The 144,179-nt window shown below is 30.1% G+C and overlaps 16 protein-coding genes and 1 pseudogene across 34 annotated transcripts in view; 10 read left to right on the top strand and 7 right to left on the bottom strand.

Moving 5' to 3' along the window:
- The window catches only part of LOC111037301 (rho GTPase-activating protein conundrum), a 66,248-nt gene extending 57,377 nt beyond the window's left edge, over positions 1-8,871 (top strand). For both annotated transcript variants that reach the window (XM_022319807.1, XM_022319809.1), the window contains exons 5-14: positions 3,883-4,025; positions 5,430-5,586; positions 5,658-5,793; positions 5,939-6,110; positions 6,194-6,538; positions 6,631-6,820; positions 6,896-7,079; positions 7,237-7,403; positions 7,537-7,727; positions 8,366-8,871. In XM_022319807.1, the coding sequence (XP_022175499.1) occupies positions 3,883-4,025; positions 5,430-5,586; positions 5,658-5,793; positions 5,939-6,110; positions 6,194-6,538; positions 6,631-6,820; positions 6,896-7,079; positions 7,237-7,403; positions 7,537-7,727; positions 8,366-8,475 (1,795 nt within the window). In that variant the 3' untranslated portion in view covers positions 8,476-8,871. The remainder of the gene's footprint in view (positions 1-3,882; positions 4,026-5,429; positions 5,587-5,657; positions 5,794-5,938; positions 6,111-6,193; positions 6,539-6,630; positions 6,821-6,895; positions 7,080-7,236; positions 7,404-7,536; positions 7,728-8,365) is intronic.
- Positions 8,872-14,376: 5,505 nt separating this feature from the next.
- On the top strand, positions 14,377-27,890 carry LOC111037302 (EF-hand calcium-binding domain-containing protein 4A-like). Of its 6 annotated transcripts, none has more exons than XM_022319814.1 (9): positions 14,377-14,722; positions 17,397-17,508; positions 17,657-17,689; positions 19,241-19,373; positions 20,138-20,321; positions 21,253-21,318; positions 22,156-22,329; positions 22,417-22,573; positions 24,156-24,389. In XM_022319814.1, exons 1-9 carry the CDS (start codon positions 14,645-14,647, stop codon positions 24,164-24,166), a joined length of 948 nt encoding a protein of 315 aa, XP_022175506.1. In that variant the 5' UTR covers positions 14,377-14,644; the 3' UTR covers positions 24,167-24,389. The 6 variants fall into 6 exon arrangements, with proteins under 6 accessions (XP_022175506.1, XP_022175503.1, XP_022175502.1 ...); XM_022319811.1 differs by lacking the exon at positions 24,156-24,389 and adding an exon at positions 27,551-27,890 and having other exon boundaries at positions 14,379-14,722; positions 19,244-19,373; XM_022319810.1 differs by lacking the exon at positions 24,156-24,389 and adding an exon at positions 27,551-27,890 and having other exon boundaries at positions 14,379-14,722.
- A 2,138-nt stretch (positions 27,891-30,028) lies between these two features.
- Positions 30,029-36,122, top strand: LOC111037279. The gene is made up of 4 exons (XM_022319762.1): positions 30,029-30,576; positions 33,843-34,024; positions 35,606-35,707; positions 35,779-36,122. The coding sequence occupies exons 1-4, from the start codon at positions 30,399-30,401 to the stop codon at positions 35,872-35,874; spliced, it is 558 nt and encodes a 185-aa protein (XP_022175454.1). The 5' UTR covers positions 30,029-30,398; the 3' UTR covers positions 35,875-36,122.
- On the bottom strand, positions 35,981-39,373 carry LOC111037278 (tubulin alpha-1 chain). The gene is made up of 3 exons (XM_022319761.1): positions 39,240-39,373; positions 37,297-37,519; positions 35,981-37,235 (listed from the first exon to the last, which is right to left on the bottom strand). The coding sequence occupies exons 1-3, from the start codon at positions 39,240-39,242 to the stop codon at positions 36,109-36,111; spliced, it is 1,353 nt and encodes a 450-aa protein (XP_022175453.1). The 5' UTR covers positions 39,243-39,373; the 3' UTR covers positions 35,981-36,108.
- A 14,983-nt stretch (positions 39,374-54,356) lies between these two features.
- LOC111037273 (general transcription factor IIH subunit 5) lies at positions 54,357-55,848 on the top strand. The gene is made up of 2 exons (XM_022319748.1): positions 54,357-54,471; positions 55,562-55,848. The coding sequence occupies exons 1-2, from the start codon at positions 54,437-54,439 to the stop codon at positions 55,734-55,736; spliced, it is 210 nt and encodes a 69-aa protein (XP_022175440.1). The 5' UTR covers positions 54,357-54,436; the 3' UTR covers positions 55,737-55,848.
- LOC111037270 (meiotic nuclear division protein 1 homolog) lies at positions 54,395-60,345 on the bottom strand. 3 transcript variants are annotated; one of them, XM_022319743.1, is made up of 5 exons: positions 60,168-60,345; positions 55,399-55,501; positions 55,088-55,224; positions 54,758-55,010; positions 54,395-54,654 (listed from the first exon to the last, which is right to left on the bottom strand). In XM_022319743.1, the coding sequence occupies exons 1-5, from the start codon at positions 60,245-60,247 to the stop codon at positions 54,517-54,519; spliced, it is 711 nt and encodes a 236-aa protein (XP_022175435.1). In that variant the 5' UTR covers positions 60,248-60,345; the 3' UTR covers positions 54,395-54,516. The 3 variants fall into 3 exon arrangements, with proteins under 3 accessions (XP_022175435.1, XP_022175436.1, XP_022175437.1); XM_022319744.1 differs by lacking the exon at positions 60,168-60,345 and adding an exon at positions 58,667-58,897; XM_022319745.1 differs by lacking the exon at positions 60,168-60,345 and adding an exon at positions 56,091-56,186.
- Positions 55,747-56,341, top strand: LOC111037272 (zinc finger HIT domain-containing protein 1). Its single transcript, XM_022319747.1, has 2 exons — positions 55,747-56,028; positions 56,103-56,341. Exons 1-2 carry the CDS (start codon positions 55,778-55,780, stop codon positions 56,329-56,331), a joined length of 480 nt encoding a protein of 159 aa, XP_022175439.1. The 5' UTR covers positions 55,747-55,777; the 3' UTR covers positions 56,332-56,341.
- LOC111037271 (putative OPA3-like protein CG13603) lies at positions 57,238-58,109 on the bottom strand. The gene has a single exon (XM_022319746.1). It carries the CDS (start codon positions 57,983-57,985, stop codon positions 57,338-57,340), a length of 648 nt encoding a protein of 215 aa, XP_022175438.1. The 5' UTR covers positions 57,986-58,109; the 3' UTR covers positions 57,238-57,337.
- Positions 59,156-64,458, top strand: LOC111037269 (methylcrotonoyl-CoA carboxylase beta chain, mitochondrial). Of its 4 annotated transcripts, none has more exons than XM_022319739.1 (12): positions 59,156-59,322; positions 60,766-60,944; positions 61,385-61,635; positions 61,697-61,937; positions 61,996-62,174; positions 62,750-62,954; positions 63,038-63,187; positions 63,442-63,508; positions 63,606-63,762; positions 63,867-63,981; positions 64,044-64,129; positions 64,219-64,451. In XM_022319739.1, exons 2-12 carry the CDS (start codon positions 60,813-60,815, stop codon positions 64,334-64,336), a joined length of 1,701 nt encoding a protein of 566 aa, XP_022175431.1. In that variant the 5' UTR covers positions 59,156-59,322; positions 60,766-60,812; the 3' UTR covers positions 64,337-64,451. The 4 variants fall into 4 exon arrangements, with proteins under 4 accessions (XP_022175431.1, XP_022175432.1, XP_022175430.1 ...); XM_022319740.1 differs by lacking the exon at positions 59,156-59,322 and adding an exon at positions 59,346-59,362; XM_022319738.1 differs by lacking the exon at positions 59,156-59,322 and adding an exon at positions 60,607-60,683.
- On the bottom strand, positions 64,135-70,789 carry LOC111037266 (annotated as a pseudogene).
- Positions 70,790-76,309: 5,520 nt separating this feature from the next.
- On the bottom strand, positions 76,310-85,948 carry LOC111037281 (replication protein A 70 kDa DNA-binding subunit-like). Of its 4 annotated transcripts, XR_002604866.1 has the most exons (9): positions 85,574-85,948; positions 85,431-85,478; positions 84,724-84,926; positions 84,452-84,655; positions 84,213-84,372; positions 83,964-84,144; positions 83,777-83,889; positions 78,983-79,089; positions 76,310-76,466 (listed from the first exon to the last, which is right to left on the bottom strand). XR_002604866.1 is itself a non-coding variant. In XM_022319766.1 (8 exons), the coding sequence occupies exons 1-8, from the start codon at positions 85,604-85,606 to the stop codon at positions 76,461-76,463; spliced, it is 948 nt and encodes a 315-aa protein (XP_022175458.1). In that variant the 5' UTR covers positions 85,607-85,947; the 3' UTR covers positions 76,318-76,460. The 4 variants fall into 4 exon arrangements, 3 of the variants coding, with proteins under 3 accessions (XP_022175458.1, XP_022175457.1, XP_022175456.1); XM_022319766.1 differs by lacking the exon at positions 78,983-79,089 and having other exon boundaries at positions 76,318-76,466; positions 85,574-85,947; XM_022319765.1 differs by lacking the exon at positions 76,310-76,466 and having other exon boundaries at positions 78,919-79,089.
- On the top strand, positions 76,601-78,286 carry LOC111037284 (rRNA-processing protein FCF1 homolog). Its single transcript, XM_022319770.1, has 7 exons — positions 76,601-76,777; positions 77,298-77,380; positions 77,443-77,511; positions 77,589-77,737; positions 77,801-77,961; positions 78,039-78,133; positions 78,193-78,286. The coding sequence occupies exons 1-7, from the start codon at positions 76,775-76,777 to the stop codon at positions 78,239-78,241; spliced, it is 609 nt and encodes a 202-aa protein (XP_022175462.1). The 5' UTR covers positions 76,601-76,774; the 3' UTR covers positions 78,242-78,286.
- A 77-nt stretch (positions 85,949-86,025) lies between the features above and the next one.
- Positions 86,026-87,748, top strand: LOC111037283 (REM2- and Rab-like small GTPase 1). 3 transcript variants are annotated; one of them, XM_022319768.1, is made up of 5 exons: positions 86,026-86,223; positions 86,308-86,486; positions 86,558-86,823; positions 86,914-87,050; positions 87,124-87,748. In XM_022319768.1, the coding sequence occupies exons 2-5, from the start codon at positions 86,384-86,386 to the stop codon at positions 87,347-87,349; spliced, it is 732 nt and encodes a 243-aa protein (XP_022175460.1). In that variant the 5' UTR covers positions 86,026-86,223; positions 86,308-86,383; the 3' UTR covers positions 87,350-87,748. The 3 variants fall into 3 exon arrangements, with proteins under 3 accessions (XP_022175460.1, XP_022175461.1, XP_022175459.1); XM_022319769.1 differs by having other exon boundaries at positions 86,079-86,223; positions 86,305-86,471; XM_022319767.1 differs by having other exon boundaries at positions 86,092-86,223; positions 86,305-86,486.
- A 592-nt stretch (positions 87,749-88,340) lies between these two features.
- On the bottom strand, positions 88,341-93,007 carry LOC111037309 (exocyst complex component 2). The gene is made up of 17 exons (XM_022319824.1): positions 92,770-93,007; positions 92,421-92,712; positions 92,156-92,348; positions 91,972-92,089; positions 91,683-91,897; positions 91,498-91,613; positions 91,036-91,169; positions 90,908-90,978; positions 90,689-90,835; positions 90,417-90,625; positions 90,230-90,344; positions 90,011-90,166; positions 89,843-89,947; positions 89,164-89,490; positions 88,919-89,103; positions 88,795-88,854; positions 88,341-88,607 (listed from the first exon to the last, which is right to left on the bottom strand). The coding sequence occupies exons 1-17, from the start codon at positions 92,876-92,878 to the stop codon at positions 88,505-88,507; spliced, it is 2,655 nt and encodes an 884-aa protein (XP_022175516.1). The 5' UTR covers positions 92,879-93,007; the 3' UTR covers positions 88,341-88,504.
- Positions 93,008-93,096: 89 nt separating this feature from the next.
- On the top strand, positions 93,097-99,621 carry LOC111037307 (putative ATP-dependent RNA helicase DHX30). 2 transcript variants are annotated; one of them, XM_022319820.1, is made up of 17 exons: positions 93,097-93,328; positions 93,459-93,529; positions 93,995-94,239; positions 94,573-94,719; positions 94,995-95,058; positions 95,122-95,245; positions 95,316-95,526; positions 95,601-95,945; positions 96,020-96,184; positions 96,270-96,475; positions 96,821-97,025; positions 97,117-97,322; positions 97,418-97,641; positions 97,757-97,955; positions 98,032-98,218; positions 98,291-98,358; positions 99,244-99,621. In XM_022319820.1, the coding sequence occupies exons 1-17, from the start codon at positions 93,267-93,269 to the stop codon at positions 99,404-99,406; spliced, it is 2,892 nt and encodes a 963-aa protein (XP_022175512.1). In that variant the 5' UTR covers positions 93,097-93,266; the 3' UTR covers positions 99,407-99,621. The 2 variants fall into 2 exon arrangements, with proteins under 2 accessions (XP_022175512.1, XP_022175511.1); XM_022319819.1 differs by having other exon boundaries at positions 93,456-93,529.
- Positions 99,622-107,852: 8,231 nt separating this feature from the next.
- On the top strand, positions 107,853-113,490 carry LOC111037274 (poly(ADP-ribose) glycohydrolase). 2 transcript variants are annotated; one of them, XM_022319750.1, is made up of 14 exons: positions 107,853-108,188; positions 108,832-108,875; positions 109,437-109,561; positions 109,618-109,743; positions 109,804-109,953; positions 110,157-110,410; positions 110,469-110,569; positions 110,663-110,822; positions 110,910-111,040; positions 111,099-111,286; positions 111,346-111,580; positions 112,474-112,580; positions 112,653-113,043; positions 113,116-113,490. In XM_022319750.1, exons 2-14 carry the CDS (start codon positions 108,866-108,868, stop codon positions 113,394-113,396), a joined length of 2,259 nt encoding a protein of 752 aa, XP_022175442.1. In that variant the 5' UTR covers positions 107,853-108,188; positions 108,832-108,865; the 3' UTR covers positions 113,397-113,490. The 2 variants fall into 2 exon arrangements, with proteins under 2 accessions (XP_022175442.1, XP_022175441.1); XM_022319749.1 differs by having other exon boundaries at positions 107,869-108,188; positions 112,653-113,490.
- Positions 113,481-128,141, bottom strand: LOC111037276. Its single transcript, XM_022319751.1, has 6 exons — positions 127,967-128,141; positions 127,649-127,762; positions 124,877-125,058; positions 123,133-123,309; positions 113,877-115,227; positions 113,481-113,717 (listed from the first exon to the last, which is right to left on the bottom strand). The coding sequence occupies exons 1-6, from the start codon at positions 127,968-127,970 to the stop codon at positions 113,548-113,550; spliced, it is 1,998 nt and encodes a 665-aa protein (XP_022175443.1). The 5' UTR covers positions 127,971-128,141; the 3' UTR covers positions 113,481-113,547.
- Positions 128,142-144,179: the final 16,038 nt, after the last annotated feature.

Genomic DNA, 144,179 nt, shown 5'->3' with positions numbered 1-144,179 from the left:
TTAACATATCTGCAGCTATAAACAATAACTATAACCTATTGTGATGAGAAACTCTCGAAATATGATGCTGGAGTATACTAGAATGAATTCCCAGGTTTTTTAATAATTATTCTCCCCAGTACAATAACTAAAATCATATTGCACGTTTTTTCCGCAAAAAATTGAAGAATTCCTGGTTCTGGGATTTTTACATTTGTTTTTAATGCTGGATTGGCCTTGTTGGTCTTCAGCTATTTTTTGATTTCAAAATTTAAAAATAATAGTTTTTAGAGTTTTCTCAGCATGATGTTATACATTTTAATTCAACATATACGACAATTATGGAAGGATACGATAGCTGTCCCCTTTCCTAAAAGAATCACGAAATCAAAAATTCTGCACCCGGAGTAATTTGTTTGTTTTTTTCGTTATTGTTTATGCGTTTGAATACCAAAATATAATAAACCACAGTGAGTACACGAGGAGGGCGATAGGTGGCTGACCGTGGTCAATTTATTGTCTTAGCGTTTATTATTATTACTCATTATTATACCTATTACATATACCGGCGGACGTCGACTAACGATAAATAACTAAATAATAATATACGTACTTATATCCTTTATGTAGTGACGGTGACTGGCGTTGACCTCATACGAGGCTGCACCGCTCGTTCGAACTGCTTTTCTTTGCGTATAGGTATAACACACCACTACCCTGCAATTGTACACCGTGGTGTTAATATCAACGATTTTTTCTTTGTACGTTCATAAATGTCATGAGCTCAAATATAATAATAAATTAATAATATATCCATCAAAAAATCTGGTAGAGGTTTAACGACTGATTATATCTATTTCAAATATTGAATTTCGTGTTTATTTTATAAAGTGAGGAAAAAGAAATATTACATCAAAACTAAATTCAAATTTAGTTACTAAATGTTTACTAAGAATTTCTGCAAGAAATATTTCTTATTTCATTTTGAAACAAATTTAACATAGGTCCTAAAATCTAATTTGTCCAGGTACATTAAAACCTATAATACCTATATTTATAAAGTAAAAATAAATGTTTACATGTTCAGATTATAAATTTTGAATTTTGAGGGACTACGCCCTCGCCCACTCCCCTTAATTAACATCTATGTAAATTACAACCTATAGTGATATGATCATATGGGGATATCCACCAGTGATGCAGAATAATGTTATTACATTATATTGCATTTAAACATACCTCTGTATATAATATATTAATATATAAAATATATTTTATTTTATTTCATTAACACCAATCGACATATTTGTATAAATAGATACAGAGTACACATTGAAATATCAAATTTGTAGTGTAGATTATTGTATATTATACTTCATGTATTGGTGCTTGGTCAGTGTGAGTGGCAAATACTGACTTGCTCCTGCACCTTAATTTAAATTTGGTTTTTCCAAAAGGCAGATAATTTCCTAAATTATATTAGAAGGTCCTACTTCTATTATTATGTCTCCATTTCATTTACTTATATACATTTTCATTCACAACGGTAAATCGGTGTCCATTAGTTTTCGTAATAATGTTGGTCAATTTGATTTGTATCAGTGGCTTATGTAACTTTTGTTTTTTACTCAAACACGCTTAAATTTAAACTTTAAAAAACTATAAAATTACCATGGTAGTAAAAATGTATAAAATAAATTTGTAAAAATGAAATGAAATATATATGTACTTAGAACGACTATTACTGACTTCCATAAAATTAACACTTTAAAAAAAAAATCACTGGAATATATAAAAAAAATTACTTTAACTATAGAGTATCACCTATTTAAATCAAACGTTGTGTAGGTACTGGTGGACGTGAAAAACGTATGTTTTCACGTAAAAATACTTAAATACTTTCGGACGGGCTAATGCACTTTTGCTTTTGCATGTGACTATTTTTTTAATGCGCTTTCGTTGATGATAATAATAATAATACGTTTCGCGGAATACACGGGTTTCCGTTGTTATTTATTACGCCCCATCTCCTTCCTTCTGTGGAGTGTGTGCATTAACGACTGTTGCTTAGCGTAATTTTAACTGTTTTTTTTTCGTCGGCGAGTATAATGTAATATAATATATCATTTTTTGTACAATTTGTAATGTTTCCTGCCGTTCCAAGGCTCTCTCCACTCTCGTAATTAAGCGCCCGCTCGCTCCCGTAAACGGTCTCTCTCGCGCTGTAGTCCATGCGTTATAAGTACATATTATATTTATTATTATTATTTTTACTCTCCGCGTTGAATTTTCCCACCAGTCAAGGTTGGCATTAATAAGCCACGGACACGACCAAACAATAGCTTATGAATTAACCACCGCAAAACGAAAGCTAGTCACGTTTTGTTTCGTTTGTTTTAGCGAACTCGATTTTTTTTATTTATAATATTATATACTATTACAATAGGTTTTATATTTTCGGTGGAATTTTGTTGTGTGTGTGTGTGTGTGTGTGTGTGTGTGTGTGTGTGTGTGTGTGTGTGTTACACGGAGGTTTTTCGTATGATATCTAATGGCATGTAGTTATTCCCCGAAAAACCAACCAAACACACAACACAATTCTTCTGTGAGTACGTTTTCGTTTTTAATGAATGTATCAGCTACGTACAACGTAGTATAGATGTTCACTTAACGAAGCTCACGCAGACGCAAAGAGTGAAACTGTTTATTCGATACCCGGCTATCAAGTATCAATACATGGTTTTAATTCTTTTACAATGTTATGATATAATAACAATATCAATATGTTATTTGAATGCCATTTAATGAACCAGAGTATACCAGACCACTCGATAGGTCAAGGATACTGCGGGTAATTAAAAATATATAAGTTTATACCGTACATACCTATATGTGTTTTCCCGGGGAGCCCAACTGACGGTTTAATAATACCGCCTTGAAACCATGAGCTCATCATCCTGTATTAATATAATACCTAATACAATAAGATGCTGACAAGGATATACATTGACTTGTTTTTTTATTACGTTTGACCGGTCGATACGAATCTATTACTTCACACGTATTACATGCGTCAGCGCTTATGCGGACTTATTAGGGTTACCATATTATGTCCCGGTTTGCCCGGAACTGTTATGGTTTTGAGTATTATTTTGAAGAGTTCCGTTGTCCCGGTAGAGCGTTTCGGGGCGGTCAGTGTTGTCCCAGAATCAAACTTCAATAATCATTTATGTCAACATTTTTTTTTTGTTTATTACTCAAGCATTATTTTGATGATTGATAAAATAATCAACTTGATTATTTTATTGACTGACGAAATTTATTTTTAAATTATTTTCCATGTTTGATGACGACAATTTATGAATACGTTTTCATTGTTTTCCTGTTCCCCCATGACAATTTTTGTTATCACTCAACACTAATAATTGATACATTTGTCGGTTGTACGTTCCGATTCGATTTGCAACGTTGAGTTCGTTTTTGCTTCACAAACGTACGTCGTAGAATGCGTTGATGACCATTTTGTGTGGTATTCTAGTTACCTAAAAATAGTGTGTTAAAATCGGTGTTTTACTGAGGAGGAGTAGAGCGACTTTTCCCATAAATATTGTACAAAAAATGTTTGTCCCTGTAAAATAAAATATGGCATCCTAGTCTTATAAATAATTGTACGTTTCGATTGACACAACATACAAATATTTCGCTGTTCTAAAATACATCATATATTTAATGTATACAGAGGTACCTACCTATCCTACCTAGATACCAATATTTTCTACTCGTGATATAATTTTATAAGCAGACTACGTCATTTTAACAATTTAAAATACGATAATACTAACACCTACTACAACACATAGGATTATTAAACACAATAAATACATTAATTTAATATTTTTCCAGGTTTACGGATCCCAATCACGAACTGAGAGTTGCATATTCAAAAAAGGAAGTCCGCCGAATGCCTAGTGCTCCAGTTCTGCCGTCAAGAGACATATTCCGCAGGAGCAATCGAAGCAATAATGGTATCGTCGCTTCTGAAAGTGGTGTGTATAATGTATATCATATATTTGACATTTTGACTGTTACGTTATTGTCGAAGTGATAAATTATAAGAACACTTATCGTTATATTTTATATAAGAGTATTTTCTCGTTGTCTTAATAGCAATTATTGTGCTAGACATTCAGGAAGCCAACTCTCCGTTATGAATTAGCGTATAGTGTATACCAATAGGTTAAACAATAATCTTGATCTTGAACATTTTTAAATATAATAAAAACATATTCATATTATGCTTATAACAATTAATAATTAATAACAATAAAAGTGCAATTAATACAAATATTTTATTAATATATTAGAATTTGAATGTTGGTCTACTAAATAAAAAAATAATTTTAACCATTGTTACCGCCTGGCACTCGTTCGAGTATATAGCAACAATGCATAAAGCCAAAAACCGTATTAGAGTAGCAAATACTTTATTGTTGTAAATTACAGTTAAACAGTTGAATATTCGTTGAAAAAAAATGCAGTTCTATAGTGCAAACAATTATGTCACTTGAATATTGTTTATCTAATAATTGCCACGGAATGATTAAGTTATTCTTGGTACTAATTGCTAATTAACAAATTATTGTTACGACAGACGTAAAGATTCTCAGACTCAAATAGGTACCAAATAACTAACTCCAAAATATCCGAAAACGACTATTTATATTTCATATGCATTATACGCTAGGGCCCAGCTTTGAGGACAAGTGCCTGCCTGAGACTTATCTCAACATTATATTAACAGTGTTTTTTGTCAATATAGATAATGGCCCATGATTACAATTATATACAATATTGTTGATATCGCTGCGTTTTTGTTTATAAGTTTAATAAAAATAATTACTATAAAATAAAAATATTTTAAGTACCTTATTATAGCTCCAAAAGTCTGCCGTATGAATATTATTTTTATATTATTAGGATTCATTTATTTAATATGGTAAAAGGCTAATTTTAAGAAATCCAAATCTGCCAGTAGTTGCATAAATACATAATCACCGGCCGATTTCCCCTATGACTATAATTATTATAATCAACTATTAGTAATAATAATTTCACGATTTTAACTATTAGGAACATCTAATTTTATGCCTATTATGACTATTACTTAAATCATGCAATTTCAACGTTACAACTTCGATTTAAATCTCAAGAAAATAATGGTATGATTATATTTTGTCAACCACTACAGCTATTAAAGACAATTACTAAAATCTCTCTACTTTTCTATTTCTACTTTTATTTAGCTTTTACTTCTAAACCGAAATACATTATACAATATATTATGTATAGATACATACTTACCTATTTTATTATAGCTCTAACCTATGTATTAATATTTAATTATATTTTGAGTACTCGAAAATTTTTTACAATGATTATTATCATTACAGATGGTATTACAATGGTTGGTTTTCAAAGACTTGGCACCGTACGTGGCTACAAATTTGAACAACGGCCGTTACCTATGGTCAAAGACAGAAACCGTAGTGGTAGCGATCCACTCCATTTGTACTCAAGTTCTTCTGACGAACACGTCGGTTCACCTAAGTATGATGAACCCATTTTTTTTTTGTTTATATAACCACCGTAACGTTCGATTTCTTTTTGCGTTTATGCAGCATGGATTTAGTGGTGCCTCAATCTAGCCTGACCCGCAGTCACGGTTGTTTATACGAGCCAAGCGATAATCACCGAGATAGTTCCCAATACGTGGGATTCGAAGAGATGTGGCAAAATAATAATTACCAATTGGAGGTATGTGTATAAATGATATTATATATATATATATATATTGTATATAGTTACACTACATTTGAAACTATAACGCATCATGATAATTTTATAAATAATACAATATTTAATATTAAAATTATGGTTTTTTTTTAAACTTTATTCACAGAGATCCTGTTCTTCAGTCGACGAAAACACTGGAAGGACTTGGCCGGACTCTCTTAGCGACGAAGATTTGGCAAAATTACGCCCTCTACTGTTCCTTGAACTTTCCTCCATGTTTGACAGTGCTGGTATACCGTTTCATAAAGGAAAACCACATAAACGCAAAAGAAGAGAAGGTAATTAAAACAAACGGAGACAAACGTAAAAGGTTTCTTTATAGTTGATTACCAATTACCATTGTCTGTTATTGTTCTATTAGAAGGTACAATTTTCGGTGTTTCGTTGTCAACGCTAGTCGACCGCGATGAGGCTATCGCCAACCGTCGCGTTCAAGTACCTTTGATTGTCCAGAAGGTTCTCGGACAGTTGGAGAAACGTGGATTGGGCGAGCAAGGCCTGTTGCGTATGGCAGCTCCTAAAGCGAAAGTCGATAAACTGTGTTGTGCTGTGGAAAAGTTTTTCTATGCCAAGCACGAAGAAACTGATCAGCTGTTGGAAAAATGTTCCGTACATGATCTAGTTGCTTTTCTGAAACGTTTGCTCAGAGACTTGCCCGGGTTATTGCTCACCCACGAGCTGGTCAATTTGTTCTACCAGAGCTACTGTAAGTATCTAGTAACTCATACTCGATTGTATGCCCTTTGAACTTAATAAGAAGAATACCTAAGTAACCATTATATTATTCTTAACTTGCAGCTGTACCCGACACTGTAAGGGCTCTAAACCTATTGGTGCTACTGTTACCTACAGAGAATAGGGCCACATTACGTGCCCTTTTACAGTTCATGTCTAAGCTGGTCGAATATCAGCAAAGACATGACCTAGAAAATAAAATGACCGAACATAATGTCGCCATGATCATTGCACCGTCGCTATTCCCACCTAGGTAAGAAACAAAAGAAACAAAATTCGTAAGTGTAAACATGTGGAAATTACAATCATATTTTTTTATTTTTAATAGGTCCGTGCATTTGGAGAAAAAAGACTTGCAGTCACATCTGGACCAGGCTGCCCGTAGCTGTCGTCTAACCGAAACTCTAATGAACCACATCGAAGAGTTATGCCTAGTTCCTACCGACCTTATGACTCAGCTTAGACACAACAATGAACTTTACCAATGCAGACTGAAAGAAAATAATAACCCCGTAAGTATTAATACATTTCTCTACACATTTTTTGTTTGTGTTATTATTAGTTATCAATAACACTTAAAAGATGGTCCTTTAGTTACTGAATGACCGTTAATTTTTATTAATTAATTACATATTTTTATTTTATTTTCATAATCTTTATTTATTTCAGGTAAGAAGGTTCCTTGGCAAAAAGAAAACAGATATTGTCACCAAAAAGATCAACAACGAGGTAGATTACCAAGACGGCGTGGTCCGCGTTGATGCACCTCAATTTCGGATTTCCGGTATACCATTGTTCTTATCTGATTCCACCACAGTCGGCGACGTAATACTTAAGTAAGTATATTTTATAAATCATTATAGTATTATCATCAGATAATATTATCTTATCATCAGAAATATCAGATGCAATATACCTAACATATTATTGGTCACGCATATTAATAACTAATTTAATATGCTTTTGAAGGATTGTGGAAGAAGCTGCTAAGCAAACGGTGACAAAAAACGGGCACATGGCTAAACCTGGCCGCAAGGACCTCAAGTCAAGGGCATTAACTGAATTGGCTCCCAATGGAAACTTGTCGTGCTTGTTAACAACTGCTGATCCTGATATGGCCACTCGGACACATTTCCTATATGAGACTGGTGGCAATATTGGTAAGGCGTGACATTTAATTGCTCAAATTCAAAAAAAATTATAGGTTTTAGTTCTCTAATTGACAATATGATGGAACAATTTTGTACATTTACTTATAACTTTAAAGGAATTTAAAGTTATTTCGAACTATATAGTTTTATTATGATTTTGTGTACCTATTCAAATAATAAATGTATACTTTAAAAATGCCTAGTCAAACATTTCCACAGTTCATTACATTCGAATAATTCGAATAACTTTTGGTTTACTCTAAAGTTAAAAATAATTTTTGGCGTTAAAAAAATAAAATGTGAATTAATTAATCAATTGTCTACATTTTAATATAATACAATTATTTAAATTTCATATATACGATAATGTGCTCTACCTATTTATTGCAAGTAAAAAGAGCTATAGCATTTTACAATTGTAAAGTTTCTTAAAAATTTGGAAACTATCGGGCTGAAATTGACCTTCAAAATACGTTCAATAAAACTATACATTTTTCAACTGGGGTTTTACGTTGATCACCGAATTCGGCAGAACTTGAAACAATCGACATCTTGCATATCATTATATCATTATTTCATCCATTCTTATCCAATTATATGGCGGCAACACAATGTACTTATGTGTATTTGTTTACGTTTTCTTACAGGTCAGCGGCGTATAGAACCCACCGCCAACATGATGGCCGTATACCAAGTGAACCCGAACGCTCAGTGGTTCGTCAAATGTGATCACAGAAACGGCATGACGCACGTATGACTGACATAATATGTCGTTTGAGTTACTTGAATTTATTTCTGTGTGATCAGTAGGGAGTGTAAAACCAAAAATTCATCATATATTTTTTTATTGTTTTGTTTTGATATTATGTTGAAAAAACCGAGATTTTATACTGTGCATTTTATTGAGATGCATATTGCATACATATTGTTGATTTGTATTTGTATTTGTATTATTATTATTTTTATTATTACTATTGATACCTACTTGTTTATGAATTATGATACCAACAACTATAATGACGTAATCTATTCATGTATATTTTTTTTATTATTTACTTTATTGCCGATCAAAATGTTGTGTACTTGTATGAATAAAGAGAGGGACAAAATAAATTATAATTACCTATTATACACTTTTGAAAATACAACGATATTTTTCTTGTTTTAAATTTGATGCTTTCCTTTATTAAAAGTTAAATATTTTCATCCGATTCACTTTGAAAACAATGAAAACACCGAAATCAAGCCCCTGTCATCATACACAGATTTTGTGAAAAATATTATTTACATGGTTTATAAAAATACTCAATTCCTATAATACCCATATAATATTATTTTAATATTGTTATTTATTTTTTGTTTCACACACAACATTTTCAAATTTAATAGAAATTTTTAGGATATTTGATTTTTTTTCTATTTTTGTAGGTATAATAATTGTAGGTTCATATAATTGACATCGTGAAAATAAACGTGACGATTTAGAATCCCTTTAAAAAGCTACTGCTTCTATATTACCGTTTCAAAAGGTTCCTATATGTGAATAAAATTCAACGAATAAAAGTTATATTAATTATGAATACAATTTGTTAACTTTTAATCATAAATTATGTTAAGCCACCCACTTATAATAATTTCATCCCGAAAATTATGTTTGTCTGTGGTTAGGATTCAACTGATGACACTGCGAATAGCAATTCAAAATATTCAATTAATAATACAAGGCACTATGGGTGTTATTATAATTTATAACATCTTATCTTATAAGGCATTATTATATGACTTTATTTTATATATATATTATTTTTTTTTTGGTCTCACAACTATCCATCTGGTTTATAGTTATATGTCAGTTTTAAAAGTAAACATTGCTTTTACAATCTTAAAAATAATGATTTGTATAACAAAATTTGTTATATTATTTATGAAGGTAGACCAGCCTTTATCAAAATTTGGTATGCGTACCACTGGTGGTAATTCTGAAGGCCGTGTGGTAATTGTACGGAAAATTAACAAATTCATATTTTAATTAATGTTTTCAGCGTATTTAAAATTATTTTATGTTATGTGTAAATAGGTACTAAATATTTGCTGTTAAATGTACCAACGTTATTGTATTTGTATATTATTATTGTTATAAATGTATTGCAACTATGAATAGTTCTACTTTTAGTCATTAGTGGCAGGTACACGATTGATTCGTAATACATGTGAGTGTAAAGCAACAAAAAGTTTGCGGACCTCTGAGATAAAAATGTTGTCAATATTAGGCTAATATAATAAATAAGTAAGTATACAAAAAAAAATCATAAATTCTACATTGGTTTGCAAGTTGGGAACTATAAAAATCACATTGACTGATTGCACATAAATAGTGTTAAAGTATCTACAAATATATTTCGTTAAAACAAATGTTTGCTATAATGAGCAAAACAAATTCTTTCTAATTGACCTCACCCACTACAAAATTTGGGCGTAACTGTAACGTTACGGTTCGGAAATTTTTAATTTCGATCACTGGCATTTGTACTATAGCTTTATTTTCTTTCCTATGCGTGCATTAAAATGTAAGCATTGCTCCAGACATAATACCCACCACTACACTGGCTTAGCAGTTCTTTCCTTCAAAAGTGCTATTAGTTGTATGTACATTAAATTATGCTGTTGGTTTAATAGACACCTATAATGTACCTCCGACGGACGACTAGATCACAAACACAAACTACAAAAAAATAACCTTAAAAAAATGTCCAAACTATCCTAAGGATAGGAAGGCAATATGAAGGCAATGGATGGCAGTGGCATGGCACGGTACACTCGAAAGCAACGCCAATGTCAATTTAAGAGAAAATTTAAAAAATAGGGACGATCTATTTTTAGGAAATTTGCATAAATAGATATACTATTCCGGCGACAGTGGAATGAATGCATTATGCAAGTGTTTTATCTACTTTAAGACACGCTTATTGCATTCAACCGACAGTTGAATAATAAAGATTAACAAATAACAGACAACTTGAACTACGTACATAGTAAATAGTAATATAGCGTATTAATATACTATTATGTAGATTATTAAAGTATTCAACCAATTGCAATCGTGAACCTATACATGAAATAGATTACTCAGTTAACCACTAACCGCCAATTGTAAATCGTGTAATTCGAATTAGTTAAGTTGACATTTTTCGTTTCAATAACTTTAATACTTACTCTGGAATAACAAGTTTTCTTTAGTCACTCTGACAAAATCGTATAAAACGTAATAATTAATGACAGCATCTCTTTGGTATTTAGGTATTTAGTATTTACCTAGTAGTTGTAATCTAATAAATGATTTTACCATGATAAATAATATTATGTTGATTATTTGTCACCTTGACAAGTGATTTTTAATTTGTTTACTTTATATTCATCATAGATAATAAGGAAAATATTAGTTTATAAATAAGTACAAGTATCAAATACAAACGAAATTAATTAATTTTAATTTTTAGATGAATGTACTTATTTTTTTTGTGTGTGTCTGAAAACACTTATTATAAATTATACAGTAGACAAAATTCCACAATCATTCTTGTCTGTAGTGAATTGGATTTAGTTAGTATTTGGGGAGATCTGAAGTAGATATTTCTCAGAATGTACTTTACAAGATACCTAATCAAAAAAATTATCCAAAACCAGTTTTCATCTAAATAAGATTTTCTATTTTGATTGTACCTAATTTACAAACTTATAACCAAGAGACTTGTAATTTGTACAAAATATTTATATATTATTGTTCTTATAGACATGATAAAAAATATTTTGGATCTTTTTGAATTATTTATAGACATTTGAAATGTTCGACTTTTTTCAGTTTTTAATCGATTTATGCATGATTTAATTTTTATTTGCGAGTAAAAAATCAATTCAAGATTTCCCACAAATTAAATTTTACTGCAAATAAAAATACATTATTTTTTTTCTAATATCGTTAGAATTTAAAAATTGTCAAAATTGTAAATTGTTTTGTTTGCATATAGAAAATTTCATTGGATGCAATGATTTATCATTGAATTCTAATTTTAGTTATTATATACATCATTATAAATACCTACTCAGAGATACTCTCCGGGTATTTTTACTTTTTGTATTATTAGGTATTTATTATTTTTATGTTTAGCGAGATCGCTGCAGGAGAAGAGCCGTACATATTCCTTTATAATTATTAATTACATTATACTCATTGTCAAGAAATAATATCAGTAATACGTGAAATTAAATAATTAAGTATTTCTAATAATGTGATCATTCAGTGTTATATTATTCCACTAAGTATTTAACATAGGTACGTTTTCATATTTAAATATAAATTACAATAATAACTTGTAATTTATAGAAATCTTAAAACAAAAATGTTTTTGTTTTCCTTTTTTTTTCTCTGATCTACTTACATGTATTTTTGTTTTAGCCATTACTATCTGCGCCTACCTATAAACCATATAAAATTAAATACTTGTTAAAATTTAAATACCTGCTACTCATAACTCATTTATGTTTATTTGGTTTACTCAATAATACATTTTTAACAAATAGCCATAATTATGTCAACGATTAAAACATTCGATTACAAAACAATAACATTTATTATTATTGTCTTTGATGTCAACACTTATCATCTTCTACAGAATATAATTCTATAAACATAATAAAACCGGACAACAGTCAAAAACAAGGTATAGAAAGTAGGTACTGGTAAGTGGCACTTACTTACTGTTTCCTAAGAATACATATACAATGTCTATACTCTATATCATAATATATTTTTTTCTTTGGTTTATAATGAAATTTAATATTTTTCACAATAAAAAGTATAAATTACCACTTTATAAAATTGTAATCCGACAAATCACGACCAGGGACGTGTCACACTGAATCCGCGGAACTGTGTGTAGCCATAAGTAATGACTTAAATAAATAATAATAGTTCCATGCAGTAAATACCGTACGATACACGGATTTAAAGCTTAATTTATGATGTATATATATATATTTATTCTGTGCAAAATCTATACACGAAGCGATAGATAACACAACAATCATATTATCACCTACATAACACATTGTTATGCGTATTATTAATTTGTTATTGTTGTTTTTTTTACTCTCGTTAACAATTATCGCGTACCCACCACTCTATAATATGATATATATATGGTAAATTAAAATATTATTGTTGCATAATGTTATGCGAAATACGAAATATAGGTAAAGTACATATTACATAATATAGATCGCGAGTACATGTTTGGTGATGGTAGACACTCGTCGATGAGCATTTCTGATCGAGTGCCATGACGACTTCGATGTAGGATATACAGGGTGTTTCTGAGGTGTGTGAGGTAATTAGTATACGCATACTCACTGTGATGCCACAATGAAGATTTTTTTGGAATTTTTTTTCTAACCTCAAAATCTGGGTTTTTTAAGTTATTTTTAGAATATTATCTTGAATGTAAAAATAAACACTCTAGTCGTATTTTTTGCAAAATTCTCATACGAATCGAGATATCGCATCATTTTTGCGCTTGTCGAGCGTTTTTCGCGCTCGAATCGCCAACTAAAAAAAAATCCGTGCGACACATCGATTTGTATGAGAATACTGCAAGATAACCAGTGGTGTTAATTATTTGTTGTCATTGATAATACACGATTAATTAACACATTGTTTTACATTGTCGACTAATAAAAAATATGAAATAATAACAAAATTAGGGTTAACAGAGTTTTAAACGATCAAATTTACTAGCATACATTTGTGTAAATAATTTGTTCAATAATAGTATAAAATAAAATGTTTATCTTATCGAGTCAAAATAATTATGTTAGGTACTATGATATCCAAAAACTGGAATTTCAGTATAAACACACGAATAGGTAGTTTTTTTTATCTCTAACTATTATAACTTTATAAAGTTAAAAGTTATTTTAATAAAGGTATGACACAAATGTATGCTAGTAAATTTGATCGTTTAAAACTCTGTTAACCCTAATTTTGTTATTATTTCATATTTTTTATTAGTCGACAATGTAAAACAATGTGTTAATTAATCTTGTATTATCAATGACAACAAATAATTAACACCACTGGTTATCTTGCAGTATTCTCATACAAATCGATGTGTCGCACGGCTTTTTTTTTAGTTGGCGATTCGAGCGCGAAAAACGCTCGACAAGCGCAAAAATGATGCGATATCTCGATTCGTATGAGAATTTTGCAAAAAATACGACTAGAGTGTTTATTTTTACATTCAAGATAATATTCTAAAAATAACTTAAAAACCCAGATTTTGAAGTTAGAAAAATAATTCCAAAAAAATCTTCATTGTAGCATTACAGTGAGTATGCGTATACTAATTACCTCACACACTTCAGAAACATCCTGTATACGCCGACATAATATACTGTCAATATTATCATAATCGCAACAAAATTGTAAATCACCTAAACCCTCACTGATTTTCGACGTCATACCGCATACTTTAAATAATAATATATCATGAATAACAATTATTAATAATATCATTATTTATTATGTAATATCTATATATAATATACTTATAAGTACACCTATCGTATGGAACGCGGCTATATAGCATCGTCTATTTAGGGGTCGGCGGCGGCGGCAATAACGTCTATCCGGTGGGAACTTTGAGAAAATTCGCCCACCGGTCCGCTTTTGACGACGACCTGTGGCCTTGGACTGCCGCGCACGAACGCAGCTTTGGGCGCCGCCTCTTCCCACACTCGCCCGCCACTCGGTGACAACTGCGACCGCGGTACATTATTGCTACCGGCGAGCTCGGCATACGGCACCGGGTCGTGGCCGCGCACCGAGATAAGAATATTGTTGAAAAAGTACCGTCCACACTGCCGCCTCCGCCATGGAGGCCATCGGACACAAACTCTTTCAGCTCGGCGATCCCGAGGGAAAGGGATTCATCGTGAGACGAGACATGCAAGTAAGCCAATAGATATTTTAGTTTAAGAATAGAATTATGAGTCTAGTGTAAACGTATTGATTAAAGATAATGTTGTTGTGACGCTGCAATCAAGCGTTCTATATTTTCAAGCGTATGATATAAAGATATGAATGATATAAAGACGACGGGTGATTTTGGTTTTAGCCGAAATTGAGCTTGTAATCATTTATGCCATACACATTTAACACTCGTGTATTGTAGTATAGATATTATTACAACATATTAAATAATTTTAAAAAAATAGCTATTATCTGAAGACTGCCGTGTATATATGCCCTGCTCTAATTTAAGCAACCAACTGAAGTTTAATCCATTATCATTATTACCTATATAATTAATAATCACGTGAATAAAGCTCCTATGGTATATCGACAGATAACATGAGAGATTTAAGATGAGTGCATGCACAATAAAATCTATTGTGATTGCCATGCAAATCAATCGAGTGTTAGCGACCAGACGCGATCGTCACTATAAAGTTACAATCAAGTCACAAACAGTATAATATGATCAAGACACTACAGCGATCGAATTGGCACTTTTTAGTTTTTTTAGACGTTTTAGCCCTTTTCGAGTCTCTAGAAACGCACACGCCATAACCTGGTAGGTATACTTTTTAAAAACTAATTTCAAAATAAATTCAAATTCTGTGTTTTCATCGGTGATGGGTGAATAAGTACGTATAGTGAGAGGCATAATGTGATACACCATACACTCACATGGCCACATATATTATAATATAAAATATGTACAGTATTGTGACGTTACGATTTAAAAAATAACTCTTATACTTTAAATCCCATTCATTTTTTACCTCCATTTTATGGTTAATACTAGTGATACTAGTAAGAATATCGTTTATTTTAAGTGTAGCTAGGTGTTGATTTTAGGTATACATATATTTATCTTTAGTCGGCCTAGGTACTTAAAATACTTACACTCGTAGTATATTCAATAATAATACAATAAGCTTAAAATCTAGTACAGTTAAGACATATTGAACTATAACGACAAATCCACATTACCGAACACCCACCGACCACAGTGAAACGCATACGCAATGTATGGATTATATTATATTATTATCTAGTCAAACTTTTTATAATCACGTTCATTATGGGATCGTAAAGGCATGTTGTAAATTTCCTATATCAATTTATTAGGTTGGCACATACAACATTTTCAAAATAATATCAAAAAGTATATTATATACGATCGCGAAAATTAATTACATTTAAACTATGGAAGTAATGTATATAATATTGTTTATGCTGAAAGTTGCCGCATACGCACCAGCGATTTTTACACCTATATTAATGGCGAACACTTGTTTAAACACTCATGTTGTCGAACCAAGTTTCCCATAGAATTCTTCGAAACCGTTTAATACCAAAATTTAACGTGAACAAAATATATTCTTACAAACAGCACAATAAAAAACTATAAAACATATGTGTATTGCACATTATTATTGTAATATAGCCTATAGGTATAATACGACTGTATAGTATACACACTGTTTAAAATGGCTTAATCGTATGTATAAATTAAGCACGAGAAAATTAAATTGTACACGCGCATTACATGCAATGGAAATAATATGAATCGGAAAAAAATTATAAATGACAATAATTCCGAGTCCGACTAACGACCCAATTCAAGAGTATTATAATATTATAAAAAAAATTAATTACATTTATTTTGTCGTATGAAACTCATTACCTGCATATTAATTATTATTAAATATGTGTTTAGATCTTATATACTCTTCAATGATCGAATTTTTGTCGTACATAAAACGTTATGGTTTACTGGGAAATGTATGGCGTTATAAATTTGATTCTCTATACTCGCATACAACTCGAAACCAGTCCATCGTCGGACTCAATAACGCGCCACATAACAAATTATTTTACTGCTTCGTATTCTGAATAGGTAGACAGGTACCTATATTTATATTTTTTTTATAATGCACCCGATTATTATAAAACAACGAACAAGTGAGGATAATTATCGTAATTTGTGTCCTAACTACACAGTTATTGTCCGCACGGTAAGCAATATGCATATTATACGACGGCAATGACGAAGTACATAATACTATTATAACGTGTGCTACGACGCCGTACAGACAATAAATATTAAAGAAAAAAAAAGCATGTATAAATTCTCATAGAACTACACAGTAGGCACCTATACAGTGTTGCGTACAACTAACAACATTTAAAATTGAATAAACGATCCAACGGCATATATTATAGCTGCTTGTATGGTGCTTTGTCACTGTAGTCCTATTCCTATACCTAGTACCTATACAAAACCATTGAACGAGCGTACTTAAACACACTAATAACTGTATTATTCATACCAGTACTAAATGATACCCAGTAGCTGATCTAGAGGTCACCCGGAAAAAGGGGGAGAGTACATTTTATATTGATTAATGATTATAATTATATAATTAACTATACAATATTGTGATTGTACCTTAAATGCTACATTTTATACCAGAGATGTAAACTGCATATGCCTAAAGTACAAACTTTTAGTGTTTAACTCGTGTAAGATATAACAATAACACTGTAATATATTTAATCAGTTATCTAGTTTTATTATTTGTTTCGTTAAAACTTAAAATAAATTATTTATTTAGAAATTAAAAGACGAGCTCTCAATGACCCCGGAGCAATTGGAGATCGTATTTGATACATTGGATGTCGAGCAAAAGGGTTACCTTACACTCTGTCAGTTTTTGGAAAAGTTCAGTGAGTACATAGGCGTATCTAGGGAAGGAGCTTGGGAGGCTTAGGTCCGCAGAATGATAATATTATAATACCTAAAACATACAAATATTATCACTTTTGTAATTATTTATCATAATCGTGTTTCACATAACAAATAATATCATTTTAGATTCCGAGCAGAGCGAGTTTGTATTTTTAAGAGGTAAAAATTGAACATTTCCAGTACTTTTCTTTATAATAGGTAAACCAGATAAATAAAAATAAATAAGGTTAAGTTTGGGAATTTTCATCTACCCGTGTTTGACTAAATCGATATTGTGGGTGGGTATAAGTGTTGCGTGAAATACATCACAAGTGATTACATTCACTGTTATTGAAATATTTAACCTTTTGCAGTTATTTGTTACTTAAAAATACTGAACGGTTTAATACATATTTAATTAGATTATAACTTAAATGTATAGTTACATAATATACCTTGGTACTTGGAAATACAGTGCTTGGAAAGTCCTTTAAAAAAGTAATTAGTTCACGTTCATGTTCATCTTGTTAAAAAGGAACTAAATCGTTTCTCGTTCCCGGCTAATTCCTTTCTTTGTTCCTAAATCTTTATTTATTTTTATTTATTCATTTCAACTCATCAAAGTAATAAAATATAATAATTTTAACATTTAGACAGTATATACAAGAGTTGATTACCACTCTCTTTAGGCAAGCTTGTGGTGAGACTACAGTAGCTACTGTAGGGGTGTCTTCTAACATAAATATTATGAGACAAAGACAAGTTTAATTATTTAAATACCTACTACAAAACCAAGCAATATAGCATGATGAAAAAAACATTACAATAAATTAATTAGAGTAAAAAAGTTTATAATTCTGACAAGTAGAAGTATTGTACTCGGGGATCTTGAGGGATCCTTCTCTTCTTCCTTCAAAAATTTTAATTAAACAAATATTTTTACTTTGATTATGTAGGTATATCAGCATTCAGCATGTAATTGAATAATTGAACAATAAATTTGTGACGTTTTTATATTATTATAGCTTATTCTTAATGCGATTCTTATATAGTTTCTATGTATAACTCTAAATGATTCGATAGCAGAAAGGTACGCTGAGCCCCACAGTATTATGCCATATGACAAACCCGACTGAACCAAAGCAAAATATACATTACTTTAAGTGGATAAATCTATTATCAGTTTAACTCTTTGAACACATAAAAAAGCTTTCTTAATCTTTTTATATTTACATTTATTTTTGTTTTCCATTTTATTTCTTCATCAAAAAAAAATTCCTTAATAATAAAGAATATTATTCTTTCTTCAATAATTTTAAGATTTTATTAATATAATTTGAAGTAATACATTTTTTAATTGAATTTTTGTAAGGAAGATTAGACCGAAGTGACTTTAGTAAACATTTTTAATATTATCGTATATTGTCTTATATAGGTCTAATTATTTATCTATTGCTCATTATATTGACTACATTTTTAAAAAATCGTTCATGTTTCTCTAAAAAAATTAATGAAATTCCAATATGTTCCTTCGCATGAAAAAAGAACTATGTTCCCGTTAAGTTCCTCTGATCGTGTTCCTTCCAAGCACTGCTTGAAACCATACTTCATAATCATCAGCTTGAAATATATAATGACAAACATTTTATTAATTGAAACATGTTTATAAGTGCATTATGCAATATACATATCTTAATGATATATAATATCATATTATAAATTTGCACACAGAAGACACGGCGCCAATGAATTTCAGGAGTAATCGATGGAAGGAGCAGCAAAACGTGGTTTCGTTCAAATGTTCTTACACAGAAGACCTCCAAACACTTTTGCAAACCATTAAAGACACGAACATGATAAAATTGTAAGTAATTAAGAGCACGCTGAAACGAAGGGTGTTGTCTCCGTCTTACAGACGTACAATTATATAGGTACCACATTTGCGTTCAGAAAAATCTATTTTGGGTTATTAGATTTAATATTGGAGTAAATTGTACTATCGTCAAATTGTACAATAAGAATAGTATTTAGGACACGTCATAGGATTTTAATTTTGATTATAACTATCTATAGTATGTAAACATTACCTATATTTTTAAAGTGACCTTGATTCGCTTTAAAATTTAAATATCAATAAAAGCCTTTGAGGTATACTTTACATAATATTCTGAACTTTAAGTTTGATGATGGGTCAATACGTTCTAATTTTAAATCGCGTTATGTTTTTACAAACGGAGACAACGCATGCGAATAAATGTTCAATACGCGCGTGTAGATTGGTATTTTACAAGGTGATTCTTTTATCACTAAACTGTCGTTTTTTCGGTTGAATTTAAGTGTTTTTTAAAAACTTTGAAGTCATTATATCAAATATCTAAAAACCTTGTTTCAAACCCACAGTAAACTCGGTAGTTAAAAGTACCTATATAATATGTACTTTATTGTATTAGCTCAGTCTAGACTTATAAATACATTATGACACATTTATACGGAGTAATGAGTAATCCAATGAATGACCAATCACTAATCAGTTTAGTTATAAATGGATCTGATGGCTGTAAATAGTCGATGTCACATTATGACATGCGCCGACTGAGGGATTATTAACAATCAGCGTGCTTTTGACAGGAGCGTAGGACATTTAGAGAACATATGCAAGGCAGCCTCTCAGATGGAACCAGACAGTGCGGTCTCGGTGGGCCGCGTCGAAGCGTTTCTCAGGGCGCTCAACATGGACCTGATAAAGATTGTTGAACGTGACAGAGAGCTGGAAGAGATGCTGCAGAGCAGAGAGATCCAACACCAAAACAACGTATATTATTGATGTACAAGATGATTCACCAATATGCTCACCCACAATTTCTTTAATAATACATTTAATCAAATTCTGATTTATGGAATTATTAAATATTCTTAAATACCATATTTTCGAATTATTGAGTTTTGTGTCTATACTTAAGGAGTGCTTTGTGGCGATACAATAATTCAGTTTTTCAAATGAGATCCCACTCCCCCCCCCTCTATTTTCTACTATAAATTATTTAGCAAATAATTTTTCTCGAAAAGTTAATACACTTAATTCAAAATTTAAACGAGTAGTTTTTCCGTTACTAAAATGTACCAACATAATAAGGATAATAATAATCCTTAATAACGGTTTTACAAAAATATAAGCTAGATGAAATATTTGATTTGGTATTGATGTAGCTAAGTAGCTTCGTTCTAGCTTGGGTCATTTTACAAATTATAAGTGTCGATAGACTAATATTAAGTAATCACTAACATTTTCCAACCCCCATATCCTCCAAACCTATCATCATGGGCTTTTTATCCTTTGTATACCAAATTAAATGACTCAAAAACTAATAGTACGAATTTTAATTTTTAATAGAGCTAAATTACCAGCTAAATAATTTACAACAAAAAAGTTTTCATTTGAAAAACAGAATTTTGTATATCTTGTGGACTTAAGAAGATAATACAATAATCTCAATACATTGAAAATCTGGGTATTCTTGGGTGTATGTATAAAAATTCCAAACTGCATTATTGAAGAAAAAGAGAGTAGAGACAATGCTCGGTGAATCATCCTGTATACTTATCTAGTACTATCAATTATATCTAGGCATCTATGCGCTTATAAATTTATCGCCTGTGTTATACCGGACCACAGTAATGCGTGAAAATCACCGAGAATAATAAATTATAAATTATAAAACCGTCGTGTATCATGTGATTTTCAGATGCAAAAACTTTTCGAAGAACTTGAATCGCATTTCCGTGAAGAGCAAGAAAAGACCAAACTTGAAGTATGTATTTAACGTAGGTATTAACGTGTCAATAATTTTATAATTTTCAACAAGTGCTACATAAAAGACGTGAATGACATTTCCGCGACAAGGGGTCCCGCTGCGAGGCCCTTAAGGGGGAAGCATGGCCCCACACGATTTTAGTTAGTATACATTTTTGTATCACTTGTAAAAAAAATAAAACATGTGCCTTATTGACTTTTGGTTTTGCCCTTTCCCCCTATTGTTGGTTCATATTGCTGCGGGCACTCGTGTTCTACGAACACTCGTTTACCGATCACGGTTATAGTACCGATTTAAAAACAATTATTTGACGTTAATCTAGTCTTTTGACTAGTTTGGGACCCAACAGTCTGCAATACTACGATGTTTCGTATAATACTATAACTGAGTAAACGGCACATATTTTGCAGTGGAAAATAAGTAATAACACCTCTCGTCTATGGGCTAAGCTTTATAGGAAATTCTTCAATCAACTATAGAATATACCTGATATAATGCTAAATGTATACAATGTTTAAGAAATCCGAGGTAATTTTTCAATTTTTATAAAATCGTATCTAACGGTGAATGTACTATGTAGTGTGTAAAGTTATTAACTAGGTATAGTATTGTTTTATTGAGACGAGATTTTTTTTAGAATACCTGATTTAAGAGAGGAGTTGGTCCTATAGAATAAAGTCCACATTGAAAACCAAAATTCGTATTTTGGTGTTTATTTTTTAATTTCGGGTTTTTATGAAAACTGGTTATAGACAATACAATCGAAATCAAAGGATTTCAGGTTTTACATTTTCATGAAATTATTCGACTTCAAATAATCGTGTGTTTTTGCAGGACCAAAGAAAATTCCGGTCAGAACTAACCGCGTTGGAAAACGAACTGGCCGACAAGGAGGATAGGTACCGAGCCGCCGTGTCCACTAGGCAGGAATTTGCGGGACAGCTAGTGGCAGCCCAACAGCGTGAACTGGCGGTTATGGCCGAAAACGCTAAACTTATAGAAACCCGTGTAAGTATAAACCAAATCGATAGATACTAATAACGATGGAAGTTCAGATGAAATGGACGATGGGAATGACGATCATAATGCTTACAGGAAAGGCTGTTGAATGATTTGGATGCGGAACGGGCTAAAACCTGTCGGCTGGAAGAAATCATTGAGAGAACCAATGTGGAGTGCGCCGCGGATAATGAAAAACACTTCAAGCAAGGGTTCTACGTGGCGAAAAATTTGGTCTCCATGAAAGAAGAAGGTGCGCTTGAACTTTGAAGTTCCTATTTTATAATATATTCATAGATAAAGTTTATGTACAACATATTTTACATGTATAATTGTATAATATCACAATGTATGTAATGCATACATGTCTACTTTTAAGTAACAAGTAAAATAATTGATAAATATTTTACCAACATAAAATTTTAATTTTAAATCATTTAAAATTATTTAAAATTATTTTTGATAGATTCAAAATAGCTGATTTGGTATTTATAATAATTGCTTTCTTATTTTAATTAATGTGTGATACTAAAATATATAAAGGGTAACATTTTAATAATAACTTCACCATTTTAGTATCATACAGCAATAAAAATTAAAATATACAAAATATATAACTAAACCTTTAGTGGTTATACATCTTATATATATACAGCATTACACATAGTTTGTGTATATGTATATTGTTAATTGTTGTTTTTAAAAACGCATAATATCATTTAATTTAATAATATTTCGTTTTTTTAAATGCTAGTACTATTTATATTTTCATAGTTTTGCAGAGTTAGATATCTACTTAAGTATCTCAAATTTAAAATTAGCTCCAAAATAAAATTCTAGGCATGCTTCTGAAATATTGTAAGTGCTTTTTTAACAAAACTCTTTTTGCATGCGTTTTATACTGCACAATAGCCTTAAAACTTTCTTATACACTCCATTAGTACATATATTGTTATAAAATTTGTATGTGTCAATTGATGTGAGTGTGGTACTATTCTAGCCTACCATCAGTGGCTCTATTTAATTTGATGTGACCGTTCAAACCTCAAACAGACACCCACAATTTCGAAATGGTTGACTGTTTTAATAATTTTTACGAATACAATATAATACATTACGACTAAAATAATTAATATTTCTTAGAAAATTATACACAATAAAAGTCACTTAAAATGCTTTTCCGCATAGACGCTCTTTTCGGCTGATCCTTTGAAGAGTGTCTTAATTTCTTAAGCGAGTTGTACTGTAATACGATGTACCTGTTATGTATAGAATATAATACTATATTAGATCTATCTACGATGGGAACACGTAAGAAATATAAAGTTAAATAAATTAATTATATTTAAATAACTCATGCCTGTTTGTTGATTTCATGAGCCATTACTCAATTATTATTTTTCGCTCGTTCGAGTGTGTTAACTATCCAGTAAATGTCTTTTATGTTCTGAGTTATGCGTAGTTAAAGCTAGGGACCTATATAGTTTGATTGTATAACTTAATAGAATACTCGGAACATCTGAATATAGCATATTTTACTATACCTATAGATTATAGCTAGCCAGGTAAATATGCTATATAGACATCGAGTTTTGTTTTAATATTTTACCATGCGTATAATTATCATTATTATATTTACAAGTAGAATATACCAATTACAAATAACATGTACAGTTATGATATTCATAAATACTGATTTCATATTATGTTATGAATTAAAATGTATTGTCATTTATTTTTATTGTGTACTTTTAAATTTGTAACTCATATATTATAATATAAGTCATAACAATTAACAAATTGCAAGACGTAAAGTTTATGCTTTTGTTTGTTAGGTATATTTTAGCTGAGAAGTAACGAAGGACACAATAGATTTTTTTACATATATTTTACATATACAAATAGATATTTCTTAAATCATGTTTGTTTCAATACTAAAATTGTGTAATTTTTTTAAATTCTCTACTCGTATGTGTGAAGACTTCACGAGAAGATCTGCATAAACTTATGAACTTATAACTATCATTGTCATATAATTATATTACATGAATTATAATGTGTATTTTTAATATTTATATTCATATAAATTAGGCGAAGGACCATTCACATATAGTATAAGTGACAGCTATTTAGACTGATGTAGTAAACATTGCAATACCTCTTAAAAGATGAAACTTAGCAATAATCTAATAATATTCAAACTCACTATACATACGACGTTTCGATTATTTGAGAAATTGACCTTAGTCTTTACTCTAACAACCTGCAACCAATTCATGCAATATGAAAAAGTTTTTGGTAGCTATAGGTACCCTATTTGAAGTGAAAGGAGTAAAGGACCAGCTACGATGTCAGAAGTTCATTATTTACTAGATTTCTAACTGAGTATATACGAATTCGTAATAATATTCCTATTTCCTGTAATGTATGTAGTATTTACCCATCATATATAACACGTATTATGTAATACTGAATAAAATGTGCAGTTGTGTTAAAATATTTAAATCGTCACATACACTTTATTATAAAGGTAGCCTTTTCGTACATTGGATGGCTTTTGTTTTAAGAGAACGAATAAAAAAAAGTGGGTATCAATTACCGACTAACCGGTTTAAACGATTTCCATTTCCTCTGCACCGTATAATTGACTGAGCAAATAAAAATTTTAAAAATCCAGTACAGGTATGCGCGGATGCTTCGACTAAACCGCGCGTGTGTCCTCGAAAACAGCGTACCCAAAAAAAGTTAAGTTATTGAGCATGCGCAAAATACAAGAGTTAAAAAACTGTAAGTTGTAGAAATTGATGATACAACAGTCTAATTTCATGTCCCACAAACAAAATTCAAAAATATAAATAGGGCACTGAGTAATATATGAACTAAGTTACTAAGTGTACCCTACTTTTGAAGACATGATAAATATAAATAAGACAGTAAGAGTAAGCTGCACGCTCACAATCTAATATTTTAGGCATGGTTATGGATAACCTATCATAAAAATTAATAAATGCATTAGTTTAGTTATTCTGAGTAGAGTTTTTCTAAGGAAGCAATCATTTTTTCGATAGTTTGTATATTGTTAAATTTTGCATTTGTATAGCGTTTAGGTATCTAATCGATTTGTTTTTATTACATCTTTAAATACCTACCGGTGCGTGGTGCACAAAATCGACATGATTTAAACTTATAAACACGATTAAAAATAAAAATAGTTAATAATCCAATTCCTGGTGATTGTTCAAACAAATAAACTATAACACATTCATATTCATGTACCTACCTAATACATTTCATCTAAACCGATTTTATTTACTTAATAATGTTTGAACTGCTAGTGCGCAATGTAGGTACCTATACAACACCACAGATTATGTAAAACATATAAATAATATATTTTATACGTACCTGTTGTACCTAACTATATCGATGTAACTATTTAAATTTGAAATTGCGTAGTTCTCATAAAGTCATAACACAATACATTTCAAATAATAATATACGCATTAAGAATTAAGATCGTTTTTGTAACCAAATCGCATAAAACAAATACCTACACATTATTTCGGCACAGCTTATATTATGTGCGTATCAACTCTTAACAGTCAAATTCGTTTAAAACGTTTAAAACGTAATAGAATCCTAATTCAGTTCCTCATTGTTAAACTATAAAAAAAATATTGTTGGTACTTTCACGTCTCTAAAACATTGCATGAATCGAATAAAAATAAAATATAAACAAATATTAATTATAGCTTATAATTTATAAATAATAAATTACAATTGATCAACGATTTATACGATGTATTATAAATGGCTATTATTCGCATAAATAATGATGAATTTAATCTCTACCTATACACTGCTGTGCGAGCACTTCAAATTATAATTTATATAATACATACAATCGACAACCGTTACATTTGTATTCGTCTTTATATAATACATCTAAATCTCAATTATACAACAGTGCAAATACAAAAATTGTACCCATCTCTATTTTACTAGATTAACCTGTTTAGATTGCCTATAAAAATTATGAGAAATACGAAGAGATACAAAAGCGTGTATTCAAAATAAACAGCAGGAAGCTACAACTGTACCTTCTATTTTAGTACTGCCGTAGCCCGTAGATATGGAAACATTTAGTATAGATAATTTTCTTTTTAAATCGTTATAAAATTTATTTTTCTCTAGAATATTGCCTTCGATTGTATTCTGAAGCAATAATTCAATGACCGTAATAATGATAATAATACATTTAAAAATTGGTTCAGTTTTACACGTACAAAAAATATTGATCAATCAATTTTTTTTTTCATTACCAACCGGTAAATAAATGATAACTAAAATGAGTCACGACTCACGAGTCCAATAAAGTTGCAGACCACATGGCCTAGTGGCCTATAGCCTATCAATACAAAAGTCAATAAATTAAAATGTCTATCCATTTAGCATCCACGACTATCATACATTGATACATATACTGTTTGGTATATATAGTTTACACGAATAGGTAAGTTTTATGTGTAGCCTATCTTCTATGACTGTATTATTAGAAAGGACTATGGCGATGAGTCTAGCCTATGGTGAATAATTAAAACTAAGCTCTTTAAAAAAATACTACCTCCAAACAATTTTTTTTAAAAGACGAGACAATACATTTTTTTAATCAATATCTTATAGATATTTTGATTCTTAACAAATAATTATTACTTCATTATATATGCACAATGATTAAAACGTTTAAGTTACTTTTTAGTTTTTTGTTTACCATTTACCTCAACAAAAAATAAATTGTACGCATTTGTTTTTCCTACAAACCTAATGAATTATAACGTGATATTTATTTAAATATTTTAAAAGTTTAATTATTATTCACTTACATTAGGTATTATACTTATACGTATTGAAGTAAATCGAAATTCTGGAGTTGCTAAAATTAATAAACATTCGTATACCAAGCTCCTATAACAATACTTCAAAACAAAACCATATACGATTCCAGGACTTGAATGTGCTTAACTGCTGTCTGCTTGAATCCTAGAGGTGCTCAATAATAAATAGCACACTTCTTCCCCTCTTATAATAGTGCGGCTGATTAATGATTTTATACTGTGTCAGTGTATCATTCCGTAATCTAATACTTAAACACTATAAATTATTACACAATGTAATAATAATGTTATGTTATTGCCCCATTGTAACTTTTTTATTTTTGTATGCTTTTCAGGACTTTTGCAACAGTTAGAAATCCTTCAGGACATGAAAAACATCCTATTGAACTGACACTCGGGCGGCGTCATCATCGCCGACATACTCAACCTAAATTTCACTATTGATTATACGATTCATATGCATAATCACACGCATCTACAGACTATAAATAGTGATGCAACATCAACAATAATACATCATCAATATTATATTTTAATCATTATTAATATTGTTACTACATTTGAATTTGAGCATCAGCTATACAAGCCTACAAAGTTATTAAAGCTTACATTAGGCTAACGCCTAACATTGTATTTACATCAGATTAATTTATACATACAAATTGTTTTTTAAATCGTTACTATTACAATTATTTATTAGGATACAACCATAATATTTATATAGATAATAACAACGCATGTGTGTTGTGTGTTTTCAATATAATAATAAATTGTGGTATTAAATGTAAGAATATGAAAATGTCATGACTCATGATTATAGTCTATAATGTTAATTAATACGTATCATAATTATTTTAGTCTCTTTCGTAATAAAAAAAGTCAACCGAAAAACAGCTTGTAGGTAAATGTATACTGGGTGATTATTTTTCAACAGTAGTCACTCATTGTCTCGAAAACTATCTATTTAAAGATTTTAAATTCTTGAAAAACTCAGAGAAGTCAACATGTTGTATGATAAGCAGGGCTCGGGACTTAATGCATTTGCATATTTGTTCGGGAGTAAATTAAATAAATCTGATCCGGTACAAATTTGTGTTGTGGTGTTTGGAGTTAAAGTTTAAAAGTTTATTGTGCATATTTTTGCATATTTTGGAATTTTTTTCTACAAATACATATTTTCAAGATTTATTGATTTTTTGTTGCATATTTTAAAATAATTTTTGATTATTTACTCTTAAATCAATTTTTTAGTAAATTAATTTTATCTACATGATTTTATCGGCAATATACCGATAAGGCGATAATCAATAGCGTTAAGGGGAACCCATTTTATTTTTAGCTCAGAGGACAATATTATTTTTATTTAATCTGTTTTTTACAGTATTATTTTGTTTGCCAGTACATAGTGATCGACGGATTACGATTGTTATCTTGTACATGATCGTCAATCGTTGTGGTGTTCGAATTTGTACTCGTTACTTTTTGTATTTAGGACTCGTATTTGTGGCATAACATGCCAAAAGAAAAAAAAACACAAATTAGTCAGTTGAGAAGTTTCATTTTGGAATTTAGGGATAATGTTTTTTCCACAGAATGAAGAATTTTATTTTCCAAAATATTTGAAATTAAAGTAGAAAATGAACGGCGATCCTTGTGTAATACAACATATACAAACAGTAAGACATATGAAAATGACTAAACGGTAATCAAATTTAAGTTCAATAATAAATCAATCAAATCATTGCATATGGTACTAAAAACGATTCTGAACAGAGGCAGTGGTCTTCAGACTATATATATTTATAAATTATATTTAATAATTTATTTGTGTTAGGTACTTTTAGTAATTTATTTGTCTATTATTAGTACGGTAGGTAGATACTACTACAGTTTAGATTAAAAGAAAGCATCGACAATTATTATGAAAAAATTGTATATATGACAATGTCATATTATTTGTATTGACTTATAAATCAATAGGTACCAATGTACCGTAGAATTATGTCAATGGTGGATTCGTATTTCGTTGACACGAAGTATTATGATATTATAATTGCTTAAAATTAGTCTTTAATATTTTGAAAATGTGTGCAACGAAGACAACACATGTGGGTGTAGCGTCCTCTGAAGTTCTTGCGAATTACAATTAATATTTTTTAAATTACAGCAAAATAACTTAAAATATCGTTATTTGTTTAGATATCCGACTTAGTAATATGTTGACCTGAAAATATCTATAAGACATTGAATTTTACTTGAATATAAGATCGGGATTGGTCTGATTAAACACGAATAGCAGAAGTACATTCAATAACATAGGATTTGATAGGTATGATCCTATATATGTGACATGATGTAGATAAGATCTGGTTTAATTTAAAAAGAAGACTTTGGTGCCAGACCCTCCCTAAGGTTTACGAGGTATCATGGAAATCAGTGCACTAATAATTAGGTAGGACAATTTGCCACAACAATTTGCAGGCTTTGAAATATGAAGTTAAAATTGTACATAAAGGTAGCATTTGAAAAAATTATAAAAACTACTCGTAATAACAATGAAATAGTAAGAGATTTTATCAAATTTATAGCTTTATTATTATGTAAGAAATAAAAAAATTCATTTTTACATGTTATTATACCTTTCTAGATAATGGGTGTTCAATAATTGAATTACTGTTAAAATAATCAGCCTGTATAAATAACCTACACCACGCGTGTATACTGCTATACACAATATACTGTATATACACAATAGAAAACATCTGTGTCTACAGCAAACCAATGGAAGAGGTGTGAAAAATAAAAACATATAACCGACTTTCGTATCATTATTTGATCGTAGCACTGTACATTATTATATTATTATTTTCTTTATTAAGAGTTTACGTGATTTCAATATAGGTATTTCGTTTCACTCGGAGTGCAAGGCTCAAATATTTTCACAAAACGATAATCATCATAGTTTATACATTCATTTCGATTTAGTTTTAATCTCAAAATACCTGCACGCGTTATACCATTATATGATTAAAAACCGTTTAAAAACTAAAACAAAAACCATCGTCATCGGCCGCAGTCTGACATTTGAGGTCGCCGAGATAGGTAGGACCCCGATGACCAGTGCAGCAGAACTGAGTTAGAGTCAATCGGTACTTTAATATAAGTACTTACTTCAGCTACATCATGCAAATAAGACACGTCATTGGATTTACGCTGTTGTTGGTAGCTGTGCCATTGCAGTTGTACTTGATGAAGTACAACCAAGACTTCAGACACTTGGTATCGGAAATCGTGAAAAACTTAACGGATGACCTTCTGCAGCTGTCTAGCGACTACGTTACCGGATGTGTCAGCACCACGAGTAAGTGTTTGATTCCCATGAATAATTTCTGAAAATGTTATCTGAAATTTGGTATATTCTTGTCAGGCGGTTTTCCACTTTCGTTCTGTAAATTGTAAATTTAATGACACCAACAGTTTCAATATAGAACATACTCAGCTATAGGCCGCCCATTATCGTGAAAACGATTTGTGACTACTAAAATTAACACTCCTCAATCATTAAACCCGGTGGCGGTATTAACAATGATATTCTGAATATTATTATTGATCACGTCACATGATTCAGTCATACCGCGGATTAACAGCATTAATTAATATAAGGCGAAATAAGATAGGTTTAAGATCCCTTGTAGAAGACTTACTTCAGATTCCGAGTTGAGAAATGAATGTATATTGGTCTTCCTCTTGTGATAGTTATATTTGTCATCGTCTTTTGCCTACATCTAGTTGATACTTTTTTTTAGTCAAAAGTAAAAAATACCCAGTACCTACTTTTGAAAATGATCGAAAGAACGAGAAAAATCAATTCTACTTTTTATTTATTTGTAATTTAAACCATAGACACTTGAAATTTTTTAAATATTTTGGCTCTTCTTTTGTAATTTATAGACTTGAAATCATCTACTATTTTTAGTTTTTTTTTCAAATATCACAAAGCTTGAAAAATGAATACAGGGTTCCTCATAAGTTATTCTTAAAGCAATTTAAAAATTCTGAAAATGCATTGGATACAACTTTTTTCATAGTCATTTGTAATTTGATAAAATTGAATATTTAAATGAAAAATACCGATTATAGTTGTTATCGTTATACAGTAGCAATCGCGACTTGAAACTTTTCACCATTACGTATATAATTATTATTTATTTCCATTTTAAGGTAATTTGTGGTTGTTCAATAATAAAAAGTTTATCACACGGCGTTATGGATATGCAAATCAGCTACATTTGTGTCGTGGGTTCCCTTTTATCCAACAAGTTTGATTGACAATTTTTTTTTCAATTAAAATATTTAAGTTTTCTATAAACTACTAAACTAGACACAGATCTTCATGATTCTACAATTGCGCTGGCTGCACTACTACGATAATATAACGATAATATTATATTATATATATTATTATAATATTATTTATGGTTAAATTACACAGCCTGCAGCTGACAACTGTAAATTTTAGTGTAGACTGTAGTCGGCGTAATCGACAGTTGCTACTATTTATAGTTGGTTAAAAGCTATATTAATTTTTAATTTTTTTTGTGGTTAGTGTTGACTCGTTGTTTTTGCGTGAAAACTGAAAAGACCATTGGCCAACTTAATACTATTTACAGTTTAAATTGTATTGTGGACGTAATGCGAAAGGTGGACGTAATGCGAATTTTGTGGACGTAATGCGAAAGCTTGTGGACGTAATGCGAAAGTTTGTGGACGTAATGCGAAAGCAGTCCCCACTCCGGTTCTCGATACCACGAAAAAAAAAAAAAAGTTTAAATTGTATTTCTTCATAACTGTTTAACACTTTATTTTCTAAATATTTTGAATATTTTTGAGCTATTTATAGACGTAAGAAAATTTGGAATTTTTTTTTAATGGTTGACGATAAACAATTGTTCTCGGTGAAAAACTTAAAAATTGAATAGAAAGTTCCTCGTAATTTGTTTTTAGTGAACATTAAAAAAAAAGTTGAAAGTATGATTTTTGGTATAAAAGTAAATTGACCCATTTTTCAAATTTATTTTTTTTAAAGTCTTTAAACGTGTTTTTCAAGTTCTTGTAAAAATTGAGTAAATATTTGATTTAAATATCATAGTGTATTTAATGTATCTATCTAATTTTGTATGAAAGACTGAAGTTGGAATTTCGACAACATTTTTTTTTTAATTAGGGTAAATGCATCGTGCCATCATGGGTGCTGTAAAATTATGATAAATTGTCAATTGTTTTATTTTTATCTCCACATGAACAATTCAAAAAATATAAAGAATAGACAGTTATATAAAGTTATATTTATTATACAATGGTCAGAAATTATTGAACTCACGGTTAATTGACTCATTCGCCCATTGGACTTAAAACAACTGGTCCCGATTTTCACGTATACTAACAAACAGCAAAAAAATCGCCTATTAGACTTGCACACAGATTAATGAGGTCATTTTGAACCTGAGAATGAAAAATCCAATCAACTCTAGATGGATTTTTATCAAAAATGTATTAGGTACCTAACTATTACAATATTTTACTACTTTATTTTTAATTAAACAACATTTTCATCTATTCATACGTACTCCAACATTATTTTTACAATCATACATTTAATTACATACAGCCGAAATCTTAATAAATACTTTTAAAGTAAATAATTAGTACATATTTATTAGTAATTATTTTAAATTTTTATTGGCCTTTTGCGTTAACTCATTCAGAATGGTCTCCATGGTCTGGTAACAAAGTGAGTCTAATAAGCGGCGACCACTGCATATAATATTATAATGTATTTGTATAAACTAAACACTATAACAGTATAATTCACCTAATATATTAGTAACAGTTTTCGAACAAAGCGAGATAATCAAAACGTTGACCTTTCAAGCCCCCAAAAACATTTTTGAAATAAAATAACATTTTGCTCTTTTTTTAATAATTTAGTAATAATAACTTATGAGAAACATTGTACTCAATTTTCAAGCTTTTTGACAAAGCAAAAAAAATTTAAAGATTTGAAAAAAAAATAAAAAATTGTAAATGTATATAAATAGCTCAAAAAGAGTAAAACTATTTTCGTGATTATAGGTATAAAGCACAGAAAATGCTAATATAGACATTTGGTGAAAAATTCAAGTATATCTACGATTATTCGTTTTTGGATAACCTACATCAAAATAAAAAAATCGATTTTGTCAAAAACCACTTTTGATTAAAAATGACCGTTTTTCCAATTATAAAGAAACGTACTGGAAATGTTTTATTTTTTACCACCCAAAGTAGCCAAGTAGGTACCAATAAGTAATAACTAGATTCGCTCTACCTACTACCAGAAAATAAAATGAAGTTGAAAATGTTAAGCTGCTCCAAAAGATGATATCACATTTATTTTTAAAACATACATTGTTCTAAAATCAATACATTCATAGCTCCGCTCAGAATCTAATACTACAAAATAAAAAAAATATTATTTGATTATTTATTATAATATTGTAAATATATGTTATTCTTAATCACAAATCTAGTATACATTTGCTTGCTGTTTAATTTAAATAACTTATAAGTATACTCAATATTTTCAAGACTATTACCTGCAAAGTACATATGACTATTTGGGATTATCAGAACCATTTGAAGAACAAGAAGTGCCAGAAAATTTAATTCGAAATTTTAGACCACCCCATTTAGAATTCAGTATTGGAAACGTGGTATTGATACATGCCATGATACCTGGCATCATTGTTGGATGGAACATTGATAAGACAGTGAGTTTAGTACATGAATCCTCAAATTAATAGTAATTAACAAGTCAAATAAAATTGTAAGATAAATTCACTGGTCAAGAATTTCCAAAACCCAACCCCTCTGGGCTGGGCTATTGAATACGCAATTACTAGCACCATGCCCCACTTATTACTACAGCATATAATCCAAAACTGAACTATTCATTTGATCAGTTATTAGTAGCATTATATAATACATTCAAACAAAACAAAACAAATGTACATTTAAGTTGCTCGACAGCGGAGCACTTCATCCTTGCGGGTCGTCCATCCCCCCTCGTGCCACAACATCGTTTATTATTGAAGCTCGGAACTTTATGCATTTACATATTTCTTAGGAAGCTACATATTAAAAATCTGATCTGATATAAATTCGTTTCATAGTACCTACATATAATCTAAATACAAAAATGTGTTGCATGTTTGACTAACTTTACATAATGTTGCATATTTAAAGATTTTAAGATGTATAAAAAATTTACAATTTTAAAATACTCATAACTCGCGTTAAAATTAAAATATAATAAAAAACCTATGAGGTTGCCTAGATAATAATCTTACCTTTAGATTTTATAAGAGGTCAATTTGCACTAATTTTTAAACTAACGGAGCTACACGTGTTCTGCTGAGCGTAAAATTTGCTATGTTACCCACTTGTAAGACAGAGACAACACATGCAGGTATCACGTCCTCTTAATGTCTAAAGAGAAAACATCCTTAAATGATCATTCTGCATTCACATACGTGGCTAAGTTTAGTGGAAATGTTTTTAATATTGATTCTAAAGTATTGTTTTGAAAATATTGTAAATTACATCGATTCGGAAAGAAAATTCAATGCATAATAACATTTGATATTTGCTGTATTAGGTAATTGATAATTTTTAATTTTATATTTTGGACTGTGAATTATCGAAAAAATTTTCTACTAACTCCTACTAACAAAATGTACAAATAAAAAATGTACACATCTTATTAAAAAATAATTATCAATAATTTAGGTCATTGAAATACATAAATACCTAAGTCCTACATGTTTATTTTAAAAATAACTGCATATCGTACCGCATATTACATAGTAAAAGCTTTTATAGTAAATAAGTATGCACATATTTCATCATTTTTAGAGCATTAAGTTCCAAGCTGTTTATTAAGTTAAAAACTTACCAACATCGTAATTATATTTCGCTCTTCAAGAAAGAATGGGCTCTGTCCCTCTTACACTCCTTCAGCGCACATGAATAACCCCACTATCGGATGCTTTCATCCTACTCCAGTGGTTTAAACGATGTTTAAGTAAGATTTAAATCACCCTACCTAACCGGCATTTCACAACTATTAAAAACATGCAATTTCTATAAGTTCATTGCATTTCAGTTTTCCACAAAAATAATAAATATAATAATACATGCTTCAACCCGATTTGTTTTTGTATAGCTGTCAACCAATATTAATATAGGACCCCTTCAGTAGATTGATACTTAGCATTTTTATATTAATAAACAAAACAAATTGTTACCGTCATTAACTATTTGAATATTTCCTAATATTTTTATTTTATCAGGATCTCACCAAAGAACCAGAATATCTAATTTTAGTAGAAAATCATGGCGAATTGATGAAATTAGATCAAGATAAAATTATAGTTCAATTACAAAATATGAAGGTAAAATAAATATAAGTCTCTAACTTTCTACTAAAAATAATAATTATATCCAAAATAAAACTACATTTTAGATCAATCACAAAATGGTCGATCAATATTTTGAAAGTTTTGATGGAATTGGATACCTACCAAATGTATCACTCAAGAAAATGTACCCGAAAGGTTAAATCCACCTTCAAGCAACAACTGTACAAATACATATAGTAATATAGGTAGAAATTATAAAGTTGTAAGGAACGGGATAAATATTGTTAAGAAATAAAAACAAAAAGATTTCATTTGAGTTTGCTTTCTTTTAAATAATAAAATGTCTAAAAATGTCCATATAAAAAAAAAATACTGAGGTTAATTTAATTTTTGAAGTTGTAAAATCAAGCATGGGTTGTTTGGAACTTCGATGTTTAGTATTCTTCACCACCTTCGCCTTCGCCTTCGACGGAGTCCATGCCAACCTCTTCGTAATCTTTCTCTAGAGCAGCCAAATCCTCACGAGCTTCAGAGAATTCTCCTTCTTCCATACCTTCTCCAACATACCAATGGACGAAAGCACGTTTGGCGTACATCAAGTCGAACTTGTGGTCCAACCTAGCCCAAGCTTCAGCAATAGCTGTAGTGTTGGACAACATGCAGACGGCACGTTGTACTTTAGCCAAGTCACCACCGGGTACCACGGTTGGGGGTTGGTAGTTGATACCAACTTTGAAACCAGTTGGACACCAGTCAACAAACTGAATTGTTCTCTTGGTCTTGATGGAAGCAATGGCAGCGTTGACGTCTTTGGGTACAACATCACCACGGTACAACATGCAACAAGCCATGTATTTGCCATGACGTGGATCACATTTCACCATTTGGTTGGCTGGTTCAAAACAAGCGTTAGTGATTTCTGATACGGACAATTGTTCATGGTAAGCCTTTTCAGCGGAGATGACTGGTGCATAGGTGACCAATGGGAAATGAATACGGGGGTATGGGACCAAATTGGTCTGGAATTCAGTCAAGTCAACATTGAGGGCACCATCGAAACGGAGAGAAGCTGTGATTGAAGAAACAATCTGGCCAATAAGACGATTCAAGTTAGTGTAAGTTGGACGTTCAATATCGAGATTACGACGGCAGATGTCATAGATGGCTTCATTATCGACCATGAATGCACAGTCACTGTGTTCAAGAGTTGTATGTGTGGTCAAGATGGAGTTGTATGGCTCAACTACAGCTGTGGATACTTGAGGGGCTGGGTAGATGGCGAATTCTAATTTACTCTTCTTTCCGTAGTCAACGCTGAGTCTTTCCATCAACAAAGATGTGAAACCAGATCCAGTACCACCTCCGAAAGAGTGGAAGATCAGGAAACCTTGAAGACCAGTGCACTGATCAGCCAATTTCCTGATTCGGTCCAAAACAACATCAACAATCTCTTTTCCGATAGTGTAGTGTCCACGTGCGTAGTTGTTGGCGGCATCTTCCTTACCAGTGATCAATTGTTCAGGGTGGAACAACTGGCGGTATGTTCCAGTTCTTACCTCATCTGTAATCAAAGTGTGAATTAGATACTTTAATAGAAAATGTATATTTTACAATAAACTTACCAACAACAGTTGGTTCGAGATCAACGAACACAGCTCTTGGCACATGTTTGCCTGAGCCAGTTTCGCTGAAGAAGGTGTTGAAGCTGTCGTCTCCACCTCCAATGGTCTTGTCAGATGGCATTTGACCATCTGGAGCAATTCCATGTTCCAAACAGTACAATTCCCAGCAGGCATTACCGATTTGAACACCAGCTTGGCCAACGTGTACAGAGATACATTCACGCTATAAAAATAATTGCATTATTAGAACAAATTTTAAGTTTAATTTTAAAAAAATATATCTATTGAGGTTAGATAATATATTAATTGCAAAAGAGACATTCAAATTAATATGACGGAATAGGGTAGTAATGTTAATACAGATCAATCACCTATTGCTGTAGGTCTTGAAGCAAAAAAGTAGACAATGAGGCCAACATATATTATGTAAATATCCAATGATAATACCTATAATAGAAGAGTAGTGCCAATAGAAATATTTAGTTGTCTTCACAACAACCATTAATATTTTAAATCTAAATTGAATTTCAATGCTGACTATGCAAAATTAAATGTTAAAAAATAACTCAATTGAAGCATCAAATATGTTTACTTTATCTATGAATAAGTAAGTAAAATTTATAGTTAAGATAATAATTTTGAAGAACTAATGACATAACAAAATGTACATGATTAGATAATAAGTTATTGAAAATGTAGACGAGTATAATGTCAAATAGGTATATAATTCAATACCAGGGGTACTAATAATTCAAAATTTGTTAGTTAACGAGATGGAACATTTTAACTATGTACCTTCTCAAGATTAAAAATGTTCAATTAAGTAGGTGATAAAATAAGGAGAATTCTATTTCAGTATGCCTTAATTGAAAAATAGTTACATATGGGAGAAAACATTAAAAATTGTATTTGTTGAGCAGTTTCTAATGACTTTCAATCATTTAAAATTTAATTGCTGTACCTAAGTAAAACTACCCATACAACCAATTTAAATAATTATCAAGAATAAGTACAATAAAGATCTATATTCACATCTAGTCACTTAGTTTAACTTATGATGTTTGGGTAATAGCAAATTTGACAGCATTAATTAAAAACAGTGTTCAGAGAAAGTTAGTGAAATGAGATGTTGTGAAAAAGTAGAAGGATTCAAATAAAAGATAAAACAGTGATCGATATTAAAATCGCAATGATCCCAGATATATCACATTCAATGCAAATCTTATAATTTGAAATTCCGATATCCAAAAACATTTCCTAGGAGAAATATACCACCAAAAGGGGCCTATTTTCAAAAACAATTTCTTTCTCTTTACTCTTTCGAATGAGGAACAATAAATATTCATAATATAAGTACTAGATACTAACCCCCTACAGAAGCGAAATATATGACGATGGCAACGCCATTGCTGACGCCTGATCGTCGACAAGACCCGCTTCAGTGATTTCAGAAAAAAACCAACCGGGATTCAGTCTTGAAAATACTTCCACCCAAAAAAGTGAAATTACGACAATTTATAGAATTTCGTAAACGGTCAAAGTAGGTTGATCAAATTCAGTCATGTCCGGTTTATAAAATTGCCACGTCATACGAATGACGTACACGGGCATAAAGAGAAGACGCTCTCGGTTAACGGTTTTCCGTGCGAGTTCCGGTCACGCCCATCCGGTTGTCGGCCGGAAGCGGTCGAAGAAAATCGGAAAAAATGTGACGGCGAGGACACCAGCGAGAGCCGGTGCGGGACGACAAATACACCTAGGCAGCGGCGATCGTTGACACCGGCAAGGCGGCAACCGACAGGGAAACACGGACGCGTCAAGATGGCGCGACGACCGTTGGGACGAAGTGTTGACAAACGAAGTTTACAAAACGTATAACGACCACGACGACAATAATACCAAAATGTTATGATATTGCGCTAAAACAAATATCGTTTACTTACCATTTTGAAGTTTGAGTGTTTTCGTTGGATAGGAACGAATTGTTGAAGTAAAAAACTTGAGTTGTATTATGTCAGACAAGAAGCGATCGAAGCAGCTTCGTTCACGTCCAAACACAAATTGACGTCCAATGGCCGACGGTACCCGTGTTGTATGCTCCGAAACCCGCCTGCAGACCGACGACGCGCTGTTCGGCACACCGGCATTGCGGTGCCTACGCTTCCCACCACATCCGCACCGCTTGCCCGTGAATCACCAACGCACACGCAACGAACGTACCCCGCCGCGCCCCGCCAAGCAAAAGTCCGTTAAATTATTTCCTTTTTAATATTTTTCTATCGCTCTCGCTCCATCTCCCTCGGCAGTTTGTTTGTCTCGTTCTCTCGTTTACCAGCCAATACTGCGCCTCGCCCCGACGTTTTATCGTTGTTTCGTTTCCTGTCGAATGACTCGGTATGACGATATCGGCTCTTATCGCAAGTCTCAACCGAACTAAATAAATAACCTTTGACTGAGTTTTTAACGGTCCACTTTTTTGTCTTTCGAATAATATCATGATTTTTGAATGTCTACAAAAGTGAACGGTGAACACGATCATGTCACACGTTTAGGAATAGTAGGAATCTTGGTTTTCCGCGTACGACCGCTTTTGCTTGTAACGAAAATATGTCACCTTATATAGTTAGATTCATCAGTTGCATACTTATTACTTACATGTACCTATCTAATACCTATGCAGTTTTGTCACGCAATACGCCGTTACAACTCTCAACACTATTTTATCACAATATACTTTATAGTATGGTTTTATTGTACAGTACCACAGAGTGCATAATACGGTTTTAAATGTGAAAAGTGCTAGTACAATACTATAATTTGATGAATACAAAATTATAACTTGCGTTTTATCAAACAAATCTAGTCGGACTTAGTACTATAGTACACTGAAAAGTGATAAAGGGAACTATAGTTTATGTGATTTATTATAAACCATAATATTTGTACTCGATTAAAAGTAACTCGCTTCGTACTAGTATGATGTTGACCCATAATAGTTGAATCGCAGTAAAAAAGTCCGGTACATAATAATATTTAAAATAATTTATATGAAAATAAAAATTTAATAATTTTAACTGCCAGGTCTTGTATAAAAAAAATCGGATTAGTTATTTATACAAAAACAACAAATATATTATTATATAACAATAATTATTTCTATGTGTGATGTTAGTACCAGACTATATTTTGTTAATTTTGTCAAGTGAATAATTTAATTGAAATTACGGTTTAAGATATATCTCCGTGATTATTTCGTCTTTTCTATATTATTCTTTTATCACTTGTGCTTATTGTAAACCTTTAAATTACAGATTGTACAATTCTCTTGTTTAAAAATAAAAAAAAAAAAGATATAACTCCGTGATTAAAATTTATATTAATACTAATTGCAAAATTTAAAATGTATATTAATACTAATTGTGCATCAATCACATATTTTCTTTTGTCCAATAATATGTACCACCGTACCGGAATTTTTAGGCTTCGGATTTTTTTACCGTTGACTTTTTTACATCGAACTTTTGGTAGTCTACCGTAAAACTTATGTCGTTCAAAATTAATTTAGCTCTATCGAATCTAAGTATTGAAATATTTAAACAATATACGTAGTATCTACTGCAAATCTGTAACTGCAACAGCAGTAGGTAGTACCGTTGTAGGTACAGTGTACACCACTTATTTTTATTTTTTTCATCTCTATTAAGCATTTAAGCTTGGCTTAAACTTTAACTGATGTACCACCATATTATGATAGTGACGGCACACTTATCATAATTCATATTAGTCAATATTTCAATAATAATAAAAAGCCCGACCATTTTTTTCTTTAACATTGTTATTATCTACACGACTACTTTATATAATATTCTTATGTATACCCATTGCCTAGTGAATAGTAATGTGATTAATTACGTTTAAAAATGAATTATATGAAGTATGAATTTCCAACAAAATAAAACTTTATTTATAGAATATAAGTCAATAAGCAATAGGACATAGTTCATTAATAGTGAAACAGCTACTTAAGTGGCCTATCCGGGTACTCGGTATCTCATTGAGTAATTCATGCGTAGGTATCAAAAAAAATTAAAAACACTTTCAACTTTTCAAGGTATTATGAAAAAATGTTAATAACCTTGCAGAAGTCTAATGTAGACACGTATAGAATTTATTATTTTAGAATGATAAATAATATTTAGAAATCTGAGCCCTAAATTTGTAAACCTTTACCCAAATATAATTACGTTATTATTATTGTTATTGTTATTATTATTATTATTATTATTATTATTATTATTATTATTATTATTACAATTATTATTATTGTAACTTTATGTTGGACCGATTTGCGCCAACGAAAAACATTCAATAGACGATTGTTAGAAAACAACAAATGCAAAGTAACGGGTGAACATGTGCATATTGACAGATTGACAGACCATCACAATAGGCACTACTATACTATAAATATCATCAATGACCGAAATATATACCAACATGGCTACATTATTATAAGTGTATTAAATTTGAAAATTAATGGGCTGCACAACAATAATAAGATTACATTTCAAAAGTTTCTACAACATATTTTCCTGACAAAAGAAAACGGTTCAACAACATTTATATAATAATATACTAACGATATTTAATATTTATTGGTTTATTATTTATACGTCAATAAATATTCATAAATATGAGACCATCTCAACAACAGTACCAAACGTGATGATTTGTTCTGAGTTTATTAAACCTGTGCTTAGTAAACCTCTGGGATGGCACGCTGTCGAAATGGATGCCAAAAGTCCTGGAGAATATAATTTATTATTAGACACATCTGAGGTAGAAAAAAAAGTTTTCGAGTGTCTAAGATTGAACTTCTTTTAGTTCCTTTCACTCTATTCTTGTATTTCTTGTTCACGATTGTCTGTAGACATTGCCTACTTGTTCAACGAACCACGGTTAAAATATAGAATAATTTAGATATGTACGACTGATATGAGTACAAACAGTGAACCATTTAAATGAATGATAATATTAATATTCGTTTGGTATACCAATGGTTTTTCTTTCTTGTCGGGGTATTTTTTTACATGCATTATATTAAAAAACAAATGCAATTACTAATTAGTGATTATCATTTTAAAAAATCTAACTAATATTACATTTTTTGATACGGTTGTTAGTTATTCTTATACCCAGAGTTTCAAAATAATTATAACGAATATACTTAAAATTGTGTATTCCGATTTTAATTGAAGGCTTCTTATAATTTTCATTTTTTATAACAATTAAGATTTAAATTCTTAATATTATTAGATCATGACATGTGCCTATTTTAATTGTATTATGTTTTGTGATTACGTGTTGTATTTATTGGTTGTCACTTATCACTGTATAATAATATTATCAATTATTTTTACTGATAAATAAAAAAAGTTCATTTTAAATCATACATTCATACTACCTTCAATAATACTCAAATCACAGAATAATTAATGAATGCTTAATTCTCAGTAAAACTTCTAACATTGAATAATGGATGTTGTTCAGTTATTATTATTTATTATTAGTAATTACCTACTTATTAGTTTTTTACTTATTATTAATAATACGGAAATACGTAATATTTTGTTGGACGTAGGTTGTGGTCGTTGTAGAAATGTTCTTACATGGCTTATGGCTTCATTGTATATAAAAATCTGGATGCTTTTCTATGGGCGTTCATATTATATTATACGTCTATAAGGTAGGCTATAAAAAATGGGGGCCTAGATAAAGTGCTTGCGAATGCATGAGTCATCTGACTACGTTACGTTTTCAATTATTGGTATTTGAAATCGATTACAAAATAAAATGAATTATTTTTAAATATTTTATACTTAACGTTGATTTGATAATATTATTTAATATTTGATTGAGTTACACGACAATGAAGTTGGCTTAATTAAAATAATTTAGTGCAATTGTGTGAGGTATTTGTTATTTGTATTTATTTGGTTACACAGACACAATACTCACATTATATTATTGATTTTATAATTACGTACCTACCTTTATGGATATTAAATACAGAATGCTCGTCCTATTTTTTCTTCAATAATGTAGTTATTCAAAATCTGATTTTTTTATATTTTTAATTATACTTAAAGACCACATTACGAAATTCTTAAGATTGTTTGTACTGCTTAAGGAGTGTCTTTAGAGATAAAAACTTGTGCTTTTCTTATGAGGATAACCTTTTTCTGTTATAAAATATTTAGTGGATAATATTTTTAAAAAAGGTTTACCTACCAGAATAAAAGTTCTAATAAGTAATTTTTGAGTTATTCAACTTTGGATAAGGATAATAGTTTCAACACTTATGGATTGAAAACTAACCTAAGGATCCTATGGTGATTTGAACATTTTAGTACCTAATTAAAATTAATCTATCAACATTTTTTTTTGTAAAAATGGTCCAAATATTTGTATAATATATTAAATCCAATATTACATATATTTTATATTTTTGGAAAAACCTTTAATGTCCATTATATCCTTAGCATGAACCACGGAAAAAAGCCCAAAAAAAAAAAATCAAATATAAATGTGAACACGTCATGTATACTCTACTTCTAATTATTAATTATTAATTACCGAGTGGAGTGACCTATAACAAAATAAAATATGTTATAATTTATAAGTAATGAAAATAATGTCAACAATTAGTATCATGAGTAATTTTTATACAAATGTAGTATGAATACACCTTTTTTTTTTTCCAGTTTTGAACCGACGACGCTGCGGGAACTGCTTTCGCATTGCTTCCGCAGCGCAGTATGAATACACCTAAGATATTATACTTAAACCCCTGATGTTTTTTAACTTATAACTTATAACTGTATATTATGTATAGATGGGTTCATATTTAGATATATTTAATAAATTAACTTGATATAGTTATTAGTTAATATATCATATAAAATATGATAATTATAGTAAAACTTCTCAGTTGAAAAATAGAAATTTGTATCACTACAGAGTACAGGATACTTCTTAAGTAGTGCAAAAAAAATCAAGAGTTTGAAAATATGGTGTTTGAGTACATTCAAAAATGTAAATAAATTCATTTTTTTTAATGAAAAAAATGGGGGTTATCATGCTAGTTGAATCGCCATCGCCCATCACCCTGTATATATTATGTATAATCATTTAACATAAATGTATTTTATAAAATCATTAATCAATAAGTAACAATACAATAGTATAGAGTATAGACGTATAGTCAGAACTCAGAGATATTCACACCTACCTATGGTATAGTATAATACTAGTATGGTAATAGTTTATGAGTTATGAATGGGATAATGAATAATACTAGTAAAAATAGTAAGAAGTAGTAACTAATAACTGTAATAATATAACATTCGTATACATATTAATACATATTTCACTCACTTCAAAACATGTATGCCTATTGTTTTACATAATAAAGTGAATATTATGTACCTATACTTAGATACTCACAATTATTACTTATTTGCGTTTCCCTAAAAGTTTTATTTTCAATAACTGAAAATTAATAATAAATAGGATACAGCTTAATGTTTATGTGATATAACTCTTATATAGTTAAAACAAAAAATCAATAAAAATAATTCAATATCAAGTATTTCATATTTCCTTGGATTGGAAAATAAAAATGGTCCTAAATAGTCAATAAATATTATAATTTATAATCAGTTTACGATTACGTATATCATATTATTATTACTCTTTATCTAACATTCACGGTACATTACCACATTGGTACAATATTTTATTCTAAAAATTTAGTTGAAATATTTTATTTATTTATGGTATTATTGTGTAAATACTAGAGTGTAGGTAAACAGTTTAAAGACTGAAGACTCGTAATAAAGTTTGTATAATATATGTATATCCGTATAATAACTATTATTTTATACCAGAAACTTTTTTCTTACTAATTACTAATTTCCCTTCGTCAAATCAATTATTATAAGTGTGCATTTTTAATTGTTTACAATGTGCTGAAGATTGTTAATTATAGCGTTTTATTTATTTATAATTTACTTAGATAAGTCATAGAAGATTAAGCATTATAAACATCGATCAAAGAACATGGTTAAGTCGGATTATTGTCTCGTATTATTTTAATTCATAACCCAAACACTAGTAATACTTGGTATTAGGAATCGCATATGTATATTGCGAGTGCACAATATGGAGGGAAAGCTCAATTATAGGTTTGAATAAGTTCGATTGCACAACAGATTATTGAGTTTCACCGATCGTTTTAGTCGAGATTTATCCTTAAACGGAATGTTGTTAAGCGGTCAATGTGAAACAACACGATAACGTGTTTACCGTACAAAAACTGAATACCATGCAAGTTTAACCTATTCTTAAAATGAATTATTAAAAATACAAATTATTTCACACTGCAGTAGCGTCGTGTATTATATTTTGTGCTGTTACTGTATTTTTGTTTTCTGATCTTCGTTTCAGCTGTTTCTAATAGCACGATAGACGGATGATGTTCGCAATATATATTATTATAGTAGTAAATAGATAATGAAATATGACGACAAAAGAATTTACAACGCCGAGATCTCCCTCTCTCCAGTGACGGTCGAGAATAATAAAATTCGAAAATTATATTAATTCTAAGGACAAACGATCGTCACGGTTCAGATCTGGCAGGACGGATAGGAAGGACATTTTATTTTTTCAAAGATCATGACGTGAACAACCAAAATTTGACGGAAATTTTTTACAAACATTTTTTTTCGGAAGTCTATAATATTATTAAAACCGGTGAACTCCCCCTCCTCCGCCGCATACATCGCACGACAACACTCACATCGATCCATATTCCGTCTCCGCAGTCCATGTGGCGTCTATAGAGCACGGCGGCACGGAGTCGGGAGTTTCAGTTTTGGACGGTGGCGGCGTCGGCGATAATTTGAAAAGGTGCACGGCTGGTCTGTAGAACGACCGCCGCTGTTCGGCCCGGCCAAACAATTCCAAATATGGTCTGCGCGCGCCACTCTGCGACGGCGGCGGCGGCGGCGGCCCCCGTAGTCCGTACCCACGCCACACCGTACAACCGTCTGCCCACTGTGCCCACTCTTCCCCCCCTGAAAATCGTACGTACGGCTTCGATTTTAGGCTGAATCCGGTGGCAGAACGGCACAGAAGACAGAACTATTCCATATTTTAACATTCAGACGTTCTATTGTTCAGTATCTCTTTCTTCATCCCCGCCCTTCCGACCGGTTCTTACTTCTCACCCGTACTCGCTACAGAAGTATTATTATAATAATTTATACCAATTACAAAATATATTAATTATTGTACTTAACCACTTGTCTACGACCGTCAGACCATCTATATACGTAACGATAGATAGCACACCCGCGCGTTCGGGTGTAGCCGATTTGTATTTTAAATCAACAACAATGAGTTACTTAAAACAATAGGTATAACACGAATATAGGAAGCTTTCGATTCACAGAATGTCATAAACATTTGTAAATCAATGGACCGTAACTTATTGGAAATCCATGATTTTCGAGTGCCAACGACAAAATAATATAGTATATATTATGTAATTATTTTTCTCGTAATTATTGTGTACCAAACATCAACTGAACCACCACTCCCAGGCCGTTCAATTATATTATATTTTATATATTAACAATAATGATCACGATTTATAAGTAGGTACCTATTTACTGAAATGACCATTCTTTAATCCGGTTTCATTTCTTATCTCGATATTAATATGTTCTTATCCTCCTAATATAATATTTTATATCAAATATTAAAAAGTATTGGCGGATACTGCATAAACAAAGTCAAATTTTAAAAAATAATTCAAATATTTTTATATTTTATACTATGATAAATTATAATTGTATAGGCTACAATCAATGTTGATACCAAAATGACTGTTTACCAATAACTTAAAAACAATATTTTATTTTTGTGAAATGAATAATTTGTATTTTTGGACTAATGGTTTGACCCAAAATTTAAAAAATTTACTTAGACTTTATCTATACCCGACAGTAAAAAATTAGTCTACACTTTTGTCAACTTTTTTCAAATTTTTTTTATACTGCAATCTTTTATCCTAGACTTCTTTTATCTTTTTTTTTTGTAGCAATAAAACTACTTTTAATTTTTAAGCTTAAATATATTTGTATAGAAGTATATAATGCAAATATACATGTTAATATGTATATTAACTATTAAGAATAATGTATATATTATATATATCATATATATTAATCATTTATAGATATATTATATTTATGTATAGCTTAATAGATTATTGGATACAGTATATTTTTTTAATTTCAAAATGTAGAACACAAGGTACAAATTACATTATACGAGTAAATAACGGTTACATTTAATAAGTTGAACTGTATTTTTTGCTATTTTTCGTGGCGAGAATTAATTAATGAAAATTAAACTGCATTACAGTACTAGCAAACCATCAGTGCTCGAGCAATTATTTCAAGCAAAAAAGAAATATATGTGCAACACTGGAATAGTGTAATGTGTTTATTATTATGTATAATAAGTAATAACAATATAACAGTAATCTGTATATAGTGTAGTATTATACTGAATATAGTAGCATACTGCATACGATTTTCACTACATTCTACTTTCTAATATTGTTGCTTGTAAATTTAGTGCTCCAGTCATTACTTTTTTAAATAATAATAATGTAGCGCCAGTCACTTGAGCGTTAATGTGATAAAAAGCAACACAACAAAATTGCATACCCGCAAACCACTGCTGGAAATCATGAAATCATTCTGTTTCCGTTAAAACTGTTTTGACCTATATAATATGCAAGGGTATTTTATCTACGGTGTGAATAAGTGGATCCTGCAGATGCTAAAAAGGATAGGGGATGTGATTTTTCAAATTATAAAGCTACAAAAATGTTCAATACAAAGTATATGCCTGTATTATGGCTAGGTAGCCGTAGCTACATTATAAACTTATTTCGTATATTAGTTTCAATAAAAAGTTATGGATTTATTTCAATTCAAATATCACCCATACACTTACTGTTATTTTTTTGCTTATTAGTTTGAACACATTGACTAAATAGTGGTACAATTATATTGCTGGTTTAGCAGGTGAATAGGTGATTAAATCAGCAGTGGATGCTGTTTTATATTTCATTAATTTACAAATAAATTTAATTTTGAAAATTAGTTTTTATAACTAAATATAATATTTAATTTTTTTTTTATATAATATTTTGTAATAATGCTTTAATAAAAATTGAGTGGGTATGTTAGAGCTAAAGCCATCGGATTATTTTATACAAGTGCATTTATCGGCGCATCGTAGTGAAATTTTAGGTACTATTAGTATCATTGATTAAATGGTAGGTACTATATAAATCATTAGATTATAGAAAGTATAAAATTCAGTGAGCTACAACTATACAACCGAACGCGGGACGAATCACGAGAAACGTCAGTTCACAAAATAAAACGACGCTTCCTGTGAGTATCGAATTATTTTTATTATTGTCGTATCAGTGTGTCACTGCACTACCACAGCATAGGTTTTGTCAACCTAAATTAAAAATATTGATGGACATTTGAAACTGAAATGAAAATATTATGTTGATCCTTGTGACGGATCACAAAAATAAATATATATATTCTGAAACCCCTGCAAAGTTATAGAATATTATGATACATAACATAACTAAATACTGCAGATAGATCGATAGAATATAATACTAATTTAATATAACATGATAGAACTATTATAAGACTATGGCTATAATAAGTATAATTATTATCAAATAAGAATATTACCCAGGGCCTCAGCCCTCATTGCTCGCATAAGTCTTTTTTGAAATTTTTATTTTAAAACAAGTTATAAATATTTTAAAATTTACAAACAATTTACCATTTAATGTTCTTTAAAATCTTAAATATAAAAAAGTCCTGTGTAATAATATTCTTACCTTTTAAATTCAACAGTGGGTGATTGACTCTAATACTATGAAAAAAGTTTGATGTAAAATCGATTCTTTTAAACTTAAAATGTTCAATGTTATGCGTTACTTATAATATGGAGACAACAAATATGACTTAACTATATTAGTACATTCGGAGGAGCTCTTCGATAAACTATTTCAATTATTATGTACCTAATAATAAAGTGTACCACCCTTGTACCTACCTAATAGTACCGAATACTCAATACAACCTAATAAATATTTATTTGTCTATGGTACTTGCTACTTATAAATATTAGCGTATGAGTCACAATATCATACCGTACACATATACATCGGTTTTACTTCAATACGCATTAGGTAAACAATCATACATTCATACTATACACTGCGTACTGTCGCAACTCGCAAGGTAATTTGGGGGTAAACATATTATATAATATATTATATACCTATATACAATATACATAATATATACAATAGGGTTGTTGGTCGTTGGATGACTCACAATTTAAAAACTATATACAGTCATCAGTCATGAGTTTATCGCGTGTTATAGTAATGTTAAAATTCAACTTTTTAATTTTATAGGTATTGTGAGTTTATAATTTTATATTATGTGTGTGTATAACAACTATAAAAATATAAAATTATTCATATAAAAGTAAAGCTATTTGGTATACTAAGTTCAGAATAACTAATGAGGTAGAAGCCAGAAGGTAATATGGCAATATAATAATACCACTAATACAGGACTTACCCGTACCTATATATACCATAGTAATATATAGGTACTACAGGTTATAACAGGAAACTTAGATACTTTTGTAGGAATTGTAAAAATCTATTTTTTTATTTACTTGCACAAAATGTTATAATACAATATAATATGTAATTGTATTTAATACCTTATTAATTTAAACAAATTATAAATTAAGATTAATGTATATATATATTTTAAATCAAAATTGCTTATAAGACATGAAAGTATTCAATTTATCAAAAAAAAATTGTTGGAAATTAATAACTATGCACTATCGTCCTTTCTTAAAAAACAACCTACATTTAACCATAGACATATAAAACAACTAGATAGCAGACTACAGGATAATATTGTAATTGGCAGCCATATACCAATAATGCAAAATTGAATGATTGATATATTATACATGTATTTGACATTTGTAATACATATATCATATAAATATGTATAGGTAGGTTAGGATCTATTGAGTTATTTTGTAAACATTGGCAGTGGACATATGGCCGCACGCCCGCGCTACTTCAACGTTCCTGTGAGAATGTAACAATCAGCTATTATCTAGTTGTTTTATAAATTATATGTCATGCATTTAACAGAGTTAAAAAAGCTAGTACATCCAAGGCTTCGCCCTCCCTCTCCTTCCACCCCCTAACACTACATGTGCCATGACTAAATTTATATGAAATCTTTACACATCAATGATCATTAAAATTAAACAAGGTGATAAAACGTAACTAATTTTAATTAGGTGCTTAAAAATTACATTAGTGACTAAATTTATTAAACAAAAACACTGTTCCGATATCAAATAGAAAATATTCCGACCATTCAAGCTACTCCACTGAAACGAAGAAAATCTATTAGAACGCACTACATACATGATACATCTAGACACCTAAGTACTTATTACTCATCAATTCATCATGTGTTAATGGTGTGTGTAACCATCTTATTTACAGAGATTCTTGTGTTGATAGGCCGCACTGCCTGATACAGGCAATTAGGCAAAATAGCAAGAAGTTTTAGTAAAATATTTATGCGTGGGAATAAATCTTCGGGACATTTTGATGTGTCTAATGCATATTTTGGTAAGTCATTTTCTTCATTAGACCATTTTTGTTTCCAAAATTCAAATTCATTTTTTAATAAGTCCATGTGAATGTTTTGGTTATTAGATCTTAAATCTTCTTCATAAAAATGAATAGTTGGCTGTATATCACTAAATGATAAATTACCAATTCTGCTTGGTTATAAAGAAGATAAAGAAACAAAAATATTAGAGTTAATTTTAAAACGTTCATTAAATGATGCAAGAATATCATCTAAATATGGATAATATAATGATTGTCTGTACTAAGAAACATGGTCATTATTGAGTATTGCATAATTTTCTCGATGTTTTGGAGTTCCAGTCGGAAAGAGTAGTCACTCTTAGTTCACTCGTCAACCTTATTACTATGATATGAACCCATTACGCATTACAAAAAAAATATCTTACCAGAGATTCCAGGGGGGGGGGCTTAAGCACAAAGGCCAAAAGTCCACCCCCTGGATACGGCACTGGCAGTAGCATAAGAATGTTAATTAAATCGTTAGTTAAGTTTATAGGCAGATGTCATTATGTGTAAAAATATAATAATAATATAGCTTTAGTTATAGAAATCGAGCATCCAGCATTTTATACATTTTTAACTACAAAATATGCTCGACCATACAAAAGTCGAAAAAAGCAATATTTTGAGGAATAGACAAACAGTAATTTTATAATTTTAACAAACGTGACTTAAACATGAGAATTTAGAATTTGTATAATTGTTGAATGTGGCTCAGAAAAATGTATGATTTAAAAAAATGAAAACAAATTCAAATTCAAAATTTTGAAACAAAAGAAAGAAGTACAGCTATGAATGAGTAATAATAAAAAAAGGCTCAAAGTGGCCTTAAGTCACAACACATAAAAAATATATGAACATTTTATTTATAGTTAATTTAAAAACTGTAATTTTCCCTTAAACCCCGACAACGACCATACCACGTTGAATACACCAGTTCTCGTCCGATCACTGAAGTTAAGCAACGTCGGGCGTAGTAAGTACACTTGGATGGGTGACCGCTTGGGAACACTATACGGCCGTTGCCATTTTTTTGATTTTTATAAAAAAATATATTTTATTTTTAACTTGATGAATATTAAAATATTTTTTTTGCCGTCAATAACAACCTTGACTTGTTTTAAAGCTCCTTCTCAAGATAAATTTTAATCACTTAAATCATATTTAAACAGATAAGCTGCAATGAATTTATTTTTGAATTACGACAAAAAAACAAGACTATTTTATCGAAAACTTGTTGTACAATTAAATTCTCGTCTTTCTGGACTATTATACCTACCCTAAGAGCTCAAAGCATCAACTAGATCCAATTTGCTACCTAAACCATCAACACTTTTAAAATCTCCATGGGAGAACCTTAGACCTACTAAAATTTAGAAGTCTATACAATTTAACCTATTTACAGTTTTTTGGGTTTTCATGCTGCAAATCGCCGATACGTAAATGATGGAAATTGGAAGTATTGAATCATTAATACCACGAATTAATTAATTTGAGATTTTATTTTAAGATCTCAATTCTTAATTCGTGATATTTAGAACTGAAATTGTGATGTATTTTCTGATGATCCAACACGTGGGTGAGTACGTCAGACGCCGTAATTAAGTATTAGAAATTGTGTTTCAGCCTTCAGGTGATACTGATAAATTTAATGTAGTCTTAATACTGCATTTTTTAGAATTTATCTATTAACTCTTAAATATAAGGCGATTTGATTAAACGTTTCGGCACCTTATCGCTCAAAACATGCACGTATAGACGTATAGTACCTATGTAATCCATTCATTTTATAAAATTCATGAACGTTGATGACCGATTATAATCAGGGGTCCTCAGTTAATATTTTTGAAGGACTACATTAGAAACTGGAATTTGTTCGCTGGCCATCAAAATTTGCCAAAATCCGTAAAACCAATAAACAAAAACGATTAAGAGAACGTTATACCCGTAATATTAAGTGGTAAAAACAGGTCTACGAAAAACATACAAAACGCTATTAACAAATGGTTTTAGAGCAAAAATACCTATTATGAAATTTATAGAGAACAATATTTAGGAGACAACCACATATGCGTTTTTTTAAATATGAATTATTAAAATAGTTACAGTTGATTAAAAAAAGTAAAAAAATAGGTTTTTGTGCCGTTTATAACGAGCTGTATATTTAAAATAGAACAAAACACATATGAGGTTGTCTCTGAAATATTGTCCTTTATATATTTCATAATAGGTATTTTTTCTCTAAAATTACGGTTTTCATAATTTCACCTTAGATATATACAACAATTGTTGTATATATATATGTTGTAAGAAGAATAAAATTCCGAGGACCGTCATTTATACGTTCCGTGACCAACATCATACCATTCAGATTCAATCACTGAACGATAACGCGGTACTTGAATTTCATGGCTATTTTTTTTATAAATTAGAACTGAACGCGCAAAATAATGTTATGTAATCTATGCCCTATGGTTCGTTCCATAGACCTGTTAACAATCCAACAGCTAGTCAATTTGAATCCGCATATAAAAGACAGTTAATATATAATGAAATAGACAATAGTCACATCTTCTCGTGCTCAGAGTAGACGAGTAGAGTATCTTTATCTCTACGCTCTATAGGAACTAAAAAACAGCAATTTAATCATCTTTTCACACCATCAACTACTTAATAGCCAAATAGGTACGAGATTGTTATTTCTAATTTTAGCTCACGACTTCTTATACTAATATTGTGGCGGAGTGTCGTGCGAGTCAGGGAAATTTATTTTTCAAATTACAAGCTGATAAGCTATTTAACAGTTAACTATATTGGCGGGAAACATTTTTTATGGAAAAAACAATAAATATTAATTTTTTCTTCCCGAATACCCGCTTTTGCTTATCAGATCTTGTTTTATTTTTTCAAAGGGCTGGAGGTGCGGAAGTCCATGCATACTACATAGGTCTATGGTTCGTACCCGGTTCCGGTGATACGTGCAATTTTCAGTTAACTCTTAACTTAACTTTATAGTTAAATAATTTATTATTTTAGACATACTCAGTAATTACTCACATACTAGAGACTAGAGCTTGAGACTCTACAATAATAAATTACTATCTGTCCTTCTTGAGCCAGAATATTTTATTGACTTAATTAAGTCTTTATTTTATTAATCGTTGTGTGTATAACACTATTGAGGTTGAATAGCTAGGAAAGATAAAAAAACTAATAGGCATTTTAAGGTTTTATTATATTTTGAAAAATTGTGAGAACATGGTTCACGTCTCCAAGGGAACATTAATTACATGGTAAGTAGTAATGTAGTATGCATGGTTTGCTGAGCAAATTATCGTTTATTCTATATAGTCCAAGTCTTCTGGAATTCCAAACTGTTTGTCGATGACGCTGTCTTCTAAGAAAAACTTCTTCTTGCACCATGACTTAACTGAAAAAACATTGTCCGTCCAACGGTTTCCTGCTTCCTTGGCCACCTAAAAAATGAGTAATAATGAATGAATACAAAATCAAAAATGTTCTCAACTATCAAATATACCATATAAAGGTAATCTGATATTGACCATTTATTTTACATACCTCTATACTTTTTTTCATTCGCTCATACTCGACTGGATTGGAATCTTCATATTTCTTTAGTTCGCTTTCTAAACATGATTTTTCTTCATTGAGTGCCTTGAGTTTGTTCAAGAGTGCTTGTCTTTCATCTGTTATCTCTTTTCCTAATTTTTCTTTTTTGATAATTTCTAAATTTTTGTTGAGCTTTTTTTCATATTCTTCCAATTTTGTTTTGGCATTATCTAATACATTTTTCTTAGCCATTTTTGCTTTGCTAAAGTTTGAAAATATTAAAAATATTTGATGTGCAAGTACCCAACTAGAAAATACTTGAATAATAGAAGTAGTTACCTTGGAAAAGACCAAAAATATACCGATGTTCCTATTTTATCAGTATCAACTAAACCATCATCCACTAAATTTTGAATGACATCTTTTACTGATTGCACTATTATTTGTTTTTCTTTTGGCGCAATTTTTTCTAATTCCTAAATGGTTAAATATTTAAATACAAAAATAATAATAAAATAAAATCCCCATAATTAAAAATAAATGTTAGTTCCCATCATTATACATGGGACAATATTATAAAATCAATAAAACTTTTTGTTAGGTAATACAAATTGTATGTAATCAACTATAGTTAAAATGTACTGTATTACTTTGAGCTGGTAAAAATCTTTTTTTTCATGAAATAAATCCAACATCCTGGTTCGTTTTTCCTCTGCACTGACTTGTTTTCTCTTAGACATTTTTGTTGAAATTCTAGAACACAATGGCACAATACACTTATTATTAAATTCATCATTTGTTTTTTTTTTTTAGTGATCAGTCAATGAAACAGTTTTTATTACAATTGGATCAAACTAACGCTCTTGGAAAAAAGTTTATTCTACAAGAATTAGATGAAGAACATTTATTTGTTTCAACTGATGTATTGGATACATTAGAAGATCGTGTTGATGAATTAATGGACCAACTTACTTTCACTCAAAATTAAAACTATTTTGCTTTTAAATTACTTTTTTCTAATAGTTAAAAATGTCTTCAAAAGTAGGAATGGGTAGGGAATCGGGAAGATTAAAAGATGCTGATAAAAAAAAGGTCCTTGATACAGCAACCAGAAATCGTAGAGCACGTAGGGCTCTAGAGAGTTTAGAAATGGATAACTATCAACAAGATCCCCATGCTGACATTGTTTTGAATAAAAAAGCCCCTAAATTTTTAGATACTATCGAGGCTAAAGGAGTAAGGCGTAAAAAGGAAAAAAGTGCTGAATATTATAAACAAAAGTAATAATCTAATTATCCTATTCTATGTATTATGAATAGTGTGATTTTACAAACTTTATTACATTTTAAATTAGATTTCGAAGGACATTTGAACAGTTGATCGAAGCTGATCAATTTAACAACCGTGATCCACCCAACTATAATTCAATAGAAGCACCCTCATCAAACTTGCCACGCAGAATATTTTGCGCAGTTTGTGGATTCAAGAGTTCATACACATGTACAACATGCGGTGCACGATATTGTTGTATTTCTTGTTTAGGTACGCACCAAGCGACTCGATGTCTTAAATGGGCTGTATAAATTTGTGACATTGTAAATAATATGATTACTCAAAAATATTTAATTTTTTACTATCTTAATTATACAAATTATATCCAAATACTTAATTAATTTTAATTTGTCCCAATTTGTATGTTTTTAAGGTATAGGTATACATAAGTAGTTGGTATTTAAATACACTTTTTTACACATCTTGTCTTCGAAATATTACTCCAGTTTTAATAATAGGATTTTCTATGATTAAAATGTATGAATTATTATTGATCCAATTAAGGTTAAAAACTAAAGTTATTTAATTATTATTTTAAGTATGTAGCATTTGACAAGGACAATTTTCAATTATTTTTTTTTGCCATGTAATATCAACTTTTAGGTTTTAAAGCACATGTATGAAAATTAAACATTTGAGGATGTTTCGGTTATGGTAAGTTTTAAAAGATAAGTACTCATCAACATTTTAATTCTGCTTGTAATTTGTATTCTTAAAGAATATTATTAAGAACTAATTAAACAATTATATTTACCTTTAATAATTTATAAATTGTATCATTGTTTGATAAAAATATTAAATTATGAATAAAATAATGTATTCAATGTGATTAATTTGTATCTATAACACTACAGGAACACTTTATTTTTTAATCTACAGAAACAAATGGTAAATGAAAGTTAATGAAAGTACTTGTAACAAATGATTAGGTACATTTTCCAATTTTAACTAAAAATGCTTTTTGTATTAATTCACAATCAAAATATTTTTTTAATCAGGCAGGTTAACATTATTTTGCAAATACAAGCTCTCATTAATATTTATATCTAAAATGGCATTTTAAAAATAAATATATAACATTTGAATATTTCCTTCAACCATAATCATTTTTATAATTTAAGATTTTACAGTACTAGGCCAAAAATGAACTTAAAACATAGTCGCTAATATAAATATAACTTTATTATGAGCTTATAAGTCTCTTTAATTAAGTGTTAACAACATTTGAACAATATGATTCTACAAGTACGGATTTAGTCAAACTTGTTGTATTGATTGGATTAACATTTTAATGCTTTTAAATAATATATTTTCATTAATATCATTAGAAATTTGTTTCTTCTGTTCGGGTTCCTGGTATTTTGTATCGACTTTGCCGCTACTTCTACTTGTAGGTGTCTCTGAGGTAATATTAGGTCCAGGGTACGATTTACTGTTAACTTTAGATATTAAATCATCGACCAGATAAGTTAAACGTCTTAATTCAGCAGTGTGTTGTTCGGTCATTAAATCCAAATCCCTTATTGAATTGATTAAATCTTCTTGTTCTTGTAAACGTACGTCTTCTTTGGCTTGTTCTTTACGTACTTGCCTATTATATTCAAACAAAAGTAAAGCAGCAGCGACAACAAATATAATACCTTCACCTAGTAAATTTGACCCTAGTTCGATGGCCATAGTTTCACTTAAAGGTTTGACCTTTCCTGCGGTACCAAGGTTCATGAAATACATCTTCATTTTAACTTCACACCAATTGTAAAACTGAGCAGGTGGCATGCAAACATACGATCGAAATACTGGAGATTGTTTGGCTCGTTCTTTAACAAAATTAGCAATTGGTTTACTTACTTGGCGCAATAATAAAGCGCCAAGCTTGGCTGCCGGAAAAGCACCGAGTGCTACCATTGTTGATTAATACTTCTTAATGTTTTTAGATAAAACTCCGTTCAGACAAATACATTACGCGAAAATTGAAAGGTTAAACATATTTAGAATCAAACTGACATTGTTTTTTTGAATAATAATAAAAAATGATATCTGCTTGATAAGGGAAATTTGTTATCACTTATCAGTAATATGAAGTTGGGAAAGAAAATGCAGCTGTCAAATTGTGTAAGCATTAGACACCACGATTAAATACGATTTAATAGTTATTAGTTGCCCACTTGCCCGTCGAGCTATCGAATTTTTGTGTCCTTAATAATAACTCATGATAAAATAATAGCAAATTCTTAGTTTTATTACTAAAGCTTAGAAGTAGAGCTGTTATTATATGATGTCATAACTGTTCATACTAGACGTACTTAATACAAATTTCAGCCTTCGTGACCTGTCTATAGTACAATACTTAAAATACTTTTATTTGAAATAATAATCTGAAAATGCATGTAGTTGTGTATTGTACATTCAATCGTAGATTCATATTGCAAAAGTTCAAAATAAAATCTATGACGATTGTGCTTTTAATATTGCTTGGACACTAATAGTTAATACCATAGACCTATTAGGTATTAACTAAGACTTAACATTAATTAACAGGTCTATAACTATATGTAAGTTCTTGTTTAAACTTAAATTGATACTTACATTCTTTTCTAACCTTCAGCTATGTTTCAATGCGCCAATTAATCCAAATCATTCACTGAATTCAATACAGATTTTTGAATGCCGAACAATTAGGGTAAAAATAAAAATATTGAAGATTGAATAAGTATTTTATAAAATTAGGAATTGATAAATAGTAATATTACTGGGATTTGGTAGTTGGATGTCTTATTACAAAGATAATATTACGCGCCAAAATCCATGTTCTGATACTGTACAGTTGATAAGATACAACTGTGATAGCTAATCAGAAACTTAATTTAAAATATTTTATAATCAAGCACCCAAAAATTGTAATTTGTTAATAATTTAATTTATTTCTCTTTTCTTATGACTGATGAGTGATGAGTACACCTATAGACTATCAAGCTATAGATTATTTGATGTTGAGTAAACAATAATACTACCTAAAATAAATTAGTGTAAAAAATCATAAAAAATATTATAAATGTAGGATAAAATAATGTATTCTATAATCAATGCCATAAATGCCTATCTATATACATTTTTTCAAGCAGTAGTGGCAGTAGTCATTTAAATCATTTAATAGTAGTTCATGATACTTATTCACCATACATGTAGTTTCAGTATTCAGTATTTTGTGTGTGTCACGATCCATGCCTGCACGGTACTCAGTGGTGCGTTGTATATAGTTTTATAGATTTATAGTAATAGTTGGTAAGAAATAAAACATTATGATAATATACTTATTCCATTACTACCTACATGGCTATACCTACAACTAAATTGTATAGACTTATGTGTTCGGTCGATACCTATATAAAGAGTTAAATATTAACCTATTGTTGGTTTAAATTATACTTAATTTATTGTATTAATATTGTACTTGTTTAAATGATTTAATAACTGTTCAAAATAACTTGTTTTATAAAATGTGTTAAGCATAAAAAAAATATATTATATCTACCAAAATATAAATAGATACTACCATCACAGAACTACAAATATGTATACAATATATAATATACATATAAATTTAATTTAAGTTGTATTTTTCTAGGAATGAACTCTAAACTAAACCAAATCCTAATAAACTCTGTATAATATATATGAGTTTTTTCGACAATTCCTTTAGAAATACCTTCACGTTCAGTATACATCTACATTCTTGAGTCTTATGACATCTTGGTTGGGATATTTATATTAAATTTATTATTGTTCTTTCCTTGGACACCCAGACGTATTTAATCTCCAATAACTGTCACCCCCATTTAATATCACACATTATAACTAAAACCTTTACGACATTACTGTTGGTATAATAGCAACCTTTTTTTAATATTTTCAGATTCATATGTCTTAGAAATTAAATTCATAAACTTTTATTTTAAGTCATCAGTTAAAATTGTTCTAACAATTTGTTACACTGAACTAAGATCGCTCTGTCCATAATTATATTCTTTAGAAGGGTAAACCAATATTCTGAGGTTCTGTTATGGTAGTTTCATAGAAAAGAACTCACAGTAAAGGCTGGACCGATTGTATAGTTTTAATGTGCATCGTTTTTCTCTTTGCAAAGAACTGCTTAAAAAGGAAAATCATGTTAATATTAATAGGTACTACATAAATAATATAATTAATGTAAATGAGGAAATTTTCCCATCACTATAAGGTACACAATATGACAATAAGGTTGTTATAAATAATAATTTGCTTGTAGGTTATTTGTAAAAATTTATTACCTATAAAATTATACTACCCACTAAACATTTTATTCTTTTCATATGTTATTTTAATTATGTATAAATAATAATATGTAAATATTTTAAATTATACTTATTATTGTTCTTGTATCTACTTACATACCTACATTTTTTATTGTTGGTCTATTGAACTCTAAACATTTTATCTTATCTTACATGTGTACTTTGTTCAATTTAAAACGTCAGAGTTTTTATTGATTTTAGTTATAAACAGATAACAGTGTGTAGTCGTTAACTATGTGCTGTTGGGAAAAGGTTTTACATATTTTTTATAGGTATCTTTTGACCTAATAATTAATAATAGTATTATCTATAAAAAAAAATATATATTTTATGGTCATTTACAAATTGTTTCAGGTTTACAGATTTCATAAAAAATAAATTACAAGGGTATTTCAAAAAAAATGTTGAGCAGTACTAAAATACTGAGGAAATATGTCATCTTCCGTAGTTGTCAATGTTTATCACATTTCTCTGACATCTCAAATGGATCTGTACTGGAATCCAACATTGATGTTAATTCAAAAGAATATCAGGTCAATATATTCATGTATTTACAATTTTTGACCGTGTCACAAAAGTTAAAGAGCAAACAAGTTATGAGAATCATTCAACCATGTTTAGTCATACTAGAATACTAGATCCATAAGAGAATACTATGGTTTTAATTATTGTATAATAATACTTATAGTTGTCTTAAATTCAAAAACCTTTAACATGCAATTTTATATGCTCAGGGATTCAGTAGCGTATCTAGAATTTTTTCACTGGTCGATATAAAGATTTTAATAGACATATTCAGTATACACATGTATTCATAGTATTATATACATGTTGTATTATGTACACAATTTGGTCTAGGGAGGGGGGGTTTGGCCCCTATATCCTTCTTGCAGATCCACCACTGCAGGGATCCCACATTTCCAATTGTAGCATACATTTGATCAGCAATTTTAATTTTGGTTCTTGATTGTAGGAAAATCGAACAGCAATGGAAATTTTGGTGCATAATTTGAAAAAAGCTGTAGCCAATTCAGTTTCTGGTGGTGATTCAAAAGATAAGTTAAGGCACACGTCGAAAGGAAAAGTACTAGTACGTGATCGTATAGATTATCTTTTAGATTCAGGTTCGCCATTTTTAGAATTGTCACAATTGGCTGGACATGATCTTTATAAAGAAACGGTTCCATGCGGTGGAATAGTTACAGGAATTGGACGTATTTCCAGGTAGGTACAATGTTTTTAAATATAAAGTAATTTGATTCATAAATAAATTCTTTGTTGATAGAAAGGAATGCATGATCATCGCCAATGACGCTACAGTTAAAGGTGGGTCTTACTTTCCTATCACAGTAAAAAAACATTTAAGAGCCCAGGAAATAGCCAGTGAAAATAATTTACCTTGTATTTATTTGGTGGACTCTGGTGGTGGTTACTTAAAAAAACAGGCTGAAATTTTTCCTGATAGAGAACATTTCGGAAGAATATTTTTTAATGAAGCCATCATGTCTTCAAAAAATATAACACAAGTTAGATATTTAAATTATAGAATTATTTTATCGTTTTATAATCACAAGAATTTTTCAGATAGCTGTAGTGATGGGAAGTTGTACGGCAGGCGCTGCTTATTTACCTGCCATGGCTGATGAAAGTGTAATCGTCAAAAAAACTGGAACAATTTTCCTAGCTGGTCCTCCTTTAGTGAAAGCAGCAACTGGCGAAATAGTGTCTTCGGAAGATCTGGGTGGTGCTAAACTTCACTGCTCGTAAGAATATTGAATACAAACAAAATTAATAGTATAAAAGTGGTACTCCTAAGTCCAAGTGCACCTGTAGTACATAAAATATTGTTCTAGTGGTTTTAGGGATTGATGAATAAACTGAATTCATTTGAATTTTTTTTATAGATGTCTATAGGTAAAAATAATATATATATATTTTTTTTTTCATTGAACTTAAGCCCGGCGACTAAGGCCATTAGCTGTTATTGGGGTTATGAACTGAAGTAGGGGTAAGGTTGGTAGGGGTAGGTTGTTTTTATGATTGTTAGGGTTGTTACAGTAGGTAGCAAACACGTGTATGTGTGGCAAGGTTTTTAACATCTACAAACCCGGGTGGTCACCCATCCGGGATCTAGTAGTTGTGGCCGTTTCTTACTCCCAGTCGCATTTCGCGACTGGTAGCAGCCAACGCGCCACGCCAAGCCACAAAAATAATATAATAATTCACTAATACGTTATTGAATCAATCCTAAATTATTGGTTCTATTATTAATTAACATATTGTATCATTTTTATAATTTTATTTATGATGTATTCTATTAAAAATTGTTTCATAATAGTGTTTCTGGAGTTTCCGATCATTATGCTAATGACGATTATCATGCACTTCATATTACCAAAACGATTATTGCAAATTTAAATAATAATAACAACAAACAAGAAATAAAAAATAATCTTGGCGTGCCAGAGCCACCTCTATATCCTGAGGAAGAATTATATGGAATTGTTGGAGACAATTTAAAAAAGAACTATGACGTCAGAGAAGTAATAAATAATAATAATTATCATTTGTATTTTGTTCAAACATTTTTTTCTATAATTCCATTATTATTAACTTTTTATATTAGGTTATTTCGAGACTAGTAGATGGGTCTGTGTTTTCTGAGTTTAAAAAAAATTATGGAGAAACGTTGGTAACTGGATTTGCTAAACTATGTGGTTACCCTATTGGCATAATTGGTAACAATGGTGTGTTATTTTCTGAATCAGCGTTAAAGGTATGAAAATTATGTTAAGTTTTGAATACATCATCATAAAAAGTGAGCATATTTGACCTGTGTTCATTGTGGTGGTGTGGTGGTTGGAAGGGAGGGGGCGAAAATTTTTTTTTTTATCTATACCTATTGAATACAAATTATATTTTCTTAATTGGAGTAAGAGTTATGCCTCTGACAGTACCCTTTAAGTATACACTTGCATCATAGTTATATTCTTAATAAAAATTAATGTATATAATACAATTTCTTTACAGGGTACACATTTTATTGAATTATGTTGTCAGCGAAATATTCCATTGCTATTTTTGCAAAACATTACTGGTATGTTAAAATAAATAATGCATTTATTATGCATAAGGTACAATTTAATTATTACTAATATCAGTAAGTTTATTAACAATTTTAAACGATTTATCAGGTTTTATGGTTGGAAAAGATGCCGAATCCGGCGGTATTGCTAAAAACGGTGCTAAAATGGTTACAGCAGTGTCCTGTGCATCTGTTCCTAAAATTACTGTAGTGATTGGTGGATCTTATGGAGCTGGAAATTATGGAATGTGCGGACGAGCATACGGGTAGGTAATACAAAAATTTCAGGTTTAAAATTGTTATGATTAGTTAGAAAATATTGATTGGGTTGAAAATAAATGCATACTTTTATATTATGCTTTGTTCATAGACCAAGATTTATGTATATGTGGCCTAATTCTCGAATAAGTATAATGGGAGGCGAACAAGCTGCAGGTGTTCTTGCCCAAATTCAAAGTGATAAAAAGATTAGAGAAGGAAAACTGGTAAAATCAATCACCATCATTAGGGTTTTAATATGATTTATTGATTGTTATTATTTTTATAGTTAACGAAAGAAGAAGAAAAAATGTTAAAGGATCCAGTGATCAGACAATTTGAGAATGAAGGAAATCCATTTTATTCCAGTGCTAGGTAAGTAAAATGATACTCAGTCAAACCAAGAGTTTTAAATTTGAATGAAGATTATGATTATGTAATTTTATCATGCAAAATATCAACAGGTGTTGGGATGACGGCATCATCGATCCTGCCCAGACAAGACAGGTATTGGCGATGAGCTTGTCTGCCGTCCAAAATTCACCAGTACAGCAGACCAAGTATGGCATTTTCCGGATGTAATCAATTAAGAAGTACCAATTTTAAATTGTGCCAAAACAATGATATACGATACAGCTACTCCAAGATACTGTCAAAATCAATGCATTTATTTTATTATACTTATATCATAATTGTTTATTGAATTATTTTATTACGTTCTTTACTTACGCTCAGTATGTATGTCCGATCCATGGTGAAATAACCACTTACAGTTATTATAGGTGTGTGGGACTGGATAGTTTTCAAAGCCGTGAAAATCTAATATAAGTAGTTTAGGTATCATTAATATTCTGTATTGAAATTAATTCAAAGGAATCACTATTAAATCACTTTTGTTTGTGATAACTGATTACCTCCTCTTGAGTTTCTAAACTGAATTTATTGCAAGCTATTGACTGTATTGCTACATTAGTTTTGAATCCCACCTATAATAACTCACATTGGTTAGATTAGGTTAAGTATTAATATTATATTTGTACTTTTAGAGCACATACAATATTGTAGAAATATTTACTATATTATACAGTACTCTAACCTAACCTACTTATAGTTAGGTACTATGCTGTAGTGCTGTACTTCCTGTCTGCATAAAGGGAAATAAGCTATAAGTTAATTTCCAAGTAGGTACTTAAGTACACACTGTACACTTGTTATTTTAAGGGGTTGATATAGGTAATTGTAATGACAATTTAAAAAAATTGTTTAGAATTTCACCTATTCTGTGACTCTGTGGCTAATATTAATTACTAATTATTAGATAAATCTTTAATATAACTATAGTTTTATAGAAATTTACCTAATATATTATCGTCTAAATCTATGTTTTTAAATGAAATCTTACATTGAGTTTTTCTATACATATGCTATATAATTATCTGTGACTTATATATCGTATATATTGTTCAAATTTGAAACTCAATTACTTGTAAGTAAAAATTTTGCATATTATTGATATATATTTTTAGTTGGTGTGTGGAAAACTTGTAAGGAACCTTATCTGAAATTTACAAACTCTTTAACTCACAAATAAATATGTTACCTTAATACCTTAGATAGGTCAAATATAACCTAAAATAATTTTAAAATTGCCAATTATTTATAAATAGCTCAAAATTATCCAAAGTATTGAACATTTTGAAAATTCCGTGTCTTGAAAATGTCAATAAAAATATCTGTTAGAAATTTCACGTCTCTACTAGACCGCTTTGTTATAGAATTACAAAAAAAAAAAATTGATATGCTTAGTAAAAGCCCGTTTTTTTCCTGATGGAGATAAAACTAAAAAAAGGTACTTGTGGCGGAGTTGACATGTGCCCAAAATATCAAGTAATTGTGGCTTAAGGTATCTATCACCCTCTAGTCTCTACTGCACGTCTGTGTTAAACATATTTTGTAAAATTATCTTGATAAACTAAAATAAACCAATAACTAGGTACCTACCTACTATCAGATTGAACTTGCCTATCGATCTGATCTGTTTGGCAGTAAGAAAGCATATCTGATTAAACTATTGATCTAATAATAACGAATCCACGTATTATCTTATCTTTCTTCACGTTTTTATAATTTTCTGGTGGGTATACCTATGAATTATGATTCACAAATAATAATGTAGGTACCTACATTTCCTACACACAATTGGACACTGTACCTTATACTGCAATTATTATTGCTATATGTACAGTATTCAAGTATTCAACGACGTAAGTGTTCATAATATATAGTGCGTTTGTCTTCATCACGAATTCACGAACCCTCTTTAAAGACGATGAGATTATCTACATTTAAATTTTAAATGTGAATACTATAATAATATGTATTGTATCGTGTATGGGTGGGAGGTCTGTCGTGGGTGTACCCACTTGATTAGTGACCGAATACGCAGCCTCGCACAGAACGACCAGATTTAAAATCGACCATACGGTGGTCGGGAAGTATACGTTGTAATGTACGCTTGAGTGATGTCGACCGATGTATAGGGCCACGATACCGTATAGAGCTTGCACGACGATCACCGACTGTACGGCGAAATTGAATTCGTACCGACCGCGACCGGTGTCCATCAGCCCGCTGGACATGTCTGAAAGTTTTCGCCAAAGTTCGACAAAGCGGGACACTCGGGCTTCGACACCTTTGCGGCTGCCAATGACACTGTTTGATATGGCCACAGTTGTTGTCTGTACCTAAACCATTAGAGTAGGAGTTATATAGACATACTATTCATAACTATATTGAGTAGGGCACTATAGGGTATTGAGTAGGTAGCGGCAGTACCTATATAGTTCGGCAGTGATGCAATGGGAACGAGAGTTTTTGGTGAAGTTCTTCCTCTAAATTGGTTGCGAATTTAACGTTTCATTAACACTTACCACACACATTGTTAATTTGTTCTCCTTTTTTAAGCGCAGTTTCAGATCTATTCTCTCTAACACAGTAACACGTTAAACTAAACATTAAAATGAATCTTTTTAAGGAATATGAACCTGCAGAGGGCTGAGATATACGATAGGTATACTCGTATACTATAAACGGACAAAATACTTTCACTTATAGCTGTATTTCAATTACAAAATACAAATTTTGTTTTTTTTTTAAATAGATGAAACTCACCTATTCTGAAGCCTCTTAAAAATCATAGCTTAAAATAATTTATAATAGGTGTCTCCGCATTAAAATAAAAATTCCATTCTGTTGCAATATATCAAGAAATATATCAATATGACAATATCTATATATAATCATACCCAAACTTTTATATAAATACAAACAATATCTATATTATATTGCTGTTAATAACATTTATTATAAAAGTGGATATTGTATGTAATTAATGGTGTCGGCACCGATGCGGTCAGCTTTATACATTTTCATCAGCCATCTTGAATCTCAGAATACTTGTGCAGCAAGCACCACTTTAAAATGTGAATTTTGGAAAATGCTTTCTTGGTGCACACTTACGTGGTGGTACAAAGGTACAGGGTAAATTACAAGCCTGTTCAAGGTAATATATATTAGCATAGATAAATATATCATAGGACTATCTTGTATTCTCTTATGAAGTGTAAGTGATGATATTGTGAATCTGGGAATATATATATATACATACAGTAAAACCTCGATAAGACGGAATCGCATGGGACCATAATATTTTTCCGTCTTAACGGGGTTCAAACATTTTTTTAATTGAATAAAATTAAAGATTACATATATATTTATTTTAAACCAGTTGATACATAATACAATATACAATTTATATTTTTAATTGTATAGTGTATACATATCAATTTTATTAGTTTTTAATGTCATCGTACGCGCTCGTATATCGATTATCTATGGGTATCGACAGTACGAAAATAAATTTATTACACGAAAATCGTGTTATATTTCCTTCTTAGCGAGGGTTTTCATCGACTTTCATTACAAAAACGTGTCCGTTTCCGGCTTGGCGAGGTTTCCGTCTTAGCGGGATAAAATTATATGTAATTTGAAACGGGACCAAACAAATATTCGGTAATACCGGGGTTTCCGTCTTACCGAAGTTCCGTTTTAGCGAGGTTTTACTGTATATACATATAGTTGTCCAAGAGCCGTCAACGATGGTGGATGATTTAAAAGGCTTATGATTATGCTGCAACCTTAAATTCTAGTTTTGTGACTACTCATAGATAGTATTGTACTTACTAACAATTGATCGATCAACATCTTGGAGGCTATGGTCAATAAATGGCAGTCCGTGACCCACTGTATAGTCGTTAGGTTTGTATAAAAATAAATGAGCCAATTAGCGTACACATAAGTGGGGTTTACTTGCGATGTCAAAACGCAGTTTGCGACCAACTCGAGCGTTCTGCGTTGTTACAATTACACTACCAATAATGAGCAAAACGATAAGAATAGACGATCCTAGGTTCAGTTCCGAAACAGTGTACTGTTCATATTGAATCTGCGAAATAAATAGTGAAAATTAGTTTAAATTGACAATTTATAATACAGTGTACCCGTAAGCGTCAAGTGCGAATACCGATAAGGCTTAACAAAATTCTATAACCACCCTAGTCCCCCCTACATTCTACGGGAGTAGACCTATGAGTATATACCTGCCTATTGGATATGACGAAGGCGAACAAACCTATTTTTACAATACGTTTATTACAAAACATTTTTATAATATGTTTAATGTTATATCTTATATGTCATTAACCCTTAGAGTTCAGTTGAAATTCTTCATATTTAAGCGACCTTTAGGCTTTAATGCCTGGTCTATATTAGTGCCATTCTGTAAAATTATCTATAGCTGGGGGGCTTAGAAGTCCTTACCCATGTTTCTGATGATGGACATGAGTTTTATAAATTAAATAAACCACCTTGTATATATATTCATATTTAATATTTACTTTATTATAATAAACACATATATCGAAATGAATAAATAAAGACGAATTTTATTTTTGTCTCAATTTACATAATTAGTTGTAATTTTTAGTTGTTTTTGAAAAATGCGGTATTGTGATCTTTGTTTCTGCTGATACGAAGGTCTACAATCGCAGATATATGGCCATGAATCATAATTTATGATAATATGATATATATATATATAATATGTTATACATTTATAATATATAAGCTATAAAGTATATCAACCTGATATTGACGCCAGAGTTTGAAGTATTCTTCTCGGTTTACGCGTGCTCTGCTCGCTAACAACGGATTTAACAAAACGATGAGGACGGACAGCGAAGTCATCAGCACATAATTGATATTGTCCAAGGTCAGGTCGTCCAAGTACGGTTTCAATATGCTTTCTGTGTAGATCAGACGGTAAAAAATGAAACAAGAAAACGCGTAGAACGCCGCCGTGTACGTCCATTCCAATATGAAATATTTGTCAGGCTTATGATTAGAGACTGCCACAAACGTGTTCTCGTCGGCTGATGAATACAATTGAAATCATAACGATTAGGTATGAGACATGAGCATATAGGATCGTCTACAGGACAGTCACGGAGATTCTATAAAGCTGAAAAAATTTGCTGAAGAGCGAGAGAGGTGGCCAAGACAGAGGAATTAGATTGCGATTTCTAGAGCAGTATGGCACTTAGCCTGGCTCTGGAAGAGGACTACGTCATGCACAAGATGTTGAGGGTGGTGGACTGTGGTCTGCCTTAATGGGTTGCTGTGAGAGTTTAAATTAATTTAATCAATACAATATAATATAATTTGTACAACATACTTATTAATTATTATTGCAATTTTTTTTAAAAATCTTATTATGATTTCTAGGTAATACAAAATCAATGTTTGATACGTCATATAGATTCTAATAATAATAAAAAAAACTTAATTATATTGTAGTTCAGTTTAAATGTGTACACATAGAATATGTAGACAATGTCATGTATTTATGAAAATATAAAATTATCGGTGCATCCGAATCGCATGTCAAAAAAAAAAAATATAAATCAATTCGTCCGAATTGCATGCCGTCTCTTGAAGGGGTCTGTCCGAATTGCATGCCATCTCTTAGAGGGGTATATCCGAATAAATAACTTACTTTTCAACTGGAGGATCGGGATTTTGTTACATTACAATAAAACATATAAATATTGTAGAATGTGACACTGTGAATAAGAATCATAAAATAAAACCATTTTTTTTTCATCGACAACAAAGGCCATTAGTTAAATAAAACTATTGTAGTTTAGGGTAATCAAGTGAGTGTATTTTAAATAATATTATTTTTAAATTCGATGGTTTTTTTTAACATTTTGGGCACACAATATTATAATTTAAATAAACAAAATAATATATAATAATAAAATACGTCAATATAGAAACATCTTCTTTTTTTGAATAATAAAATAGTATAATAGCATTTTTTTAAACGGTTAATATTACAATGAAAAATTACGTTACAGTATAATAATAATAATAATAAACTAAAAAACAACAATAATAATAATAATAATAATAGTAGGTAATAATATTATAATAATAGGTAGAATACAATTATAATAATATAATTATCTATATAGTATATAGTCACAATATATTAAAAATTTAGTTTTGTTTATTTTGCTGTCGGCAATGACATGTATGCCAACTTTTCTACACATAAAAGACTATTAATTTCATTATTTTTAAATTCAGTCATCACTAAACTTATACTTTTTTCTTTTTCTAATATTTCCCGGCGTCTATTGCTTAAATTTGAACTACGCGTCTACGCATTTTTACATATATATCACATTGTACTTGCTTTAAGACATCAACTAATTGAAAAATATTAGGACTTGGGGAGTAAAACATGCTATTCAGCTTGGAATGGAATGATTCACAAACATTAGTTGTAAGCATTGTAGAATTAGAAAATTTAGCCCAAATAGATGGTGGAAATAAACTGTCAGCCATCACATGCGTTTCTAAGAAGTAGTCACAAAATGCATGTACACGATCATCGTTGGGTTGAATTGCCATGATTTCGTTCGTAAAACAGTCGTCTACATCATTTGGATTTAAAAATGATAGTCCAAAAAATAATTTTAAAAATAATCCGATTTCTGTTTTTTTTTTTTAATAAAGTACATAAACCTACTGATTGAATTTTTCTCCATATGCTCTGTCCTAAGTGAAAACGACATCCTTTTCTTATTGTATTTGGAAAAACAACTAGAAGTGCAGAATGAATAGCTAGTTCAAAGTCAGCGTAAATTATTTTTGGCGATAAATTTAAGTTTAAATCGTTCATCTTCAGTAATAAATTAGTCAAAGCATCTTCATAAATTTGTTTTGTTTTTCCCGTTAATAAAAAAAAAATTAGTGGTGTATAGTTGTGATTTTTAACTCCGTGAATTGTGAATAACTGATAAAACATCTTAGGGCAACTTTTAAATGTACCGTCAACAAATAAAATTTTGCACTCACTTAAATATTTTAAATTTGAGTGTGATGTAAAAGCTACAATATTTTTTTCACGATTGTTAATAAATAAAAAATCTTCGTCTCTATTAGTTATGTTTAAATTATCTAAAGCTGTATGTAAATCAATCAAAGTTTCTGGCAGTTGAGGATAAATGCTTGATCGGGCATAATGTAAATTTTTTCGAACTCGTGTAGTGTCATTTGTCGTCCATGTACTAATATCTCCCTTTAATAGCTCACGATGCAGTATTTTACTTAGTTTTTCAAAAGGAATATCTACTGCTTTACGTTTTAAATTTTTACATACCCGTTGTCTATTTAATTTTTGTTCGTCATCTTTATTGTGATTATGATCTATCTTGCGGAGTATAACTTTATGTTCACTGTTTATATACGATAATTGTATGTAAGACGTACACGAACGTTTACAACAAGCCCTCCTTTCAATATCATTGCACAATAACTTTTGAAAATAAAATTTAAAATCATCAATTACAAAAATTTTTTTGTTTTTTTCATTCAACATATGTTCAACTTGTGGTTCCATGATCACACTACAGTTAACACACTTTGTTAACGTTCCAAGACGTACTAATATTATAAGACACAGAAAAACACACAGGTGATATCTCCTTTTGATTTAAATTATATATATAAATTATTATTATTACTATTATTTGTGGTCGTAGTGGCGTAGCTCTATATACCTTTCTTATCTTAATATTATTTCAGATCAATATTGAACATAAACGCTTATACATTTGACAGCTACAAACACTTAAGTGACCGATCCGTAAGTCTATGTCTGAGAAACAGACCGAGACCACAATACACTATACATTACTCCAATATAGATACTGTTTGGGAAAATATTTACACGGATATAAAAATATTTCAATCCAGAAACTAATCACTAAACAGTTGTAACAACCATACATAAAAGAGCGTTTCTATACAGGTATTTTTTTAAAAAATTAGGAAAGTCCAAAAAAAAGTTTACGTTGTTTAAGTGCATAATGAATAAACGTGTGGTGTACGGCATGCCATCCGGACAAAGCCCTCTTAGATATGGCATGCAATTCGGACAGACCCCTCCAAGAGATGGCACTCAATTCGGACAGACCCTCCAAGAGATGGCACGCAATTCGGACAAACCCCTGCAGGAGACGGCATGCAATTCGAACATCCCTACAGGAGACGGCATGCAATTTGGACATTTTTTTTTTTTGGCATGCAATTCGGATGTAGCCAAGATTATTGCATCGATTTTTTTATGGGTAGGTACCCTGATCCTGACTGTTAGATGTTAATACTCCTATTTCTCCTAATAGGTACTTCTAAATTCTAATACTTTTACAGGTATAGCTTTAACTAGTTTAACTATAATTTAGGAAATAGGAACTTACACCCTTCATTATTCTCGGTAAAGATTGATTATCTGTGAGAAAGCCTGTGATGGGTTAACTATAATATTTTTGTCCCTTATCAGTATGCTGTACGTCTGTATCCGTGAAGCATCATACAATCATATAGAAATATACAATCATATATATAATGTCAATGTGCACTATAATTATGTGGATTTAAAAAAAAACACTATCAAAATCAATTTTTCACCAATAAATTATAATAAAAATGTAGAAATTAGAATTTTGATTAATCAACCTATTTTTTAAAATGATCAAAATGAACCTATTGTTACACCTACATATTACATTCAAATGTAATAATTTATTTTTTATAATGGCAAATTTAATTCAAGTTAATTTGTATTTTAAAGTACAATACTTATACTTACAGGGTATTCTCGTGATGATACACATGCATCGAAGCGAATAGTTTAAGTACTTGGTTGCTTTTAAATAAGCACTGTTCTTATTAAATACCATAATTTATGCCGATGTATTTAATTACGCAACTATATTCAGATACTTATCAGTATATATAAACCAGAATATAATGTATTTAAATTTTTCAAATAAATCACACGTTCTAAGCAGAATTCTAAATATTTAATTTTTGAATGTCTTTGTACCTAATTCGTAGTTAGTTTAATTATTCTTAAATAAATTTATTAAAAATGTTATAAAATAAAACAAAAAGTGATGGTCTATTTGAATTTTGATTTGAGTAAATTTGTATGTTTCTTACATTTTATAATACAATGCAACACCAATTAATGTACGAGTACATGCTTTACAATTTGTTCAAATACGTTAAAATGTGTTTATCACATTGAAATGAATAATAATGATTATCTGGGAAAAATTAATTTTTGCTTAGGAGTTAATTCGCGTTTACAATAGCAATAATAACTAATAACTAATAAGCAATAACACGTATGAACATTGAACAACAACCAAAGTTTGCGTGATGGTTCCAGCATTATATATTTATTTGAATTTTATTATAATATTAAACTACAATAATGGAAACTCCTACCTCTACAGTTAAAACGATGTTGTAGATAAAAATGGGTAATAATGCTTGAGCTCAAAACCAAAAAAAAATAAAAAATAATAATATACCTAATTCACAATTTGCCTAATTGGGTACTTATCTAGATAATTATATAGAACGTAGCGATCATGCAACGATAATAATTCATATTATACTACATACCAGACCCAAAGCTGGTCAAGCAATCCAATATTTTTAAAAATAGTTTAGCCAAATAAGTGAAGTTATTATAAAAAAGTTAACTAGATGAAGTGTAAGTAACATAAAAATTTAAACGAATACATTACCTAATGTATTCGTTAGATATTCCATAGATAAATTGATTGAGTAGGTACCTATATCTAGATAAATAAGTCAAGTTACCTACAAACATTCTATTCGTCGAATACTACAGGTAAGCAAAATTGTTTTGGCCGCCTATAGGTTCTGATTCATCGTCGGATTCAACGTCGTCTTCTTGTGGCTTTATTTTCATTCGAGAATTAAATATATCAAATAAATTATCAATTTCATCTATTTCGTGGAAGGGGGGTGTTCGATCGTGGAACGGTTTTTTCCTTTGGCCAAATTATATGGGGATATCCCGAGTGCGTCCCGTTTTTAATTTTTACCTTTTTCATAGTCCCAGTGCGTCCGCCGTTTTATCGACAAATTATATTACAGTGCCCGAGTGCGTCCTCGGTCCACAGTTGCTATAGGTATCTATTTAAGATATTTGAACACTGGAAACGGTGGGAAATTAATTTTAATTAATCTATTTGGCTTACCATTATTAAATCAAGTAGATTCAGAAAACTATATTATTGAAGATTTTATATTTATAATGCCAAAACATCAAAAACTTAACGAATTTATGGATAATATAATAGAAAATTATACAGATTCTGGAGTAAAATTTCCTATTTCCATGTGGGCTAAAATGAATAGAAGTTCTGAAAGGACAACAAATGCTTGTGAAAGCATTCATTCCAAGTACAACTCGTTATTTTATACACATTTTTGGAAATATTAAAAAAAATTCAAATCGATACTAAAATAGCAATCCGAACGGCCACACAAACAACAAAAAAAACCAAAACAAAGTACGTGCAAGAAAATATTATACATCGAAGACAATATAAAACAATTTAATAATAATGAAATAACAAGATTCGATTTTTTCAAAAGAATAGCATTTAAACACCAGCTTATATAAATATATAATAATAACAAAAAACGTTTTAATAAATTGTACGCTAACCTAAACTTAACCGTGTAAGCTAGTTCTAATAATTATAATAAAAATAATATTTTTGGGGTGTAAGGCAGTTCACCTCCACGTGGTGCACCCTGGGTATTTCTAAATGAACTGGACGCATTCGGGCTATGTAAAAAATATGACCTTTTTTTTTGGGACGCACTCGGATGATACCTTATTATGGACGCACTAAGAACATTAAAAAATGTACATTTCGGGACGCACTCGGGAAACTCCCAATTATATATATCTCCTCGGGACACCACAGGTGTGGCAAAAGATAAGGTGTTCGGCAAGTTTCCACCTCCGCTGTTTGGTGACAGTTCGTCAGCCGATGGCCGAACCTCTAGCCCACCCGGCGTCTGTGCGTCTGTCTTTTTCCAACGGTTGACCTGAGAGCAACGTGCTCGTTAACCGTTATTATTGCGTGTGGCAACCCAATCTCGTGTGATCACGAGGTGCAATTTTTGCCATTTCGAACTTTTAATCGAGTGTGCCCAGATTATATCGAGCGAAGAGCAACTCCCGTTCGGTTAGGATTGGTCAACGGAGCGCTTGCCATCATAGGTTAGGCGGGTTTTTCATAATAGTGGTCATTAAACCATTTGCCACGCTTTTTCAAATATTTCGTATTCATATAAATTTTTTTTATTATTTGTTAATAATGTAAACAATATTCTACAATTAATGAAAATAATAATATTACGTATTTTTCTTAAAATGTTCAACTGAATATACAAAAATAAACACATACTTTACTTAAATTTTTAGTAAAATTATATATATATATAAAATTTACAAAAAACCTAAAATACACCTAACAGATCATCAACATCCATAGGTTCCAATTGATTTATATATTCGTGAACTATATTTAAACCATTGAAAAAAATTGTGAGAGAAAAAAAGCTTTCTACTAGAAATTGTCTCCAGACAAAAAAAATACTTTGTTCATACCTGGTAATATATAGTCGTGATCCATTAAATGAAAATTTGCCATAGTAAAAAATTAAATAAAAATTTAAAACTGGAAACCTTAAAAAATGTGTAGGAGTGAAGTTTAAATAAAAAATGCGTATAGATTGAGTTAAACAAACCTGTGATCCAGTTTTCTATAATATAATGTTATAATTCCAAGATCTATAAATAAATAATATTGGATTTTCACATAATAGTGATAGGTAATCATCTTTTCTACTTCTTTTCTAAATTATTTTTTAATTGCATATTTTTATTTGTATATCTAGTATTTAATTAAAATAATAAATGCATCAAATACAGTGAATATTAGGACATGTTATTCTTATACAATATAAAATTTTTATTTAATTTAATTTATACATTTTTCCAACATTGTCTTATATTAATATTAATTAATATATTATACATTTAAATTATTGTATTAAAAATTATAACTAATTGTATCCATTGTATTTCTTGTAATGTCTTTCTTGAGAACATAGCTTATGTTTATTGTCTTCAATGATGGGCTTGTAGTAAGTTTTTGTTTGTAGTGCATCATGGCTAATGCTAATGCTAAAAAATTAAGAATAGGTATTTCAAATTACTTAATGGAAAAGGTATTAAAATTAGAGATATTTTATTCGGTAACATTGGTGTACATGTAGAAGGTTAGCGATAAAAATGTCTTATCATTTTTCGAACAACTATTGAGTGATTGATAACTAATAACAACACGCATGGTTATTCCACAAATGAATAAATTATGTCAACATTGAACATTTGAACATTGTCAATTTGCGATGATAAATATAAAATATTAGTAATCTACTATATTATATTAGTTTATTAATTAATTATAGTGTAGCCATTGCTTGTTTAAAATGGTAAGTACCTATTTTTAATTGTATTCATCTGTTTATACACGTTTATTTATACGCACAATTTAACAATCAGACTATTATTACTAAATTGTTAGTTGCTTAAGTGCATTAGAATTTTCAATATTTAAAATATGTTTGTTATTTTTGACTATCTAATTTTCCGTCAGGAAAAAACTGACATTGTTATGGGATTATCACAACGGATTTTTCCTTGCCCATGGTTAGGTATCTAATGAGATAATGTCGGAACAGTGCCTTGGACCAACAATTTAACTAGTACCTAGTAATTTGATAGGTTGTTATAATTTAAAAATATTAATTTCATTTAATTTTGTAGAAAAAATATTTGAAATTATATGAATGGCTTTGGTAAAATGTCCGATTACTCTTAAATGAAGATATACCTACCATTAGGTAGCTCTATAGAAAAATTGGACTCCAATCCATAACTATCTAATAAAAAAATAAATAAATACCCTACATTTCTGAATCTTAGTCACTATTATAATGACATTTATTCCAGACTAAGACTAAGAAAAGTAAAAAAATTCTTAACAAACAATTTGCTGTTATGAAGAAGACAATCAAACCAACAGATTCAAGAATGTATGTAATTGTATTATCAAAAAAACCTTGTATTCTTTACTTTAAATATATATTTTTTTCAGAAAAGAAGAAAAAAGAACTATTATAAAGAAAAAGATAAATGAAAATAAAACTGTCACCGTTCGTCAAGTGTAATTAATAAAACTAAATAAATTATGATGAAACGTAGATATTAATTGTATGATCATGAATGATTTAATATTTTCAGAGCTCAAACAAGTTCAGCTTTGTTTTTCCAGTTTAACACACAGTTAGGACCACCCTATCACATCTTAGTAGATACCAATTTTATCAGTTTTTCTATAAAATATAAAATGGATGTGGTTCAAAACATGATGGATTGTCTATATGCTAAATGTAAGCAAGCTGTATTTTTTATTAATAATTCTATAATTATTTATAAACATTATTTGTTTGTAGGTATACCATATGTAACGGATTGTATTGTTGGTGAATTGGAAAAATTAGGTCAAAAGTATAAAATAGCTTTGAAAATTGTTAAAGATCCAAGATTCCAAAGAATACAGTGTATGCATCCAGGCACATATGCTGATGATTGTTTAGTTCAACGAGTTACTCAAGTAAGTGATTGAAATGGATGTATTCATTAAATTTGAATGTTATACATAAAAGCTAATAAAAAACATTTTTGTTTTAGCATAAATGTTATATAGTAGCTACATGTGATAGGGATTTAAAGAGGCGTATTAGAAAAATTCCTGGTGTACCGCTTATGTATATTGCTCAAAGAAGGTAAGTGTACTGTGGGTTTTCTTTGTTTTTGTTCTGATTATTGTATTATATTTTTTTAGATATACCATTGAAAGAATGCCTGATGCTTATGGTGCTCCTAAAAAATAACTTATAATGTAACATATTCAAATATAAATTTTAATATTTTGGTTACTTACATTTTTTTAATTTTAATAAAAAATGTATTTTTTTATACATGACCTAAAACAAAATATGTTGGCTTATTATAATAATTATTAACTTAAAACGAGTGTCAAATTTTGATTTTTCAATGTATCTAGGTTATTACAGTACTGAAATTATTTTAGAAGTGTAATACTGTAATAATATTAATCTTGTGTGTAACACGTCCAATTTTATTGCTTGATAATAAGTGCATAGTCATTTTGCTTAGGTATAGATAATCCCTACTCTAATTCAATATTTACAAAATTTTACTTTATTTTCTTTTATTGTTACAAATCTTGTCCAAATAGTTGGTCTACACATTAATTATTTCATGAAAAAAAACAATAATTAAGAAAAAAATCTAATTATTTTGATTCAAAATTTAATCAACTTAGTTTTTATTCTGCATCATATTCTTGATTAACTTTTCAATATATTTTGTTCACTAAAACTAAAAACTGCTTTATACACACCACTTGTTGAATAGACATGTAAATAACTTCAGCATATTATTTGCGTTTCATTATAATGATTAATGATTAAAAATACTAAATTCATAAAATAATAATTACTAGTGTTTAATACAAAAAGTTCTATTAAAACAATTTTTATGAGTTATATACAAAAAAAGAACACGTTCTTTCCAAACACCGATTTATTGTATAACTTATATTTAATTACCATAATACTATGATAGTATACATTTCTATCATATAATATTGTATATTCGTTCTTCCCATTCGACTATACATCAAGTGCACAGATTAGTTGACGCTATTTCCTATGCGCTGGAACAAAAATTATATTGTATGTGTGTGTTTTTAGACATTTCTCAAGCTTTTGACAGAGTTTGGCATGATGGCCTACTGTTTAAGCTTAAAAGATTCCTTCCACCTCCCTACTATCTAATTATAAAATTGTATCTCATAGAAAGTCATTTTCAAATTCACTACGGTTCTGCTTTCTCCGATATAGCAGGTGTTCCACAAGGCGGCATATTATCCCCTATTCTTTATAACATTTATGCTTCAGACCAACCAACCACTCCTTATACGTCAGTAGCCGACTACGCAGATGTCAAAGCGATAATTTCCATCAACAACGATCCCCTCACTGCCTCTTCAAATCTATAAAATCATCTTGCTTACATGGAAAACTAGTTTACCATATGGCGTTTTAAAGTTAATCAAAGCAAATCTATCCACACTACCTTCACCCTCAGACAGGCTTCGTGTTCAAATGTATCTCTATATGGCACACCCATTCCTACCACTCCTACTGTTAAATATCTTGGTCTAACATTTGATCAAAGACTTACTTGGCCCCACCATATAAAACCATAAGACTAGCTCTAAATAATCGTCTACGAATGCTGAAAACGGTGTTATACAATAATAAATATACCTCCACACGCACCAAACTTCTTATATATAAAAGTCTACTCAAACCAATGTGGACGTACGGTCTGCAGCTATGGGGTAGTGCAAAAAAAAAACAAACGTTAATAAAATCCAAGCATTCCAAAACATTGCCCTGAGGAAATTAACAAATGCACCTCCTTACGTCTAAAATTTTTCCCTCCATTCAGACCTTAAACTAAAAACAATAGCTGAGGAATCCAAATGTTACTATAAAAGATTCCACAACCACCTAAGTACTCATTCCAATCCACTCATCAAAAAATTGGCCACCGCTACCATACCAGGTAATCCCCTAAGACGTTTAAAGCGCAAGTGGTGTCGTGATTTGTTGCAGTAAAAAATAAAAATAAAAAAAAATCATAATAATTATTAAGTAAATAATTAATAACCATAGAAAGTGTCATCAATGGGTGGCTCCTTTTATCAAATAATTTCCTGTGAATGTACTCTTAACATATATTCATATTGTATTAATGATACAGATTATATATTACTTGTAAAAAAAAAAAAAAATATTGTTTATTAACTTTTTAATCATTACTGATTTACCGCAGGAAGGTATGAATAGGTGTGTGGTATAAAATTTAAATTGCCAATAGTATAAAATAATTCTAATCATTTTGAAAATGTCATTGTGTCATAGACTTCATCTATAACTATAACTTAATAGGTCCTTGTATTGTGTATAATATAAGAAATGTTTCAAATTTACACAGAAAATTGTAATTTTGTAGTTAAAAATGTATAAACAACTTTTATAGCTTAGGATTAGGTTGCAGCAGACCACTGAGAACAGCGAAATGCTTACTTAACATTACAATGCTGGGTGGAGGGTGGATGCAGGATTTGTTTCAAAACCGGTATGTTGCTGACATACCTATTTAATTTACCATGACATAAAGTAAAAAACACAAAGTACACACAATATAATTTATAAACTCAGGACAAACATACAGAGAAGATGACATTTTTAGTGAGTTTTTTAGAACTCATTGGAATTGTACCTGCATTTTGAAATAACTTTTGAAGTTTTTTTAATACAATTGTCAAATTCTACATAAAATAAAGAAAAAGCTCTTCTCAGATATATTTTTTGGTGTTTAAGAACAGAGATGCTTCACATATTCGTCACAACACTAATTAAATTATAATGATAACTAACATATAAAATATTAATAATATATTTACAAATTAACATTTTTAGTAATAAAAATAGGAACAGCATAACTATGTACAAAAGGTATTTATAAAAACAACCTTAGAAGTTTTTTTTAGATAAAACAAATTTTAATGTTTTGGTTTACATATTTTTCTTGTACTCTGCTCCTCGAATAACAATTAAACAATTATAGTTTAAAAATATATTTATAATAACAAGCTTTTCGGGTACTTAAATATAGTAAGTTAATTATTACGATACTGTTAAAAGTCATCCATAGCAACCAACTGTTTATACCATTCTTTTAACTGATGTACTTCCGCTAAATTTGGATTGATGAACAGAACACTGAATTTGACCATAGAAAAAAACTTAGTCCCATTGAATTGTTTGAGTACAGCTTGCTTAACCAATACTATTGGTGGGTCATCAAACTTCTCGTCAAATTTGTTAACTTGTTCACCCCACACTTTTAAAGTTATCTGAATTAAGTGAAAAGACAAAAATTATACATATATTGGCTGTCATTATACTATGCTGTCTACCTGTGGTCTTTAGTCTTTACATAGTCTTAAGTTTATTTTTAATAGATGCACTTTAATATTTTTCTTTGGTCAACACTTTATCTTTATTGCCTTATACACAGATAATGATACTCTGACATTTTGTAAAAGCATGGGCTCAATAGCTCAGTATGTCACTTATTGCGCGACACCACAATTTATATTTTGTTCACTCAATATGTTGGCAAAAGATTTTTATTCAATTATTAGTAGTGACGAATCAACCACAAATTTTTTTATTGGCAAATAATGAAAATTCCTAATGTATTAAGTGTGGAAGTGCTATGAATGTACACCTACGTAAAGAGAGAGAGGTAAGGAAAGGAGAATTTTACGTTGTAAGAGAAAGGGATGTCAAACAACACAAATCTTAAGGTGAGAAAATTATTTTCTTATATTCTATCCAATCTATCCTATTCATTTGGCTTATTTTAACATAATTTTGTATATTATTATAGGAGAGATAATGCGTTTTGGACTTTTATTGACAAAAAGGGTTGTAGAAGTCCTGATCTCCTTCCAAGGTAAAATTATTATAAGTTATGTATAATAAATTTAAAGTAATACGTATGATCAAGCCCGGATTAAGATAATTTTGGGCCCGGGGCCAAACAATTTTAGGGGCCCATATCCATAATCAAAATTTTGGTGACCCACAAATAAAAATATTTCAGAAAAAAAAATATATTCATCAATTTATTTCTTATTTTTTTTTTTAAATACAAAAATAAAAATGTTATTAAAAATATTTTTTTCTAGATTTTTGGGCAGCAAACTCTTTAATTATATCATCGGTATTAATTACTTCCAAAACATCACTCTCTGAACACAAAACCATAAAACTATTTAAATTTTCTTGTTATTTTATTGCACTTAACAGCAGATGTCATTAAAAGATCTTCTTTCTTCTTTTTTCTCTTCTGAGCACCGCTTAAATATTTTTTACAGCCACTCATATTCGATTTTTACTTCAAATTTCAATAATATAAGTTATAAGTTGTATTTGTAAAATAAAACACTAACACTAACCACTGTTAAACGTTAAACGTTATTATGACTTCGACTGAAGACTATACAAGAGACAAGACTTGTTTCAGTATTGTTTTCGTAGAAAAATAACATAAATAGAATTTGTTTGGTTAATAAATAATAATTATTGAGGAATATGTTTTATCATCAAAAACAGTTTGATAACTAAATCTATTATTAGTAATGATGTTTCAACCGTCGTAAATCGTAATCGACGGTATTCACTGTAGTACTGTATTCGTGATTCCTATAATTCCATTGCATTATCATTATCATCCTGCTAAAAATAGACGATAGTCGGTAGCATAATAATAACATAGGTGATATCCATATTCCATATCCATTATCAATATAGTATTTAGCCCACCACAGAGTACACTATGTATAGGCGTATAGCTTATAGGAAACGTTAATGTATAATAATAATAATGATATAAGTTTATATTATTATTTATTATCATTGCAAATCTTTGTATTTTATCGCATATAATATATTATATTTTACATGTTTCTTTTGAGTTTTGATTTACGAAATAAACTATTATTACTATATCCAAATATTTCTGATTTAATAAAAAAAGTACTATTCGCCAGGGGCCCACTTTTGTTTAATATCCGTGGGCCCAGGGCCATGGCCCCTCCTGGCCCCCCCCTTAATCCGGGCTTGCGTATGATACAATGATACATACTATTGCAGGTATCTCATGGAAACATGGTGGCGTGGAAATGTGGAATATATAAATCAGATTTATTTAATTAATTTTGAGAGATATGGCGGAAGTTTTTGTATAACATATTACATTATATTTATTTAAATTCATTGACAACAGTTTTTTTGACAAACAAATTTTTAATTATTAATTTTTTGCTAGGTATTACTACTACAATAATTAAACTATAATATTATGATATCATTTTTAATTTATTTATTTGCAGTAGACCGCATACTATACTCGTAAATTCACCGGTAGACTGCATACTATATGACAGCCCATATATTTCATTAAAAAAAAAAATCAGAGAAAAATGAAGCCTCTGTATAGCTAAAATATATATAGAGTTTGAAATTGTAGGTTATTTCTTGATCTTATATTGTGAATACACAAATAGATAATGACCATTAAAAAATCAACCAAGCTATTAATAATTCAGAACTTTTTTTTTAAAATTACAATTTGATTTTTTTATTACATAATGTGACTGGGCTCATTATTATAAATTAAGTATAAATTAATAAGTTAGTTTTAAATTAATGCAAATCATTTAAAATGTGATAAAAATAAAAATACTGTACAAAACTTACAGTTGCCATTGACATATCGATCAATACAATTTCTCGTTTCGCAATTTCTGTTCTAGACTTTGAATTACTGCACACTTCTAAATCACCTACTTCTATGCACACACCAATTAAATCTAAAAAATAACAAAAAAATATTACATAACAGTCTTAGACTTAAGTAGTTCAATGAATAAATATCTATAATTACCGCAAAACGTATTTGGATTGTTTTCTAATAATTTATTAAAATTAGATGTTTTAATGTATTGCATTTTTGGCTGGACTTTATCAATACTTTCAATTATTACTGAATGAGATTGGAGTTTTAGTTCAATGCCAAATTGGTTGTGTTTCAATATTGTGTCTGCTATATAATAAGTTTTGTTTTCCTTGAAATATTTATAAAAATCCAATAGATACAATTAATTAACCAGAAAGTAATAGAATAGGTACTTACCTCAAATATTTCACTTAGGGTATTTGAAAGTGAATTGAATGCACTGACACGAACTACACCTGTAGAATCCATCATATTGACATTTAAAACTCTACAACTGTTGTATGTATTGATAGAACTTTTTTTTACAACAGTCAGTTTTAGAACTAAGGGACAGCTCCTGTAAAATTTTTAAAACAGTAATCCACTTTGAGCTCAAGAAAAATATCTTACGAGGTACAAAAAAATGATTATTATACCCATTAGGTAGTGTAGTTAAATCTTTAACACTCATAAGAATATTTTCTAAATGTTCAATACAATAAAATACCCTACTATGACATTTATTTAAATTTAAATTTATAAGTGGCATTTCTTTTTTTTCAATATTTATTAAAGGCTGCGGATTTCCATAAACATTCCTGTGAATTAATACAGTTACTTCTTGAATAAGTATAATCCACCTGCAAACAAATTGTATACAAATTAAATTTAAGTGCCTAGGTAATATTGAACTATTTATTCAGTCAACCTTGGACTATGGTCAGTGGAATTTTCTCCATCCATAAATTTGTATTTATCAATCCTCAAAATAGTTGCATACTTCACTTGTTTTTTTACAATTAAATCATTCAACTGACCGCACAGGAAAAAATAAGAGTTCATATGGATGCCATCTGACAACACTAGACGATAATTTGTTTTATCGGGTTTCACCTGCACAGCCTCAAAACCCTGATGTTATGTTAAAAAATGTAATTTTATTAAACACAGTATATTGGTCTTAAGAGGGCACTACCATATGTTGTCTCCGTCTTACAAGTGCATAACATAACAAATTTAAGCTCAGCAGATAACGTGTACCTCTGTTAGTTTAAAAAATTAGAGTGAATCGACATATTATGAAAACTTGATGGTAAGAACATTATTTGTGTTTGTATGTTGGTTTTTTATGATAGTTCAATTTTAAAGTGAGCATTTTTAATCTACACTAAATTACATAAGCATAACTTGATAATAAATTGAATTATCGTAAAAACCCAACATACAAGCACAGATAATATTCTTACTATTAAGTTTCATAATAGGTCTTTTCACTCTAATTTTTAATTAACGAAGCTACACATGATCTGCTGAGTGTAAATTTGCTATGTTAAGTACTTGTAAAACGGAGACAACAAATGCCAGACTTCTAACTTCTAACTAGAATAATTTAGTATTTTCTTATAAGAAACTTACCATTAATTGGACGATCGGCCGTTGTACAGGAGTACCATTGCATAGTTTCTATGACAGGCAACAGGAAGGGATTTTATTATAAAATGAAATTTAAAATAATATTAATTTTTAACTCGTACTGAAAATAATAAATTATCACATACCTCGATAGAACCAATTGACAATTCTAAAGCCATTAGGTGTATTCGAAAATTTTAACAAGGAAGAATTATGACAAATTATAAAAAAAATGTAATTTTCTGTGCCATCAAATAATTCATTTTTTGTCCGGAGAATCAATCCAGGTTAGTAATTTTTTAATTATTAAATTTGTTAATAATATTTATAATATTTGTTTTCTATGAATCAATCAATGACCGGTGGGTATATAGTATAAGAAATAATAGACCTATGGGTTTTAGACACCACATATTTTTAAATAATTAATATCTGACTAGATAACAAAAAACGGGTAAATCGAATTTGTATTTTTGTTACCTATGTCCACGGACTTAAGATATCTTTGTCCGTGATTATGTTTTATGAGCTTATCACGGCTGTAGATAGTGTAATAGAGTATCAATCAATCATAGAGTTACTCTATGCAATCAATCAAATAACAATAAAAATAATTGTATATATATAAAAGTGTCTAGAACAGTAGAACATAGAGCTCTATATGAGTTGATAACATCATATATAATTCAACTGTTTAGAACCTAGTAGATATGTACATACCTATCAAATCTTAATTCGTGATTTGAAAGAAAGTAGAAACTAGTTTCTAGAAAGCTATCAGTTTCAGCGGTGTGAAGTGAGTATTACAACAAGTTAATCAAATCAAATTTATACATTTTTAACAAATGATCATTATTAATTAATCAATATTCTATAGTAGTATGGTACTACCATAGAAAAGACGTACTACTTATGTGATTGGATACCATTGAATGACAATTGATCTTTAAATCAAAATGTTTGGAAATGTTGTGAAGCTCGATTGGCAGAGTACTGCTGAGGGAGAAACTATAATGCAACATTTTTACAATCCACTGACAAATGGTAGAAAATTTTTTGGTTGGTCACCGATGATTTATTAATCTCAATAACATTTTATTATTACAAAATTATAATTTTGCATTTATTAGGGCTGTTGGAAAGACCTATTCTGCCAAACATAGAAGAAGTATCGTACAAATTGTTTTTTGTCGGGAAAAGCGGAGCTGGAAAATCATCCACTATTGCTCGACTAGCAGGGATATTAAATTTTGATGAAGAGTATGTAGAAACTCGAGGAATACGTAAAAGTAATATTTATTGGCCTGTCAAAGTGTGGGATAGAATTATTCTATTCCGACTGCAGTGTTGGGATGCTGGTGACAGAGACACAAAAAAATTTGGTCACATATTGCCGGTAATTAGCTATTTCTAGCTATTTTGCTCTTGATTATAATATTGAATACAATTTGTTTTTATTTTTAAACATGTTGGTCATTGACATCAGGTGTGTAAAGAAGAGGCAGATGTCATTGTGTTTGTATTTTCCTTTACGGACCCTAGTGGATTAAGTACTATTTCAACAAATTTGCCTATATACTTGAACGATAAAAGTAAACCGGCTCCTATTGTTATTGGCACAAAGTAAAAATGTTGTTATTTTTCTATTAGTTAATATACTATTTTATGTTCTATGGTTTATATTTGTTTATTTCAGGTATTGTGCTGGTGATTTTACTGCTAAAGTTACTATTGATGACATTGATGAATTTGAAAAAACACAAAACATCACTATATTGAAAATAAACAAAACAGATGGAAAATACGATTCAAACGAAACCGAGATAACAGCTTACACATTAAATGTAATTTGTGAACAGTTATGGATAAGAGATCAAAACTATATATTAAATCAGGAAATGGAATCTTCTCAAATTGTTTGACCGAAGTGTTGTGGATTAATTTGTCGTCTTATCCTACCCCAAAGTTGCCAAAGATGAACATTTTATTTTTGGAAAACCTCTGTATAGTCTTGTTGGAGATGAAAAAGGCAATTAAAAAAATGTTATGGTATTAGCAAAATATGATAAAAATTCTTATAGCAAATTCTGTTTTTAAATCTATTTGAAGTGGCCAGGAAAAATCTTAGAAGCTTAATATTGTCATCTTACTTTACCTTCTCCTACGTATTTTTCAAATATAACACTACCTAATGTGTCACACGGATAAATTAATTGTAGAACAAAATTGGATGATACTGTTTGTACATAAAAATCTATTGAAGTTGAATAAAAGTGTAAATGTGTGTTTTTCATGCACATTTGTCAAAGTTGTAATTATTATTCAAATTTTAAACTTTATTTTTTTTTTCAATGAACAAAGTTTACTAAAATGCATTTTTGTTTTAACTGAAGATAGTTTAATTATTGTTATTAATTATATTTTAATTTTTAATACATGTATATATATATTAAGTACCTTATCATACCTAAAATGAAAACTTCTTTGAGACTTACTTAATTAAAAGAATTTGTTTTATTTTTTTCTATTTATGTTATTTGACTATTGAAATTTATTCTAAAATAGTTAAGTAATTTATAATTATAATTATTTTTTTATATAATATGCATCAAGTAAAATATATAAATGTACTGTCATACATTTTTTATTCAACTTATATTCACTTATTTAGAACATTTTTTATTTTATCATGTTATTGAATTATTAGTATATTCTGCATATTGAATATAGGATATTTCGACTGTAAATATAACATTATCTACAAACTAAAAGACCTGTATATATTTTTGAGTAAGCTTCCAATAGATTTGTTCACACAGCATACGATGACTTTAGTCGCTTTACTAGTGTGCGGTCACCCTTAGTCAAAACATACAATTTACATTGCACATTAGTACAAAAAACATAGAGTGATTAGCAAGTATTCTTTAGATTTAATATATGACACTTGGAATGCAAATATAAATATAATTATTTCTATGGTATATTATTAGGTAATTAAATACAAATTTTATTAACATTGTTATAAATGTGTGATATAAAAATAATTGAATTATAATATAAGTTGTAATAAGATATTATATAATACTAGTTTCAATATTGTTTGGATAAGGTGTTAAAAAGCACATGATCTGTAAATGCATACGGGTCTTAAACTGCTCAAAACATTTCAAAACGTACCTAGGAACAAAGAAAATAAACACAAGTAATCACACCATAATATAAATTTGGTAAAATAAGTCAGTAACCCAATTTTCATTACTTCCTGTTATCGGTTTTTAAAAAAGACACATATTAATGTAAAATATAGCATACATAAACTTAATTAAAAAGTATATCTGAAGTACTAAATCATAAATAAAATTACTTTTCATTATCCTCTGACTTTAATGGTGGAACTGCATTTGTAGCGTCACAAAAAAAATCCCTGTAAATAAATAATAAATATACACAAATTGTTGTGTTAAATTGTTGAAATGTAAGACTTATACTTTGAATTTGGTGTAAAGTAATTAGATAGTGTGAATGTTAATGCCATCAAATCCAATCTAGCTTGCATGGACCCATTTTCACTAAAATGTGTAACGCAATTCATGAGACGCGACATTTCTTCTGATATAGTGACCACAATTTCTGATAATACAGCATACATTAAATCTGGCATGATTGTTTGAACCTAACAGACAAAATAAGTTATTAATAATGAATAGATCATGTACTCAAATTGCTATCAAACCTCAGAGTGCAATGCAATCAAATTGGTAATAATTTCTTTGGCATAAGGTCTGACTTCTTTTAGATCTAAAAGCGAGGGAGAATCCCATTCAAAGTTGCCCACATACATTGATGGTTCTATTGTTCCAACTAGAGGATCGCTTTTGGTTTCTATATAAGTCTCAAGCAATTTACTTTCAGTGTTTTCAAGTAATTCAACAGCTCGAGCCACAACAACATCAATAGTTGGAAAACCGTTGTCTTCAAATTCTTTTTTAAATTTAAGTAGCATGACGTTTCTCGTATACTGACTATTACTTATTGTTATTAAAAGTTTTTGTTCCCACATCTAAAATGTATGAGTAATAATTTAGATAATTAACAAAGTTATGTAATATGGTGTAAATCTTAAATGTGTTTATACATTTCATCACATCTGCTAAGTATATAAAAATATACAACCTTAACTCTAATAATACATTTATTTTATATCTTAAATATGGACTGTGGAATCTCGATAAATTGATAAGCTTCATAACTCAAAAGAAATGTAATTTCCTCCCCGAATACCACAGTAAATTGAAAAAATTTTATTTCCCTGAACCTTGACTTACCAAGATTCCACTGTATACTTTATACATTATTTATGTTCCTGAACAATAATATAATAACACTTTAACATTTTCAAAAATAAAACTCACTAGATCATTGTGTAATTTAAATCCCGTAACTGAAGATCCACTCAAGGACATAACTGTAGTAGACGAACAATTGGTATCCGCGTTTAAACCCACTTGTTCTAAAACCTTTTACATAGAAACTATATTAAATATAAAATTTTAAGTATGATTTAACATATAATTTGATACCTGTGAAAAGTTCCAAAAACATTTGTGAACCAGTAGTTGTAATTCGTTTTTTGCAGTTTCATTATCAACAAGTGCAGTTTCTCTACGCTCGTCACGGATTACATATTCTTTGGCTAAATTCATTGCTTCCATTATAATTTTGTAAAAATCATTTGGCTGAAAAAAATAACTATAAGTATAGAATTGAATTTGGTTAATATTATTGAGAATTCAAATTACCAATTGTGATATAGTTCCTTGTTTTGAATGATAATCCAGTTTCCATGTCTCAGTAGTTTTTAACTGTATAATTTGTTCCGATGCTTGTTTGAATAAAATATTTAAGCAATGTAACCTATTAACACAATAAAGTACATTTTAATGAAATTCAACTGTTTTTTAAAAATAATGAAAAAAAATAATTGACCTTAAATCAAATATAACACTGGAAATCTTATTCAAAGCTTCATTTGGAAGATCCAAAGCCGTTAATACTGTAAATACAGATCGGATTTGTTTTAAGCAATGTGGCAACCATATGATAGGCACAGGTGAAAATGAACTAGTTGTAGTAGTAGGTAACATAATTGTTCTGTATATATCAGACACAGTCACAATTATGTCTAATATCATTTCCTACAAATGATACAAAAATATGTTAGCACACACAATACTTTTAAAAATATTAGTAGAAAATACTTTAAAATCCATTTCATGGCTGCAATCTGGCTTTACTGCCAAGTCACCCACAAAGTAATTTTGTCCAAGTTTCCACAAGTCTGGAAAGTAATCCGAAATAACGGTAGCTATTTCATCAATGCATAATACTTTTTTAGGCTCAATGTTCTGTAAAAAAAAAAATTGATTTAACATTAATTAACATTGTTTATTAGAATAATAACTTGAGATGTAACATACTTGGGGTTCGATTTGCTGTGACAAACTAATATTTCTTTTATGTTTATTGTGCGGATGTCTATTGTTCTTATCTAAAATGTGCAAATGTGTCAAGTTACGGTTTCAGATTTTAAGTATAAATTACTTACTAGGTGTTTCATTTGCTTGTTCTTCAGTTATAAATTGTTGATAACTAGCTTTTATTTTATCAATTAAAAATTGTTTCATATGAATAATTGCTTCCCAGCCTGGGTCACCGTTGTCATTCAGAGCAACTAAATTTCTGTAAGGATAATTTTAAAATTTTAAAATGTCATAAATGTGTAACAATCATGGAATTAATATTATAAATTATTTTTAAGTCTTGTATTATGATAAATAATATTAAAATATAATATGAACAATTAATAAATTTAAAATATTTAAGAACAAAAAATAATCTAAAAAAATTACAACTATTTAAGAAATATTCTTAGTATTTAAATTAAATAACCATTATTGTTTTATTTCAAAAAATTATTTTGTTATTCTCACAAATTGACTTATTTGTAAATATGTGGTTTCTCATCTTATGTATTTTATCTATATGCACTCAGATAACTATATATTACCTAATTATTTTCTTTTGTTGTTTAAGTGTTGTGGGCATTTGATGAAGCTTTGACTTCAGGTTAATTCGTATATTCAGTATTTTGGTTTCAACTTCCTCCAATATTTTTTTGAAAACCTTTTGTTCAAATAAATAATATTTCAATATTTTTATAACAAACATATAGTTATTAATGATTATACTTACCGAAACTTCAGTTTTACCAAACAAATTTAAAGCCCTTGCATAATCATTAATAATTACATCTACATCTTCATTTTTAATATTACGATCAATATTGATCGGTAATTGAAATAAAAATTTATATCTAGTCATAACAGCTAATGCATTTCTAGTAGCTTCAGCTTTTTCTCTTCTGGTTAAAACGCCATGAAATAAATGAGTTGCCTCCTTTAAAGATTCTAAAACAATATTTTCAATAATGTTTAGGTTAAACAACAAGACATATTTTGTTATTTAACGATTCAAAATTTACGGTTGATTGCTTCTTCAACTCTAAAGAGAGTTTCATTATTTCTTTCAAAATCAGCTTCATAATTTTGTTTTAGAGTAAAAAGAGTGTCTAATTGTTCCATAACTGATCCTACATTATCCTATACGTTATATTAAACATAATAATTAAAATAAACTGTAGATTTAATTTTTTAAACATGGCTTACTTTCAAAAAAGACAATTGTCCTTCATTTTGTGAATCTACCTTTCTCTTCAAATATGATAATCCTACCCGTAAATCATCAAAAGATGTCCCATGGTGGTGTTCAAGTAAGAACCAGGCAGGTTCAAAGTTTTCGGATAGTAAATCGCCACAACCATCCGGAAATAATTCAGTTAGTTCATTTTCAGGAAATTTCCTTATTGTGCAATCAAAATAATATATCAGTCAACTCTTGACTGATTGAATTGGTCAATAAATATGTACATACTCATCTCCTTCAACAGATAGACCCAGAGGATCATCTAATTGAAATATGGTGACCGAACTGTTTTGCCTGCCCCAGTTAAGAGGCGCTTCTTCCACCCATACCGCACTCTCTTTTAAAGGGCCAATCGTCTCATGATAACCACGAAACTGTACAGTACTTGTACCAACGCCACCAGATTTAGTGACTAGAATTATATCGCCGCGTCCTTTTCCCGGGCCAGATCGTGCAATGATCTTATTTGGCGATTTCCATTCAGCCGAAAGCATGCACTCGCAGTCACATATTTTTAAACCTATAAGCACCGTAAAATTTTTGTAGAGTTCTTTATAAGATTTACTGACATAATTACTCGAAAGATCATTGGGGTTGATACCCAAATGTTCCCCTCTGATTGTCACCCTTGTTCCTGGTGGCCCTTCTTTCGGGGAAATTCCAGTTACGACAGGACTTTTAGCCATCGGTAAAAAAAAAGAATAGTGAATCGTCTACAAAATTAATGATAGTACCATTTGGACATCTCGAACTGAAAATAAAAAAATCTGAACAGATAAGTTGAAGCCTCGGTTGCGTTTCAAATACCTACTCCACAACTTATCAAATTATTCAAATTCATTCATTTTTAATATCAAGTTGATAGCGCTTATCGTATTTTATCATTTTATCAGTAATTTGCACATGTATATCAAAAAGTTCCGGTTTTCGGGATAAAAATATTAAATTCTAATATTTTACATGGTTTTGAGTTAATGTTTTTGAATTGTTATGGAGTAATAAATAGTTAAGCAACAATTAACTAGGAATTCGATCAACTTAAATTTAGGAATGCCAAGTTTTTAGATTAATAAAATGTTTAACGTCAGGTCTTTCATCGGATTACAAAATGTAATATCTCGTTTTCCTACAACCCAGTGAGTACAATATTTGCATTATGTTGTGCCACTGTGCTAACAATTAGTATTTTTAATCTTACTAATTCTTTAATTTATTACCAGTTATAATATACCTTCACACCAATATATTTATTATTATTTTCAGAAGACATTTAAAATTAATATATCCACGATTCTCAACTGTTCAACCAGAATCAGAATATAAAATTTCTGATGAAGGTAAGGTTTTCTTATTTTTTGTATTTTTTTAGTTTAATATTTACACGACCTTAACTAAAACTTAAATAGCTTAGCTTAGTTAGTTAGAGGTAAAAATAAAATAATAAAAAAATAAAAACTCAAAATAGGTAGTGTCACTAATGGTTGGCTTCCTCCCTCAAAAATTAAAATGTCTCTTTGTCACATTTGCTTATTATTCCGTGTAAGAATAGATGGTAAATTTCTTATATAAAAAAAACTTGAACGTTTGATTTGTTAACAGTTAACATTCAAAACTTTAAAAATAAAGAATACTTTAATTGTTGAGCCAAATTTTTATAAAGGCTAAATAAAAAAAAATTTAAAAAAAGAATTGTTTTTTTGTTCAATATTAATTTATTTGTAGTAAAGGAATAGAAATAAAATAAAATATAAAATTTAAAAAAAACTGTTAATATATTAAAACAAATATTTTTTTTCATTTAGATATAACTAGATTGAAAAGAAAATTTGCGTCACCACGTAACATTGTTTCAAACTTTTATAATCAAGTTGAACGAACACAGAACATAAAGACAGGCTGTCATTTTGGTTTCAACAAGAACAAAAAAAATCAATGGACCTGCAAATTAAGTGTTCAATGGCCCAACCCTATTGTATTTTCGAGTGTTGCTACTACCAAAGCCAAAGCTGGAGAAACAGTGTCTTTAAATGCTATTCAATGGTTACAAGTAAGATAATTATTAAAATGATCATTTTTTTTTAGAAATTTTATGCTGAACAAACATTTTGTTTGATAGTTAAAATTGTAACACTTTTTTAAAATGTTTTTGACATTTATCTTATAAAAAAATTGTATCCTCTTCCAAGTTTTTCCCTTTTCACCAAATACTAATTATTTTTAAGCTGATGTGCTGTTTGCTGTTTAGTTTGTTAACACTAGTTTTAGAATATTAAGTAATATGATATTTTATAATTTAAAATAATTATTAAACTATACCTATGATTTAAATTGTGATCTTGATTTTAATATGTAAACAATATAACTACTAATTCATTTTCAGGATATGGAAAAACTTGATCATTCAGGAAAGCCATTAATAGTATCGAATAAACAACGTATAGATGTAGCTTCATCGCCAATTGCTTCAATAGATTTGAGCGAACAAAATGTTAAACAAATTTCAAGCTTGGTGCAAAAATACAATCAGGTTAACCATATTTGTACACAAAATATTATTTTATAGATATTTCGAAAATAATAATCAATTAAATATTTATACTCTGTTCCACAAAAGAGCAAGCCGTGGCTTGAAAAAAATTGATTTATCTGTGCATCCCAACGCAAGACCTTGCTATAGAGAAACTGGTTTTGATAGTAGGTTGATATAGGGAAATTCGTAGAGCCGGCATGTTCTCTCTTGGAACAGAGAATAAACATTTTTATTTTGTTTAACACATTAAAGAATATTCTTGTTTACTATAGGACATTAAACCATTAATAAATAAAGGAAAACCAGTATTTATTGAGGATGGCCAAACTGATGAGGGTAAGTCCTAGTATTTAATTATACCTACTGAATCAATAATGTAATAATGTGTTCTAATTTTAGATGAGTTAAATTATGTACTACCTTCATTTTCACATTTTGACCATACAAATCGAAACGAATATCTTTATAAAAATTCTACACAGACATTGAAAAAATTAGTCCAATTACCTATAGATAATTACGAGTATGTTTAAAATCAAAACTATTTTCAATTTAAAATAATTAATACTATATTTATGTTATTAAAATTTTAGATTAGATATACTTAATATGATCGAGAATAATCAAGTAACCATTATAAAAGGAGAACCCGGTTGTGGTAAAAGTACTAGAGTGCCTAATTTCATTATGAAAAAATATAGCCAAGAAAAAAAAGGAAGTGAATGCAACATTTATGTGACTCAGCCAAGACGAATAAGTGCACTAACACTTGCTAATCGAGTTGCTGAAGAACGTTCAGAAGAAGTATGAACTAAAAAAAAATAAAATGTATTTACAAATTTAATTAGATTTATGAATAATTTTACTCAATTTTCTAGTTGGGTAATGTAGTTGGTTTTCAAGTGCGGTTGAAGCAAATATTGCCCAGAAAACCGGGAACTATAGTATTTGCATCTAGCGGCATACTGCTTCAAAAACTACAAGCAGACCCAGGACTTAAAGAATTTTCACATGTTATTATTGACGAAGCCCATGAACAGGATATAAACACAGAAATATTGCTGATGCTTACAAAAAATGCTTTGCAGTTAAATGAAAAATTAAAATTGATTGTAATGAGTGCAACGTTAAATGCTGAACACTTCCAAAACTATTATGGCCACTCAGCTTCAACTATTGAAATACCAGGTTTCACACATCCTGTAAAAACTCAATTCTTATCGGTAAATCATAAATGCTAACGGGTTTGATATTTTGATTTTTAAATTAATATTTATTATTTAATTTATTATTCAAGAAACAATTGGCTAGGGAATGGGGTTTATTTGATACAACTGTTGAAGAAAATGGAAAACCGTACTGGAATCCACAACTAGTAGCAAACGTTATACAATGGATCCATAACAATAAATCACCTGGAGCTATACTGTGTTTTGTATCTGGTTGGCAAGACATAATTGATGTAAGATAGCCCCAGAGGACAATGTTCTGCCTGCTATTTAATTATTTGATCACTTTATCCTATTCAATTTTTGTTTGAATAATAGGTGAATAAACTGCTACAAAAAAGGCGTCATAATTTTGATATAATGTTTGCCCATTCTAAATTGACACCTGAAAAACAAATAGAAATCATGAATCCTGCAAGCAATGGAAGACGAAAAGTTGTGCTGGCTACAAATATTGCTGAAACCAGTATTACAATTAATGATGTAGTATATGTAGTTGACACTGGTATGCAAAATATATCTAGGTAAGGTTTTAAATTACAATGACTAAATCATCTTGTTTAGTGTTGGTAGTATAAAAAATGCATAGTTTAGATTATTATACAGATGTATACCCATAGTTTTTTTTTAACAGTTATTATATTTACTTAATAAATATAGCCGTGAATTCTTAGGATTTTCAAACATCATTAAATTTAATTTCACAAATTACTCTATTTGTTAAATATATATGATTGTAAAATACTTGTTTTTTATGTACTCCAGTTAATAAATAAGATCTTAATTATGAAGCATATTAATTATATTGAAGCAGTGCTTATTTTAATTTATAATATTTTAAAATGTATACGTTAATAATAATTTTATAGTTGGAATGCCGAAAAAGGTATTAAACTATTGGATCGTTGTTGGGTCTCTCAGGCTAATGCTAAACAAAGGAGAGGTCGTGCAGGAAGAACTCAGCCCGGAGAATGTTATCATTTGTATACATTGGATCGATTCAATAACTGCTCAGAGTATCCTACACCAGAGATTCAACTAACTCCTCTTGAACATACTATTATTAATCTTAAGGTAATTATATGCACATTTCATATAGGTTAGGTTACCTAACTTATACTGTATCGGATAAGCAAAACGTCTAATATTTGTTTATATGATCTAGATACATAGCCAGGATAAAGCCAGGGTTGTATTGTCCAAGCTTTTGAATTCACCTAGTGTAGAAACCATAGATATTGCCGTTTCGGAGTTACAACTTCTTGGGGCATTAGACAGAGAAGAGAAACTAACAGCATTAGGAAAACGAATAGCTGCATTCCCGTTTGATCCATGTCTATCAAAAGCTTTAGTTAATTCTGTATTTTTTAAGTAAGCAGCAGTTTTTCATTGAGTTAAATTATTCTATGACTATTTGGTGATTTTGTTAAATGTACGTTACGATCAATGTTAATAATTTATTTTAGATGTCTAGACTCTACACTAACAATAATAACCTACTTATCAAGTAATATGAATATATTTAAAGAAACAACTGCAGCTGATTCACGAATAATAAAAAAGAACTATTCATCGTGTAGTGATCACCTGGCTGTGGCAAAAATATATTCGGAATGGAACAGCACACAAAACCACTATAACAACAACAGTAATTCTTCATTATCAAGAAATAATCTTATACTTATAAACAGTGAGTATCAAATGTAGTGTTAGCTATTACTAATAACTAATTATTTTTTATTATTTTAAGAATAGGTTTTAATATTGAATGTCTTAAACATAAAATTATTTAAAAAATTTTACAGAATTGAAAAATTTATTTACACAACATTTGTATAATAGTATGCTTCTTGAAGACAAAGACATGAATAATTTCAACTTAAACTCTGAAAAATCATTAGATCAACTTGTACCAGCTGTATTAATTTCTGGATTTGGAAATTTAGTTTTCAGAAGATCATTTATGCGACGGAATGGACGTTTAGATTATACATTCATTAATGAGTATGAAATTTATGAAACTTTTGAACAATTTAATTTTGGTTGTGATTATTATTTTTAATTTTTATCATTTATTTAGTGCTGGAATAAAAGTTATACTGCATTCAGAAAGTGTAAATTATAATAAAGATAAAGAAAATGAGTTATTAACTTATTTTAGAGAAGGTAGGTCTCTTGACCATGATGCTGTAATGCTTAATAAATCTTCATATGTTCCTCCGACATTAGCTGTATTGTTTTTTAATGGTCAAGCATCATTTAAGCATGTAAGTTAGAATAGTAATAGATACATTATCGTTAATTATTTATTTAACATATCAAATACATTTTTCTTTCAGGATGGACACAATAATTGTTTGATATACATTCGAAATGGAAAGCGTGTTAATATTTCCTGTTCTAAAGGGTAAGTATTAATATTATGTTGTATAAAATCAAGATAATAGTTTTAATAATTTTATAGGTTGTAATTTTAAAATATATCATGCACTATAATATAATTAAATTAAATTATACCTTACCTAAGATCAACATTTAGTACTAGCTCGGTTAGGTGTATTTTGTGTGCTATGCATTTTATAGAATTTGTTAATTATAGCTTACCGAATAAAAAAACAAGTTAGCTATACTATGATTTGCGCATCAAAGATTTCAAGTATAGAATTTTATAATTCATATTTTTTACATATTTTAAGCACTATGATTTTACTTTTTAAGTGCTTGTTTTCCAGTTTTTGTGATATTTTTTGCTAATATGCATTAGATAAGATTTATTTTGTGTTTATCCAAAATAAAAAATACCCTGAAATATTTATTCTTTTTTTCCATGATCAAAAGCAATCAAAATTTGATCTATATTTTGATGTACAAATATTAAGTCAGCTGAAATTTTTTTTTCAACTGTTCTTATTATACAAGTCAATTAAGAACCATTTGTGCCTTAACTGGTCTCTTTGCCTCTTTTTATTTTAAGTTAAGTCATAGGTCACAATTTTGAAGGTTTGCAATTCGATCTTAGGCAATTACATTTATCCACGAAACCCTAGGTCTTGCTATGTTTATTTTTTGACCAGTACCTTTTTTTTATAAAGCGGCCATCCACTGTTCAAAAGTCCAAACCACTCTAGTCGTTAATTCCTGATAAATGTTAGAATTTTTGGTCTATTATACAATTTCTGCAGTTGCTTGTTTTTCTCCTCTCATACATATTTGTTTCTTAGTTGAAGTGTAGTCCATATTCTGTTCCAGGGTACTTAAAAAATCTAATAAAAAATAAAAATTTTTTTTTCAGTGATTGGGAAACCTTATTATCACTGAGGAACGTTATAAAGCGTTTTATTGATTTTCTAACGGAGACATACGGTCATTATGAAACTAATGATCAATCTTTTGATGAAATTATGAATTTCCGTGATTCATTGTGTTCTGTTTTATGTAAGCTTGTTGAAAAATAATTCTTTTCTCATAGTTGTGTTAAATGTTCTTAGTTTATAGACAGTTGGATTATGATATATAATTTTTTTATATTATAGAATTTAACATGCTTCTCATTGTACAATTTAAATACAATACATTTTATATTTTCATGTATGTAATCATTTTGGAAGAATGTTATTTGTATACTAAAAGTAATTATTATTATTAAATAAGTATTATTTATCATGATGAACACTCAGTGAAATGCAAATGTAATAACTGCCCATGTTCGGTATACCTATAGTTTTCTGATCAAATATATAGATCCTTTCTGCTACTCAGAATTGTGAGCAGACTACATATGCAACATTAAAATCATTTTACTTTACAGTATGAATTTTAAAATTGTAAGAGGTAGTGAAAAAATAATGTATTGAACACAGTTAGAAGATGTTCCAAGCTCATGATATCAAATAACTTGGTAATATCTATTATCTACTATTTGGGGGAAAGAAATAACCATATTGCCTAGAATTTGAATTTTCGCCAAATAGTGATTTAATCCTAAAATTAATATAATTTAATGAAGTTTTAATTGTTTAATCATTGTCAGAGGCCGTTGCTATTTTGAGGGACTATGCCCTCACCTCCACCTATCATTTCACAAGTAAATGCATGATTTATAATGTCCCTTATTTAAAAATAGTAAATCTGGAATCCCTAACATGAGTTCCCTCGACACAGTTCCTCGGCACAGTCATGGGTAAGTGAGCAGAGCCAACCTGTGAGCCGAGCCACTCACCAAGGTGGCTTTACCTATAAGATTTTGTTGGGTTTGGTAAGGTTTTTACTGTTGTTTTATGATTTAATCCAACCCAACGGCCAACCGCATTAGCCACAAGTCCGAATAATTATTATTTAGAATCAAATGGATTCAATAGCGGCAGAGTCATCTATTTACTACGCCCAAATCAATTTTTAACTCTAATGTGAATACGTGAGTGTCAAGAACAGCTACTAATTTCCTATGTTATACGTGTAGAAATAAATAGAAGTTGTGCAAAGCCGTATACATTCTTTTGCAGAATAAAACGTTGACACACTGAACTAAAAACCTAGGTAAAATTAATAATACTGTGAGTTGAATTAATAATAATGTTGTAAAATACGGTCAATAAAGACAATTATTAATAATACAAATTTTATTTTATTAAACTTACACTCAATAAATTAAATTATTGAATTATAAAAGGAATCATCAATTTAATAAATTTATTTTATTAAACTTACACTCAATAAATTAAATTATTGAATTAAAAAAGGAATCATCAATTTAATAAGTTTATTTTATAAATATGGGAAGAAATCTTACCAAAATAGTTTATTAAATTTACCATGTATTTATTCATTCTATAGTTAAGAACTATTAAATTTACTATACTTTTCTTTTAAAATAAAAATATTTTAATTGAAAGAATAAGTTTAATTTAATTGAATTATTATTTTTATTTATTAAAATAAAAATAATTTATCATTATTTTAAATACCATCAATAATTCAAACCTAACCTATCCAATAATAATGTATTATTGGTTTTTTAACCATTTATCAATATTTATTATTACATTTTTATTAGGAACTTATTAGGAGTAAATAATATTAAGACCACTTAAAAGTAATAAAATAGGTAACAGCTTATGTATTCAATGATAGTTTATACAACAAGTAGATATTGAAACATTTTATTTACAGTAAAATTAAAATAATAATATATTCATCGAACAAATTAATAAGATAAATATTGAAAAATGTACAAGTTTTGTATCAGTTACATGTGCATGATTAATAATAATAAAATTTGAGTACAAAAAAAAATATAAAATGACCAAATTGTTGTCCAATAACCAAATACATAATAACATAATACAATAACAATAACATATTATATTTAATTAGTAATGTTAAGTTATTTTATTCATAAGCTTTAAGTTGAGCAATTGTTTGGTTAACTTGTATGCAAGGCTTATCATACATAATTTTTATTTTAAAATAATATATTTGAATAAATAACCAAAAGTTTGAAGATTCCAATGGATATTCAATATTAAAAACAAAAAATATTAAAACAAATTTCAATAGCTTTTAATATGGTATTTGCAATACACTTAATGCCATCAAAGTACACCATAATTAGTTGCAACTTAAAGCAAATGCTCACTACAATTTTAAAAAAATGTGAAGAATTACATTTATTTCTTGATCCTATGGTAGTACATATTGATTTCGAACGTGCAGTAATCACTGCTATCACACATGTCCTTGGACTTCATGTAAGTATTCAGGGTTGTTCCTACTATTTACCTCAATCGACTTAACGGAAAGTATAAGAGTAAGGGCTGCAGACACAATACAGAGAAGACCAAAACTTAATTGAATTTTGTAGAAAAAATGATGGTTTGGCATTTTTAATCCGTTAGGATGTCAAAGATGGTATGACATATTTAAAAAAACATTGATCCAGAGGAGGCTGAAACTTTGATAGATTATTTTGATGCAACTTAATGGCAAGTAGAAATGTTTTGAGAAATTGCCCACCTATTTTTCTACTAAATTTATGGAACGTTCACGATTCAACTTTAAATGATGAAGAATGAACTAACAATTCAACTGAAAATGGAAAGTGGAATCTTAGATTCGGTAAATTAGTAGGACAAACACATCCAACAAATTGGACTATTGACAGAATAAGGTGGCAGCTGATGAAACGAAGCTAGCACAAATCCAATTAGGAGTACCACAACATAAACGACCAAAAACGGTGTACAAAAAAATACTAATTCAATTAAACAAATTATGAGAAGATCGTATAATAATGTTATACGCGATATTGAGAACTTTTTAAATCAATTACAAGAAAATAATCGAAAAAATGAGTGTTTATTAAGAAATCAAAATGCAACTATTCAGTACAGATAGCGTTCCAAATGACAAGCACGGGCATAAATGTATTGGTAAGTTAAAGTGAAGTGAAAAATGTAGTTAATTTAAACTTTTTTAGATTAATTTTTACTAAATATTTTTCTAACTTAACTGATTTTTATTGATATAAAATTATTAATGAACGAATAACGTTCTCGAAAGAATTAATGTTTGAATTCTACCTGGGATTTTTTCTCACTCGCTTAACTTTCCAATACTTACACCTACACGTTACACTTTGGGCATTCAATTTCAGAATTCTTCAATAGATTGTATATATTCGTAAACATTTTTCGGAGTTACGTTCTGACGAAGTGGTCGGCTGTACCGGTAATCAGTATGACGGATTTAGCTAGCAAATTCCAAAGTTCCAGCGACTTCCGAGTCCCTCACGGCAGGCGTCCGATGAGCGCACGCCCGATGTGCAGCTATTATGCTCCGTCAATGCCTCCAGCCGGAACCCAGATCCGATAACTCGCTGGCGTCCACGTGGTGGAGTGACACAGTTATATTCGAATAAATTATTAAGTTTGATGGATTAATATTAACGACTAAAATGTTCGAATTACCATACTCCCCATATCTTATAAGGCCGTTACTATGGGCCTTTTATCCACGGAGAATGTTCTCAATTTGTCTGTATCATATAGGTATTGAACGAGCACTTAATATAACATTAGGTTAGATATGCCAAGTGTCTAGTTTAATATGAGTCTCAGTAGGCATAGGTTAGGTTAGGTTAGGTTAGAATTCAATATATAAAAATCTAGTAATAAAATGTTTTGACTTTCTTTTCCTTTTTGACATTTTGATGGAACATTATTTATGAAGTTCATGTCGCATGATTGTAACTGTTGCAAAGTTGTTGTAAAAATAATATTTTTAATATTATTTGTTTTTTATATAATATTATTATATTACTGGTATCAATTTTCTCTGGGTACCTAGTTGGTCAATTTTCGGATCATAGCAAAAATGTGTTTGAAAAGTAAAAACAATGCAAAATATTCGGAATACAAAACACTCACTCAATATTAGATTAAAAACACATTGGTGCTTCGGTTTTATTTTAGGCAGGTCAAAGGTGTTTTTACATCTAACGTATACTAATAAATAATGTCTAGGGTTAGGATTTTGTGTACAGTTTTTAAGGAGTTAATTATAGGCAATATGCGTGAATATTTGTTTAGTGGGTACGCCGTAGTGCCGTACATGCGTGCTACATTTTTTCAATAGTGAGCTTGTTAATGAACCTTTATCAACAACAAATTTACAAAAAACTTTTATCTTTATATGTAAAGTAAAACATACTTCTGGATCCTCTGAGGACTGAGAGTAAGGCATCTTCCTCGGCTATGTGTGCGGGTGTGGTCTATACTAAGGTGACCTAATAATATACCCTAGTCCTTTCTAGTTATTGTATGTTTTGGGCCATGGTAATAGTACTTAAAATATATTAAACTATAACATAACATTATAATGATAATATTATGTGCGCTTAATCGTCGTCGTATTAACTATAAAATATTCGAAAAAACGTGTGTCTATATTATACAGTTAAATCGTAAGGAGTAAAAAGTTTATATTATATAATATAAATATAAAAAGACCACTCCAACATATAAATCAGGTGAAATCAGCAGATAAGGACAAATTGAAATACTACCCGAAATGCTCATTAAAATAATACTATTAAAATAATAATAATAATAATAATAGAAAAAAAAATCGAAATCCTGATGTTGCTGGCTGTGAACGATGGACGTATACTATAGCTGGCTTGTAATAAACGTCGCCTGGGAGATTTTCAACTTTATCGGTCTCGGTGTTTGAAGGTATTTGAAATTTAGTTATTATTACCAATTCTGAGTTCAATTAGACCGCACGTATATCTACGCAAGAATCAAATATGGCCATCAATCAAAATAAAGACGAAATAAATGCAATATTATTCGATATCCTAGAAGGAATAGTAACACACATTATTAACGGCGGTTATGACGACTGTAAAGAAGAAGAAGACGAACATCTCATAACATCTGTAGAAAATCTTCTGTCTGCCATGGATGGTAATGCATCGTCTAGCGGTGAAGCGCAGTCCCTCGAGTTACAGGAACCGGAAGTAGGTTCTACTTCCGTTACCGAGGACGCACCGCTAGACAACAACGCAGTTCAGAAGGACTACGAAGAGAACGTCATAAGCGCCGTGGCCAGCGATACATCGACGAGTGGCGACGCGCCATCCCCGTAGTTGGAGCTTGACGATACCACTTCAACTTTCGTGGATGGGCCGCTCGCCGACGAGGCGAAGGAAGATGTATTGGGTGACGAACATCAGCAGCCGGTCGAGGGAATGCAAGTGCTAAACAGTTTTGGAGAACTGGTCGGTTGGTTGGACCCGGCAATAACACCCGGAAAATGCGTTCCACTCCGTCGGAACAGACTTTCGACTGGGTGGAAACGCGTCAAGCGCATTTTCCGCGCTCTGTGTTGCTGCCGAAGTGAAGACGTCCGCAGTTCCCAGAGTTAAGCCCCCTCGGGCCCGAAGACGCCGGACAGGATGACGGCGACGCTTAGGAGGGGGAGGATACGAGACAGTGCACGCAGGTGCAAGGCGGTATGTCACCCGCGCACGTTCTCCGACCACCCGTGGCGCGATGGGTTAGCGGGCGTAGTGCGCTCCGGGCGTGATGACACGCGAGACCCTCTGGCGGCTCGGCGGGCGCTCGGCCGCAGTACGGTATTGTGGACTGATGGGAGACGACGATGACGCGGCGACTAGTAGGTACCGGCGTGGGCAACGATTCCGCCCCGACCGGTACCAACGATGACGACGGCGATGGCAACTCTTTAAGGCGGTAGCGGCGGAGACTTTGGCCCGGGGTGAGTGACAGAGATATGTGCTAGGGACGAGGACGTCAGCGGCGCCGGACTCGAGGAAACTTCGCGGTTTCAGGGTCCGGCGGCGCGCGACTCCACGGCGGCGATGATTGGTCGCCGCCGATTCCGCGGCACTAAATCTCGTTTCACCAGCTCCGTGCCTGTCTATGGTCTCCGCCGTGTGCAGTCTGCAGAGTCGTCACCGTCAACCGTCACAACGCGCACAACATCGCGCACTAGCCGCCGCTCGTCGCAGTCAACCGTCGCTCCCTCGGCCGTCTCGGTCTGGCCTCGCTGGCCGGGCAAGGTCGTCACGCGTCCGAGCAAACGCGCCCTCGACACTCGCCAACCCGCGGGACCGGTCGTCAGAATGTTGCAGAGGTGACCAGTAGCCAGTATTGTGCATATACCGCACCAATTCGCCATCTCGTATCCTCCCCCCCTTGTTTATTGTGTCTCCTGTCCGGAGTATTTTTTTTTCATTTAATTATACCTTTATCTTGTGTTTTTTCGCTTCATTCATAAATTGTTCCAAATTGATTTGTTCCCCCTTTTTTGGCCTTAAATATCATCATACGCATAAATTTATAATAACAGCCACTTTGAGCTTATTTCTTCAAATAGAACTGTTATATCCATTTTCAAAATTTTTTCCCCCCATTTTCGAAATTAAACTACAAAATGTTAATTATAACAATTTGTGCTAATTTATTTTCGGAACGATTTTTTTCAAAATTATATGTTCAACGTTTTGTTTTTGAACCACATTAAAAAAATTATGTTAAACAACACATTAACACATTTGTTTTGTTAAGTTAATAAAAATACTTTCCAAAAAATATTGTTTTTTCGTTTTTTTGAGTATATAAATCAATTGTATTTCAAAATACCTATATATTTTCGACAGAAATTATTTATACAGAGTAATGAGTAATGAGTAATGACTATCGACTTACACTTTAAACGTTACATCACGTTGTACCTATTACATTATGCTCCAAGAGATATCAAAAAATAATAGCGAAGAAACTGCGAAATAAATTAGGAAATAACGCATAACACCGGCGGATATTATAGGTGGTATATAAACTGTTTAAGGATTGTAAATAATTAAAATGTATTACTGCTTGGGACGTGCCTACGTCAATGTAGTCAAGTAAGTAGTCTACACGAAATTATATTTAAAAAAAAATTCAAAATCGTATTATCCAATATTTTTAGGTTTGTTATTTTTTTAACAAGGTATTTCATAAGTAGCCTGGGGACTAAAGCTCCTACGCCCCCGGTGAATCCATTATCCATGCCTGTAGGTACACATGGAACGCTCAAAACAGTAACCTATTCACCATGCTAGGTGGATGGTGAAAGTCATATATTGCTTGAAAATGGATGTCAAAGTTTATAATAGGCAGTACAACAATTATTTAGAAAGCCTTTATATTGCCGATTTTTGACTTGTACAGTTGTACCTATATACCTACGCAGTTTTATTAGTTTTGTTTCAAAATTAATTTTTGATTTTAAATTTTAAAATGTCACTCATATTACAAAATCTTCACTACATATAATACTTGTACCTAAGTATTTTACAATTTTACATAACTAATACTTTATTAGACGTTTAAAATCTAAATTTAAAACATTAAAAAAAATTAAATTCTTGACTAATGTTTGGATTACTTAGTAGATTGACACTGACACTGCAGTTGAAATTGTCATTTGTTATAAAAAAAAATCTATAGGTATACATAATATCTTGCTGGTTACACCACTGAGCGATATCCATATCATGCATTCAGGCTCTAGCTGTGCGCCTCTGCTGATGTATATTTTAGGTCTATAAAAAGATCTTTAATTCACATTCCACTATAGTTCATTGAACATTATTACTTATTAGTTATTACCGTTAACATTGGTAATTGATTTAAATTCAAGACAAATGTAATTTTCATTCTATATTCTATAAGTAGGCATAAAAGACTTAAATAATACATTCAAATCAAATGTAATACCTATCTAACTTTCAAGGTTATTTTAAAACAGAAAAAAAATTAAAATTAAGTTTGTAATATTTGATTACACCCATAGATAGGTTTTCGTGATATCACTTATCAGTTTTAAATTTTCTTAGCATTCTACAAAATATATTTAATATGTTATCAATTTGCTATTTGCGTTTGGTCTGCTCATTGCTCGGTGCCGGTCTAATCGTTTCAATCACGATTATAGATAGGATATAGATATTACGATTTATAATCGTGGTTCCAATGTTCCCTAGAAAAACGTATGTTCCGCTAGCAATATTTGATACTACCACATACTAAATACAAATTACAATATAATATACATGGGTACTTTTTAGAATTGCTTATCAATAATCAATAATCACGGAAGATTTTTTTATCACAAATTGATAAGTAGTTACCACGGTAGATTTATTATTATATTTCCTTTCGGTGATAACAGAGTACAGTGATTTTTCCCGCGAAAATGTGCGATTTGTCACGCAGAAATATCTTAAATGAGGGCACATTCGAGTGGTATTTTCTGTGACTTTGGCGGGGTAATGCACAAAAGCCATGAATAACATAGATCTATAATATATATTATGGGTTACGTCGATTGACCACACACTTATTCAGTACTCCATACTTCAGTAATCCACAACGGCGACTCTATCGCCATTTTATCTGTGTGTGCATACAGTGTCCTTGATAGATAAAGACATAGATGTTCACCCCACTATAATGTTTTTAATATGGCATTATTATATATTTTCAATTTTGTATGTTTCTAATCTCTACTTTGTAATAATTTATACTTAGTTGTAAACTTGTATTTTAGTAAGTTCGCTTGACGTTTGTGCATTGTGAATTGTGTTATATGGATAGTGGATAGTGGATAGTGGCCATTGGCCATTGGCTGGTAAGCAGTTAAGCAGCCATCAGTGGATACTTTTCAGTGAGTAATGACTATAGAAATTCGCTAGGTTGAATCGGCTTAAAATTATCCCGTTCAAGAATAATGATTAATGAACTATGTCAATGATATGCAGTCCAAAATTTGAGTTCCTTTTTTCATACTGTATTATCCTAACAAATTTCTTACAGACATTTGTGTGCAAACACTTAACAATATAAACAAGTACATATATTTTTATTCACGTCAATGCTGTTGCTAAGGGTGAAATTAAGAAAGGTGTGTCTGAACTCTGAAGAATAAATGTTTGTTCATGTAGCTGAAAGGTGTAAAGGGGCTCAGGTATTGGTGGTTTTGGTACATCTGCCTCTGTTGAACTTTGGGTTTCCTTAAATATCGTGTTGTATATGTTGTTAGTTCCTCCAATTTGTAGTGGGGTGTGTTTCTATTATCCTTGTAGCTTTGGGGAAACTGTTGTTTTACATGGAACGCAAACTGATTATAATCCTAGTTAGGATTTTACTATTGTTTGAATGTTAACACTATGTTATTTATATTGTACTACTAGAACGCGACATGCTCTAAAATTATAATATATGTTTTAATATTTGAATTACAATTTGTACATTGTGTAACCTTATGATTAACTAGTAATTATACCTTAATTTATTCTTTATGTTTGCAGAGCTCGTTGCCTGCGACAAATCACTTTTTCAATTATGGAGAGCGGTAAGAAAATTTATGAATACTATTCTTTACCTATCAATAATTGTGTTAGGACATGTGCTAATTGTGTAGTACTTATTACTTACTACTAAGGTATCAGTTTTTTTTTGTTTAAGGGTGTACCTACAATCTCATTGGGGGGCTGAAATTCTTCACGTCTCAATGTTAAAGTCAGATTGAGAGTTTAACTTTTATGTCAGCCATTCAATACCTCTTTGGGTTATTATTTAACCTGCAAAGAATATTTTGCATTTATGACAACGATATAAGTTTTCTCGCATTACTCTTTTTGAGTCTTCCCGGTTAAAACCAAATATATATATTTTAAAATGTTCATCTCCATTGATGTTTAATAAAATCATAATGCCAATTACAATGCATATTACAACATGTTGAAAATGAAGAAATCTTATTCTGATTTTGTTTTTTCATTAATTTTGTATACAAATTATTTAATCACAGAAGCAGATATAAAATATTTTATTGACCTGCTTTTATATATTCTTACAAATTGAATTATGTATATATCTTAATAAAAATGTTATTAATTTTTGTTTGAACTAGATAATATTTCAAATGATGAATCTACAAATTGGAAAGGAATAAGTCAAAGTTTACTGCCTAGGAGTTTTGGTAAACAATTGTTCCCATCACTTATACCTAGTTCTGCGCATACACTATTATTTAAAGTAGGTATATAATTTAATACATTTGTTAAAATTTATCTAAATTCACATATTCATAGATACCAATTGGTATTAACAAAATGCCAGAAGCATATCCCAAAGAATATTGTGATACCTGGGATGACAATCATGTAAAGATGCCATGCTCTAAACATAATTTGTTTTTAGTTCATCACAATGATAAAGTATGTATTTATTTAGTTATTATACAATTTAATTTAACTATTATATTTTTGATATTATAGAGTTCTAAAAAAAATCGTTGGGATATTATCACTTATAATTTAAGTAAACCAATATTGTCAAGTGAAGAATTAGAAAAAGCTATTGTATCATATAATCCAAAGTATAAAGACAAATGGCGATTCTATTTACTACACTCATTTTTTGATGAAGTAATACGTATATATTTTTAGATTTAATTATTATGTATTATTTTTGTATTTTTATTTTTAGTACGCTATTACATAAATGTCTCTTGACATTTAGTCTTTAGCAAATCTCTTATATGTACAAATGTTCCTTAAATCGACTTTTAATTATTAATTATTACTTTAGGAAATTATATGAGTTAATATTAACATGTTTGTTTATGTAGTGTTTAAATGAGGAAGAAACAGAAGAATTTTTTAATAATTTATTACCAAAAATCATTAAATTGGCATTGCAATTGCCTACATTAGTAACTAAACCAATACCTTTGTTGAAACAAACTCATAATCACTCTATATCATTAAGTCAAATGCAAATTGCCTGTCTCTTGGCTAATGCTTTTTTATGTACATTCCCACATCGAAACGTCAGCAATTCAAAGTCTGAGTATTCGGAATATCCGTACATAAATTTTAACGGGTAAATTAATTAAAAGTCAGTTTTTTTATTAAACAACTAATTTTATTTTTCTGAGCAGATTTTTCCAATTAATGGTAAATTCTTCAGCTAATCATTATTTGTATGAAAAGTTGAAATGTATCATTTGTTATTTTAAAAAGGTCACTAGTTCTAATTCTGGTGAGCAAACCAATCCAATCATAATAGTTAAATAATATAGTAAAATATTGTCAACTCATAATATTTGATAATTTATTTAATGATAATTTTCAGTTCTCAATGGAATTGTAACATATTCCAGAAGAAGATTGCCATCTGGGGATTTACCATATTGGTTACAATCAACAAAGAAGTTGACGAATTTGTTTATAACATCTGATGGGACAATAGAAGATAATGGTGATGGAATGCTTCAAGTAGATTTTGCAAATAAGTGAGAATGGTTTTAAAGATGTTCAACACGTAATACTCAAAAACAGATGTATTAAATAAATTGGTTGGAAATAATTTTGGTTTCTAGATTTATTGGAGGAGGCGTTCTTGGTCATGGTAGTGTACAAGAAGAAATTCGTTTTCTAATTTGTCCGGAACTATTAGTGTCTATGCTGTTCTCAGAAAAGATGTTACATACAGAGGCAATTATTATTACAGGTTTGGCTGGATAAAAAATAGTACACTTATTTTTTTAAATTAACTCAATAATTTACAGGTGTGGAGAGGTTCAGTGATTACAGTGGATATGCAAATTCTTTTGAATGGAAAGGTGTTCATTTAGATGTTACTCCTGTTGATGACAATAATCGCCGCTATACTACTATTGTTGCAATTGATGCACTGTACTACAATGATCCTAAAAATCAATTTAAAACAAAAAATTTAAGACGAGAGCTGCATAAAGTATTTAAAAATTGAGTATTTAATATGGCAATGATTGTTTTTAACATGCTTGTGTTTAGTCATTTGCTGGATTTTCATGGGGACAAAATTCAGAGTGTTCCAATGTTGCAATAGCAACAGGAAATTGGGGCTGTGGTGCTTTTCGTGGAGACTGTCATCTAAAATCATTGTTGCAATTAATGAGCGCTGCTCAAGCCGATCGAGATGTTGCTTATTTTACATTTGGTGATACCAAATTGATGGACTCAATTCATAGTATGCATACATTTTTGAAAAGCAAAAATATTACAGTTGGTTAGTTAACTTTCATTTCATAACCTAAATTTTAAATAAATTATGTGTCACTGTGTTTGTTCTTGTCAATAACATTTTCATAACTCATTATTATTAAACCTGGGTCATGTTGATAATTCTAAGTAATTGTTCATTTAAAAATATTTATAAAATGTGGTTAATCATAATTACAAGATAATCGATTTGTGTATCTTAAAACCCTGACTCATAGAATTGAAGCTGATTATTACAACCAGTTCATTATATAGTTATTTTATTGAGATTTTGAATGATTTTCAATTTTTGAATTTTCGTTCATTTGTTGTTAGGTCATATTGTTAACTGTTAAATCATTCAATCACAATCTTAGAACCATACTACCGACTTGAAAATATGGTTAATGATTTTTTGAGACGTCATATGACATGTGGAGGATGAAATGCTAATTTCAATACTGCGCCTTACTAGTCTAGTTCTACCAAAATTTATTATTTGCATACAAACATTTTTGTTGCACTTGATTTCATCATAAAAATACACTATCATCTTATTCCAGAGTGAGGTAAAAAAACATATGCCCAATAATCAGAAATAATATCTTATCGATTGTTAATATTTATATTCTGTGCATACCTAACTACATACGCTTAAAATAATGCATATTTCTGTGTTATTATAAAATTTCAGATTGCCAATTTTTGGCAATTTTTAAAGCCATAGTTTTTTTGAAAAATTTATAAGTTTAATTATCATTAATTAACTTAATGAATATCAACTAAAATTAAACATGTTTCATAAATATTAGAAATTAATAATTTGCAAATAAATTTGTAATTTATAGACAGTTATTAATGGAAAAAAATACTTTGTACCTATATTGTATATTATAATATTAACAATACTATCAATTTTAGGTGAAGTTTCTAGAATACTTCTTAAATACTACGCATGCTTGGAAACCTTACCATGTGTTGGAGTACATGATTATATTTATGATGCTATTACAAACAAAGCCTGGCAGGTAGGTGCGTAAGAAATGTTTTATAACATTACATGTCCTATGAGATAATACATGAAATTGTATAATTTTCAGGTATTTGAGAATAAAGAATATCAATCTGGAGTATTCCCGCAGTATTCTCAGAATCAATTTTTAAAGAATAATTATAAAGCAGTAGAGTCTAACACTAAGGTACTCCCAGCTTCTGAAAATTCAAACACGGAAAATGATCAAACTCCAGAGCAGTCCCATCCTTGTTCAAGTTCAATTTTGTTTGAGTCTAGGCCTTGTTCGAGTTCAAATCTAACAAAGACAACTCCAGAAGAGTTTCAGACTTCTTTAAGTTCAGACATAAAAATCCCATCTCCAGAAGTGCCCCAGTTCACAAATTCTAACTTAATAAAATCAATTTCAGAAGAGTCTGAGTGTTGTTTAAATACAACTTTCATCAAATCACCTTCTGAAGAGTCTCAAATATCTTCAAGTATAAGGATAATAGAGTCAACTCCAGAAAAAATTGAAGAGGAAACAAAATTAAGAAATGTTAATGTTATAGGTGCCACAGACCATATAAATGAACTAGATACCCAAGATGTTAGGTTTTTGCCTGTAAATCAGTTTAGACTAAACAATGACAAGGAGCGAACAATGTGTATTAATCAGCAGAAAAATAGCTGGTTACAATTGAATGATTCCAAAAAAGATTTTCAATCTGCTGTAGAAAAATCATCAGCTACAGGACAGTTGAGTATTCTCAAAAGAGATAGAGAAGAACAAGATGGAGGGAAAAGAGTAGTTAAACGTAAAATATCTGATTACTTTTCACCAAAAAGATAATATTGTTCTGTTTTTAATAATTTTGATTAAATTTGATGTGTATATATTTCATAAATTTAGATTTTAATTTTCAATATAAAAACATTAAAGTTGATTTTTCATTATTATTTAATATAAACCTAATACAGATGTATAAAAAAAAAATACTAGACTAATCTGAAGTATTGACAATTTTCGCATAATTCTCAGCTGCGGTTATAAATTCTGGGATATTTCCTTCGTATCTGGACACAATCTCTTTACACGGAGGACTCATATTCGCGTCGGCCATCACCGCCAGTCTCAAATGCCCACCGTAATTTATTATTGATAATGACATGCCTGAAAAGCGCAAAGTAGACGGTACAAAATATTATCATAATTATTTGTCGGGTTTAATAATATTATACTCGACTATAAAAGGTAAATTGAGTGAACAATTATAAAATCGTGTGGCACGTCTTATAATAACGTTACAATTCGTGTATATTATATACTCACAGACGTTGGCCTGCGGTGGTCTCCAGTATAATATGGCGTCCACCTCTTGGCCCCACAACAGCATTCGGCGCTTATGGTCCAATTTGTGTTCCTCGACGTATGTGACGGTCAGCGGGAACTTCTTGGACAGGAAGTGCAGTCCGTAGCTGACTATCGGCGATGGCAGGAACGACGTGGCCAGGCTGTGGTCAATTTGCCACATGGACGCTATGTACAAGGCCGTCTGGTTGCCGATGGCCTCTTGCAGGCACTCCTGCATCTGGTGCAGGCTGTACATGGGGTCACGGTCGGTGTCCATGGGTAGTGGAAGGGCTAGTAACCCGTTGGTGACCACATGCCGGTTGTTGAGCTGGAACAGGTTGGCCTTAGACACGAACCGCGTGGTGGTCATCACGTTCTTGGGGAATCGTAGGCCGGCCTCGGCGAAGTACTCCTGGAGAGCGGCGGCCAGCATGGACAGTTGGATCTCGCACGTGGCCGCGCCCGTGTTGTCGTGTATGGTGTTGACCAGGTCCAGGTCGATGGGCCGCGACCAGCATACGCACTTGCTGCCCTCCGGCGTACCCATGGCACCGCGGTCTTGGCCGCCGAAGAACGGCAACACCAATTCCCGGATGACGGTGCTTGGCGCGTAGTATATGAGCCGTGCCAGATACATCAGCTCGGACACCGAGTACAGAAGCACGTACGCCCAGTACACGTACGTGGACGTGTTCTTGACCATCAGCAGCAGGGTGATGGGCAACCGGAGTATGCACTTTACGAGCAGCCACCAAGTGAATGACACCCACAGGGCCGGGTGGAACGTGTTGACCAAACTCTCGCACATGTATCGGAACCGGATGTCGCGGCGCGTCATCTCCCGTTTTAACTTGTGTGCAAAGTTCCGCTTGGTGGTTTTGTCCCGGGCTGCGGACGCGGTCACGATCACCAGCATGGTTCCAAAAATGAAGACGTTCGGCCGGCACCTGAACACCTTCGGGTTTTCTAGCGGGTCGTACGTGGACACCAGTTCGTTCCACGTGTTGGCGCAGATCTCCGACAGGTGTTCGCTGAGTCTAGGCAACGCGGTCGGCGCCTGGTACACAGTGGACAGGATGTTCTGAATGCTGTCGGCGTCTGCGTGCTGGCTCGACGATGACGACACCGATGCCGTTTCACCGTGTTTCAGACCACCGTCGTCCGGTTTCAGTAGCAACAGGTCACTCAGCCCGACGCCGTCCTCGGACGAATACAAGTGGTGGATCCGGACCAGCATGTAGAACGAGTCCTCACTCACCGGGATCATGGTGATCTGCCACTGCGGCAGTTCAGGCGGTATGAGTGACGCGATTATGTCGTTCACGTGTTGCTGTATAAAAATAATTGCAATTGTTAGTAAGCGGATATTGGTATTTACCGTTAGCGTGCCCATATATTATAGGAGAAATGTAAAAAAAATGAGTTTTACTCTTGTATCGGAGGAAACGTTATAACATTATGTTAAAGACGTCAAAATAATACTTTTCAAAATCATGAATTGCAATAACGAAATATAATAAAATTGTGTACAAAATACAAAATACAAAATATTTTTTTATTAAAATTCACATGACCATCGTCGCGACTATATTATTGTTACCTATACTAGTTACTATACCTATATTATGTTACATATTCATAATACACAGAACATTTTACTGATTACATTTTATATTTGGGTCCGTACATACTAACATACTGAAATGTTAACCTAATCATATTTTTAAAAGAAATTGTTAAATAGTAATTACTAATTGTAGTAAATTATCTATTTACCGCATTAAAAACAGAACATACTGTAATATTATTTCGAAGGTTAAACGTGTTCAATTCCTGACAGGAATGGTAGACGTAGACCGATTCCCAAATAGTTAGGTTGAGGCTAGGTAAATTGAGTCCCGAGTATTAATATTATTTTATTTTTCGGAAAAATCATTTTTAAGTAACGACGATGTTTAAAAAAAAAAGAAGAAAAGTCTCTACATTCAATATGCAATGTGTAGTCACCAATTATTTGTGATTATCGATTCCCGGATTAGGTTAATATTATGAATGAAAATGAACATATTGTATATTTAGTAGTTACTATTGAATTAGGCATATTAAAATTAAAAATGTTTACTCATTTATAATTTAAATACGTAAAGTTAATCTTATCCACAAATCTTTTAATACACTTTGGGTATATTTACACGTGGGCCTCATATGTAGTAATTTTAAGTGGGCATGTGGTCCTCGATTAAAATTAATAATTCGTATACAAATCACGAATTAAGATAGTATGGAATGGAAACTGTAAATTGAAACGCTGTCTGTCTGTAGATGCCTTGCTAAATGAATAGACCTAACAGTTATGAACTTCAATAGACTAAACTTGATATAATTATACATTTTTGTTTAGAATAAAATGAGGTATCTATATATTAAAATTATTGTGGCCCGTGAAAAATGCATATTTATTTTTTGGCCCTTGACATAAAAAAGGTTGCCGACCCTGAGAAGGTTAAGCCTAACCTTAAAAAAGGAATACATTATACAATCGCGCATGCAGTCATTTGTAATGGATTACATTTTGTTTTTATTAATCCTGCAGATATATTATATCGCGGAGGTAAATCTATGAAAAAAAAGATTTGTAGTTATGTTCTTCTTATGCCCAAATATTTTCCAAGTTTTCACCCAACCCTAGGCTGCACCTAAGCTACTTCATCTCGAATTCTCGACTAAAAAGTCTTACAGTTATTCCACGAACTCATGATTGATATCTGAGATCCGATAAATGACAATACATTATAGGTAGGTAAATAATATCATGGGCTTTATATTATAATTAATATATATAGCTAGTTATAATTTTTATAATGTAGGTGTACTTTGGTGTACTTATCAAATTCACTTCAAAATAAATAAAACGAAAATAGGTGTTCAGAGCCACAGTGCTGGGAATGTATAGATACCTATCTAGTGGTCCAGTAGCCAGTGGGAGTATAAGTACACACTTATTTCTCAGTAGGGACGTATACGGTGAATGTTGTAACTAAAACAACGAGATGTTAGTAATTTTTTATTTTTAATGTACCTATGTGAATTGTGCTAAATAATAAATAATTTAATTAAAAATATAAAAGCATTCCAATGACATATAGTCCTCGGATGTTTTTCCCTTTAAACTTTAGGTACATATATATTTTTAATTTAGGATGAGTTAATGGCAATAAAGAAACTATTTAGGTAATATCCGAGATGAAAGTTTTAGCTGAACTTTTTTTTCGTTCTTATATTATATAGTATATACATATTTTACTCGAGGGTGGCCAAGACTTTATTATATAAATACGCGTACTTACCGTGTACACGTTACCTAGTACCTACAGGCTACAACTGAATAATACTTGTGTATATAATACCTACTCGCGTAGTCTCGAGACTATATTGATCATTCGGCATCATCGTGTTCGTAGTTTATACACAATATAATTGTGTGAACACGCCGTGTACATGAAAACTTAGAAATGGTTTTCAGTTTAATTGGTAATTGGACGAGGCGAGTATATGATTTATATTATTCCCGGAAAACACATGGGGCAAATTCAAAATGTAATAATATATAATATAGTCTCGCGTAAATGATTTTTTTTGATTCGAGTGTGATGTAACTTGTGGATGTAGGCAGTCGTATCCGAAATTGACTGTAGTGATAGTAATGTAGTATACACTACCTTTCCAACATTTATGCACCTATTAAAGGTACATCCCTAGCTTATTGTCTTGTGACGATGACTGACTATAGATATTTTCGGTTGTTAAGTGCAGAAATAATAAATAAAAAATCCATACGCCATACAATATATTTATAATCTACCTAATTATTATGTGTTTGTCAGGAGATCGTTTTCCTTGATTTTCCGAGTTGCATTAGATCAATATTCTAATTATTTTTTGAATTATTTGCCAGTGTCCTGCTTCTGAGTTCTCAAGTTTTGATAAGATTGCCTATTACTGTAAAGTGTAATTAACTCTATCTGTGGGCCGTGGGCGTCCATCACACACGGACTATTTAAAATGCATCGTATCAGTCAAGGTTAGGTAAGCAAAAGGAATAATTACATAAAGATCCCATTGTCATTCGTAGATTTACTGAGTTCAGTTAAAAAAAATTAATGATTTTCAAACTACCTATCGATTTTCTTACGTTAAATTAATCAATTAGGCTAATTAGTAATTAGCCTTCATAATATTATCAAGTGATTTATTTGAGTGAATACACTCATTATTTCGAAAAGTTTTAATTTTTAACACCAGTCATCAAAACTAAATACTTATGAGTTATGACTAACGAACTATACTTCTCCAAAATTGTATCTGTATAGATCAAAATACTGCAAATAATATTCCGCTTAAGAATTTGGAATAAAAAATATATGACGTTATGTAAAGAAGTAGTAAAAAAATAAACATTTTCCTGAAATATTGTTTAGAAATGATATAAAATGGTATACAAATTGAAACTTATGAATAATGAGTGTAGACATTTAAATGGATCTCTCTTTATATTGGCAGTTAAGGAGATAGGTACCTGCCTATTGTAGATATTTAGGCACCTGTAAATTCCCATTATTTATTTTATTACGTAGTTATCGGTAACTATTGTAGAATAGTACAGTAGCGTGTCACTATATTATGGATATAATTATAGATGCCACTCTCGACAGTACTGAAATGTATTAATTTATTTATAAATCGTATGACGGACAACGATCCGCCACAGGGTCGCGTTATTCCAACGAAGATCTCAAAATCGGACGTTTTATGTTTATTACAATGATAATACGTTTTTGTTAAAAGTTATTATTGTATTATTATTGTTATTATTTTATTAGTCTGTACTTATATGCATATTAAAGTGACGACTGACGACTGACAAATAATAACTATTTAGACGTCACCACGCCACTTATTTTGTTTAAAATCATCCATTACTGAAACAATTTTGAAAAATTCATTATTTTCATGAACTATTGCTCATATAAACTGCGCTGAATAATATATTAAGTTTTTTACATTAATTACATAAAATAATTTTTTTTTTTTAAACATTTCGTTTTTTATAATTTGGTTGCAAATATTATTAGAATATCAAAATGTCTCATAGATGATAGCTTCACAATGTCTCTAATATGTAATAATATAATAGGTCATTAGGTAACTAATGACTGAGTAAGATACCATCGCTGAGCTTCTGAAAACTCAAAACGAAGGAATTAACTGGATATAAGGGTCATATTGTCACTCCCCACTTATTTGGATTAATTTCAGCCAATATGTGCTACAGGCGTCTACAGCCTACAGGTAATAAATACCTAGTAAAAATATCAATACTGTGTACTGTTTAGGTATTCCATTAAATTATTCGAATGGGTAGTTATTGTTTGTTTTGGTTTTCAGTTTAACATCATCAGGCGATGAAATACGATTGAATTAGTTAATTGTTTCAACACGTGAATTGCCTATATATACTTACTTTTATAATTATTATTACTTATTGTAATTTATAAACGCTTTTTAGTAGGTATATAATAATTAAGACATTGGGTCTGGTTGTCGTGACTCACTTGTTTCTATATCTATTCTATATACACGGATATAGTGAGCACCTAATACATTAAATATATACTGGGTGATTAATAGAGCACGCCACCCCCTTTTTTGCTTTAGTAATTATTGAATTCAAATTCTGATTTTTGTAATTTTTAAGTATACCTCCTGCCTACCTATATATCTACTTGTGAACCTTATTTTCAAATATTTACTTAGATTTCATGTACGATTAAAAAAGTGTTCTGGGGGCAAACGTCTTTTTATTTCAAACGAGTAGCACCTTTTTTCCATAAATTGTTAAGTAGCTGGTATATGATTTATCTAAAGATGTTGATATTCAAATCGAAATTAAAATCAGTAGTTTTTCAGTTATTTATATTTGCGTATTAAGGAAAATAGGACCATGTTAGTATGATTGAATGATACGCCTTTATGAACCTATATACCAATGGTAATAGTAGATGATATTAATATTTTGAAATCAGGAGGCTCTGTGCTGATTTGAAAATTATAATAATATTAGGATTAACAATATTTTATCAATATTTTATATTTTGTAAATATGGTTTCAATATAATACCTAGGGTAGGTATATAGATCAAATTATTTTGTGGTCTTGTAAGACTATATTCTTAGTATAAATATTTTAATAACTTGGAAATTACTCGTTTAAATTTTGATGTATATCAATCCAAATTTAAAATATATTATCATCTACTTAATAATTATGTGCAATAAAAAAGGTTATTTAAATGGTGTGAAAATTTAAGTATTTGGAAATATGATTTCTTCATGTAGGTATACTTAAAAATTCCGAAAGTGAGAAGAATATGATTAAATTCATTATTTATGGAAAAAAAGTGGTAAGGATGCTTGGAGAATCATTCTGTATAATATGTTTCAGTATGTCAGTGTGATCTTTTTGCGATAAACCAGGATATATAGATTTATTTTAACCTTAGCTGTGAAATATTCTGGTTGGCCAATAATTATATTCTCATCGAGTAGGTATGTCTTTAAAGTAGAAAATTAATCACATAAAACCCAGATAAAATAATATCACCTCAATAAAAACAAAAATAATATCTAATAATATTTTGTAAAATAAAACGTTTTGATATGTTTTTTTACGTATATGTCATATACGACTATCCTAATAAATGTATTAAAATTACTTTTAGTATTATTCATAGGTTTATTTGAATTTGAATCTTAAACTTATCTAAATAATTGTGGATCGAATAAGGTAAAATAATACATTTTGACCTAACAATCAAGTCGGTAAAAAAAAACATAAATTCTGATTATATTCCAGGACATTCTATTTTCCATTATCTCAATAGTGTGAAAATATGAAAAAACTTAAAACATGCGTATCTACGGCAAACAATATTGAATAACTTCCCATTCAGCTTATGCTGATATACTTTTACATTTTCTATAGATAACCCTGAAAAGTCTGCAGTTTTCATGTGGTTCTTAAGTTCTTTAGGGGGCGTCATTGAACTGCCAAATACAATTTCACAGGCTATTGTTTTTATTTGAAACAATATATAATAATATCATATATCGAAGAGTGCTTAATGTTTATTTGTTTAATTTGATTAGCACTGATCACTCATAGTATTATTTCCGACCCAACATCGAAGAAATCGTTTTTAATTTATATAAAATGTTTCTTACATTTATATTGATTACATTTTTGACGTTTAAGAATAACCAAGACGAGGATAAAAACAAAAAGTTGCAATGAACTTTCAAACGTCAGATAAAGAATTTTTTTTAAAAATATATCCAGTATTCGTAATACTTCGTATTATTGTACTATATACGTGTTGGGACTTAAAGTTTTTTCTTTGTATCGTAATTTCGTTTCTATTTACACTTTGTCATAATTTAAAGCTAAGGTGGATTTGAATTGTTTTTCGTCAAAATATACAACGGGGATAGTGTGCCTCACGGACAATCATAATGAACGAATATTGCGATAAGTATACTATAGTGGTAGATTAAATAGTTTCTTTGTTTCATCCAAGTCGATATACTGTCGATACTGGTAAACATGGCCGTATAAAGTATCTAACATATTATGTGTGTATAGGTTATAAGTATAAACAAAATATTTATTATTTAGGTTTACAGTAATACCACACCACTGTATTGTGTGTACCTACTCTATATCATGATATATGTATATATTAAACGTGTGTATATATGCGATATGCCTGTATATAGTTCATAATATTTAGTGCCATATTGTACACACAACACATTGATGTGGTATTACTATGTAAACTTAATAAATAAATATTTTGTTAAAACGAAACACATAATAATCCGAGTAATTATTCTCATTATTGATTTTTTTTTGTATCTTATGTTACTTAAAGGTATAGGCACATTCATAGGATATATATATATATATATATATTTAAATCATTTCTTTTAAATATTATTTTATCGATTGTTTTTGAGAAATTTATTTTTATTTTAAGCTATCATAACACAAATTATACATAGAAAAAACTTCGCCTGACATATATATCCAATATTGAGTTATATTATTGATGACGAGTTTCTTAAGAAACAGTGAATAGTAATAATAATATTAATAATTTAAAGATTAAACATCGATCATTATTTTATATTAAAACCAGGGGTCGGCAACTGTCGGACCGCGGAAGGCAAAACTCTGGACCCTGTCAACGTGTGTATTATTTCTTCTTATTATTCGTTCAATATGTTAAGGAAGACACGCAAAATTGACAGCGAAAATAGGAAGTTTATGAACGAGTGGACAGAACTATATTGTTTTGTATTGCCTGAAAGGGTTGGACCCATTCCATTCTGTTTAATTTGTAATTCAACTGTCGCTATTATTCAAAGTGGATATTTAAAACGGCATTATTATTTTTATACTGCTATTTTTAAAATATAAAGATTTGAAAAAGAGTTTTTTTACTGGACCACATTGATTTATTATTTTAATCTTCAGGACTCCATTAGAAATTACTCGCCGACCCCTGTTTTAAACTAAATTTTTATTTATAGTTAATGCTGATAGCCGATAGGACGTTAAATAAGAGTATAAGACGTTCGATTTACTCAACGGATTTCCGGAAACGATTCTGCCGGGTATACGTTTTATGAAAATCGATTTCGTTTTACTCGGGACAAGCTGAACTCTTTCTACTTGGAAAAGAGTTCACAGAAAAGAAAAATGACAATGTTTTACAATCCGACGCACGGGTTTGACTCAAAACGTATAAGGACTACCTATCAGTTGCCATTAGGTTGGGTACAAGTATTATACAACGATGGTTGTATTTAACCTTATTTACCTATAACTACGAACTCACTTATAGTGGTTTGTTATGAGTGCTTGTGTGCGTGTGTGTGCGCGTGTGTGTTGGGGGTGGGAGACTTTTCCCAGAACTCCACTGACTCTTCGATTAAACCACACCCAACTGCCAACACCACACAATATTATATTAGACGGTATAGATATATATAAAAAAAAATATTGTGTGACGTTGCATTCATATTTTTATACAAACGACATTATACGCATATAATAGGTACTAGTGTATTATACGTCATATATAATGTGATATTAATATAATACCTACGCACTCACCATGATGCCGTCCTCGGACATCGATTTGGTCTCTGGTAATCCGATCACGTGGTTGTCGATGGAAAACGTGGATGTCTTTATCCACGCGTACCGCATCCATTTCTTCGTTAGCGAACATCGGAGGTGCGGATAACACAGACGGCCGCTTACCCGGTCGTATTTGTCCACTATATCTGTCTAAACAAAAATTCAATTAAATTCACGCTCCACCGTCGCACTGCAAACATGTTGCGGTACTTCACTTGGTTAATCAAGGCTGCGCGAGTTAACTAATTTTTTCAACTAATCAAATAAGGTTGGAATAATGCCAGTCAAATTTGAAGCTATTTTTTTCCTTTTTACAACTACTGAAAGTTACGAGTTAAATAGAAAAAATCAAGGTCACTTGATTTACTTAAAAATCAGTTAAGTAAACTTTTTGAACTGAATATTTACAACCCAAGCTGAAGTACAACAATAAGTAAATTCGACGAAAGAATAAATAAATACAAACATGAATACTATATTACTATTGTAAGGTATGATAAATACAATACCTATTTTGATTACAATATTTAAAGAAAACTGAAATTGGGACATCCGATGGTAGTCGGTAGTACGGTACTCTAATAACAGAAGTTATTAGTTATTATTAATTATTAAGGTGGACAATTTCGACGTTTCTTTAAATGTCGAACTGAGTTATCTGCGATACTCTTATTGTTGAGAGATTTGAAGCTAATGTACTGTATAACTGGTTGTAATTTTATGGGCATTAGTAAAAAGTTGTGTTCATATAATATATTATTTTAATTCCTTTAACTGCAAATTTCACTTTTCTACAATTTAGTATTTAAAAATAACATTACCTGCCTATAAATAATACTTCAAACTATTATTATTTATCCTATAGAAACAACAATTTTTATAAAACAAATATTTTTAGCTTATGGGGTTCAAAATAGGAAAAATTAACTTAACTGAACTATACATTGAATTAACTGATTAGTAACTGTATATCACATGTTATAAATGTTCTAACTTTTTAAATTAGAAGTTACTTGAAATAAAAATATATCTCTTAATGTAACTTAGTTACCAAAAGTAACTTAACTTTTTTACTTTCTAATACCCAGCCTTGGGTCAGGTGTAATACCTACACCTAGTGTAATAAATACTTGAGGTTGTTGAATAAATATCAAATTATAATAACAAAAACATTTACTGAAATACAATACCTATTCTAGACATACGTGAGTAATAATTGGTTTTAGTCTCTTATTTATATTATAAATTATATTCTTATAAATATTATTGTTGTTAAAATAAAGAATTTAAATTGTTGGACTTTAATATGTAGTTTCATACATCATTTCATAACATTTGTTTACGATTGAAAGTAAATCTTAAACCTGGTTAATTTGATTTTTCGAAGTAAAACTAACTACCGACGTATAAAACTAGTTTAAAAAATAGACTAACCAGACATGCATTTCGTATTTACTATTTCCCAAAAGCCAAAATAGTTTTATTCTTGTTTATCATAGATAAATGATTCCTGGAGTGCAATTTTACGATTTATTTCGTCGAAAATGAAGTTTAATTTACTTACATTATGAGTTATGACTATATAATTATGATGTATTCGTTATTTTAATTTTCGTTTATGTGATAGTTGAGATAGGTTTAAACTTATAGTCTTTCTTTAAAGCTATATTACAATTCATTACAAAATTATGTGGGTAAAACAAAATTAAATATGCACCTGAATCGTGTGTTTCATCAGATTAATGTCAAAATCTCCGATAACTTTAAGTAATACCACAACGTATCCTGTATTTTTAGGTGTATCCATTGCAGACCGAATGGATACTGACTTTATGAACTCCAAGTCTGGATACTTCTTTTTTAGGAACCGTAAAAGTACAAATCTGCCAATGTATGTAGCTGAAAACAAAGCAACATTTGTTTAATGTATTACCTTCTATACACAGGTTGTTTGTTGTTGTTGGTGAATATTTCAAATAAACTGTCAATATAAAATATAAATCATCCTACGAGTATATTGCCCATTTTGTAATTTAAATGAAGTCATATTTGATTGGTTACAGTTTTAAGCTTCACATTAGGTATTTATACGGGTTTTTAATCATTTATCGTAATTCGTATTGGTAACGTATAGATGAAGTAAAGTTGAAGAATTTTCGTCAATGCTCATAATATTATGATATTTCCGTTATTCACACACACTTTGATTATTATGTCATTATTTGATTATAGGTACTGCAGGAAAATTAAAAAATTTCCTATGCCGGATATGCGCAACATTCGAATGATGACATAGGATGTCGCCAGTAGTATAACAATAATAATAACAATTTTGATTGTTGACGTTATTAAAAAAAATTGTTTTGTTTTACCTAACCATTCACCATTGTGTTATTATTGTTTTAGGAAATAATGATGAAATGCATTATCACGCGTCATCAGTGCACAGTATTCGAGATTTACCGGCGGTTACCTATATGTTTCGAAGGAAAAAAGCAAGATAATAGATGCTAGACGATAAACTCAAATCAAACAATATTTTTCGGGGATTTGGGTTTAAGCACGGAGTCGTCAGAAAGTAATACCAGTAACGCATTTCCTTTTTTTCTATTTTTGCATTTTTGCCCTCGGCCTAACACAGGTACACGTTCATGTATACACAGGTCTCTATACTGCGCGTGGGATGCGTTCGATAAATGTCAGCTAAGCCCGCCGGGTAGACTACGTATTTTATGCCACCCTTGGACTTTGGGATCGACAATCGGGTCCCAAATGGCACTACCCTGGGGGCGATGAACACTTACGCAGTGACTATACGATATCACGATTTTATAGCGTTTTGCTAATTATTTCAGCGGCGTATTCGATCGGTGTATATTAGTCGTCATATATAATATAATATTATTGTGGCCTCTAAAATAACATCTTAGGTACAGCGAAATCTCTGAATACCGGACACTCTTGGTCACCGGAATTTGGAGGTGTCCGTTATTCAGAATTTTCAGTTTGTTGTTCCTAAAAAAACGTCCGTTATTTTGAATTGTCCTCGAAATTTAGAGATATCAGTTGGAAAGGTTTTGCATTATTACGTACCTATTCATCGCTAGTATATAATTATATCGTTATTATCATAGAATATGAAATAAAATCACTTTTAAGTCATATTGAAATTTTTCTTACGCTCAATGAACACTTTTGTTTTGAATTTTTTTTTTCACTCTATCGAATCTCAAATTTTAAGTATATCATTTTTAAATGTATTATGTCTTATAGTAAGCATTCAGCGTGTCCTACCTCTATTCAACAATCAATACACGATATGATGAATGGGATTAAGGTCCACACACACACCGCAGTGGTGGCGGTAAAATTCTATTGTCTCGGATTTGCCGCCGCAGTAGCCGTAAATTGGGTCCGGCTGCTGTGTGTAAGTGTCTTTGTGTGTAAGGAAAGTCTAGTGTCACATTATTTAGACAAAATAAAAGATGTCTCATATGATAATAGTCCCGAGCATAATGTCAAAAACAATTTTTAGCCCAACATAGCAAAGTACATTTATCATATTTTTTTGCTAATTAGGCAGTTGCGTAACACATATACCTATACATAAATATAAGATGTTTGATATAAATTGTCTTGTTATTTATAGTATGCATAGCAGTATTTATAGTTTTAAATATGATGGCGATTTTGAGTTATGGTATGAATAATTATTTATGTTTGAATTGCATACAAATACCTCATAATTCAAAGTGATAAAATAAAATAAAAGTATGTAGAGTTCAGATTAAATAACAGCATGTTAAGGTATCAGCCAAATTGATATGGACAGATTATAAATTATTAGGTACCTATATACTATCAATCTACACTGACCAGCTGATTAATGAAATGTTAATTTTCAAAAATTGTTTTTACCTAATATACTTTTTAATAGAACAATCCAAGCAATAATATAAGGATACAAACGAAAAAAATATACTTATGTAGTAAAGTCATAATATCTAATGAGTCTATATCTATAATAAACCGGTTGGAACTTGTAATAATTGATACAGCATGTCGCAGTCGTATGAATATTATGTCTGTTAATGTTTGCATCATCATATTATATATTACAATTTGATTATGTTCGTTATAGATATAGAAGATGATGGGTACTATTAATATTAAACATATTAAACGTTGTCTTTAAAAAATTACTCCAAGCGTCAAGACTTATTTTAAATAACGTCTCGCGTATTTTATAAACAGAAAATTCTGTTTTAAACATTCTTAAATAAAATAATCAGACATCCGGACCAGAGCAGATGTCATTATTACAAATAAAATAAATGTTTAAACGGAAGTACACAGATAGAAACTCGATCGCCGGCCCGGTATCATAATCATTAACAATGTGCGTGTACAGATTATTTAGACTGAATAGTTCATTATTATTGATTGCACATAGAGGCATATCATAAAGTACCTACACCGATGTACTTACTTAGGTAACACATGCAAAACGCCGGCGCGGAAACGATGGCCAGCACAAAGGATATCCACGTAAATATAAAGCTCCGGCGATGATGATGGCCATGTTCCTGGCCGTGCTCGAGACCTGCATCACGGACAATCCGAGGAATAGTTATATATCATAATAATCAGTATTAGTATGCATTATACATAACGATAAACTATTGTAACGCAGTGTCAACAGTCCGCCGTCAACTATTAAACGTCCACGGCTCTCCAAACCGAGTGGGCATCGTAATAATATCAAATGGCCAATATACCGCGACGGGTATTGGGGTCATATACTCACTCATTTTCGATACGGAAGCTCCAAGTTTCGCTGGCCAAGTCACATAGTATGATTGTATTCACGGTGTGCAGGGTGCAGCGTCTGTGTGCGAGTCGCAGGACGAGTGCATATCAACAGTGATCTGAAACGGAAACGAACATACTGGCTGGTGTTTAAACACAATAATATTATACCTATGGGTGCCCGTCCTACCCATACCCGTCCATTTCCTTATCATACGCGCATACGTGACCTTTGATAAATCGAAAAACCACAACGGTTTACACAACACACATAGGTAATGTATTTTAATAAACAAATTATGATAATCGTATATTATTATTATTATTATTATTATTATTATGCTGTTGTGCGTCTGTGCTCGCCAATATGCGTTTGCGTCTGCTACTGCAGTATTAGTGTAAGGTGTAACATGTATAGGTACTGGGTAATAAGTCATAACATAATATAATAATATCGCGTCGTCCGCGCTGTGATATAATTCTGTCAGTGGTATTTTGTATATTAGTAACGAGAAAAAAATGATAATGCGCCGTGCATACGCAAATATGGTGAGAACGTGTCGTAATATTTATACTGCATTGAGCGAATGTGATCTTTTTCGAATTATTAAAATAATTTCAATAAAATAGGTTACGCGCGACTGCGAACGAATGGTTCTGGACCATTTCCTTCCAAATTCGATAAACAGTTAGATATTCCGTTTTCCTACTTTCACCTCTTTATTTTATTCTATCTGAATACTTTTTAAATTCGATTTTGGATTTAATCAAAACAAAAAATGGTTGGTACCATACACTATACACTTATTTATTTTTGAGTTGACGTTATATCTGAATTTACTATATCCGCTTTACTAACGCATAGCATAGTAAATTAAAAGCTTAGATTTACTCCATTTTATACTCTGTTATTTTTTTTTTTAATATTAGAGTAAATTTACCTATTACTATACATTAAAAAATATAAAAATAGGGAAAGTAGGTAACCGCTCTAATGTACCGTAGTAGGTGTCAAGTGTACCTATCGTAATGAGTGAGTCATTGTAATGTATGTGTTAAATTTGAAATCAATCATAAATCATTGCCTACGAAAAATGCGATTCTGAGTGAAGATGGATATGATAGTCGGTCCGTCAGCTATATCATATTAATAAGTATTTTTCAATATTTCATGATATTGCTATTATAGTTGGTAATTTATTTGAATTCCTCATGTTACAGTAGCTATACGGTAGGCTGACTTTGTTAAAAACATTGTATTTTATTTTGTTATGTTATTAATATTAATATTTAATTATTATAATTTATTATTGTTATTCAATTTTGAGTCAATAATGAATAACCGCAAACAGTGTAAATAGTTTCGTGTTGTGAATAGGCAATACGTCAAAGTCAATCTAAATACTTTTGAATTACAACAAATAATTACAATTGTTATCTATTGATTGAATATAATATATTATTATCATCCAAATTAGAACTTGAAATGTCTTTAATAAAAAATGTGTTTATTTCTTAGATTTTTTGAATAATCTAATTATGAGGAACCTGGCCTTATATTTTCAAGTCTTATCAATACATTATTAATTACAAAATAATGTATACATTTCAGCATTTAGACAATTTTTGTCAGAAGTCTGAAAAACGCTCATAAAAAATTATTGTGGATTTGCGGATTAATTTTTTTCTGACCACCCAAAGTTAACTAGATTCACTTTCCTATCAGAAAAGATACTGAAGTTAGAAATCTAAGTATTTTTACTTCAAAGCAAAAGGTGATGCGAAACAAAATTAAAATATCAAAAAAAACCTACAGCCCCCTAGTTAATATATTCTTACCTTTAAATTTTATAGAAAGCCAATTCACAAAAATAACAGAGTAAAATGAATCCACTGAACATTAAATTGTTCATGTGCATTAGTATGACGGAGACAACACATCTCAATGGAACTCAATAATAGTTTTTTCGTTAACCGTGCAATAACGATAATCTCGATCATTGCTTGATAATATATTTGATATTTGTAATATATTTAACATTATAAATCATTTAATTATAATTTTATTAAATATAAAAAATAAATCACCTGCTCAAGTACTTAGCGGAATAATTATTTATAAAAATGTGTGTACTTAAATAAATTATACTAAGCCATTTTCATAAATGAGATAAGTAAATGAGACATTGGTATAGGTCAGGAATGGCAAATTTTTCTAGCGTCATGTGCCAAAAATTACCTGATTTTTTTCATTGCGTGCTATCAGATTATGAAAAATATTTCACATATGATATATAATATAAGAGGTATATGAATAAGAAAAAAATGTGATTTTATTATTTATTATTTTAAAAATAAAATAAAGATAATTAGTTTTTCGCGTTTCAAAATAATATGTTAAAGCTCAACAGACAAACTAAGATTTAGCAAATTTAAAAATTTATAAAAAGTACCTAACATAAAAAGAAAAATAGTAAGAAAATTACATTGAAATTATATAATAATAAATCAAACGAGTAATGATATGGGACCTCGTTTACCAGCATCATCGTCCAGCATAAAGAATTGCTTTTTAGATAAAGTGTAGGACAAAACATGTTCAAAGTTATAACGTTATAATATTTTTGAATGAAGTCAAAATTAATGTAAAGAGAAAAAAATGATAAGCTGCAGGCTTCTAAAATAAAAAGGTATAATATTTAAACGAAAGTGTAATGTTTCCTAATCGATTTTGGGGGAAAACTGTACTTACGCAGAGGTACTAAAAACAGCAAATTTAATGGATTTTGGAAGAAAATGAATAAGACCATGAATAATGCCAACATATCCGTAAAAAAGTGTCGACTTATATAATATATATAAAACAACTAAAGGTTGAACTAAATTATCTATAATCACGATTATCGAGGTCACCACGATAATAATTTTCTGATAAACCATCGACGTCATTGAATCATAAGTAATTTTGTCATGACGTTTACGTAGTTGTTATCATGGTTTGTGTTTGATAAAAATAAATAAATATCCGGCCACAAACAGATATAGGATTGATTAAAAAACCAAGAAGAAAAAAAATAATATTCATTTTTATTAAATGATTGTGTCATTATTTAATAATAATTTAAAGCTGGACTATACATGCATAAATAATATTATAATATAGACAATAGACATAGAAGGGATCGATATTGTGAACCACAGATTTTTGGATATTGTACATTTTACACATTCATGTAATATCGTTTACATTTGATTTTTAAAAAATTAGCAAAAAAAAATAATCAAGCTATAAAAAAAAAGGTTTAAGTTAAAGCGTCTAATAATGCACATTTAGCCCATTTAGGTACTTACACACGCGTCAAGGTCAACGGTATTAAATTGTAATAATTTATTACCTTGTAAAATAAATTGGTTTTTCTTTCTTCAGTTGTCGATTAATTGTTATTTTATATAACTCGACCCCTACATAGGTAAAAGCTGTATGTGAGAGAATATTCAACTTATTAATCGTTTATTGCCAGATATTATGCTGAGTGAGCTATAACTTGTAAATTGACCAGGTTTTCATACCTATCGAGATACTTATGGATAATAATGATTTTACGGAATTTAAAATATAATTAAACTCATTTAAAAATGTCGGAAAGAATTATAGAACAATGTTCACAATATTTATTCGGAAGAGTAACATTGAAATACCGGAGAAGTTGCTCTGCAGTCTGATTTATGGTACGTTTTGAGTGTACCTCGTTATTGATTAAACATTATTATTCATTATGAAGGATGTGTTCAATATGGATATAAGGACAAGTCATTGCAACACAAAAAACTGTTCTGAGCCGAGACGGCGTGTCAGTGTCTATATCGCTGTAGATACTTTACTATTCATTTATATTATTATTAGTTGAATTTATTTTTGCCCAAAACCTCAAGTATATTATTATTGTTAATATCGCGTAGCACGTCGAACGGTGTGACGAAGTTCGTGATATAAATAGCTGAAAATTAGTCAAAAGATTTTGAAAATGGCAGTATACGACCAAGAAAATAACAATTTATACTGGAAAAAAGTCCCTCAACTGAATCACAACATGATAATTAAAATATTTAAATGAAAAATTAATATTTTAGATAGTAATCTCGCAAAAATTAAAAATTAAAATGTAAATGAAAAAATTTTGTTATAAATTTTACATAAAAAGAGCTTGAATATTAATTCAATAATTATATTCTGTCGGGAATTTTTTTAAAAATTTTTCCTTTTCTCTCATGAGTTATTTTGATAACTCCTTCTACTGGAAAATATATTTATAGAAAAAACATTTATTGAAGAAATAATAATAATGTAAAATTAATAAATGTTCACTTCACTGAGAAAAATAATTTTACATTTTAGAATTAATGATATGATATTTAAAAATAGAATTATTGTGTGTTCAGACAGTTCACTTAATACGACATTTTTATATAAAAATATGTATAGTGAAATGTATTTAATTCACTTATAAGCCAATAAACTTACTGCTACCTACATAAAAAAATTTCCTTCTGAATATTTAACAAATTACTAATATTCAGTCTATATTTTAAAGTTATAATTTATTTAACAGACAAATGTAGAATTAGTTGATAAGGAAATAAATAAGCAAATTAAAAGTTCTAATTCACGAAAGCTTTAGCTACCAAACAATTATAATCTAATTTGTTTCCGAAATGAATAATACAATTAGAGTATACATGCAATCTATAATTTTTATAATTTTAACATACGAGTATACGAAATGTCAACACAATGAATCGTTAAATATGTAAATAGATGTAAGCTTTAGTTTTATATTCATACAGTTAGCTCACATACAAGATTATATTATTAATTATTATGTTTGCATTCCATGTATGATTACATTTTATTTAAATTAAATTCTTACAAAACGTTATACGTGAACAATAAATCTGATGAGGTTTTACATGTTAACACGGATTACATTATTTACAATGATTGGTTTTGGTTAAACTAATTTTTATAATTCCTTCCCAATACTATAGTATGTAAAATCGAAAACTTCTAGTGAAAACATGTGATTTTATAAATATGTTTTTCCGTGCAACCAATACTAAAGATGTACAAGGTCGTATGGAATTTTTAATTTGGCTGGATATACAGTATAGGTTTATTTTTTTTCCCTTTGATATCATGAATATTATTACTTCCTGATATGAACATTATTACATTTACACAAGATTTCCAAAATTACAATGGGTACCTAAAATAGTTAGGTTTTAACCTAATTTATTAAGTTAAGTACCTATATTTGAGAAATATTTATGAAAAAAAAATGTTTGATCAGTATTTATTATTAATTATTACAAAATGTGGTTATTTATTATAAAAATATGCTTAGTCCTATTATTATATCATTCTGTTCTAAGTCCAATAAAATGATCATAAACGTGAAGTTAATAAAAAATAAATTCCATATAATTATTAGTATAGATTGTCAAATTAAATTTTAAATAATTTGCCTAATTTAAACTTTTGATTTGGAAAAAAGGATTTTACATGAATTACAATATTGAAAGTTCAGATTAAATTTTCTCAAACATGGGTGAGGATAGTTTTGGGGAGATCTGTTTCATTAAAACAAATAATTAATCTGATCAGGAAAAGTGTTTTTATTGTAAGACTAAAAACATTTCAGACCAGATGGATTGTTATAAATTATTATATTAGGCATATTAATTTATAACTACACTACTACAGTGTAAGATTGTTTATAATGACGTTCAAGGGATTCGGAAAAATATGTCATAATAACCGATAGTAATAACAATCAAAATTTAAAATAAAAATTATTATAATTTAAGAATATTTTAATTACACATCAAAATTATTTATCATATTATATTATTATTCATCATGAAAATCTGTTATTTTTTTATTGTAACATATTTGTTCATTTTAAGTTTGTTTTTTAACTTATATCGTTAATAGGCATGAGGTACTTAATAGTTATATGATTTGACACAGATTTTACTGTATCTCAACAGTATGAAGGTATGTATATTATTATGTATAGGTACTAAGTTACAAATACATACTATTGCGTCTATTAAGTTATGGCACATGTATATTATGGTCATTAAAATAACTTCATTATAAAAACCCACCAAAGTTGCATTTAAAACATACCTATTGGTTTTGCTGGAACCGTTCATTTTATGTTATTGAACTAAATATGTCACTACAACTTTACTATTGTCTCCATAAACGATTTTCGTTTAATAAGCGTTATAAACTATTCGTTATATTTTTTGGATTGAGTCTATCTAATTGTAATGATATTTTCTGTAATAATTATGGTTGATTGTTAATAAATAGGTAATACTATTGTTCAAAATTTCAAATATTTAATTTTATTCACACTATTGAATATTGTAGTGAGAGATGGGAAATTTGCAATGGTACTTAGGACATTTTTGGATTATCATTTCAACCGGACTGGGTTTAAGTAAAATATAAGTTTGGTTGCAACCAACTAATTATATGTTTAAAGTTTAAACAATGTCAAAAATGCAAAATGTATTAATTTAACCAATTATGATTTATAATACTAATGATAATAGTGCTTATATGATATAACTGCAGACTACACTGAGATGCCAGTCTAAGACATCCTTTTTATCCTATTCGCAGAGCCGTCCCTAGGGGAGGGGAGGGGGTCAATTAGGGCAAGAGTCCTAAGGTGGTGAAAATTGTAATATTTTAAAGGGTTGCAAATGTTTAAATGTGTGTGTTTAATAGGGTTGTCAAAAATAATTTCCCTGGGCGCTGATTTAATAAGCTAAAATTGTTATTATAAAATATTATTGCACTGCCTATTCGTACTTTGTTCAAATAAATTTAATGTTATTTTATTAATGACAAACAGGTTTTTATTTCAAGTTATTTGTTTTATTTACGGCTTAGGCTTGTTATAATAAATAATAAATATTATTTTATTTGCAAAATAAACTTCCATTATTTAATTCTGTAGATCACAAATCACAAATCACAAACATTTGAACACTTCCCACTCTTGTTTAATGTCTTTAATTCAACAATCAAGTATGCAATGACCTAAAAATTTGATCTCAAATCATAAACTATAAACTCCTAATCATAATATATTCTAGTAGTTTATTGCATTTTGGAATGCTATTCAACTGTAGAGGATTTGTGTGCACATCTATGATATCATGTTTACCGGGTAGCTTAAATGGAATTGGTAAGCAATTATAAATTATTTACAATTATTGTGAACCGGCAGGTACGCATAATATGTAATAATTATTTATTACAGAGATTAGTTACTGTAGATACGCGACGGCAATAGCCATCATAATATGGGTATTTGGTGTTTTGATAATGTTTGAAAATAAATCTAATAAAATACAGTTTTACATATTTTATTTAATGCACAATAGAGGAAGGGGTCGTCGTGGTAGTTGGTGGTAGACTGTGAAATGACTCTGCGACCGTCCGCATGAAGGGGCGAAAAGTTGACGGCCAGTAATTGATGCAAGGCCATCCCGAAACTCGTTCGATGACTAGATAGTCTTCAAGAGATTGATTGGCTAACCAAAAACGGATAAGCTTTTCGCTTGTAGGAACCGAACGGTCGAGTGGCTCGTCGGCCTGGTTGAGTTTGGCGCCGAAAACCGTAGCTTCCGGAGCACGGAAGTCGTAACCCGGCGAACGTAAAGTATACAATATAATAACATACGGTGGTGGATTTAACGGTCGGGCCAGTCAGACATATCCGGCCGGGCCCTCACTGACAAAACAAAGAAAGTACAATTTTTTTAATTAATCGAACATTTTCCAATTATGTGGGCCTCCAAAACTAAAAATTTCGGTTGGGCTTTTTCCTTTGAATCCGACACCGGTAACATAATATTATATGTACGTAACATAACGAACGTATTATTAGTTACTACTTATATTTAGGGCTTTGACTTATTTATAACACTAAAAACATCTATAATAATATAACATAATAAATCTTGAAATAAGTGCTAATCTCAGATTACTATACTCGGGTGCTCAAAACATCTCTCAACTCTGAATTTTTGTTCATTTTTAAAATTATTACTGATGTATGTATCTTAGAATTTGATGCCATCGTTTGATGATCCCAAATTATTCATTGTTCATCTACTCATTTGGATAATTTTGCTCTACGAAATGTCATCATTGTTCAATACAATCATTTTAATTAATATTTTGATTGAAATAGAATTAATTAGGTCTTGGTTCTTGAAATGATGAATATGTTCTGACTTCAGCGCATACTAGAAGTTCATAGAACTCTTTATTTTTTTTTTTTTAAAAACCTTCTGCAACAATATAAACGAATTAGCTGTCAGCAGCATCAATACAATTAACAGCAGTAATAAATCCATAAAATAAAAAAACCAAAAACCCCTGTTAGTTAATTGTATTTTATTCACATTAAATATATTTGATTTATTTAGTGTTACTCAATTAGGTAATTAATAAGTTATCACTATAGAGGTAGGAACATTAATAAGAATGTGGTATTTGTATTATGTATTATGTGTAATGTGTATGTATATTATAATAGTTAATAACCTAATGAAATAATCTAAAACTGTGATTAATCACATAAATAGTTCGTATTTTAAATTTTATGTTCCATGTACTGAATATTTAATTTTTTTTCACCAATAAGTGTATATTATTGTACACACATTTTTGTCCCAGACACTTGACACTAATATAAAATTTATTTATATATATATAATATATTATATTTGTAAATATACTTTTAATTGTATATTAGTTTAATTCCTTTTTTCATTGCCTGTACAATTTTATATAGTTTTATCAATTTTTGAATTATACAGTGTTATAATTGTAACCTGTTATTCACAATTCTATGTAAATATGCGATCGTATAATGCATGTTTGATAAATACATTTTTATTCATTTATTATTGTTGCACCTGACAATAATATCCCTACATAAATACCTAATTAGAATTGTAAATATAAAAATATGTCGTATTAAAAAGGTGATATATTGTATGCATTCTATTACGTATGGAACATATCTAATTTAAATTACCTATACAACAGTATGCCAAAATTGTACGCCTAAATAAAAATTCCACAGAGTAGTCAACAGTATACCTATCCTGATTACGTTGTAGGCGTGCTTATGATGATGTATAAATGGTTTGTAAATTCAACTTTAATAATATGAAAACTGTAGGCTTTAATATTTTTTCTTCTGGAAATACGTCAATGCGTGGTATATGATATATGTGACGTAAGCAGTTGAAAATCCAAGGAATTGTTCATTTATTTATTTTTTAACGCGATACTTAGTAATATGATTATACTTCTCGTCTTGAAACTTTAATGACCTTTTTTATTTTCTTATTTAAAATTGTTTATTCTAGAATATATCTAACGTCTGTACATTTTATGAAAATAGAACTTTCAAATAAACTTTCAGAAAACGTTTACTTCTTATTATAGCGTAAGCTTAAAGTATAATATGTACTCAGTCTCGATTAACTCAATATAACGTCTTAATTTATTTTATTTTTAAAAATCTTCGTTCGACCAATGTATAGGTTTAAAATCCATATTATTATTTATTAGCTACCTATTCGATTATCCAATCATCTTATATTGGTTCATATGCTGCAAATTGCGATACTATTACAGTTTGTTTGATTAAATTAGAAAAAATAACCGGTTGTACCCTGCCTAAACATATCAAATTTAATAGAATTGTAAATTGTATAAGATTCAAACATTTGTACTTTAAACATAAAATAACTATTGATGTATGTAGTAAGTATTAAATAGAAGAGTACAATAACGTAAAAAGCAATGTATGTTTTTGCATTTAAATGGTCACTTGAAAAGAGGACTAATAACCTAAATTATAATTAATGAAAGTTATAAATTTATTTCCTCCAGAAAATGTTAGTATTCCAGAAATTGTATGGCAATGTGATAGTGCCGTATATAATTTGCATTACATCGAGATTTTTTAAATGATTAAAACTCCTTTTGCACGAAACTAAAAAAAATCTTTAATGAGACAAAAAATATTGATTTATGTATTGACGTAATTAGTCAGTCTAAAAAGTTAAGTAATTTACCTATTTATTTATCACACTCATTTCTGCTGCAGCTCTTTGCATTTATTTTGAAGAATTAGTGGTACACATTTTCCAAGTTTGAGAATTATAGTTACTCTCATATAATATAATATGTGTAGAGCACAAAATAAAATTCAAAAATTAACAGAGTTATCAATTATTTTACAGGAGATTTAAAAACATTGAAAGCGAAAAAAAACACCCAATCCAAAATAGAAATAATTTTCATATGAATAATATTATTTTTTTTTAATGAAGATGATATAATTAATCAACGCTGTTAATAAAATACTCGTATACAACATATTGTGTGTTATATAATATATTGTCAATGATAAACATAAGAAATTCAGTCAATAATGGAATTCACAACAATATTTTAGAATACAACAACAAAAAATAAGTCATTACCTAATAAAAAACATTCTGCTAAAGTGCTAAACTTTAAAAGTTATCATATCGTTTTATAGTAAGTCCTTGAACCAGGGCCGTATTACCGCTTAGGCTGTGTAGGCTAAAGCCTAGGGCGGCAAAGTTTTTTTTGGTGTGACCCAAAAACTACGGTGAGATATTAGTAAAATATCAATACCTATGTTAATTAGAAGGTAAATTTATTTCAGCCTATGGGCGGAAAAAATCTTAATCCGGCTGTGCCTTGAACTATAGATATCATTTATGTTAAAATAGTCTGCTAATAATTGAGTGGGATAAGGCCATAGTAGTGTAAGTCACATTTTTTGTAAAAATTGAGTTATGTAGTGTAGGCATATCTTTATATACCAATTTGTTGAAAGGCAAAGTAAAATAATTCATAACTCATAACTTGTTCAATTATCGAACTCAGATTGACGAGTTTAAAACGATTAATTAGTAATAACACACTATTTTAATGAAAGTAGACTATAATATATTAATATGAACTAATTATGTTACCTATAGTATTTTTAGATCCTTTACGTTCTGCAAACCACATTTTGTTTTTGAATTCGTTATACTTATTAATTATTAATTATTATATTAAAATCATCCAGTTTTTCTCTTTCACCTTCAAATTAAAGCCTAAAGCAAACAAATAAATAATAATAGAATGACGTGTTCGGTAACCGATTGGAGGCGTGACTCAAGATGCAGTCAGAATGCCTGCCTATGAAGCATAACTGGACGGACATTAAAGTGATTATGATTTATAGCTAAACACACAAATACAGCTTTCAACTTTAATCTTTTTCACATCCAAAAAAAGCACCAGTCAAACGCCGCCAGATCTATGTCAAACTTTAAAGTCCTTGGCTGACCTTAGACGTGCTATACAACACACGAAAAGCTTACATAATAAACAAAGATATTGTCTCTACGGAGACACTCACCCGCAAGAAACTAGTTATTGTTTAAAATGATACGTTCCCAACCACTATCGGTGCCATGGCTCAAATATAAAGCCTAAGACGCATTAAGAATTTGTATCATAAAAAAGATGACGTGCCCGTCAGTATTTACAGCCGTGGCTCAAGACACGTCCAATTATTATTTATTTATTACATATGAGTATTATTATTATTATAGATATCATTTATATTAAAATATTCTGATAATAATTTAACTTAGCTAAGCGACTTAAGTTGAAAATATTATAGTACAATGAATATACATATAGTCAATACTATCATTGATATTATTGGTGTGTTATTACTTATTAATCAAGTGTTTAAAAGTTAGGTACGTAATTTTGAGACTTGCGAATTTAGCCGTCCAGAATCAATGGATTTTATTAATGAATTATTTGAAAGGTCACACAAGGAGTATTTTTGGTTCTTTAGAGCGGTCAAAAAATGAATACAACCAGAGAAAAAACTTAAAGAATATATCGGAAGATGAACTTAGTATTATGAATAGACGTGTATTGATTGTCTTGAACGATCTGTCGTGGAGACGATTCTAACTTGGCCACCTGAGTGCGATAATCCTTATAAAAAAATATATGAACGGTAGCAATGTATGAGTTAGTGAATAACAATTGAGGTTATAAAATGTTAAGTTAATTACGTCCTTACTGTAAGTTAGACAAATGTAAAATGTGATAAGCGATGGAGATAACGTGACTGTGACATAAACATAGTATCATAGTTAATGTCCTGGTAAATAAAATAAATTCCATTGATATCAAAATAATGATTGTTGTTTTGAAAATATATAAATAGATAAATGGACCCTCTCGTTTCATAATTTACATACAAAATACTCGGCCAAACAATTAAAATTTATTGTTGAGTAATTTTACAGATATTTTTGAACGTTTTCCTCATATTTTTTTCAGATTTTTATCCTTTGATATGTCGTTCCTTGTACCTTTGATGATGATTTTATAGCAGCGAATTTTTCGTCGTGGAATTGAGTACAAAATTGTTGAACATTTTTTCTTTCATATGAATATTGTCCTGTGCATATAGATCCTGGGAATAACACAAACACAGTTTCACTAGATATTTCATCAATAACACCAGCATAATATTGAAATCCACTTGACATTGCATTTAAACTTCTTTAAAGTGAAATATTCAGCCTCATCTGCCTGTATTTGATTTCCGTGAAAATACGGCGATTTTCTAGGTACACTTGTGTGCCGGTCGTGTTCGTTGCCGAGTTCAAAATTACTGTCCAAATACGGTGATTCACTAGGCCTAGCTGCGTAGCTTTTGGATTGATTAGGTCCTGCCGTGTAACTATCGAATCTCTGAGTGGAGGATATACCATGGAATACCCTGTTGGAATCACCTGTCTTTGAAGTTACCTAAGAATCGCCAAGGAATCACCTTATAGTTCATATTAATATATTATAGTCTACTTTCATTAAAATAGTGTGTTATTACTAATTAATCGTTTTAAACTCGTCAATCTGAGTTCGATATGGTTAGGTTAAAGGAATCACCCAGGTGCTTCTTCAGAATCACCTATACTATTGTCAGAATCACCTAGGAATCGTCCAAACCTTTTTGGAATCATTCTGGAGTTTGTTCGGAATTACCATACTATGTACGAAATCACCTTGAATCACCTGTGTGGTAGAAATCACCTGGAATCACCCACAAGTGTAAATTTGTATATAATCTGGATGATTTCTGGCACTATGTTGAACTCCAGCCATCTGCTACTGGACTTAGGAATTTTAAGTGTCATACATGAAATTCACATGGTAGGTAGCCAAAAACATAAGTTATCAACTGTGAAATTACATGGTACATAGTGCCGTTCAAAGTCAAAGCATTTTATACTATTTAAAAAAAAGAATACATAAAAAATCAAATAAACAATAAATTTCAAGAGATTTCATCACGATGATTTTAGTCACACTCACGTTGTTTATTATGCTATTGGCAAGAAAAGTCACTTTCATCAAAATGCTATTTTTTTTATGTATAAATACTATTTTAGGAGATGAATAGGTGGTATGGATTATTTGTCAAATACTATTTCAAAAAATAAAACTCTTGCCAAATATTTTGCAACTGATCTAAATCTATGAGTTTCTTACTCCAAAAAAATAATATTTAGAATAACATTAAAAATAACCTTAGAAATCAAATTGCATGTCAATATCGTTTTAGTCAGTACCGGAGTACTAGAGTAGGTACCAGTGATAGTTTGTATACACTTACGTTGTATGTTATATTTTTCTAAAAAAGTTATTGACATCATGTATAATAATAATATTATAATATTATCTACTTACGTGGTTTTGAATTTTCAAAACGATTGTATAACCTATAACAACTATCATTTCTAAAAAATGAAATATAGCAACAAAAAAGCTTGACAGAAGGTTATCTTTGATCGATTCAAGACGACGTGGGTTTCTAGAAAGTTCGAAAATGTTTTAGAGGAATTTCGAGATGAGATAGTTTAAGTTGATTTTATAGTTTTGGATGAAATACTGAAATCTTTGATACAGTTTAATAGTTTCAAATTGCAATGATTGTTTTGACTTAATTAAACGTTTAGTCATTGTCACTATAGAGATCTACAACAGTTTACAATCCGACGGCGTTACTGTTTACTTAGTAAGAAAGTCTATATATTTTATTTTAATTACCTAGTAACTTTCAACTTTTAAGCAACAGTTATACAAAAATTACCATGTTGCAAAAAATATATTTTAATGATAGTTAAAATATTTTTGTTTATCTAACAATGTTTGTTATATTTTAATCGTTATTCGTTAACCGTTTTCCGATACTTTATTTGATATCAACTGATATTATAATTGTTGATCGTTGGTGTTTCGTTAAGGAGCATTCATACCTATGTTGTGTGTTGTGTCGTGTTGATCAAATCGCATCGTTATTGGACGTAACTTTTTTGGTATCTTGTAATACATTTTCAACTAAGTGCCTAAGGTGCGACCAAGTATACCAAGAATTGTCAACAGTTATACGTTCAAACTAATATGGTAACCTGTTGTTCGTTTTCAGTAAAATTGACATACTTAATATACTAATATGAATGACAATTTGAATGGCGTTGCATAATTTCTAATAGTTTCCCCAAAAAATGTTGATTGATTTGTCCCTGAAAATCGTTTTGATTATTATCCAATACTAATATAGGTATTAAAACAAATACTCATATTTTTGGCATCTATTATCAAGTGGATGAATTTATTGTTCTACATTCATTGAATATTCCATATTAATAAACTTACTGCAAACTAAAATCTAATATATAAATGTGAAAATGAAAACCTTTGAGTGATATGTGCTCGGAAACTACTGAACCGATCCTTATGATTTTTTTTTTAAATTGAAGAGCTCATTGCGGAGAAGGCTTATGGCTTTTAATAGATTCTCTAACTTTAAAAACAAAGGAGTTATCAATTATCATAAATAATGACCAGTTACGTAGATTGGGTGGGTGAGGTTCGCGGTATTTATTTTAAAGCTCAGAAAAAAACTTGTACATTTATGCCCCTGGTGAAAAAACTAATAATATAGTTTATAAAGAAATATTGGTTAATCGGTAGTTATGTAGTATTTTTCCAAAATAATAAAAATTACTTTTCAAAAAACGTAGTTTTTTTTAAGTTTAGTATCCTAACCTTATGTCTTATCGATAATTATGTATTTAAGAAGGTAAATGGTAATACATGGCTTTATTTCATTTGTCACGAATTTGTTTCCGGGCAACGCCGGGTAATTGATCTACCTATATACACTTACAATAAGTTGGTTATTTTTTTCTACACTACAAATTACCAAGAAATAATTTATATGGCAAAACAACGTTTGCCGGGTCAGCTAGTATTTAATAAAACTCTTTTCTTTTTTTTATAAATTAACTACAAACATGTCATCTATAAAAATCGTTTTGATTATTCAATATTAATATAGGAATTAAAACAAATACTCATATTCAATATTCAATATCAATATTCCATATTAATAAACTTACTGCAAACTAAAATATTTAATAAAACTCTTTTCTTTTTTTTATATATTAACTAAGTACAAAAATGTCATCTATAAAAATCGTTTTGATTATTCAATATTAATATAGGAATTAAAACAAATACTCATATGTTTGGCATCTATTACCTAGTGGATGAATTTATTGTTCTACATTCATTGAATATTCTATATTAATAGTTAATAAACTTACTGTAAATGAAAATATTTAATAAAACTATTTTCTTTTTTTTATATGGTAATTATACCAATGTCACCTATTTTCAATTTATGTATTTAATATCGTTATATATTGTACCTACTGCAACAAAAACCTGTGAACTTGGTTGACATTCCTTTATGCCCTTTATGGGAACCATGCAATTTGGCTCACAAGTTACTTTGTAAGTGTAAGTGTCCCCCTAGATGACTAGACATAGTCGTTGTTCAGGAAATTCATACAGCCAATCAGGAACGACTAAAGAAGAGAGAGCTTATCACAGGATACACAATTTCTGGTGCTACTTTTCACAGCAAATATGGCGCCACAATGGCACTATCTACAAAAAATATATTTAAAATGGAACCATATCAGAA

Source organism: Myzus persicae, unplaced genomic scaffold (assembly GCF_001856785.1).
Source record: "Myzus persicae strain clone G006 unplaced genomic scaffold, MPER_G0061.0, whole genome shotgun sequence".
Taxonomy (NCBI): Eukaryota; Metazoa; Arthropoda; class Insecta; order Hemiptera; family Aphididae; genus Myzus; species Myzus persicae.
The sequence above is the reverse complement of the archived record's forward strand: the minus strand, read 5'-3'. Positions and strand labels throughout refer to the sequence as shown.

Bases quoted from the DNA above. Each gene is read 5' to 3' on its own strand.
- LOC111037302 (XM_022319810.1), top strand. From the start codon at position 14,645: ATGGAGGCCATCGGACACAAACTCTTTCAGCTCGGCGATCCCGAGGGA. The intron at 19,374-20,137 runs GTAAGTAATTAA...TGCTTTTGACAG, and splicing joins GACACGAACATGATAAAATT to GAGCGTAGGACATTTAGAGA. The intron at 21,319-22,155 runs GTATGTATTTAA...GTGTTTTTGCAG, and splicing joins AAGAAAAGACCAAACTTGAA to GACCAAAGAAAATTCCGGTC.
- LOC111037279 (XM_022319762.1), top strand. From the start codon at position 30,399: ATGCAAATAAGACACGTCATTGGATTTACGCTGTTGTTGGTAGCTGTG. The intron at 30,577-33,842 runs GTAAGTGTTTGA...AATATTTTCAAG, and splicing joins CGGATGTGTCAGCACCACGA to ACTATTACCTGCAAAGTACA. The intron at 34,025-35,605 runs GTGAGTTTAGTA...TTATTTTATCAG, and splicing joins GATGGAACATTGATAAGACA to GATCTCACCAAAGAACCAGA.
- LOC111037278 (XM_022319761.1), bottom strand. The intron at 37,236-37,296 runs GTAAGTTTATTG...CTTTGATTACAG, and splicing joins TCTCGAACCAACTGTTGTTG to ATGAGGTAAGAACTGGAACA.
- LOC111037273 (XM_022319748.1), top strand. From the start codon at position 54,437: ATGGTTCACGTCTCCAAGGGAACATTAATTACATG. The intron at 54,472-55,561 runs GTAAGTAGTAAT...TTTTTTTTTTAG, and splicing joins AAGGGAACATTAATTACATG to TGATCAGTCAATGAAACAGT.
- LOC111037272 (XM_022319747.1), top strand. From the start codon at position 55,778: ATGTCTTCAAAAGTAGGAATGGGTAGGGAATCGGGAAGATTAAAAGAT. The intron at 56,029-56,102 runs GTAATAATCTAA...ATTTTAAATTAG, and splicing joins GCTGAATATTATAAACAAAA to ATTTCGAAGGACATTTGAAC.
- LOC111037271 (XM_022319746.1), bottom strand. From the start codon at position 57,985: ATGGTAGCACTCGGTGCTTTTCCGGCAGCCAAGCTTGGCGCTTTATTA.
- LOC111037270 (XM_022319743.1), bottom strand. From the start codon at position 60,247: ATGATTTTCCTTTTTAAGCAGTTCTTTGCAAAGAGAAAAACGATGCAC. The intron at 55,011-55,087 runs GTAACTACTTCT...TTCAAACTTTAG, and splicing joins TATTTTTGGTCTTTTCCAAG to CAAAGCAAAAATGGCTAAGA. The intron at 54,655-54,757 runs GTATGTAAAATA...CTCATTTTTTAG, and splicing joins GAATGAAAAAAAGTATAGAG to GTGGCCAAGGAAGCAGGAAA.
- LOC111037269 (XM_022319741.1), top strand. From the start codon at position 60,813: ATGTTGAGCAGTACTAAAATACTGAGGAAATATGTCATCTTCCGTAGT. The intron at 63,763-63,866 runs GTAGGTAATACA...CTTTGTTCATAG, and splicing joins ATGTGCGGACGAGCATACGG to ACCAAGATTTATGTATATGT. The intron at 64,130-64,218 runs GTAAGTAAAATG...AAATATCAACAG, and splicing joins CCATTTTATTCCAGTGCTAG to GTGTTGGGATGACGGCATCA.
- LOC111037284 (XM_022319770.1), top strand. The intron at 77,381-77,442 runs GTATGTAATTGT...TATTTTTTTCAG, and splicing joins AAACCAACAGATTCAAGAAT to AAAAGAAGAAAAAAGAACTA. The intron at 78,134-78,192 runs GTAAGTGTACTG...ATATTTTTTTAG, and splicing joins ATGTATATTGCTCAAAGAAG to ATATACCATTGAAAGAATGC.
- LOC111037281 (XM_022319764.1), bottom strand. From the start codon at position 85,606: ATGGCTTTAGAATTGTCAATTGGTTCTATCGAG. The intron at 84,145-84,212 runs GTAAGTACCTAT...AAATATTTCAAG, and splicing joins CCCTAAGTGAAATATTTGAG to GAAAACAAAACTTATTATAT. The intron at 81,364-83,776 runs GTAAGTTTTGTA...CACTTAATTCAG, and splicing joins TCGATATGTCAATGGCAACT to ATAACTTTAAAAGTGTGGGG.
- LOC111037283 (XM_022319768.1), top strand. From the start codon at position 86,384: ATGTTTGGAAATGTTGTGAAGCTCGATTGGCAGAGTACTGCTGAGGGA. The intron at 86,487-86,557 runs GTTGGTCACCGA...TGCATTTATTAG, and splicing joins AAATGGTAGAAAATTTTTTG to GGCTGTTGGAAAGACCTATT. The intron at 86,824-86,913 runs GTAATTAGCTAT...CATTGACATCAG, and splicing joins AATTTGGTCACATATTGCCG to GTGTGTAAAGAAGAGGCAGA.
- LOC111037309 (XM_022319824.1), bottom strand. From the start codon at position 92,878: ATGGCTAAAAGTCCTGTCGTAACTGGAATTTCCCCGAAAGAAGGGCCA. The intron at 91,898-91,971 runs GTAAATTTTGAA...ATATTGTTTTAG, and splicing joins AGTTGAAGAAGCAATCAACC to AATCTTTAAAGGAGGCAACT. The intron at 90,979-91,035 runs GTAAGTAATTTA...TGCACATTTTAG, and splicing joins ACAAGCAAATGAAACACCTA to ATAAGAACAATAGACATCCG.
- LOC111037307 (XM_022319819.1), top strand. From the start codon at position 93,267: ATGTTTAACGTCAGGTCTTTCATCGGATTACAAAATGTAATATCTCGT. The intron at 97,026-97,116 runs GTAATTATATGC...TATATGATCTAG, and splicing joins ATACTATTATTAATCTTAAG to ATACATAGCCAGGATAAAGC. The intron at 98,359-99,243 runs GTAAGTATTAAT...TTTTTTTTTCAG, and splicing joins AATATTTCCTGTTCTAAAGG to TGATTGGGAAACCTTATTAT.
- LOC111037274 (XM_022319749.1), top strand. The intron at 111,041-111,098 runs GTTTGGCTGGAT...AATAATTTACAG, and splicing joins AGAGGCAATTATTATTACAG to GTGTGGAGAGGTTCAGTGAT. The intron at 112,581-112,652 runs GTAGGTGCGTAA...TATAATTTTCAG, and splicing joins TTACAAACAAAGCCTGGCAG to GTATTTGAGAATAAAGAATA.
- LOC111037276 (XM_022319751.1), bottom strand. The intron at 123,310-124,876 runs GTGCATATTTAA...ATTTTTGTTTAG, and splicing joins TGATGAAACACACGATTCAG to ACAGATATAGTGGACAAATA. The intron at 113,718-113,876 runs GTGAGTATATAA...TGCGCTTTTCAG, and splicing joins ACCACCGCAGGCCAACGTCT to GCATGTCATTATCAATAATA.